The 144,179-nt window shown below is 38.0% G+C and overlaps 9 protein-coding genes and 5 long non-coding RNA genes across 16 annotated transcripts; 5 read left to right on the plus strand and 9 right to left on the minus strand.

The window, feature by feature from the left end:
- Positions 1-17,749: 17,749 nt before the first annotated feature.
- Positions 17,750-32,374, minus strand: lmo4a (LIM domain only 4a; the record flags this gene model as incomplete). Of its 2 annotated transcripts, XM_082170438.1 has the most annotated exons (5): positions 31,998-32,370; positions 26,212-26,457; positions 20,865-20,961; positions 18,770-18,928; positions 17,750-18,621 (listed from the first exon to the last, which is right to left on the minus strand). In XM_082170438.1, the coding sequence occupies exons 2-5, from the start codon at positions 26,448-26,450 to the stop codon at positions 18,613-18,615; spliced, it is 504 nt and encodes a 167-aa protein (XP_082026564.1). In that variant the 5' UTR covers positions 26,451-26,457; positions 31,998-32,370. The 2 variants fall into 2 exon arrangements, with proteins under 2 accessions (XP_082026564.1, XP_082026565.1); XM_082170439.1 differs by lacking the exon at positions 17,750-18,621 and having other exon boundaries at positions 18,764-18,928; positions 31,998-32,374.
- Positions 26,466-37,936, plus strand: LOC309499291. Its single transcript, XR_014206202.1, has 4 exons — positions 26,466-30,195; positions 36,844-37,027; positions 37,430-37,670; positions 37,803-37,936. It is a non-coding gene; the product is annotated as an uncharacterized lncRNA (long non-coding RNA).
- On the minus strand, positions 36,047-41,131 carry ccn1l1 (cellular communication network factor 1, like 1). The gene is made up of 6 exons (XM_082170437.1): positions 41,051-41,131; positions 39,641-39,748; positions 38,824-39,037; positions 37,794-38,144; positions 37,446-37,648; positions 36,047-37,122 (listed from the first exon to the last, which is right to left on the minus strand). Exons 2-6 carry the CDS (start codon positions 39,746-39,748, stop codon positions 36,811-36,813), a joined length of 1,188 nt encoding a protein of 395 aa, XP_082026563.1. The 5' UTR covers positions 41,051-41,131; the 3' UTR covers positions 36,047-36,810.
- An 11,577-nt stretch (positions 41,132-52,708) lies between these two features.
- pole3 (polymerase (DNA directed), epsilon 3 (p17 subunit)) lies at positions 52,709-54,231 on the plus strand. Its single transcript, XM_082170613.1, has 4 exons — positions 52,709-53,052; positions 53,185-53,270; positions 53,353-53,471; positions 53,580-54,231. The coding sequence occupies exons 1-4, from the start codon at positions 52,987-52,989 to the stop codon at positions 53,753-53,755; spliced, it is 447 nt and encodes a 148-aa protein (XP_082026739.1). The 5' UTR covers positions 52,709-52,986; the 3' UTR covers positions 53,756-54,231.
- A 590-nt stretch (positions 54,232-54,821) lies between these two features.
- rpl12 (ribosomal protein L12) lies at positions 54,822-58,687 on the minus strand. The gene is made up of 7 exons (XM_082170612.1): positions 58,527-58,687; positions 57,091-57,164; positions 56,729-56,827; positions 56,560-56,641; positions 55,317-55,403; positions 54,957-55,069; positions 54,822-54,867 (listed from the first exon to the last, which is right to left on the minus strand). Exons 1-7 carry the CDS (start codon positions 58,561-58,563, stop codon positions 54,862-54,864), a joined length of 498 nt encoding a protein of 165 aa, XP_082026738.1. The 5' UTR covers positions 58,564-58,687; the 3' UTR covers positions 54,822-54,861.
- A 102-nt stretch (positions 58,688-58,789) lies between these two features.
- Positions 58,790-73,931, plus strand: lrsam1 (leucine rich repeat and sterile alpha motif containing 1). The gene is made up of 25 exons (XM_082170592.1): positions 58,790-58,941; positions 59,171-59,315; positions 60,232-60,288; positions 60,444-60,488; positions 60,579-60,656; positions 60,739-60,807; positions 61,489-61,573; positions 61,762-61,883; positions 62,019-62,109; positions 62,279-62,388; positions 62,506-62,535; positions 62,620-62,742; positions 63,107-63,246; positions 63,379-63,423; positions 64,643-64,713; positions 64,951-65,050; positions 65,356-65,443; positions 65,625-65,699; positions 66,657-66,737; positions 67,020-67,115; positions 70,503-70,601; positions 70,689-70,820; positions 70,949-71,018; positions 71,143-71,312; positions 71,881-73,931. The coding sequence occupies exons 2-25, from the start codon at positions 59,244-59,246 to the stop codon at positions 72,001-72,003; spliced, it is 2,172 nt and encodes a 723-aa protein (XP_082026718.1). The 5' UTR covers positions 58,790-58,941; positions 59,171-59,243; the 3' UTR covers positions 72,004-73,931.
- A 355-nt stretch (positions 73,932-74,286) lies between these two features.
- LOC309499384 lies at positions 74,287-75,718 on the minus strand. Its single transcript, XR_014206228.1, has 2 exons — positions 74,626-75,718; positions 74,287-74,540 (listed from the first exon to the last, which is right to left on the minus strand). It is a non-coding gene; the product is annotated as an uncharacterized lncRNA (long non-coding RNA).
- A 744-nt stretch (positions 75,719-76,462) lies between these two features.
- Positions 76,463-77,167, minus strand: LOC309498189. Its single transcript, XR_014205875.1, has 3 exons — positions 77,130-77,167; positions 76,734-76,887; positions 76,463-76,665 (listed from the first exon to the last, which is right to left on the minus strand). It is a non-coding gene; the product is annotated as an uncharacterized lncRNA (long non-coding RNA).
- A 145-nt stretch (positions 77,168-77,312) lies between these two features.
- Positions 77,313-78,320, minus strand: LOC309498247. Its single transcript, XR_014205894.1, has 4 exons — positions 78,142-78,320; positions 77,720-77,771; positions 77,465-77,529; positions 77,313-77,372 (listed from the first exon to the last, which is right to left on the minus strand). It is a non-coding gene; the product is annotated as an uncharacterized lncRNA (long non-coding RNA).
- Positions 78,321-79,610: 1,290 nt separating this feature from the next.
- On the minus strand, positions 79,611-93,398 carry fkbp15a (FKBP prolyl isomerase family member 15a). The gene is made up of 25 exons (XM_082170588.1): positions 93,142-93,398; positions 92,700-92,881; positions 90,405-90,511; positions 90,236-90,311; positions 90,073-90,142; positions 89,856-89,930; positions 89,648-89,746; positions 89,327-89,476; positions 88,581-88,649; positions 87,717-87,854; positions 87,519-87,616; positions 86,933-86,981; positions 86,718-86,837; positions 86,530-86,620; positions 86,344-86,423; positions 85,714-85,798; positions 85,509-85,615; positions 85,323-85,421; positions 85,143-85,237; positions 84,986-85,040; positions 84,620-84,791; positions 83,830-83,966; positions 83,267-83,332; positions 83,091-83,198; positions 79,611-82,995 (listed from the first exon to the last, which is right to left on the minus strand). Exons 2-25 carry the CDS (start codon positions 92,777-92,779, stop codon positions 82,876-82,878), a joined length of 2,346 nt encoding a protein of 781 aa, XP_082026714.1. The 5' UTR covers positions 92,780-92,881; positions 93,142-93,398; the 3' UTR covers positions 79,611-82,875.
- A 142-nt stretch (positions 93,399-93,540) lies between these two features.
- Positions 93,541-101,020, minus strand: crata (carnitine O-acetyltransferase a). The gene is made up of 14 exons (XM_082170594.1): positions 100,862-101,020; positions 99,902-100,180; positions 99,666-99,784; positions 98,979-99,032; positions 98,695-98,860; positions 98,404-98,578; positions 97,857-98,035; positions 96,314-96,414; positions 96,107-96,226; positions 95,860-95,982; positions 95,597-95,732; positions 95,037-95,099; positions 94,800-94,937; positions 93,541-94,280 (listed from the first exon to the last, which is right to left on the minus strand). Exons 1-14 carry the CDS (start codon positions 100,886-100,888, stop codon positions 94,065-94,067), a joined length of 1,896 nt encoding a protein of 631 aa, XP_082026720.1. The 5' UTR covers positions 100,889-101,020; the 3' UTR covers positions 93,541-94,064.
- A 655-nt stretch (positions 101,021-101,675) lies between these two features.
- ptpa (protein phosphatase 2 phosphatase activator) lies at positions 101,676-111,870 on the plus strand. 2 transcript variants are annotated; one of them, XM_082170116.1, is made up of 10 exons: positions 101,676-101,765; positions 103,340-103,449; positions 103,898-103,984; positions 104,101-104,226; positions 104,485-104,602; positions 106,170-106,269; positions 106,482-106,606; positions 106,867-106,967; positions 108,330-108,437; positions 110,657-111,870. In XM_082170116.1, the coding sequence occupies exons 1-10, from the start codon at positions 101,741-101,743 to the stop codon at positions 110,729-110,731; spliced, it is 975 nt and encodes a 324-aa protein (XP_082026242.1). In that variant the 5' UTR covers positions 101,676-101,740; the 3' UTR covers positions 110,732-111,870. The 2 variants fall into 2 exon arrangements, with proteins under 2 accessions (XP_082026242.1, XP_082026243.1); XM_082170117.1 differs by lacking the exon at positions 101,676-101,765 and having other exon boundaries at positions 103,336-103,449; positions 103,895-103,984.
- Positions 111,871-114,800: 2,930 nt separating this feature from the next.
- ier5l (immediate early response 5-like) lies at positions 114,801-117,117 on the minus strand. The gene has a single exon (XM_082170118.1). The coding sequence runs from the start codon at positions 116,942-116,944 to the stop codon at positions 116,036-116,038; it is 909 nt and encodes a 302-aa protein (XP_082026244.1). The 5' UTR covers positions 116,945-117,117; the 3' UTR covers positions 114,801-116,035.
- Positions 117,118-120,177: 3,060 nt separating this feature from the next.
- Positions 120,178-143,462, plus strand: LOC309499509. The gene is made up of 2 exons (XR_014206276.1): positions 120,178-142,118; positions 142,772-143,462. It is a non-coding gene; the product is annotated as an uncharacterized lncRNA (long non-coding RNA).
- Positions 143,463-144,179: the final 717 nt, after the last annotated feature.

The following is a 144,179-nucleotide window of genomic DNA, read 5'->3' on the forward strand; positions in this document are numbered from 1 at the left end:
GGGCTCTGCCCACTTTTCCACCATTTTTCAAATATTGCCAGTGGGTGGAGTTAGGCTCTGACCAGGGGTTGAGTTACACTTATAAAGGAATAGTTCACTTAAAAATGAAAATAATTTCATCATTTACTCACCCTTAAGTTATTTCAAACCTGTATGAGTTTCTTTCTTCTGCTGAACCCAAAGGAAGATATTTTGAAGAATGTCGGTAACCAAACAGTTGATGGGCTCCATTGACTTCCATAGTACTTTTTTTTTACTATGGAAGTCAATGGGGTACTTTGTATTCAGCAGAAGAAGAAAAAAAGAAATTCATACAGGTTTGAAAAAACTTGAGGGTGAGTAACAGAATTTGGTGACAGAATTTTTATTTTTAAGTGAACTATTCTTTTAACACCGCAAAATAATATGATGTTTATGCAATCAAATTGCTTGAGTTAGCTTAGTCAATATAGAGGTGCAGGTATGACCTCAGAACCCGGAAAGTCTAATTCGCCGCTGGTTCCTTCGAACTTTGCCTATGTGGTTTTATAACCCTTAAATGCATGAATGTTTCGCCAATCATTATTACATATTTTGGTCTTTAGCAACCCGGCTCTATATCTATATCTATCTCCTGGTATTAGAGTAACATTTACAGAAGAATTAAATAAAGCATATTATGTTACCTTTTGGAGCTTGGAAGGGTTCAGTTTGAGCAGATGTTTTATACCTCTGTCACTGTCCTCTTCAGAGCTCATTTTCTCGTACATTCAGCATCTGGCTCATATTCACAATCTCAAACATATTCTCAAATCTATCATTTTCAGCATCTTCAAAATCAATATATTGATCGCTGATAGCTTCTTCACCATCCACCATCAAGTGACAGTGACACTAATATTTGATTACATTCAGTACTTGCTCTGCAGTAAATCGTTGAGCCATTTCAAGTTTTGCCTGTTCTTTTGTTTTCCGCCTGCAGTAACTATGAGTGAAACGTACTCGGTTACTAACGTAACCTCGGTTCTCTCTAGAAGAGGGAACGAGTACTGCGTAAGATATCTTACGCTAGGGGAAAATCCTTTTCCGCGAGATATTGAAGCCAAAAATTATCCTTAATTTTGTAATAATGCAAAACGCGTTGCAGCAGCAATGCAGACATAGGAGAGACAGCTCGCGCGCCTATTGGCTGCTCTGCGGCAACTGCAGCAGCCTATCGAGCGAGGCCTGGCGTGACGTCAGACCCAATCAGGGCACTTCGCGCCCGCTGCGTCACGTCCCGCCGAAATGGGCGTGGTCTAGGCCTATAAATATCGCTCGCAGGCAGCTATTATCTGGTTTTTCATCATCGAAGCAACCAGAGCGTGTGCATGCACGGCAAGATACGCAGTACTCGTTCCCTCTTCTAGAGAGAACCGAGGTTACGTTAGTAACCGAGTACGTTCTCTTACGAGAGGTCTCTCGTACTGCGTAAGATATCTTACGCTAGGGGACCCAGTGTAAAACGCCGTGCATGCTGAGATCTGACACCAAAGACCCAAGGGCGAAAGCCCGGGGTACATATAGTGCACAATCACTCAGTGAACTCACAGAGAGTCCGGGAAGAAGGAGGGGTGCAGCCTCACTTTTCCACATAAAGTAGCGTTGAAGGGACGCAAATTTCATCATACAGACAGGGCGGGGTACGGCCTGAACTGATGGGAAAAAATGTGGGTCTTACACAGTTTGCCCAGCTTTAAACTGTCGAAAATTGAGCTGTGCTCAGTAAACGCAGCATTCTGAGCTGAACGCATCAGGTCAGATAATACTGGTAGTTTAGACCGACAGCAGCCTGGCCTGCAGGGCGGGAACCTCTAGGTTACAAAACCTTATAAATGTAGACGGGGAGGCCCAGCCTGCCGCCATACAAATATCTTGCAAGGCAATCCCACTTGACCAAGCCCACGAAGAGGCCATGCCTCTTGTGGAATGCGCTCTGACACCCAAAGGGCACTGCATGCCCTTGGAGGCGTATGCCAGCGCTATAGCATCAACTATCCATCTGGATAGGCTCTGTTTCGACGCGGCTAGTCCCTTAGAACGTCCGCTAAACGAAACAAAGAGCTGTTCCGTCTGTCTGAAAACAGACGAGCGAGACACATAAGCTCGTAATGCCCTGACTGGGCAAAGGAGGCTCGCGTCTCTTTCCTCATCAGGGACCGGTAGGGCTGACAGAGAGATAATCTGCGCCCTAAACGGTGTGTTGAGGGATTTTGGAACATAACCGTGCTTAGGTTTGAGTATAACTTTTGAGTCATTGGGCCCAAACTCCATGCACGCCGCGCTCACAGAGAGCGCGTGCAGATCCCCTATGCGCTTCACCGAAGCGAGAGCCAGCAAAAACACCGTTTTGAAAGACAGGTGTTTCAAATCGATTGACTGTAAAGGCTCAAATGGCGCACCTTTCATGGCTTCCAGAACCGTAGAAAGGTCCCATACGGGGACTGAGGGAGGTCTGGGAGGATTCAGTCTCTTAGCTCCTTTAAGGAAGCGGATGACTAAATCGTTCCTTCCTATTGACTGACCAAGCGTTGTTTCTGAGAACGCTGCTATAGCCGCCACATAAACTTTGAGCGTGGAGGGGGCCCTGCCCCCATCCAACAGCTCTTGTAGGAAGGAAAGCACCTCCGTCACATCACAATTTGTGGGTGACACACCACGGGCTGTGCACCAGCCCGAAAACACTGACCATTTCGAAGAATAGAGTCGTCTTGTAGACGGAGCTCTAGCCTGCGTGATCGTGTTTAATACTCCTTTAGGGAGTCCAACATGTACCCGTTGATGGCCCAGACATGAAGGGACCATAGATCCGGGTGAGGATGCCAGATCGAGCCGCGGGCCTGTGAGAGGAGATCTCTCCTCACTGGTACTGGCCACGGGGCAGTACTTGCTAACTGCATCACGGCTGGGAACCAAGGTTGGTTTTTCCAGAACGGTGCTACCAGCAGTACTGAGCATCCTTCTTCCCTGATCCGTTCTATCACCTGAGGCAGGAGAGAGACGGGGGGAAAAGCATAGAGCGGGCGGCGGGGCCACACATGGGACAGCGCGCTCCTGCTCTTGGAGACAAATTCTTGACAGTGAGCGTTTTCTTGAGACGCAAACAGGTCCACTTCCGCTCTGCCGAATTTCTTCCACAGCAGTTGGACTGTCTGTGGGTGTAGGGACCATTCGCCTGCCGGAACATTGTTCCTGGACAGTCTGTCTGGTCCTATATTCATGATCCCTGGCACGTGCGCTGCTCTGAGCGAGCGCAGGTTGCACTGAGCCCATACCAGGAGGCGTTCTGCCAGCCTGTACAGTTTCTCGGATCTGATGCCGCCCTGGCGATTTATGTAGGATACCACAGACATGTTGTCCGAACGGACCAAGACGTGGTGACCTTTTATTTGGGGACAAAAACGCGTCAGCGCGTTGTCTACTGCCAGCATTTCGAGGCAGTTTATGTGCAGGAGCTTCTCCCGTTCTGACCACTGGCCGAAGAACGGTCTGCCCTCGAGCAGCGCTCCCCATCCCGAGGTGGACGCGTCCGTGGACACCACTTTCACCCTCGAGGAAGTCCCCAGGCTTACACCTGATTGGTACCAGTTGTTCGCTTTCCAGGGTTTCAGAGCTGTAACGCATTTCTGATTGACCCTGAGGCGAAGCAAACCGGGTGCCCACGCTTTGCGTGGGACTCGCGCTTTCAGTCAAAACTGCAGCGGGCGCATGCGGAGCAGACCCAGCTGGAGTACTGACGATGCTGAGGCCATGAGACCTAGCATCTTCTGAAATCTTTTGAGCGGGACAGACGCGCCGCAGCGAAAAAGAGTTCGCTGTGCGTCGAATGTCTACCGCGCGCTGTTGTGATAGTCGCGCTATCATGGATAGTGAGTCCAGTTCTGTGCCCAGGAAAGATATTTTCTGACTGGGTGACAGGGAGCTCTTCGCCCAATTGACACTCAGACCCAAATCCTCGAGGTGATCGAGTAAAATGGTCGTGTGTTCTATGAGCACTGCGCGAGATTGCGCTAGAATCAGCCAATCGTCCAAATAATTCAGCACTCGCATGCCTCTCATTCTGAGGGGTGCAAGCGCCGCGTCCATGCACTTCGTAAATGTACGGGGTGCTAGGGACAAACCGAACGGCAGGACTGTGTACTGATATGCCTGGCCCTCGAAGGCGAATCTCAAATATCGCCTGTGACGTGACGCTATCTGTATTTGAAAATACGCGTCTTTCAGATCTATTGACACAAACCAATCTCCTTGGCGAATCTGCACAAGGATTTGCCTGGTCGTGAGCATCCTGAACTGTCGCTTCACAAGCACTTTGTTCAGTTGCCTTAGATCTAGTATGGGTCTGAGACCCCCGTCTTTTTTCGGTACCAGGAAGTATCTGCTGTATAGCCCTCCCTCGCTCTGATCTTGAGAGAGAGGTTCTATGGCCCCTTTGCTCAATAGTTTCGTCACTTCGGCTCGAAGTAGATGTGCTACTTCTGTTTTTACCGTGGTCTCGACGCGCGCCACATAGCGGCGAGGGCGTCGGCGAAACTGCAGCGAATAGCCTCTTTCTATAATGTTCAGCACCCACTTCGAAACCCCGGGTAGCTTTGCCCATGCGTCTGCATGGATAGCTAGGGGTCGAATACGAAGCGCGCTCCGCTCGCTCAGCGATGGAGAAGCTTCGGTGTGCTGCAACACAAGCGTGTCGCTCGTGACATTTGAGGCATGGGGCGCGCTGATGACAGCGGGCAGATTGCCAGCGCTCGACTCCTCTGCGGTGGTTAACCGCGAGGGGGAGGGCTGGGCGGTTCCCGTGGGAACTGTCATGTCTATGTGTGGATGTGGGAGCGGGACAGCGGGCACATTTATCACACCGAAAGCATCGTTCGCTTGCGTGAAGCGAGTGCACGTTGGTTTCGTTTTTACAGAAACCGTAAGACATGCATAACGTGGTGTTAGTGGGCACTGGGTAGTGGGCACATTCACCATGTTTGAAGCGCAATCGGTCTGAGCCGATTCATGTGCGCGAGCCCTGTGTGACGGGCTGTGCTTGTGTGTAGAGATGGGCACTGGGCAGTGGGCATTCTTCTTACACATAAAGCACCATCGGCCGTGGCCGGGACACCAGAAAAATTCACACTTATGGGATTTATCTGGGTAGCCGTAAAAACGGCGTTTGTGTGCAGGCAAGCGGGTGACAGAACCGACTTGTTTACTGCAGGATACACTGGAACAGTCACATTTACTGGAACTGAACGAGCGAGAAGTTGCCATAGAAACAGAGAGCGTCAACATGCTGGCGTTTATTGCAGGCCTGCGTGCATTACAACAGGCTTGTTCACTGCAATATTGACATTTCCAGTCGCCTGAATTTCAGAGGGGAATGGGAAATGTATAGGAAAAAGGAGGTTGGTCCGTCCGCAGCGGGACCAGAAAAACTCCCTTTTTTCCTTACGCCAGTGACGCACGGAACACCATAGAAACGGTGTTTGGGTGCAGGCGAGCGGGTTGTACAACGCGCTCGTTGGCTGCAAAATACACATCTGCAGTCGCCTTTTCAGAGAACTGACAGAGCAAGCATTGACGGCATAAGAGAGCGTCAACGTGCTGGCGTTTGTTTGCAGGCATGCGTGTATTACACCAGGCTTGCTCACTGCAATACTGACATTTCCAGTCGCCCGAACTTCAGAGGGGAATGAGAAATGTACGAGAAAGAGGAAGTCGGTCCGTCCGCGGGGGGACCAGAAAACGCTCTTTTCTCCTTTCGCCAGTGACGCACGGAAACCATAGAAACGGTGTTTGGGTGCAGGCGAGCGGGTTGTGCAACGCGCTCGTTGGCTGCAAAATGCACGTCTGCAGTCGCTTTTCAGGGAACTGACAGAGCGAAGCATTGGCGGCATAATTTTAACTGCCGCTAGACCGGGATTCGAACTCCGGTCTCTCGTGAGAAAAACCAATGATTCCGCCACTGAGCCACAGGGGGGGAACGCAAAGGTTTTCGGATGCACGAGCATATAAGAGCGTCACATGCTTTCTTCGGCGTATGCTTGCAGGCGCGCTTGTATTAAAACAGGCTCGCCTGCTGCAATATTGATATTTCCAGTCGCATGATCAGGGAACTGGGAATATGTATGAGAAATTGAAGGTCAGTCCATCCTCGGAGGGACTAAAAACACACCTTTCTCCTTTCGCCGGTGAGTGACGCATGAATGGGGCGCAGAAGGCAGGGTAGCTTTCTTATAACGTAAAGAAAAACTAACCCCGACCGTCCGCTTCCAGCCTCCCTTGTTGAGCGGCGCAGTTTGCGCGGCTTGAACCAGAGCATATGAGCGGAGTGGAGCGGTGAGAATCTCCGCTCATCGCTCAAGGAACTGTTCACCCCTCCGCTCCCCCGCTCAAAGCTACATCAGGCCGCTCCGCTCATTTTCGCTCAGCGCTCAACGCAGTTTGCTTCGCGCTCCACTCAAATCGCCCCCCGCTCGCTCAAAAAAAGGAAAAAAATCTACATGTATATCACTTGTAGCGGTCCCCAACCTTTTTTGCGTCACGGACCGGTTTAATATCAGACAATATTTTCACGGACCGGCCAAGGTGTGGCGGATAAATAGGCTACAACAAAATAAAATGATACGAACGGCATAAAAAATGGGGTATTTTTTTTAAATAGCCTATAATAATAAACGTGAATCCAATATGTGTAGGCCATATACTAGCAACTTTATTAGCAGCGTCCTCTAACATCTCGCCTAAAGACAACTGAGAAAGTCTGAACACAAACAAAATGCCCTCAAAAGAAAAAAATCTCCATGTTTTCGGTGCTGATGCGTTCATGTAACATGTAGGCCTGGGTGGCACTGCCAATAACGCACCTAAAAGCTGTCACAACGAACCGGCAAAATGAATGATTATGTATATGTAAAATATAGCAGGAGACATTTTAATTGTTTACTAATAAACCATTTTTTTTATGTCTGTGTCGGCTGGAAAGATGACTCGCGATCTTCGCAGTATTGAACGCCCCAGAGAGAAATGCACATACGGATTACATAAGAGAGCAGTCTGTTTTCTTTCGTTTTGAATTGTTCTGTTTAAAAGTAGACATTTCAAGCTTTATATATAGCCTATGTCTCAGGTCTGTCAGGCAAGTAGGCTATAGGCCTACGCTGAGTTTCGGTTCATTTATGAGACAAACTCCAGGTTCACCCGCCGGCGCCTTCGTGTCGTGATTATCTATTTTCTAATATATTTACTTATTTATTAAATCCAGACAATAATGGTTGATGAAACACTGATCAAAATTAAGATACAATTAATACAAAACGAAATTAAATTTAAAGACAGGCTTTGTGCTTTCTGTTTGAGGTCTCAGTGAAAGTTTTAAAGCAGTCTTTTAGTGCCGCTGTCAGAGCGCTCACGTCCGTAACGGAGAACTGTCCCATCTGTAACATTTTTTTTTATTTTTTTTTTTTATAAATTTCTAAATATGCGACTTATAGTCCAGTGCGACTTAGGCTATGCCTATATATGTTTTGTATTCTTCATGGCGCATTTTTTGACTGATGCGTGGCGTGAGCGGAGCGGAATTGGAGCGGGAAATAGGGCGACGCTCCGTCCTTTTGAAATTGCCGCTCTGCGCTCTGTCCAAGATCCGCCCGCTCACGCTCCCCGCTCGCTCCCGCTCCACTCCGCTCACATGCTCTGGCTTGAACAGAGGGAGAGAGAAAGCTAGCCCCGTGACCGCCCGCTCCTGACATCCTCTGTGAGCGGCGCGGTGTGCGCGGCTCGAACAGAGGGAGAACAGGTATCGTCCCCCAAGCAGGCAAGGCAAGCGGGCGAACCGGCAAGCTTTGCGGGTTGGGGGGGGGGGGGGGGGGGGGAGCGGAGGAGCAGTCTCGGAGAAGGATGCCAGGTGAGTCCTCAGAGTCACCATAGGCAGTACCTAACTCGCAGTGAGGGCAGTCGCCGTCAGCGAGTGCGAGAGCTGCGTGATAGGAAAAGGGGCGTCTTGAAAAAGACGCCCAGCTCTTTTAGTGCAATGGGAGTGTGTGTCGCGGCGGCGAGCACACACACATACATAAACACAGTAGCAGAGAAAGGATATAATGCCGGAAAGCGCAGCAGGAAGGCAAGGAAGGCGGCGCGGCCAGCGACTTCAGTGACTCGTCCCGCTGAAGGTGCTCTCTTTCAGACGGCGCGGCTTCTTCTCCAGCTCCAGCGATGCGTGTGCTTCGCTTGAAGGATGAAAAATCAGATAATAGCTGCCTGCGAGCGATATTTATAGGCCTAGACCACGCCCATTTCGGCGGGACGTGACGCAGCGGGCGCGAAGTGCCCTGATTGGGTCTGACGTCACGCCAGGCCTCGCTCGATAGGCTGCTGCAGTTGCCGCAGAGCAGCCAATAGGCGCGCGAGCTGTCTCGCCTATGTCTGCATTGCTGCTGCAACGCGTTTTGCATTATTACAAAATTAAGGATAATTTTTGGCTTCAATATCTCGCGGAAAAGGATTTTCCCCTAGCGTAAGATATCTTACGCAGTACGAGAGACCTCTCGTAAGAGAACTTCACTTCATCATTGTGTATTAGACATTGTCATCCTTGTGGAATAAATGTGAATTGCACTTATTCAGTCATCAAAGATTAAATTATTGTTGTGAAAAAAAAAAAACTTACACTTACATACCTCGAGTCGTTAGTGACCCTATACAATTTTTACCAAAAAATGAATGGGAAAACAGGCATTTTTTATAAAAAAAATAAAATACAAAAATTCTTGTTATATTGTTTATAATGAATTGATTGAGGAATACTGAGAAGGTTGATGTCTAACTTTAAAAAATGAACGAGGAGGAGGGTAGTGAATGACGTCCCGGGTCACTAAAGACCCGAGGTATGTGCTTCAGGCGTAATGGGGTTTTTCAATTTATGAGTAACATAAAGCCTGTGGTAAACATAACTTGACGATACTTTGACATTTTGTTCTACAACATACGCTACACACACTTAAAAATAACTGCTTCAAAATTCACGTTATATGGGTTTGTGTCATTTACATTGTTGAACAAAACATCAAGTGTTGTCAAGGTATGTCTACCACAGGCTTTATTTTACACATAAATCAAAAAAACAATTAAAACTCCATAGGAAAATCTCGAAGGAAGCAGCTGCGAATTAGACTTCTGGTTTCTGACGTCATACCTGCACCACTCTATGCTTCAATTCAATTCAAACATCCTTATGTAGTACAAAATCTTGGGGTTTTGAATTTTGGATCAACAAGAAAAACTTTCCAATTTTTTCCTAATATTTTAATATATTCCTTACATTGTAATCATCACAAGCACAAGTTGAAATTGCTGCCTAACACATTTGTTGTGTTAGATTTACTGAATACATGACGTTAGCTAACAATGTATTATATTATAGCTGTATATAACTATGGACATGTAATATTTGATGTTGATCAACTGATTACCTTATTAGGGTTTAGAGTGAAGTGTACAAGAACAAAAATCAGGAAATGGTCTTGAAGGGGTCAGTACTCCCTGACTAGAAACACCATTTGACCAGAGAATGGAATGCAACTAATGTGTAAAGCTATTGGCGTGGTCCACTCACAGTCCGCAGTGAAGGTATTCAGCTCGCACAAAAGGAACAGCTTGTGCACCTCCCCTCCCAATTACTGACCCTGACAGGGGTAAACAGAACTCCCCTCCAATCTCTGCTACATCTCCTACCACCCGGGCCAAGCTGCGGCCCTTTGATCAGACTGGAGCTCATTAATGCTCTTATCTGCTTTAATTAGCTCCCAGGGTCACGGCGGCCCCTCTAAAGCCGACCCTAGACCAGCTGTTCAAGAACTCAGATCAGCACGCCACGGAGAGCAGATCTGGGTGGGTGTTCTGTCCAAAAACAGATACAGAATCAGTTTTTCTGGCCGCAAGTTCAATCGTGAAGCATTATGCGTGTGGAAGTGGAATGGGCCCTGGGTCAGTAGCTTTTGAGTTTTTCACTATTCACCTCTTTAGATATGACAGGGTCAAATGTAATTCCATATACCTTATTTAAGTTTTAATATGTTTCAAAATCCTCATTAAGGAGTTATTTGGAAGCTTAGGCCCAGATTAGGTCATGCCACCCAATGTTAGCCATCGGCCAAGAGCTGCATGCTATCAAGTTTCATGAGACATTTCGTAATGAGGTCCACTGGCTATAAAAGCTTACAAAGTTACTCAAGCGTTCAGCTGTGCTACTGGAACTGAGGACAAACATTTGTGTCATTTTAAACGTGTTGTGTTCATGCTTACGTGTATACAAGCAGGTGTCGGTCCATTGTTGTATAAAGTAGCACACAGCATCTCTCCACTGTACTCACAAGAGAGGGGAATAGTGCATCAAAACCAAAGCAATTAATCCACAGCATGCTCTCCTGCTGCTCTGTAGGACAAACCGCCTTTGAGGCAATTGAAGGTAACCCAGACAATTAACTAGTGGGATCAGGTCTGGACAGGGACCACAAATGCAGAAACACAGGGAGCTAATAAGACACTACGTGGAGTGTTCTAGACGTTTCTAAAATATTTAAATGGGTCATTCTTGTTATACAGTACATTTAGAGAAACATATAGGCCTATATATATAATTCTTTAAATAACATCCCCATGTTGTAGTTATATATACTACCATTCAAAATGTTTTCGAAAAGTCTCGGTCACACCAAGGCATTATTTGATCAAAAATGATAGAAAACACTGTTATATAATAAAATATTATTACCATTTACTGTAAAACAACTGTTTTCTATTTTAATATATTTTAATATGTAATGTATTCCTGTGATGGCTGAATTTTCAGCATCATTACTTCAGTCTTCATTGTCACATGATTTGCTGCTCAATAAACATTTCTTATTATTATCAATGTTGAGAACTTATTATACTGCTTAATATTTTTGTGGGAACCATGATAACTTTTTTTTAGGATTCTTTGATGAAAAGAAAGTACATGTGAAATACGCACATATTTTGTAACAATGTAAAAGTCTATTTTAATTTAATGCATCCTTGCTGAATATAGAAGACCTTTGAACGGTAGTGTGTATTTTTTAATTTTATTAATAGCAATAATTTCTATTAAAGACGATGGAATGTTTTTGGGTGCAAACTAATTGTAACCAAATCAACCACAGAATCCATTATATCCATTGTTAGAATTTATGTTTGTGTTGTTCTGTTACTGCCAGAAATGTCACTTCATGGAGGATGATGTCATGAAGGAAATGGCTTTTATTAGTTAAAAGCAATTTATTTTACAAAAGACTAAAAGGGTGAGGGCACAGGAGAGCCAATAAAATGACTACCAAAAAAAATAAAAATGCACATTTTGTTTCAAACATTTTGGTCACGCAAAGTGAACAAAGATTAAGACACAGAATATTAATTAATTGCCTTTTTTCATTTTAGAAGTGCAACACAGCAAAGACATACAGCAAAATATTTAAATCCTCTCTCTATATAAAATTCTAAAATGTTTACTTGAAAAAAAAGTTTAAAATTTTATCCAATATATTATGAGGTATATGATTGGGACATGAAAATATATACAAATGAGCACAAATTCCATTAAACTATGACTCTTGATCATGAATCTACACCATGAATCAGTCTGTTTAGTTGAGCCTGTTTATAATAATTTGCAGTTGTTTTTCAAAGCTCAGTTATACAGCAAAAATGTTCAAGGTGGTAGCATAGATTCTCTTTTTACCTCTACTGTAACGTAAAATGTATGTATACAGTATAAGAGCAAGAAAGAGTGAGCAGCAGCCACACAAGCGTACAAATATGCACACGCATGCATGCTACCGCTGAGGTGAGTCTACACATTGCTCGTGGTATATGCAAGCACCTGTAACTTTGTGACAGTGTATCAATAATGATTCATTTCATTAACAGTAGACGTGTCAGGTACTCGAATGTGTGCATGCAGCATGTGCACAAAGTTATTCGTAGAAGTGAAGGTGGGTTGTTAAAAAAAAATGAAGCGAAGACCCACGATGTTGCTAATTCATTTACAGATTTAATTAGATGGATGGAGCCCCTCGCAGTTATTAAAACAGAGGGGAGAAAATGTTGCCAGCACCACAGCACTTTTTAATTATGACTCCAGATCCCTGCTTGCTGACGTCTGGGGAACTGCTTAATTAAAATCCTCATTATTTTACTTTTAATTAGTTCCCCCCTCTTTTGTTTCCTCTCACCATATGGCCATGTTCCATGGTCAAATCAACTTAATTGAGCTAATTAAGCTGATCAGTTTAATTATTCAAAGTCTTCTGATTGGATGGAATTGCTGTCCAGCATCCCTGCACCCCCCTCCATCATCCCTCTAATAAAGCTTTTTTGTCATTCCTTTCTCCTCTCATACAGCTTCTTCTCGGTTATGCTCAGATCATGCTCATTTATTTATCAGTGACGTACACACTATGTCTAGTGACCTCTAGTCTCACGTAGGAAGACTTTTGCTTGACGATTTAGGGTCTAGGCTCTTTAGCCTCTGAAATTGGCCAATGACCGCCCACTTAGTCAGGAAGTGGCCATCAGACTGACATGCAGTGACTATTCAGTTTTGTTTTGTTCAATGTCATGTTTAGGGGCATGTAAATTATTCTACAATAACAAACCAGCGTGCAGTGTATCAGTACTGTCATGTTTACCTGCATATGGTATTCCCTTCTCAGTGAGGTACTTTGCCTGATCTTCCGATGTAGATGTAAGAGGACACACAACTAATAAAATGGAATCACCCAGGAATCTAAAAGCTCCCAGAACTTTTGCCTTCACAAAAATGTTTCCACTTTAGTGTGCCATATGCATCAGATGTTAATTGAACTGAGAAACTAACCCTACTTCCTATATAGTAAGCGAAAAAAGTATGTGAGCAGAGTTCCGAATTCATAGGATTCATAAAACATTAGGAGAAAAACACCCTGATAATACTATTTCTGGCAAGATTTTGAAGTGTGCAATCTGTGCATCCAATGGACACTTTACTATCCCATGAGGCCACAGGAGAGGATTTGTGAATGACAGTGAAGCATCGCAACTGACGCTGTAGGTCACATGACAAAGACAACATGGCGGATGTACTGTAGTATGTCTGAATTTCATTCATACTACACACATTCATACTACATAGAATACACTTTTTTAGTGGTCGAGAAGTACGTTTTAAACAAACTTAGTACATACATTATAAGATTTCGGATGCAGCTTAAGCAGTGCTCAATGTGGACTGGCACTTTTTCTTGCATACTGCCACTTCTCACATGTTGCTGGTACTTAGCCTCTCAGAGTCAAAGCGTCAGGTCTAGGTGATTAGTAAGGACTTCACACTACCCAGGAGCCATTACGTGAATTACTTTTATGATGCTAATTTGAATAACCTGCATGAATATCATGTAAAGGCTAGTTGTGCAAGGAATTCCATATTACTATCATTCAATTCTTTGATTATTCCTCCTCTGATAGATGAGGAGCACCATTGCAGGCCTGATGTCTGAGGACTTCCATTATCACGCACACACAATAGTATCAAATCAGTTGTTTGGCAAATGGTTCCTTTTGTAAATAAATTCATATTGTACCAGCAATATATCCAAGATTAATTGTTTTTTGCATTGTAGAAATTTCATATGTGATAATAATGATTTGCATATGCCAGCCAGTGCACAAGAGAGTACCGGCACTCCCCCCCACCCCACCACCCCCCACTTTAAGCACTGAGCTTAAAGGGTTAGTTCACCCAAAAATGAAAATTCTGTCAGTAATTACTCACCCTGATGTTGTTCCAACCCCGTAAGACTTTTGGTCATCTTCGTAACACAAATTAAGATATTTTTGATGAAATCTGAGAGCTGGCTCACTGCTTCATAGGCTGCTAGGTAATCGATATCTGCCAGCCCAGGAAAGTTAGTAAAGACATTGTTAAAATAGTCCAAGTGACTACAGTGGCTCAACCTTAAGTTTATCATGCAACGAGAATACTTTTTGAACGAAAGTCTTATGGGGTTGGAACAACATGGGTGAGTAATTACTGACAGAATTTTCATTTTTGGGGGACAACAGTGTCTACTGAGCCTATTCTTGTGTCCCTGAGGGGCGAGACCACCACATAAATGCCTTGGTACTAAGATGAGCTGACAACCAAAATTATATCCTCACAATATATATCTGCCAAATAAAAACAGACTGGCTGGCCAAAGTAAAGCAGTTATGGTCATTAGCAACAATAACTGCTCTGCTAAGTCTGCTAATGAGAGCCATTAATGAGGGCTGACCTGTCTTTCAATTTTGCCAGTAACACCTCAATCTTTACCCTTTTTTCTTTTTCCTGGTTAATTTATCTGTTTAAAGAAAGAAAGGGATAGCATTGTGTCTTAACCAGCCGCAACCACAATAAGCAATGAGTGACTGACCACATTTTATTGATCAGTTTGTATTTCCAATACTATATTCCTGCAATACCGGAGGCTGCAGTTTCAGGACTCGTTTTTTTTTTTTGTCACGGCGCCGCCTAGCCAGTTCTACTCCAACAGAGGAGACCTGAATGAAACCTAAAAGAAACAAACGCAAAGACTGATACAAATGCCACAGAAATGATAACATTTGTATTCTCTCTCCACTTTATTTTTAATGTAAGACAAGGCACGGCCATTTTAGATTTAAATGTGTAATGCTTTCGGTGTCAGGCATCTCCAGTTATTTTATTATAGGCAACACACAGTTACCCATTAAGCATTTTTCCATAGAAAATCATTATAAAGAAATTCTGTGTTTTGCATTCATATTCTGGGCTGATCTGCTTGAAATGGCTGCTCACTGCTCCGGATGTGTGTCCACAGTTTGTGTTCACTACTACTCACTACAGTGTGTAGTATGGGTTACCATACTTGGCCTTCAGGTCATGACACTTTAATAAAGTATACTCTGAATTTGATCTTTTATCTGTCATTACACAGTATATAGTTTCACCTTGAAGAAGACACACATTCAGGGAATCTAAACTGATTGTAAAGTTTCCTTACACGTCTCCAGCCTCTCTCCCCATTTCTTTCTGTCCAGAATGCGGTTTGGCACTCTTCTCCACTGCTTCTCTACCACCGAAGCCAAACAGCTGTGGAGTTTATGATGCTGGCAGCTTAAAAACAGATCAGAGACAAGTAAGGAGGCCTGGTCACAGCCATATATATCAGAGGCAGGCAACAGGATCTGACTCCATTGGTTGCTGAAACAAAAGATAGCGGTGCACAAGAGTTTCAGGTCACTGAAGTAGCACAAGCAGGGTATTAAACCAAAAGCCTTCTCCTATGACTTATTATATTAAATGACTGAGCATTGGATTAGATTTTCAGATTTGTGTGCCTTTGTGGGACATCTCTGTGTTATTAGAGTTAGTTACTGTGGCTGTGGTTAGCACACATTTAATTACACAGGGATATTATATTGGGCGTCTTACAATGTGTCATTGCTCTCATCCACTTGTGGGAGTTAATGAATTATTAAATGATGCACAAAGAACTATTTAAGCTGCTCCCACAACTTTAGAATTTTATATATTTATGCACTAGGCAGATGTATTCATTCAAAGCGACTTAAATTGCATTCAAGGTATTCATTTATATTAGTTAATTCAGTTTTGAGCTTTATTATTATTATTATTTGTATATTTTTATAGAATAAACTGCACAAGGAACGATACATGATCCATTGTTATAGTCTTTATGTTGTAGGTTATCACAATGTGGTCGACCCATTGACCTGTAGTAGCAGTACTAGCCTATTGGCGTGATTTGGTAGTTGTGTTGAGGAGTAATGTAGAAATCTACGGTCTGTGCATCCCTCACTGTCTGATAAAAAAATATCCCTTCTTCATCTGTTCTGCTTCTTCCCCATCTTCACACAACGTGAGGTGAGGAAACAATGTAATTACACCAATTTGCATGTGTTAATTGGATTAATTAGAGAATTGAAGAAAGAAGGGGGAAAACTGCGTGCATGTCCTCAGACAAGGGCTTCTTTAAATCAGTACACTTAAAAATAAAGTTTCTCCTTCCTTTACAAGTTGGCAAAACCTTGTGGTAGAGCTCTGATTTGAGAAACCGTTAATTGGCTTTTGAACATGTCAGACTAATTAGAAATGCACAGTTGAAGCATGATCGGTTTGAATGCAAAGAGCTACTCGAATGGCCATGGGAGTTCTTAGTGAATCTCAAAAAATAAAATAACCCCTCCTCTCGCTTAACAAGATTAGGAGATAATTGCAATTAGGATAATTTGCATAGGTTAATGAATTTTTTTCTAACTTTCCTTAACGATCTCAGGCCACAGAATATTTATGGATCACTGAATCTTAAGTACAGTATATGGACCCAATACTATAAGCTTACACCATAATGCATTTACCACAAAGCAGCTTTCATTTCAAGATGGTTTTTTTTCTGATTTATGTGATCAAAGTTTTTTTTTCTTTACTTTTTGATGCTACTGACCCCCAAATATGATCCTAATGCGAGGGACTTACATTAAAACATACAGCTGCATATATTTTATAATGTACAAAGGACCACTTATTCTGTAAAAAATAAATAAATAAATATATAAATATATATATATATATATATATATATATATATATATAAAAATATATATATAAAAAGATACAAATTTTACATATAATAAAGTTTATATTCAACATAAAAATAAAATAAAAAGGTTTTTTTTTTTCACAATGATTTTATTCTGTTGAAAAAAAATTATAAAAGTGTTTTGCACTGTGACGACATTAAAAAATAACATCTGGCTGTCCCCAATACATATCTATTTAAAAGTAATAAACATTTCATAATATAAAGGGAAATACACTGAACATTTTTCAGTATGATCTAACTGAATGCTTCAATGTGAAAAGTCACAGCTGGCTTTTACACCCCCTACCCAACACATACACACCCACCAACGGCCATAATGAGGTATGCTTGGCTTCTATTTTTCTTATAAGAAACACTAGGGAAAGGAATTTTTTTTTATTAATCGTAAAAGTAAATTGGAAAGGAACACCTTGTGAGTGCAGGCTGTAGTTGGTTGAAAAAAAGAGAGATGGGTTTAATTAGCTAATTAAATAAACAAGATATTGGGGAGTTTAATGCCAAAAAGCAATTACCAGAAATGTCATAATGAGAAAACTTCTCATACCTCTGCAAATCTGATCAGAAAAAGGCAGATTTAGAAGTAAATTAAATCTTGAGAGGACGGCCAGATGAAAGGGCGTAATGTTTATTTCTGTAGCGACGTTCACAAAGATGCACAAGACCTCCTTTTAGCAAGACCCACGGATTGAAATCACGGCAAGAGAAAGAGAAAGTGCCAACTCAAATGCCTTTCATTACTCTCTGTAATGATGCAGACGCAAGAGTTTGTGTTGAAATCTGGAGGGTAATGATCCATGTTTTTGGCCAGGGACAATTGGAGAGCCGTCTCGACATCTAGTGAGTGTCCAACACACCAAGCCAAAACCATCAAATGTTGATGTACACTGAGCAGAGATGTCAAGACAGCATTTTTGATGGTTATAGTTATTTAATTAAGTACTTTTTTTTTTCCTTTTACAGATATCTTATTTTTTAATGTTTCCTCTATTTAAACTGAGGACACAAGGAAACAGGTCAACCATTGAACACGATACAACAGCACATGAAATATACACAATTTTACTCTCAATCTCCCTCACTCTCACAACAAATGTCTTGGCAGACACTGAATAACAGTCTCTCTTAGAGAATATGCATACAGACATATAATTTATTCTACCAAACCATTGGGGGGGACATGCCGTTTCATCTGGAGACTACGACCCTTTCAAAAAGAGCGCTTTATAACGTCAAACTTGAGTAGACGTAACAATACATGTTCACGTATCTGTACTGTGCATGTGTATGATTACTTGCTAATAGGAAGTTAATGACAAAGGAGGGAAAACTGGACAAAAAAAAATGTTTTAGGCACCAAAGACGACAGAACATTTTCAAAAAAGAAAGATAAAACTTGGCTTGTAAACAAAAGACAACCACCACTGCAACAAAATGGTCATTTTTAACAGTCTTTTTATATATGGATGTCGTTTTATGGACAAGAAGTGATATCAATCATCATCCATAGAGCCCCACAGTCCAAAATGCCAGGTAACGTCCACAACATTCCTTGAGAAACTTCTCAAAGGGGAACAAAATCATGTTGAGCATCACCCCAGCATTATAGAGCTGCCCTTTTATGGAGTCTAAGGCTTTCAGGGTCAGGCTATCCCAGCCATAACCAGACAGACCACATATGAGTGCACATGATCATTTTTAGCTTCTGTGTCTTTCTTCGACTTGATTACGTTTCCCTCGATGGGGTGATTGTCTCGCAAGTGACTCACAGTACTTGCGTTGTTCTGAATCCTTCTAAGGTGGCTGAATGCACAAAAGTGGCGTGGACATTCACAATGATAGATTGGAGGGAAGAGGTGAGGAAAAATATGAAGAAAAGGCACACCGCAAATTATCCATCCATGTTTCCTCAGCAAACCTGTGTGTCAAAAGAACCAAGTAGCCAATCAGTTTGTTTTCCAACTAGGAAGAATAATGCAATCTAGTCATCTCTCTCATTTTTTAAACATGTTTTTCTATCTTCTGGTACCAGAAACGTACATTTACAAAATGTGTTTTCATCATACCTTTTGGTCGGGTAGGAGGGTGTTGCTCTGCAGGGGTGTCAGGTGACTACTGAGCAAAGCTCCACCTGGCCGGTCATGCTCACAAAAGATGGTGCCATTGACGTAGTGAAATCGGTCACCAGGCACCAAGCGATTTCGACATGTGGCACAAGTGAAACACTGTGGAAGAGAAAAAAACATGCAACATTTTTTTTTTTTTACTGGCACTCTGGCGTCTCTTAATAAAACAAGTCAATTTTACCACAAAAAAAAGTATTAAGTCGAGTGAAACGGAAGTTCCATAATGTGACATACATCTGAGTGAAATTATATATATATATAAAATATAAATGAAATTCCGACGGACTACATCCGCCATGTTGTCATTGTCATGTGACCTACAGCGTCAGTTGCGTCGCTTCACCTCCATTCACAAATCCTCTCCTGTGGCCTCATGGGATAGTAAAGTGTCTATCGAATGCTCGAATTCAAAATCTTGGTGGAAGTAGTAGGTCATCCGGGTACTTTTTGCCTACTTTTTATGAATACTATGAATTCGGACATACTACTCTGCTCATATACTGTTTTTCGTCTACTATATAGCATGGAAGTAGGCCTATTTTGACACAGCGACTGTGAATTTTCATTATCTCATTTTAAATAGACTGAAATTGAACCACCAATATGAGGGGGGAAAAGTCCTATAAATCAACAGTAGTTTTCCACTACTGATAGAAATAGGGAAATGAGCGAGACCAGAGTACCTACACATATGGTACATTTGCATTGTTTGAAAAAAATCTATTACACTCCAAGCTCACATTTCTTCAGACACTCACAAATTAGAAATTTTGTCAGGATGTAGTTACCCAATTTTGAAAACTTATGCAAACAAGGACCACTGGGAAACCAAACCGAACCACTCAGCTTAATCAGGGAATGGTTTCCTTTTCCAATCAAATATTATTAAGACAGGTTGACACCTACACCACTATAATTAAGGAGGAATGTGTGGCGCAGTTGGGAAAATGGTTAGTTGATGAGTTTCGGCAGGCGTCTCTTGAGACTATCCTGCTATCCGTGTTCAGTAAAAGCGAGACTTCAGCTGACAATTCAAAGAGAAACATATTTCCCCAAAAATAGACTACTTTAGGTCTTTACAGATGTTTCCATTCCAACCAAATAATGAAAAGCATAAACACATGTTAATTCAATAATGCCTCTAATTCTTACTCTAGAGATATGGATGTGTGGATCCAAGTCATTGTTTTGCAAGAATTATGCATTTCAGTCTTTCAACTTCCAGTCTTGAGGGAGTTGCAATACAATACTCGAAAAGAAATAACATTTCATAAATCTAACTATTAAACATTGTCTCAAGCTTATGTTGAGCAATTCCTGCTGGGAATTAGGTAATTGCAATGTACAAAACAAATTCCCTTATGTTTGGGACTGGTTCGGAAATTGTAACCATTCAAGTGTACAAGGATGTTGCATAAGTAATTCTGCAAACGTTGATTTTTTTTTCTTCCCCATACTGGAAGGTGTCTAGGCATCAGCTAGTCTGATAAAAAATTAGCAGGTTTAATCATATATTTAACAAGTCTGTAAAAAGAGTTAAGTCTGATGACTATTGTAAATAATTTAAATTAGAGTCTATGACAAATTACTACCCATCCGTACATTGGCGTGCATACAGATTGCCATCAGCCGATAATCACCACTAAACACTTGAAGCTCTGACTGCTCGCAGTAATTAATATATATATATATATATATACACACAATCAACGGAGTACCACTTCAGTGTATAATGAAATTTATTTGACCATTTTTATATTCTGATTTAGTAATTTTTTGTTCGTTTTTTTTTTGTTACAAACACGATTTTGCATACATTACTTAGAATTCAAACAAAGTTAAGAGAACTAAACTAACATTTTGTTCTTGGATATATTGAAAGTATGGTAAAGTTTGGCATGTCACCAGCAGATCAAGTTATATTTTGTTTAAAAATGAGGAGCTCATAATTTTTATTTTTTTATTTAAATAAATGAAACCTGCACAGATGAATCAGATAAAGATGAGCATTTGCTGACAACAGACTATGGCTCACCTTTAGATGGTAGACGTTACCCTGGGCCCTCATCACCATCTCGCTGGCAGGGATAGACTGTCCACATGCACTGCAGGCTCCACTGTGACCAAACAACCTGCACAGTGGGGGGAAAACAGCAATTAATACTAACAAGAATATTTTAAAAGAATGACAAGAGATCAGCTGAAACCAAGTCAACATTGATACATTTTAACATCCAAAATACATGTTTCTTTAATTGACATTCTCACTTGAGGGATAAAAACTGTTTACCATATTGCAAAATGACACAAACCACCCTGAAAATAAAACTTCTAGAAGTTCTTAATTCACTTCTTTTCATTCCACACATGGGGAAATTCACTTTCACGCCCATAGCTTGAAGTTTGAGTGCTTTGCAATGTGTGTGTTTGTGTGTGCGTGGCTTGGATGGCAGGGCACCAAAGCCCCTATAGTCCTTAGACTGCAGCCTATCAGCTAATCTGGAGAGGCAGTGTAATTGGTGGCAATGGGTGGGGGGTGGCTATAGGAGCCTCTGATCCACCCTTGGCTCCTAATTAGGGTGCACTTGATTACTCTGCTGCCTGTGCTTGAGGTTGTTATGGGCAATTTTAGGAGAACACTCAAATGAGTTCAAGTCGTGCTCTTGATGAGCTAAAAGAAAAAGAAAAAAAAAGGCATCCACACACACACACACACACACACACACACACACGGTCGTAGAGATAAAACCCAGATGCACACAAACAACACGCAACATACAAGCATTCCACTCGCACACATACAACTTGTTTTCATTCAGAACACCTGGAGCCACCATGTCACAGTCATGTTTCAGTAGGAAACATTTCTTCCGCTCCCTCTCAGGGGTCTTTATTGTGACGGTAACCAGACCAGTTTGGCAGCTAATTCTCACCACCTCACTTTCTCCTCTTCCCCCTACCCTCTCTCTCAACCCCTCCTCCGCTATCACTGTCCCAGCTCTGACTGCTCGCAGTAATGAATTTTTGATCTTAATCCAAACAGTAATTTAATAAGAGACAGCAGAAAGGAGCTCTGTTCTCCCTAATTAATGCACCCTACTTTTATCAGACCTCAGGCTCCATGCGGTGTCATTTGGTAATGAAGCTCTGCCCTTTTGATTAGCTGTATTATACATATTTAATACACTGCAGATTGAGTACACCTTACATTCACTATTAAAGGGAATATCCACAAGACCACTCTTGACACTTATAACATGCTTGCTGAATTATAGTGCTGTAAGAGATGTCCTTTGCAAGGGAAAAAAAAGTATTTTCTTTCTCACTTGAGTTGTTAACCCAAACTTGTCATGAAACAAGTACTGATAGGTTGTGAGTCATTGTGCAGTAACTCAATAAAGGAGACCTTAACTGGTGAAAAATTATATAAAATAGGCATAATATACACTATATTGAATTAATATAATCAATAATATAATAATATTTTTTTTATTATTATTATTATTATTATTCACCAGTTCAGTCAGTCCCACATCAAACTATTTTTCATATTATATAGCCTAGGTATAATAATAATAATAATATGAATATGAATACTACATCAACTAATAATAATAATAATAAATCTAAATGCACATCAAATTATTAATTAATAATATTAATAATAATAATAATAGATAGGAATCTAATCTACAATTATAATTAATTATATAAAATTAGATTTTATATTATTTTTAATCCGAGTCAGTCCCATGCACGTTCAAACCCATTTATATTATATAGGTATATTAATAAAGTAATGTGCATCAATAATAATATGAATACATTAATAAATCTGAATGAATAATTATCATTATTTCATATCAGTATAAAATACATATCAAATACATTAATATAAAATAATAGGTAATGTTAATCAATTACATTAATATACATAATACATTTAAAAATAGTAAATGTGGGAGCAATTCAAAATAATTTAAAAACAAAAAATACTGTTTGTCAATTGCTATAAGAATCAACTATGACAGATATTTTGCATTAGTGATATTGGTTTCAAATATGGCAGGACTGCACGGTTTCTTTTTGATTTTGGGGTCAGAGAGATTGTTTGACTTTTGAGCAGGCATCTCTGGCACTTCTACAGCAATCACGGGCAAAAAAAAAAAAAAAAAAAAAAAACACATCTGCATGGCAATGCCAAATAGTCAGGCATCCCTGGTTGAGGTCCAAACAAACCAGAGTGGGTCTAACAGGCAACAATGCCGTGCCGTCATGGGCCACTGCATCACTGCACACATCCAAACACACAGAGGTCAATTTCAAAGCCTCAGCGATTATAAACCAATCTAATCTCCTCACCTCTGGAGCCTTCAGCTCAAAATATACAAGGGAATAGAGGGCAAATTCAATCAAAGAGTTATGTAATCTAATCATCATATAGCACATATGCAATCATAGACCTCAGCTAAAACTGCCATAAAAATAAACGATCAATTGTTAGGGTTTGCAAATCAAGGTTACGGTTGTTTTGCAGACTAGTCCAAATTCATGAAAAAAATGACAATTCTGCGTAGAGTTCTAATTTGATCACTGACTGTGTGGTTAAACAATACAGCTTGAATCTAAAGCAGTGTACAGCACATGAAAAACATGTGGGGAGTCTTGGCTGCTCCAGATGCCATGTTACATGCACCCACACACTTCCTGTCATAATTGGGGATTTTTTTTTCTTGCCTGTTACAGTTCACGCAGTTGCCACAGAAAAGATGTCTAAAATAAGCATGACAGACGCTGCATTAAAAATCTGAAAATGATTTTCACAAATGGATGAATGAACATGTTTACTCATTTAAATGTGTGTTAAACTTTACATTTTGATCTTGGACAAAAGTATTAAACAATAAATAGAAAAACCTTGCACAGCCAAAAGTTGCACAAGATAACTAACATCATAAAAAGAAAAAAAATGGCTGTTTGATTATGCATGAAGTGGTAGCAAGATATGGTAGTGTGGAGGGTTTTATTGGTTTTCTTGTGTTTAAATATGAAGCACAAAGTCTGTGGAAGCCCTTCTAAATATCCTGAGCTTTCAGACCATTCACCTGAACTTAGTTTTCAACAGTTCAGACTGTCAGTCCAAATCCGATTTTTGTGTATATTCGATTGAAATCCGATCAGATTTAGCAAGTGTGAATGGCAAAAAAATCATGTGAAATGCGATTTTTACAAATCAGGTTTAAGCTACATTTATATGTGGTTTGAAATCCTATTCAGTCGGCGCCAATGGCCTCGTGGTCAGTGCGCCGACATGTAGCGCCTTTGCGCTTGGGCGGCCCGAGTTCGAGTCCCGGCTCGTGGACCTTTCCCGATCCCATCCCCTGTCTCTCTCCCACCTCGTTTCCTGTCATCTCTCTACTGTCCTGTCACAATAAAAGGAAAATCACCCCAAATAAAACAATATACAAAAAAAAAGAAAAAAAAGAAATCCTATTCAAATAGCATTTCTTGAAATCCGTTTCTGTCTGCTCTGATCGGATTTCGTGTGGTTTATGTGACTTTCTCACGCCACGTAAAACGTAAACGTCAGACGCTGTTATTGGAAACATTCTGAAAGTCGCTGCAGAAACAAGGTTGTGTTGTTTTAAAGTGCCGGACTTGCAGAAAATGGCAATATATCAGAGACAGGTTTTGAAACCGGCAGAGACGAAAGCACGGAATAAAGCCACTCATACTAGCCTCCTACGGTTCTGCCGCTGCCTCAGAAGACAGTAGTCCAGCGCGGCGGCCACACATTGTCATGTTGTAAAGAAAACAACATCTCTATTGCAAACCCCTTCATGTTACGGTTGTTGTTGTTTTTGGCGTATACCTACCAACGCAACTCCATTGCCATAGAAACCAGTGCAGATATTCCAGAAAACAAAAGAGTGGCATGGACATACAAATTGGATCTGAACTAGGGATGCACCGATCTACATTTTTTCACTTCCGATCCGATCCCGATACCTGAATTTGGATATCGGCCGATACCGATACTATTCCGATACCAGAGTTGTGTTTGCTTTAATATTATTATTATCATTTTTGTTTATTTTATTTGACGCTGAAATAAACTTCTCTCAACAGGCAAGTAAGTTATGATATGTAACGTTACGTATGTATGCATGTATGTCCCAAAAGGCAACTTGAGGTAAGTAACGTTATAAAGTCAGAAAACGAAGTCAGAAAAACAGGAAATCCTGTTAACAGTAAAACGAATCCCATTCTGAAAACAAATATGCAACTGTAAGGGTTTCAAATTGATTGTCATGTCAATATTTATTACATTCCCAAAATGTCAAATACTTGAGTCTTGAAATATAAGAAAAGTGCAAGTGTAAACATCTTACACACACACTATCTGAAGGGTGATCCTCGCTCCGATGCGGTAACTCTCTCGATGAATACTTGATCAACATCAGCATTTTGCAAACAGACTAGCGGATTTTGCCTCAGACGCGAGACAATTTCGCTTCAAACTTTTGCTTTTTACGCGCGTCAATTTTTCTCTGGACGCGCGAATGGATTCAAAATATTCAAGCGGCCAAATAGACGCGGTAGACGCGAATTTGACGCGCTATTCGCGTTTGGTGTGAACGCACAGTAACGTGGTGCTTTTTTAAATGTCTGATTGCGTTCGTTGTGTTGTACGACGCGAGGCGAGGGAGCTTCAAGGAGCTCTGAATTACGGCTTTGCAAACATTGCATTTCGCTGTCTTGCTCTGCGGTGTTTCCAGTTTTAAGTATTTGCACACAGCCGACGTTGTTGGCTAGCCGCAAACTGCGGAATGGATTTCCTGAGCGGGGGCGTGTCTCATAACTCTGTGTCTCATTGAGCCACGCCTCCGTTCAGTAAATCCATTCCGCAGGTTGCAGCCAGCTAGCAGACTGGCCCGCGGGAATCACGCACACATGACTCATGGATATCGGATATCTCCGCAGGTTGGATCGGGAAAAACCGATACGTGAATTACGCTGGTATCGGTCCCGATACTGGATCGGATCGGCCCCATCCCTAATCTGAACAGTTCCTTTTACACAATGTGGACAGTCAATTTTAGATCAGATTCCAATCGGATACACAACTAATCGGATTTGGACTGACAGTGTGAACGTAGCCTTGAAGCACTACTAAATCTGGAAAGGAGATATGGATATGTCAACTGATATAAAACAACGATCAAGTTCACAAATCAATGACATTTTGTTGATTTGTTTCCAGTCCTCCTCATCTAACACAATACGACTGATGCCGTGACCAGGAACATCATTTATTTGGTCTCATTCAACATTTCTATCTCAGTCCCACCAAATCCCTGACTGCCCATTTCATTTAGTACCTGATGTAATCGTTCCTGCAGAGGATCATTCCTCCTTTGCTGAAGCAGGTGCTGCCGATCTCTCCCAGTTGAGCCTGGCAGCAGGAACACTTAAGGCAGCGCGTGTGCCAGTACCGATCCATGGAGAAGAGCAGGAAGCGATCCGAGATCCGACCTCCGCATCCTGCACAGGAGCGCACTGCCCCACCACTACCTCCTGTTACCGCCACGGCGGTGGATTCCACACGGCTGTTCACCATCGCCTGCCTGCGGGACAAGCGGAGAAGCTCATAAATCAGCATATCTGGCCTGTGTTATCCAGACGCCAGAGAGTTCCACCAGTATCAGAAGATCAGCCATTAGATATGTTCCCACAAACCTCTTCAAACAAATCACCATAATACATTAATTCTTATGATCCTAAGAAAACATCATAGCAGAATAATGGGACAGATATATTTCTTGCCTTATTGCTGATTTAATTTTCAACATCCCCATCCCATAAAACTGACTGACCAATTGGGAGTATAATAAGGAAAAATTACAGTATTTTCCTACAATTTATTACAGAAAATAACAGCAAACCGGGCCAGGAAAATGACTGATGTAGCAGTACAGTATCCTCTGGAAGATTTACAGATTAAGTGTAATAGGATATGTTTACAGTACTCTGCTGGTGCTTAGGTTCCTAAAATGCACTGCAAGTTGAATACATAATGTGGTTGCATAATGTTTATTATTTCTATGTGTCTGTGCTCACCTTAAGGTTCTTGCTTTGTAAAGTTCAGGGTTTTATCACATCTAAAATTCTTTGTTGTTTATATCACCATTCTTTTGTATTCTGAGTGAGGAATATTCATACTCAAAATTATGCCTGAGTAGCAACCAGTCAGCTCACAACAACAGTATTGCAAGCCCTCAACAGCAGAGATCTTTTAAAGCATTGAGATATTATAAATGTTCCATTTTTTTTAAGTTACAATTACATACAGTATAAGGGCCAATTATGGTGTTTAGCATATTTTTGTAACATTTTTATACTGGCTAAGAGCAAATTAATTAAGTAAATAAGGTTTCTAGGAAACAATCATAACTGTGACTTCACTATTTACTATAAATTTATCCAACAATGCAGAGCAATTAGCCTAGAGAAAAAATGTGGTTGGCTATAGCAGAACTGTAAACGGTTAATGAAACAGAGAATGAAACTTTGCTCAATGTAGGCCAATATGTCTTGGCAGAGTTTCACCAATGAAGAGGTACACAAGTCTGTCTAGAAAACAACCTGCTCTTGCACGAGAACCAGGTGCTTCTAAAATGACTGCATAATGGACAGAGTCATATAGACACTGCTAAACAACCGAGCCCCATAATATTATAATGTGATGTGATATTTTATTAACAATAGTTAGTTAACATTATGAACAACACGTCATATCGGTTTTTATAATTAAATGCATTCAAAATGTGTTTGTACAAACATAATGATGTTAGTTGAAGTACCTCAAGAAAGTTAGTTTAAAAAAAAAAAGTGCACAAATTTATAGTGCAATGTTATTGCCACGGAACTAAAATAAATCTCATGCTGCAGGCAATTCTATGGAAATGATGTAGTCCACAGATTTTTATATCTGCCTTAACATTATCAGTTTACATCTACAGCTCATTTCCAGAACTTTCATTGCAAATATGAGTGGAGATCAAACCCAGCTGGAGGCAGTGCAGCTTTCAAATGGCAGTAACTGAAACCATAAGGACCATAAGTAAAGTCTGTTCCCTTTCAGAATACGTTATCTCAAGAGTGTGAATGCTGATCCGACAACAGGGGTCATATCAGTATGGCATCTCCAAATGAGAGCACTAATCTAGAAATCTAGCTATCCTTATCCGAGATATGAGACTTTACATTAACATCACCTTGATTTACCACAGTTCACGGTTCTCACAGTACCATGTAAACAAAAATAATTCAGAGGCGTAACTCCAACAACTTTTCCCAAGATTTTTAATATGTCCTAGTTTGCAGTTGGAATGCCTTGCGGTAAACAGCCTTCAACCGACACGAGAACTCAATCACAACACCAACCACTGTTAATGATGTTTTCCTAATGAAAGTGCAGCTGACTTGTCATTCCCTGTCTGATGATTTTAGTTTGAGTATGTTTTCACTTATGTCGAGTGTATTCCCTTGATGAGTTACTGTTCACCAGCCGTTTCCCTGCGAGCAAGCAAACTATTCCCTCTCTCAATAAACAGCCTTATGCAGTTCCAGAAGGATGAATTCAGTCTAACCACCAACCATCCTCACCACACACACACACACTAGTACAGTTTTAGTATGTCTAGCTACAGGCCAACATATTACCTTTTCTAACATTATATAAAATAAACACGAAGATTGTGGTTTGAGAAGGTCAGACCGTCCAACTAAGCAAGAGACATTCAGACTCGAGGCACCATACATATACTCAGCCTCAGACACATTAGGAAATGCTTGCACATTTTATTTTTAAAAATAACTTTGTATCTCTACATTGTTTTCTGAACAGACACAAAGCAAGCTTCTATGCTGCATTTGGAAAACCTCAGCAAAATCCTGTGAGGACCAGTCGGTGCAGTTTTCTCCTTTTGGAGAGGCTGCAGCAATGTGAGGAAGAGGCTTTGGACATCTGGCTGAGGCTATATCACTTGTTATTTCCTCCCTCTGTTGTTCTAAAGGAGAGGTCAGTCGGCAGCACACTGGAGACGGAGGCCAGGTTAGAGGTCACAACTGAGCCCTGTTGATTGGTAGGGTCGACCAAGGGTCAAAAGAGGAGAGGAAAGCAACAGGAAGGATCTTTGTGCTTTGCTCCAAAGGAGTGGGAATGCTTTCCTCAGGTCCTATCTGTCTTCCCAGCCTTGTGCCGGACATAAGATATCAACCGCCACGTGCTTTCCCACAAACAGGAGCCTGAACAGTGCCAAAGTGTACTATAGGCTCTCCTAAGGGGACAGTTCCCCCAAAAATGAAAATTCTGTCATCACTTACTCACCCTTGTGTCATCTGTGAGACACACAAAAATAGGGCATATTAGGAAAAAATTCATAGTGTTATTTTCTTCTGTCCATATTTTTAAAATAGCTTAATTTTTTTTTAATAATGTTACTGAAAGAGTAAGTCATAGCCTACAGGTTTGGAACGACATGAGGGTGAGTAAATTATGACAATTTTCATTTTGGGGGGGAACTATCCCATTAAACTTTGGATGACACAGGGAATGAAACATGTTTTTGGTAAAGCACCTTGCACAGTTTAGGCAGTAGTGGATCATGAAACAGATCTTTCAACATGAAAATGGAGAAATCCTAAAGCTAAGAATTAGCAATCTGCAGAAAAATAGTGGTTTACATTCCCTCACCTTACCTGATAAAAGTGGCCAAACAGGTCCAACATAACACTCAGAGAGATGTACAAGCATTTCCCCTACAAACAGAGTGACATCCCGAAACTGACATGAACATACATGCCTGAATTCTTATTGGAGAATTTGCCAGGCACCAGTTTAAACCAATTTCCGACACCCTTGGCTCTAATCTTTTCATTGTCATGTCAAAGTTGGCCATTTTGTAAGCCTTACACAAACTATGAGCCTGATATCTTATTAAATGCATTGGGACCAGCTGTACGAGATTATAAACCTGAACCAAAAGTAAATTTATTCAGCGCTTCTACACAAACAGATTTTGCCTCAGGACCTTTTCTCCATAACTGACACCAGTAACAAGCACCATACATTGTCTTTCCCGCACACCTGCAGAATTGCCGTTGCAAAGCAGGTTGCCAAATAACTTTGCAACAGTTAATTTCATGAAAATGCAAATCCCCCATTTTTTAATTATCCTTTTCCTGCAGACCTGAGAGCTAGAGAGACAATGCTGTTGAATGGGACCCTGGAGGAATATCACACGCTTTGAGGCTTGGCTGTTTCAATACTGAACAATTACATTATCCCTCTAATAACTTAGGTAAGTTAATCCTTCACTGGAAACGTTTGGCGACAACCTTTCTTAAGCTATGAGGCTTAATGTAGTTTCTTATCACAGGGTAGCAGGAGTCGTGACGCTATAGGCCGATATCTTTGGCAGTCTGCATTGTGACCAATTCCATAACTTACTTAGAAGGCTAGCAAAATATGGCATACATAGAGGAGTGGAAAGTTTGTTTAAAGGTCGCTGCTAATTTAAAACAGGCAAATCTGGGCATATAGGTGATTTGTAGATACTATAAACGTGCAGATTATGAGATAAACGAGTGGAGAATGTCTAAAAGCTCTACAGACCCACGTTAACTATATATATATTTTTTTTTTTCTTTTTTTAACTTATTAAAGAGGGTCGTCTTTGTAAAGTATATCTTAAACACGGTTAATGGAGCAACATTAGATTAATAAAACATACATACAAATAAAAAGCTTGTAGGCTACCTCAAGGTCTTCAAGTCGAGAATTCATCCTGTTTTCCCAAACGCATGAATAAACTGAACCTATTCAACCAAGTCACTGCTAGTTTGGAAGTGAGGAGCTAACGTTACTTTGGAAACAGACCAAACTCTTCTTTCTCTCTCGTTATTTAAACGCTGTCATCAGAAAGGTCAGCGAGGGGGAGGCTCGTTCAGTTCCACTCGACTAACGGGCTGATTGATGAAATAAGAGGCAAAAACAGAAGCTAATGAAGAGAAACACAATACCGTCGCTGTCCGAGCGCAGACTGATGGATTGGTGTCGGCTTGACGGAGCAAATGATGGGTCTACACTATTAGACAAATCACATCATCAATTACTAGCCTAATGGTGTAGAAGTCTTAAGAACACACTATTATGTTTATGGTTGTGCCACAACTTTTCCTTTAGTGGGGCTGAACGTCTGTTGAAAACTAACCGCACGGTCTCCATAGAAACTCACTAACGCGAGAACGCCCGTATCATTTCGCCTTTTGAATACAATTTCACTTGTAAATGTGAATTTTGTGTGTCAAAACACGTCGGTTAGGAGAACAAATAACTGCGCACAAACCCAGTGCGAGTCGGTGATAATTAAAATAAATGAGCGTAACACCATAAGATCTAAAAATAGTAGCGAGTCCAGTAAGCAAATGACCAAACCCTGGTTGGCACCACCGCAGATTAGCAGTATATCCTTCTCTTTTAATAATGCGCTCTGGGGCCATATAACTACACGCTTCGCCGTTTCATTAAAACGGGTCTCTTTTTAATTAACACTCCGCGCACAACTCCCCATTGTGCACAATTCTCCGCTCCAGTGACAGCGCACATAAAGCCTGCGTCTCAAAACCTAATGTGCTGCCTACCTAGACAGCATTTTACCTAGACACCAACTCAGCCCAGATGTCTAGGTTGGCAGCTCACTGTGATTTGTGATACAGCCATTGAGTGAGAGTTATTGCACGGGGAGGTAGCAGCCAAGACGCACCAATGTAAAGTTTATGCATAATTGAAATAATTTTTTTTTTTTAAATAACACATAATTATATAACTCTAAATTGATCTATAACTCAGCTGGTAAAGTATGACACTTGCAACGCTGTTGACATCAAAATGTAGAGTAAATTGCTTTGGTGTCTGCTAAATTACACAGAAACTAACTAAAGTTGTGATGAAATACAACAAAATGACATCTTATGATCAAAAGTTGTGATGTGCGTGATCAGAACGGACTGGAGACTGTTAAAACAGACTCTCTAACCCTACAAGTTCACAATCTGTTTAACTAACGTTAAGTGGTTAAATGTGTATTAGATTTTTGCTCACCGTAATTTGTACGTAGTCTGAAAAGAAGTCAAAGGTGGTGGAATATCTCTCAAAGTTATTGCGCGGTATTAAGCAGTGAGAGAGTGGCTGTCCTTGTGTTTTGCTTTCGTCCACCCAAAAATCGTTGAAGAAAATGCTCTTTTGATAATCCGAGCGTCGCGTGTTTCAACAAACTTCAGAATCGTCCCTGTGGTTAGAAGCGCTCCGCCACAACCGTCACATTCATGTTAATGCTGAGCTATCGCACATGATCCTGCACGTGGCGCTTTCTTAAAACTAGTATTTATAATAACTCGCTTTCTTAGTCCCTTAAACCTCCTATGAGATGCAAAGTCTTATTTCTGGCGCCAGTTTACGCTGAAAATACTAATGAACGAACAGGGAGAAATTTTTAAAGTCACTCCTCTGGTGACGTGCCATAGGTGCTACCCCCGCAGCCAATAAACGGCGAGGGGGCGTGGCATTTGACAGAATGATGGATGGCTGTTTGGGCAACTTCAGATTATTTGAAACTAATTTAAATTGCCTATAATCACCACGGCTGAGTTATGCTGAAAGGATTTAAAAGCCGTCTTTATCCACAACATTTAAACCTGCTGCAATTTACATTAGTTGTGCTCATTATTCACCTATGCGCTTACACAAATGGACAGTCTACACAGCATCAATCTATAAATAAACCGACAATAGATGCAAAAACACAGTCCAAATAACAGATGTGCTCACGCGAGAGGAAAGCAGGCATCTGTTAAATTGAACACTACCACGTGCTCTCACCTTATATTTGTTGCGTCTCTCGGCGCGATCGAAGCTGCGAACATCTGGCCAAGATGGAAAGCCAATTACCTCTGGCGCCGTAAATCTTTATTTAACCAATGCAATACTGTCCAATTTACCTTGATTTACCATTACAGGCTTAAATGAACTAGCCTTGGCCTCTCTCTTACAGGCAGTGCTAACACTAAGAAATGTTGTGGCTTATGATGTCAACTACTAAACACACCCGCGAGGCAGTACAAATCTCTAAACTGTTAATGGCAATGCATAATATGACAACTGTAGCCGAACACAGTCTTATAAATAACTTTGTTGTCTGTTCTCCAACTACTCTGTTAATTATTTAAGAGATGCACAGAGCTGCCCTTATACAATGAAGCAAGGATGCCCTGCTATAGGCCTATTGTATAAAATTGAGTGTTGCATTTTAAACCTGGCCTATATTATGCAGAACCATTAAATAATAATTGATGTAGTGTACCATTAAATGATCATTGTGAAAAAAAAAAAAAAAAAAGTTTCTTTTTCGTGTAGTAAGGACAATGAAACATTTAGCCAAATGTAACTTCTCCTGTGCTTTGGTTGAATTTAATGTTGTACTTTTTTGTTTTTACAAAAAATAATTTGAGATCAAACAATAATTGATTGACCGTCTGACATTAAAAGAAATCAAAATGAGAATTTAGGGTACGCTACATTTATTCAGACAGAAAATGTTAAATGTAAAAGGCCCTATGCAAAGTTCACAAACAACACATTATTTTTTCTCAAATCAGAGCCAAAATAACTTTTTAAGAAAATATTCACATAGGAGATGTACACATTCATTCTCATGTCATGCTTGCTAGTCAAAGCAGTGGGGCCAAGTATTTAAAGGGATAGTTCACCCAAAAAAATTGATTTTGTTATTATTTAGCCTACTCACCCTTATGTTGTTCCAAACCTGTATGAGTTTCTTTATTTTGTTGAACACAAAAGAAGATATTTTGAAGAATGTTGGTAACCAGACAGTCGACGGCACCCATAGTATTATTTTTTTCCTACTATGGAAGTCAATAGGTGCCGTCAACTGTCTGGTTACCAACATTCTTCAAAATATCTTCTTTTGTGTTCAGAAGAAGAAAGAAACTCATACAGGTTTGGAACAATTTGAGGGTGAGGAGTAAGTAATGACATTTATTTTTTTATTTTTGGGTGAACTATCCCTTTAATAGAAGAGTTAGCGATTCCTGCTCCGGAAATAAGGGTCTGGCGGCATCTAGTGGAGGATTGTATGAGCTATTTGGTTTGCATGTGAGGCTAGAACTAGAAGCAGCAGCAAAAATAAATGAACAGAAAACAACATTAGTAAGTTTGGACAATGATTATTTTCACACTGTAAAATTAGAATACACTAAATTAAGCTCTCTACTTTTGTATTTGCAATGTGAAACACTGATATAATTTATCCTGTTAGTATCATAAGATACAATTAATTAAATTTGAGGGGTCAAAGATGGGTCATAGAAGGATCTACCGGCTCTATTCTGATGTAAGGCAATGTCATTTGTTTAAAAAAGGAGCAGTAGTGTGATTCTATTCAAATCCAGGCTCTGCATACAAAGACTTTAAAGCAAGCAGCTCTTAGACACACACACTCTGCCTTGGGGATCACCTGAGCAGACTGGTCTTTGATGAGACACTGTGGAGTCCCTTGCAACTCTTACAAAGGTAAATGTATCCACCCCTCCTTCCCCCCAACCCCCTGGTACCAATCTCCCTGGTGTCCCCATTGTTTCATAGAAACTCAACACTTTGCATGAGATAGAGAAAGGAAATAGACCAACAGAAGCCCAAGAAAGATGAACAGAGCACAGCAGTGCGGGTGAGAAAATATCTAAGACAAGGAGGGAAAGAGATAAAGAGGATGACAGGACGAGAGAGAAAAAAGAATACAATTGGAAAATCAGAGGACACTGGGGCACCAGTTGTCATTGTGGAAATTCTTTTGATGCTCCTATGCTTAGAATATATTTGAATGGATATCTATAAAAAAAAAAGTAAGAAAGAAAACTAAATATACTCATATGCTGCAATAATTTTTTTTTTTAAAAAAGCCTTTTTTAGCTCCGAAGTGTTTTCAACAACAGGGATTTTGGCATCTTCTACAGTCTGTTGGCTATAAAATGGGTTAGATTATGAAATTAGACAAGAAGGTTAAATTATGTAATGGTCAGTATCTTGAATTGTTCTTATTTAATCAAAGAAATATGATGGAAATAATCTACATCTGTCATTGTTAGGGGAGGGGGGGAATTCCATATCATGCCCATTCATAAGTCAAACCAATCAGATACAAATATTCATGTTCCACTGGAATGGTGAAGAATAGTTTGTTATACACAACAGTATAATATTGTACCATTCGAACTCGATTCTAATCACACAATAAAATGGAGCTTTAGCCATGTTTTATACAATGCAAGGATATAGGAGTTTCCACTGTAATAAATATGTTTTTTTGTTTCTAATTCTGAGGGGTCATTGAACCAATAGAGGGCGCTAATGTGCACATTTAACCTGGAACTATTGAATATAGATACAGAATTATGAAACATCTGTATTTATCTATCTCCCCCGTTTTATTTATTTGCGTTATTTAAATAAAGAAATCACTTGCAGAAACTTTTTTAAATAGCACTTTTTTTGTTGAAAAAAAAGAGCACTTAAGTCTGGATTTAACTACACAAAGCATACCTTTGGAAGACTGTGCACTCAATCACATTTAATTGTTGTTGTTGTGTCACACAACACACGGACAAAACATGCTGACTAATCAAAGAGTGACAAATGTTTAGTGTGTGTGGCTCAAATGTTCTGTACTGTGAGATTGTTCAGTCATCGCATATTTCATCCTGCACATTCTCAACACATTAAGACATTTCTTGTTCACTCGTCATGGCGTGCTGAAAGTCTCAGCTGTCTGTGAGAGAGAGAGAGAGAGAGAGAGAGAGAGAGAGAGAGAGAGAGAGAGAGAGAGAGAGAGAGAGAGAGAGAGAGAGAGAGAGAGAGAGAGAGAGAGAGAGAGAGAGAGAAACTGAGGGAGAGTAATATAATAGTGGCAACCCAAAAGTCCTTTATAAATATTGATCTGGCCGGTGCTTTCCTATGATGATTAAATAACACCAAAACAGCATAATTATTATTGCATTATTATTATTGCCCTGTGTGTGCTCTAATCTATTCTATTCACTGTTATTTTTTCAGTGTTTGCCATACACAAAGCCAAAACATAAATTGTAATACATTTTATTTTACAAAATGAAACTACTAAAATATGCATAAAATGACTTTGCTCCATATTTGTTATTTGCCATTCACCTCAAAAAATTGAAGTTTGAATATGACACTTCAGAATTGAAGTCTGTTAAATATTATAAAACAAAAACAAACATTTTAGATATGTACAGTAGTACTGAAACATATTTACACTATATACAGTAAAAAAAGGGGCTATGAATATTAAATGATAGAGTAAAATGGTAAACATTTGAATGTGTGTGTGGGGATGGGGAATCCTGGTGAAGCCTACATTATGGGGACAAAATGTCCCCACAAAGATGGCAATATCTGAAATCTTTGTCCTTTTGTGGGGCCATTTTTTGGTCCCCATGAGAAAAACAGCTAAGAAATCATATTAAGTGATGTTTTTTTTAAATGTAAAAATGCAGATCGTTTCCTTTGATGGGTAGGTTTAGGATTAGTGTAAGGGGATCGAATATGCAGTTTGTATAGTATAAAATCATTACATATATGGAAAGTTCCCATGAAACATGGAGACGTGTGTGTGTGTAACAAGCTTTACAGTCATAATTTACCTCTTACTTACATATAATGACCATATATCCCCTGTATATAAACAGGGGATAACAAAACAGCAATCTTATTTATAAATTATATACATATTATTGATATATTGAGAATATTGTTGGATGCTGAGCTAAATGTTTCCATAGAAATGTGAGAAAATGCTTTTGAACTTGTTCTTGAGATAATGTCAGTGTGTGTATGTGTGAATGTCGTTTGGCAGATTGAGGAACTCTGCTTGTGATGACAGGCCTTCTCGGCCGTTTCTTTGACTGCAGCTGCAGCGCTGTATCCACATGACGTTACGGGTAAAGTCGTCTCGTTCTGGCTCAGGACAGTGAAAGTGCAGACGGACCGTACGCGTCACAGAGGGAACACAGAAGCGACCATCAGAGCAGGATCCACATGTACGTGGCCGGTAACGGCGAGCAGTGAAGCATCCAGCAAATTCGATCTGCAAGGGTTTCTGTGGTCGTGTGGTCCTCTGACACTTCTTTCCTTTCTGAGTAAAGGAAAAAAGAGGAAGAGAGAGAAGACATTTAGATATGGCTGTAATGTAAATCTAACATTACAAATTACAAATCTAGCAGAAATCAAAATATTAAAATTATTAGTAGTAGTAGTAAAATTAAAATTATATAAAATTATAAGAACATAAGCAGATGTATATATATATGAAATTTGTATTTTTTAAATAATTTTATATTGTAATATTATATTATATTGTTATATTACATATTATTTATTACTTAGTAGTTCCAGATCCTTTTTATACTTTTATATATTATATAATTTATGTCATTTTGCAGATCCGACTACACTTACCTTCTGTGATGGTGCAAGGTTGATGCCACACTCTCGTATCTGACAGAGCCTAGTTTCGCTGACGAGCCGACATTCAGGATTACTATTGGTTACACGGCTGGACACGCCTATCCCACAGGTGGTTGAGCACGGGGACCAATCAGTGACCTGCAGTAAGCAGGTGGATGGAAGGATGGCATGGGACTTAGAGGATGAAATCCACTCTAAAAAAAAAAGCAACAGAGGGTAAAATATAAATATGTTGATAACCATGAATAATAACCAGTGTTTATAACCATGAATCATTTTTTTCACCCCTGTTGTTTATGTAATTTGTTTTTTATCAGTTTATAACTGTTATTCATCTACCTTGATAAGGGGCTCCTGCACTACTGTCCCAAGAAGTAGATGGAGGTACTACAAGTAACTCATTGCCTGTGAGGTAAGTGTGCTTTTGTGGATGTGCATCAGGCAACGGATCCACTTCAGCAATGCGATTGTCATCATCACACACCCACTCCTGGCAGCAGCGGCCAGGCAGTTTGGTGAGGCGGCGGCGGGAACAGGGCCAGTCGGGTAGAGAAATGCGGTGTGGGCACAGTGGGATGCAGCCGACTACTCCATCAACACACGTGCACTGATGCTCGCAAGTTGGCTGAAAGTCCTCGCCGTGCTGATAGACCCGTCCATCCAGCTCACATGGGCGACCTTGAGCCTCAGCTACATGTCAGAAATAACAATAATATTGCTTGATTAACATGACAATGATGAGTGCCATATTCCTCTTTAATAAATGTTCCTGTTTATTTTTATACAATAATGGATTCATAAATCATCTAAAACCAGCCTAAAATGGTATGCTGTTTCTCCCAGCCTGGTCTGGTTTTAGGGGTTTATGGGTCATTTTCAGCTTGGCCAGGCTAGGGGACCAGTTTAAACCAGCTAAGACCAGTAAACCAGTTTAGGCTCTTTTAAGAATTTTTTTTTTTTTTCAGTACAATGTAAAAAAAATATATATATATAAAAAAAAATTTAAATTCAAAATCTAAATCTTAAATATTACTATACTGTAATATAAGATCCAAATATTAAGTCAGTGTTATTTTTGTATATTTACATACTATTATAGTATTTATTTATATTTTGAATTTGAATATTTTATAGTAATATTTTTATTAGCATTTATTTGTAATTTTTTTTAGCTTTCATTTATTTCATTATTATGTTTTTGTTTTAGTAATTTAAGTACATCAGCTTAAACATATTTAATTCTTTTTTTTTTTTTTTTTACCTGTACCTTTTTCATCTAACTTTTCATTTTTTTTAAGCTTTATTTCAAATAGTTAAAAAACATAGTTATCAATCACAATACTATCTAAGATTTCCTTGTTCCTCTTACCTCTACACAAGCCTTTGTCGGGGTCTCCTTGGGCCCCTAGGTGGCAGCGCAGTCCTTTGATGTGGTCGCAGGGCTCAGTAGGGCTGCAGTCTTGGTTAAACTGCCTGGCACAGACCCGACAGCACCCACATGGGTCAAGAACCGAACTGATACCAGCAGGACACGAGGGGGGCGATGAGGGACAAGAGCATTTCAGTGGACAGACACCCTGCACCTAAGAAAGCACAGAAGGAAACAAGAACAGATTTTAGAAAACACTAGCTTTTATGAGATGTTTTCCCCTCTTCCATTCCATAAATCAAGAGATAATAAGTTGCTTTCACTTAAGAATTTAAGGAAGAATGCTATAGTTATGCAATGAAGCAGATGGTTTATTGCAGTATCTTCTTTAACCACCACAAAGTCATTACAAATTCATGCTGCCTCTATATTAGATCACATACAAGAATAATACTCGCTCTGTGAGCAAAAACCTGATGCAAATCAGGCAAAAAAAAAAAAGTGACTTTTGGTGCCCTGTAACTCCCTATACTAAAATGCTTAAGAAACAGAATGCTTTTATCTGCAACCGAAAACTGACATTGTGATTAAAAAGTGCTAATTAATTCAGTTTTTTTTAATTAAGTATTTAAAAAATATATATATATATATATCTGATCTAAAATCAGTTTATGGAAAAGCAGTAACACTTATTTTTTAATGTACTCTTAAAGGTAAAGTCATAATTATATTATTAAAGGCAACCTGGATGTCAGATAGTGAGCATATAATGGTACACTCTCAGGTTCAAACCATCAAACAGAGCACAAAAACTCACCTCCACAGCGGCCCATGACAGCAGCACCAGTGTGAAAAAATGTCCTTGCCTTAGTATGCTCCTTAGAGGTGACATGGTTTTATCCAAAATGTTTGCGTTCCTCTGCATCTGTCAGTTCAAAAAGAATTTAGTTGGTTGGCAATCTACACTCACCCCTTAAAGTCTGTTTAAGAATGACTAAATATATAAAACTGTAAAGCTCTGCTCCACTCGATTCCCTTAGTGACTGCCACTTTTATAGACAGCTTGGCACAGCCCCCTCTGACATCACTCACACACACACACACACACACACACACACACACACACACACACACACACACACACACACACACACACACACACACACAGAAAGAGAGAGAGAGAGAGAGAGATCTGACAGGCCAATTTAGACATACACACAAAAAGATATACATCGGAAATGTTTTGGTGCATATTGCACCTTTATTAATGGTTAGAATGAAATCTTTAGGTGGTTCTATATCTTCTTTTAGCATTTCTATACTTTTGGCAAATAAAAACTGCACTCTTAGAAAAGTTTCTACATAGGACTTTTCCCATCATGGGATCATTTTATGAATGTAGTTTTAGTGAATTAATTTTGATTCAATTCATTTTAAATGTTATGAATGAAACAGTTTGTAAACATACTAGGGAAAAAATAAATAACCTTTTAAACATGAAAGTATCATTTAAAGGATTAGTTCACTTCGAAATGAAAATTCTGTCATCATTTCTTCACCCTCAAGTTGTTTCAAACCTGTATGAATTTCTTTTTTCTGCTGAAGACTGTCGGTAACCAAACAGTTGATGGGCCCCATTGACTTACATAGTATTTTTATTTGTCCTACTATGGAAGTCAATGGAGTACATCTACTGTCTGGTTACCGACAGTCTTCAAGATATCTTCCTTTGTGTTAAGCAGAAGAAAGACATTCATACAGGTTTGAAACAACTTGAGGGTGAGTAAATGATGACAGAATTTTCATTTTGAAGTGAACTATTCCTTTAAGACATATCTCCTTATATAGAACCTTTTAGGCATAAAGGTTTTGTTTTAATTGAGTCTAGGATTCTATATAGAACCCATTGAACTTTTTCTCTAAAAGTGTAGAGGAGGAGAAACTACAAAAAAATATTGAAAGGTGTTTGTGTCTGATTTCAGGAACTAATGGGCTGTTATGAAATACAGGAAAGGTAGTCTAGCACATTTTGGTAAGAGGCAGTAAGACACACACACACACACACACACACACACACACACACACACACACACACACACACACACACACACACACACACACACACACACACACACACACACACACACACACACACACACACACTGCAATCCCTCTCACCTCCCCTGCAAACAGCACAGACAGTATGTCAGACGGCACTTGCTCTCACCACAGTGGCGGCGAGACATCACACACACATGGCACATAGCTGCCGGCCCGCTCAGTGACGTACTGCATCCACTCACAAAATCTGAGTAAGAGAGGAAAATCATTTGAGTAGGCGTTGTGGAAATATCACTGTGTGGAGCTTTTCATTCATTTCTTTTGAGGAGAAGAGAGCAGCTGGAATGACATTCCCATGATGATGCACTGATGTGACATCTACTGGGTCAGAGGTGAAGTCTGATGGAGATTAGTCACTGCGTATGCAGCAAACGGATGTAATGACTGATAATAGAGCCATACCGCATGAATTTAAACAAGTGCAATGAGACACTGAACAGGTGAATCTTAGTTAGGACACATAATGTAAGGACATATTTGTGGCACCATGACGCAAATGCTTGAACTTTATACGCAATTAATTATGAGACCAACAAATGGTTAGAAAACCATTTAAGGAACTTTAAAATTAATATTGGTCACACCCAATCTTGAGGGCTTTTGAGATTTCCTATGCTAATAACATAATAGTTCTGTGGTAGATGGCATGTATACATTTAATAAATCCATGGCACGTGTTCTTCTCTTAAAGGGATAGTTCACTCAAAAATAATGTTTTGGACCCCATTTAGGCTACTTTTATTGTATTGACAGTTCAAACACTTCAAAATATCTTCTTTTGTGTTTCTTAGAGGAAAGAAAGTAAAATAAGTTTGGAATGATGTGAATGCGAGTCAATTATGATTTTCATTTTTAGGTGATCTATCCCTTCAGCTGTTCTTTGGTGGAAATGACATTTTAAATGATCCCTTTAATATTTTTAGATTTGTCTCATTCTCTGGTCCAATGCAAGTCAATGATAAAGTGCTTTACTCAAATTAACGTGAGAATAAGTAAGTTCACATACAGACATAAAAATATATTTACAAAGAGTGCAAATACACTCTTAACAATAAAACTTATTTACTAGCATGGTTCCATGGAGAACCTTTACATCAATGGAACCTTTCCATTGCACAAAAGGTTCTTTATGGAATAAGGTTCTAGATTATTAAAATGTTCTTCACACTTTATGCTACATTCACCACTGTACATTTTTGGGACTGACCACCGCATTACCTTAAAGGTGTGTGTGTGAGTATCGAAATGTCCCGTTCAGAAACTTACCGTAGCGTCTCGATGTCTGTACGAACCTATGGTACGAACGTACTGTAGATTCAAGCCTGTATTCTCTTACCAGAAGATGGCGACGTCCATGCAACTGAAAAGTCTTTTTGAGGACTTCTTGCGTCAAATCTTCATTAGGTCGACAGAAGCTTAAAGGGATCATATAATGGTACATGCACTTTTACAAGTTGATTGTACTGAAATGTGTGTTGGCAGTGCCTGTACACAACCATCATAAAATGATAAAAATCCATCCAGTGTTTTTTTTTTATCTTCTTATATGTTTTCCCCTCTCTCAAATCAAGCCGTTCGATTTTGTGACGTCACAAAATCGACGCCCCTCCCACGATTGTTGATTGACAGCAGCGTTTCAACACAGACCCGCCCTCGCTCGTGAGTCTGTCATCATACTCCGCGCGTCATTGTTGATACGCTGTAGCACTGTCTATGAGCAGAGTGGCGTCTAAGCGTTTGTGGTGTTCTGTTCTTGGGTGTAATAAGGAACACAGCAGTCATTTTGATGTTCCTAAATCGAACCGCTGAAGACGCAGTGGCTGAGTTTTGTTTTCGAAGGGAATATTCCCCACGATCAACAGCAATGCTTTCATGTTTGCACATTTCACCAGACTGCTTTATAAACGAGAACATTGAAAAAGGTATTAGCTCCTGTCTGAGTATGTGTTGTTTATGTGCCTAATGACTGTCATAGTCTCACAGACTGGTTATTTTTTAAACAGATCAGTAAAATTTTTGTGCTTCAGCCCTGACAGTTGTACCTAACAACACTGCATAGATAACGTTACGCATCACGGACAAGCCTACATTTACCGAAAAAAAGTTTTTCATGACCAGCATTAGCTGTAACATCAATCTGTCAATGAACTAATGTGTACATTACATCAGTAACCACACATAGCGTTCGTATCTCACTACTCTACCCTGCCAGTACACACAAACATAGATCAAAGTGACATTACGTTAACCAACCAATCAGAAACGTCCTGTTTTCCAACTCCAGTTCAAATTGATATGGTTGCACATTGTCCTCAGAGACTGCCGCTGCCATTCTTCAAAATATAACGTTACCCTCAACTGTTGTCAAGGCAACACTCCACGTGTGTTGTTGTGGCAAAACGCCCCACAGAACAGAGGGGCGGGGGCAGCAAAGCTCATTATCATTTAAAGACACATGCACTTAAACGGCGTGCTGAAAACAGAGCTGTTTTGGACCAGGTAAAATGAGTGTTTTCTTACAATACTAATGAGAATTTTTAATTAAAGTATATTACAAACTTTAAATTTAGACCCTAAAGAATCATATTAGCTTGTAAAAAAATGGCATTATATGACCCCTTTAATGTAAAATGTAAACACGCGCTAGCCGGACAAATAGTAGGCTAATTACTCTCGCGTCTCATCCTTTCAGCGCGCACGGCATTTGAGTCGCGCATACACAAAACTACGGGTGCCAATCCGGTGGAGAACAGTGACTGGATCTAGAATCTTGGTTCTTATGGTATCGGTGCAAAAAAAAAAAAAACTTTTTCTGCAATTAACTGGATTGTAAGCATACTTCAGACAAACAAATGAGACCTCAATTACACGATCACCCAACTGGGAACTAGTAATATAGCCAACACTTCAGAAATTGGGTTTCTGATAGGCTTACAATATCCCAGAATACCTTAATTCACCCTACACACAGATGGCCATCCTGAATAAAAGGAAATAAAGATGAAAACGTACATTTCTGTGTGTTGACCTTCTGCCAAGCAATGTCTGGAACATCTGTATTGCTTTGCCATGGAAGCAGTCAAGTAAGGGATCAGCAGCTCTGCACATTAGCAAGAGAAGCATGTCAAAACTGCTCAGTGGGAAATCAGTGTGTATTTATGTGTCTGTCTGCCTGGGGACAGAATTATAAAAGTCTTGCCTAAAAATAGAAGTAAAAAGCAATAGAGATTGAACTAACTAATAAACTAATACCATGGTAACACTTTGAGATGCCACACACTGCAAAACAATGGAAACTTCATCTGCTGAAACCAAAACAATCTCAAAACAGTAAATCACAAATCATTGGGGGGAAAATCCATCTAAAGACAAGCTTTTACACCCAAAACACTGACTGAACTAATCCCTTAAATGTTTTTTAATGTGGAAAAATAAGTGCGATCTCAAGAAATGTCCAGGTCACATTTCACCTAAAGCCAAAACATAAAGTACTGATATTTTGCATGAAGAAAACATAATCTTCTCTTAGGAAGCTTAGATAACTTTTTTTGCATTGTGGCATTGGCAAATTACATTTTACTCCCCATTTCTCATTACTATAATGCATTGTATTTCTCATTATTTTTGTTGATGATGCTTATCATACAGTCATAAGAATGACTGCAAAAATACTGTAAATAATTGTTTTAATGTTTTAAAAATTTTAATAAATTAATCAATTCAGTACAATAATTTTTTATATTACAGAAAGACCTATTGCCATTACACATGAGAATAGGAGTAAAATGAGCTGAGGTAAAATGATGATGTTAATGCAAACAATCTTAATAGTCCTAATAGTAGACTTTTTTTCTTTTAAATAAATATAAAATGTGACCTTGACACCTAGTGAGATTGTTAAATTGAACATGAAATTTCTATTTAGTAAGTGACTAAGAGTTGCAGCTGGTAAGTGTGTGAGAGAGAATCTGCTGAGAACCGGAGTGTATTCGTGCCCCTAATGCTGTTTAGCTTTGCTGTTTAATGCAGCATCGTCTTTAAAAGGAAATAAACGTCTCTACATTCTTGGAAATAATTCCCTATATGCATAAACCCGAAATGGAAAAAGCTAAACCACAAATGCCAATATTAACTCCCCAAATATGTATCTTTCTCCTCTATACATCCGTTTTTCAACACAAACTTGCCTTGTATCAATAACACCTCTTTTCTGATATTGTTCAGAGGGCAGCTGAAATATGCCACTTTCAGGCCAACATAATCAAACAGACGTTTCACCCCTTGATGAGTCAAAAAAACTGAAGAGGTTCCAAATACTGGCATGAAATACCAGGGATGGTGAGAAACACTGCTAGCAGATACCAAGGATACCTCAGGGTTATTCATGGGACGGTTTGCAGGATTTGACGATTCGCAAAGAATGCACAGCGCTCATAAATCACACGGGGGGAAATCGTAGACCGGTTGATATAAATAATTTTTGCAGTTGAGATTTTGCAAGGGTTACAGTAGCTATGTTAGGTCTAGAACGAGTAGACTCAACAGGAACTCAAACAACCCTTTGTGTTTGCGTACGTGTATGTGTTTGTGTGTGCACATTCTTGTCTGAATATTTGGAGATTCCTTCAATTTCCACTTGCAGCACTCAGAGTGTGAAGGTCAGTTTACCGAGTGTTTGTATGTCTGAGCATACAGTGTGTATGTGTGGTAACCTGCTTGTGATGGATAGAGAAGTTCAGGTTCCGTCTGACCCTACACTGGCTGGTCTGTATTCAGTGCCGGGCACTCTCTGACAGGCTAATGCATCATCACAGAGTTGCCTCTGTTTGTTTGCCTCTGATGAGCCCTGTGCCCAATGTGTACAGAGCATCCCCACTTTTTCCACTGCCAGTGCTGTGCAAAAAGACATCTCTCAAATGACGTCTGTTCAGAATGCTTCATTTCATTTCAAAACTGCCACATTGATCACAACATTTCTGAGCCAAGGTACATTTCTGGGGTCAAGCTGCCTTGAGTAGTCTATGAAAGCATAAAGGATTAGTTAAATAAGCACTGATGACTAAATAAGTTGGATAATATGCAGTTAGTTGTTCATTATCGCTAAATATATTACAGTAATATCACTATCAAAGTCCTCTGAGGTAATTTTCACTGAGACACTAGAGGGCAGAAGTTGCATTTGTATGAAATGAAAAAACGCAAGGTTGCGATGTGATAAAAGAGACTCCTTCGTCGCCGCTGGTCCCACCCAGCTCCAAGTCTCCTTTGTCACGCTGGTCTTGCCCAGCTCCCCCATCTCCACTTTGGGCCTCTGAGCCCTGTACTCTACCTCTGCCTTCCGACTCTTTGGCTCCCCCATGGCTCTACGCTCCCTCGGCTCCACCGTGGTCTGTCATGCCTCAGGCTTCACTGGGCTCCCACATCTCTGGGGCTACGCCTTGGTCAGGCGTCACCCTGATTGCACCACGGACTTCCGGCTACGCCTTGTCCCTCCACCCCTTTGGCCACAGCGGGCTCCTCCTCCCCACAGTTTTCCTCAGTCTCAGTCTGCCGAGCCCACGCCTCCACCTCGTCCTGCGAGCCTGCAGTTCCCCCTTGGCCCTCCAGTCCAGCAGTGTCACCTTGGGTGTTCATCTCCTCAGCTCTGCCTGGGTCTCCACCTCTCCTGGCTCCACCTCTGTTGGTCGGATTACTGGCTCCACCCTGGCTTCTCCCTCCATCGGTTGTGCTGTCTGCCTTCATCCTAATGATTTAGCTCAGGGTCACTCTCTGGTTCCTCCCTCTGTCATCTCCTCCATGGCTTTGTCCTCTCTGTGGTGTTTTCCTCTGTCAGGTCCCACACCTAAACCTCCTCCCTCCGTCCACTGTTGAACTCTCTGTTACAGTGTGAGGATGCGCCTTCCAGGAGGGGGGAGTTATGTACGAGTTATGTTCAGTTTAGTTGTCATTTTGTTCTTGTGTGTCTGTTTCTTGTATTCCCTTTCAGTTTAGTCCCTGTCCTGATTACTCCCTAGTTATTTGTATGGTTACTGATTAGTTTCACCTGTGTCTTGTCTAGTTTCCTTTGTTTGCCCTGCGTATAAAGCCCTGTGTTTCAGTTACTCCTTGTCAGTTATCGTTTGTTCATGTGTGGAATGTGATCTCCTAAGCTCCTGTTATTTACTCTCCAGCAATCTCCTGGATATTTTGTTTATTTAAATGAATACTGTTTTTGTTTTTCTACTCCTGAGCCTTCTTTGTGCACTTTGGTTATACCACACCGCCTTACAGCGCATTGTATGTTCGTCTTCTTGAAGAAGAAGAATTAAAAATCTTGCTGTATTTTTTGTAGTTAATAAATAGAAGGTACTACACTGTCATCTTGCTCTGAACAAAGTGACTAGAATCAAGGCTGCTTGAATGCAGCGATGCCATGGATAAAATCAGACTGCTAATTGGCGTGACTGACCAATCAGAATCAAGTATTCCACAAAGCTTTTTAATGCCAAGAAAAATAGTGCATATGTTTGAAAGCTTTCATGTGGAGAGATATTTGTTTCATAAGATGTCAGTGTTTCATAAGATGTCTGTTTGTCAGCTGGATTGAATATGTTTTAGCTTACAGCATGGAGCTTCTTGTCCCTTGCATTGCAGCATGTGGCCCCTTAACCTCCTAAATAGGTCAGAAGTTCAAACAGGTGAAGGTGGTGTTCTGCACAGGTGTGTTTCAATGAGGTTCATTCAGACATTCACTTCTCATCACTCACGTGAGTCTGTTATTCATTCAGTTTGAGTTCCTTCACTCTTTCAAAATCGAAGTGTTGACAGGCGTAGGGCGAGCAGAACCACCCTCCTCCACTCATACACTGCCCAAACCTTCAACAACACAACTGTCCTCTGTGAAAGACAAGATCTCCAGGTGTGCAGTAGATATGAGGTGTAACTGATGCATGGGTGAAGATGAGGTCTCTGCTTGAGGGAGGATTAGAGGCAAGGTTTAGGTAACTGTTGATGGCAACTCTCAGGCAATGTTTTGGTTCTGCTATTGGAAGCTAAAATATGTTGTTATGACAGCACAAAACTCAGACTGCAAAAAAAAAAAAAATCTGTGAAAAAAAAAAAAAGTAAGATTTTGCTTAAAGATTCCATTATATACTTGTGCTTTTAGCAGTCAGCCATGATTACTTTTTTTTATTAGGCCACTGATAAGTGCTGTTCATTTCTTTGTGTAAAACGTAAATGAGGAAAAATGACTGACTTAAGGAGTGTACCTTGCATAGCATACCCACAAAAAAATCAGAAAGCTATACAAATGGAGGTTATCACAGTTATGGATTACAACTTGTCTACAGACTTTCAAGCATGCAATTGTGTCTTTTATGCTTTTATAATTTTATGCTATTTACAGTTTGCAAGGTATGCAAAAAGTCCAATTGTAATCATGAAAAGATTGTTTCCACTCTTTCCAAGATTGTTGAAAACACTGGAAAAGTTTTCCCAAATGGAAAAGTTAGGGTGCATAAAAGAATGCAGATTTTTGTAATATAATAAAAACGCAAATGTTTATGATCTTTATAAGGGCACCAGTTTTCATGTATTTTCATTGATTACAGACTCAATGAAAGCAATTGTTTTGGTCAAGAGAAATGTTTTGTACTGTGTTCTTTGTCAAATAAAGACCAGATAAAACAAATTCGAAACAGCTGGCTGAGGGAAAAGCATAATAAATCACAGGTCAAAACAAAGAGTGAGTAAGACGAGTGAATTACACAAGCACAAAATGCACAAATAATTTTCAAAGGAGTTTACTTGTCCATCTAATCCCTCAAAGTATTTTGAAAGTAAACCGATTTGGCTACCTGCCTGTAATAGGGACATGCTTGTCATTTCACTTAATTAACTGGACTTGCATGCGTACAGGAAAGCCAATCAAAATGGTGCTATATTCAAGGTCAAATTCATTTAAGATGAAAGGATGAGGTTACATGCCATATATGTCAATCCTGTATGAAGATTCAATGCATTGATACTTGAAAGTAAATACTAAAAATGTGTTGAAACTTGAAAGACAAATTCAATGCAGACCATGAGCCTTTGGGTGACATTTTGAGAGATGTTTGTCCATCTTCAAGCAGAAACAGACAAATGTACAGACGGTGACGGCAGTATTTATGTGTTCTATTGGTTGAGGCCTTTCCTGAGAACATGTATTGGAATGGGATGGTGGATTGGACCTTCCTGTTTCTATTCAAAAAGTCTTGGTTGAACCTTGAGAGGAAACGAATGAGACTGGGCAACTCAGACCTCCTATCCTTCCTTAGGAACTGTTGAAGCATGTGACTAGGCGTTATTATCAAAATAAGTGATGGCCTTTGGACATAGTGGAAGGTCCTTTTTTTTTTTTTTTTTTTTTTTTTTAAAGGTGTTCGACACATGTTATATGGTAACACTTTTCAAGAAAACATTTGAGGATCTCAGTAGTTTTATGAATTTAAATTGATTGGACTACATATGTTTTAGTACTGCTCAACAATACTTGTCATCAACTTTTATTTTCTTGTTGGAAAATGTCCATTTTAATTAAAACCAGTTTGCGGTCTCAAATTCTGACTTATGTCTACATCTGACCAAGCTTCCCTATTTTTGTCACTGTAATATCACTGTGTAGTCATCTGAATTATAGGACAATGGGTTCCATTGCGGAATCCAGATTCTAAAATGGAAATATTATAATTTATATTTACCAATTTTATGAAACTCCTAAAGACCCTTAAATGAAGTCATGATCAACTTGTTAAAAGCAACGGCAACAGTTAGACATCACCCTTAAAAATCACTCCTTATAGTACATTCCTTCCACTACACAAACACTCTACATGAAGTTAGAAATTACAGTTGAATAGTTGAGAAATATCTTTTGCTTTTGAATGTTTATCAAGTCCCATGATTATACTGCTCTTAAAGCTCATATGGAAACAAAATGGATTCAACCCTGCATTGTTTCAAGCAGAAATTTGATAATCCTAGTCAAATGCTAATCATGAAAATAACAGGTAAAGAAGAACTAAAATAGAACTCTGCATCAATATTTATAAATCTATATATTAATTTATCTATATATTTAATAGAAATAAAACAGACATCTAAGTAGTCTCCATGTCACATAAAATAGTTCAGTTCATTAGAATTATTTTGTTGTAATTTGTGATGATGTTTTGTTTGCAAACTCGACATTGAAGGACTGTTGCTACAGAGGTCACACATTGACTTTGCTTTAAAAACACCAAGAAATAAAAATCGATATTTCTTATTTTTAATGAAACATTATTTTATGGAGTATTTTTTATAAATGATTTATCTATGAAAATGAATATTATTTAATTAATATGCCCTTGTAATCTTTAATCATAATAGCTTCCCCTCTTGCAACGATTTCTTTTCTCTGATGACGCGTTTACTGGCACGAGGACAGGAGAACCTGTCACTCACATGAGATACCAGCAATAGCAAACCACAATGATCCAACAATCCAATCAGTTCCTGATGGACAAAATTAAGTTTAATTACAACATTTTATTATTATTATTTTTTATACTTTTGACATGGATATTACAATAGGGAAGAAAAGACTATCGCAACTTCTGTTTCTTGCCAACTTTAATTATTGTGAAAAGAGAGCAAAAGTCATTTAACAACCAGCATTTTTCTGTTGAGTGCATAAGTCCTGCACTGAAGGCCTAAGCAAAATAAATAAATAAATAATATATAGCCTATCTATGTGTATATAAATATATATATATATATATATATATATATATATATATGACATAATTATATATTATATATATATACATATATATAATTTTAGCCTACTTATTAACAATTATTACTACAATGGATATGGTCTTAATTATAAGGGAGAGAGAGAGAGAGAGAGAGAGAGAGAGAGAGAGAGAGAGAGAGAGAGAGAGAGAGAGAGATGTAACACTGCTGCTATTAAAAACCTCCAAAAATTGTATCACTCCTAAAATAAATGCCTTTCAGGTGTATCACAGATATTTAGTTATGTTACGAAAAAGGGTCTATCTAATGATTTTCCATTGACAAGAGAGATGACCAAGAAAAAAAAAAAAAACAACTTCAGAGTCAACTTCCATAATGTGGCAAATTCAAATGTATGAGTTTTGTTATTTGAGTTATAAAAAAAAAAGACTTTTACCTCATTTGAGGTTGACTATAGCACTGTATCAAATAGCTTACGATTCCCTACATTAGATTGAATTGATTCAATCAAAACATGTTCTTAAGTTCACAGTGTGGCAAACTTAAGTCATATTCAGACCTAAAGATGTCATTAAAAACTTAAAGTGAGCATCTGAATGACATCATCTGAAAGAGGGTGAAGAAAAAGAATGAAACTTTACCAATCTCTATAAAAAGACAACATGGTGTTAAATGTTAATTGCTTTATGAGCTAATGTATGAAGCTAACCTCAAGACATTTGATGAGCATCAAAGAAAGAGGGGGGAAACGGTCATGGAAAGTCTTTGCCATTTACCACAATTGAGGTTGACAAAATTGTATGGCAAACAATAAAGCGTGATGAAGATGAAAAAAATAAAAAACCCACCCACCAGCAGTTCATTTTTATGGGTCTGTGTAGATTGAATTCGTTGTGGAAAAATCCACATGCAATTTGTTATAAATCCTAAACTACTATTTGGGGGGACCACACGTGGAGACGAGACATTTCTGCACTCATAATTTCATATTCCAATATAAAGCCTCACCATTAGGCCTAATAATGTGTAACAGTTTTCCACTTTTAAGATAATAAATATATAGATTAGCTTTGCTCAGTTTAGGTAAATCAAGAAAATTATGCTATGGATAGGGGGAAAAAATGTTTGAAGCAGTTGGCGAAAATTATTTGCTTCTGGTCCAGCAGGCAGTGAGTGCATACTGTTTCACATTCATTCTCACGCAAGCAACACTTTCAAACATCCGAAACATATGCTATAAATGGAGATGAATTTACACTGTTCCAAACGCGCTTGCACGACCATGAAATTACTACAATAGGCTATACATTCCGTGTATATTGAGCAGTTGCACTGTAGGCCTATTGCTATAGCCTGCCTACGTGACCACTGCACATGCTTCAGAAAGTCCCGCTAATATGAAAATAAACACATCATTCATGTAGACTTGTTTTACGATAAGAGCAAGAGGCAGAATTGAGGGGGGAAAACTTTTCTCGTTCAGTTTGTACAGAGGTCCAGTCGGACATAAAGTTTACTTTAGCCTACTTCACACGATATGAGATCATGATAAACATCTGTTTATTAAATTGCCATAAATAGTGCTGGAGAGTGGCTCAAAAACAACAGACGACAAGCCAAAATAAAATCAAACACTAAAACGGCACCATTTTTGGGGGGTTTTGTTTTTTATACTTTGATAAAAATCGGATGAAAACCCGGAAGACTCAAGAATTTATTTTTAAGAAAAGCCATTTGCTTTTTGTTTCAGAACGAATGTTGCTATAAAGACTACACCCTGACAGGACTACAACTACCAGGATGTGACATTAACAACTTATATTAAAAATAAATAAAAAAGCACCTTTGAAATTCACATTTAAGGTAACCTATCTAATTTACCTTTTAGAAGAAAAAAAAAACGTCAAAGCGTTGTCACCAGCACGTATAAATCTGGGGTTTATTTGGGGTTAGCCTACAAATTGACGTCATGACTGAGCGTCTGCATTGGTTGGCTGGGAAGAGCGGTGAGAGGTAAAAGGTTAGCGCATGGGTTTGGATGATCAAGCGGGCTGAAAAACAGTGAAGCACACTAGCTTTTGTCCAGATCCACCTGTTCCATAGATAATTGATTTGCAGATAAATAATCTAATTACACATCTAACGCATATGTACGGTAACGAAATTTGTTATTCAGCGCACGTAAATCGAGTGGATCTGGTGGCAGTTCACCCTCAGATAAGTTAGACGGCTAAGCTAACACAAAGTTTTACATTGTCGTGTTGCATCTCATTGAGTGTAATGGCCGAGAGACCAGAGGACCTCAATCTTCCCAATGCTGTCATCACGCGGATTATAAAGGAGGCAGTAAGTCATCTCTTTATATAGCCGAACAGCAGTTCAAGTGATAACCATAGTAAATCGTCTCTTTCCGCGCGAAACGTCACTGCAGTCAATTGTATGTTAGTATGGAGTCAACTTGTCTTTCGTGTTGTTTAGTTGCCAGACGGAGTAAACGTGTCCAAGGAGGCAAGAAGAGCGATTTCTCAAGCAGCTAGTGTTTTCGTTCTCTACGCAACATCTTGGTTAGTCTTAAGTTTTCTTTTGTTTGAGAAATTCCACTGACAACCTACTCGTATGTAATCTCCACTGCTTTGTTGACACCAGTGCAAACAATTTTGCTATGAAAGCAAAAAGGAAGACACTCAACGCTGGAGATGTGATGTCAGCTATGGAGGAGATGGAGTTTGAGCGTTTCTTGCAACCCTTGCGGGAAGCACTTGAAGGTAAATTCTCTATGGACCAGAAGGGTTCTATAGGGATGCATGACTTCATAAAAGCATCAGATCCATTCATGTACATAACCAGTTTTTGTGTTGATGTTTTTTTTACAGCATACAAGAAAGGTCAGAAAGGCAAGAAGGAGGCATCTGAGCAAAAACGAAAGGACAAGGAGAAGAAGAATGGCACCGATGAAAATGATAAGAGTAGAGATGAAGAGGAAGATGAGCACATGGATGATGAGCAGGAGGGAGAGAATGAAGGAGAGGAAGAGGATGTTGAGAACTGAAAAGCAGGATTGTTTTATTTGGTCAGTCCGTCCTGGTTTCTATCAACCATTGCAAATGATGGTAGTTTCCACTTTAGTTGTGGGACAGGTGATGAGGTCTGGACAAACCTATGGTACACTGAATATGCTTCTCTTTGTGATTTGAACTGGCAACATTCCTGCAGAGCTCCTATGAATCCAGCAAGGTATCTTTCAAGAGAAACGGCACATTATTTGAATTCAGTTTAGTTACAACACAGTAGTGTTCATAGTATTTTAAGCAAATAAACACTGTTACTGGAGTCAAGAAATGGAAAAATGTGTTGATGTTAATGATTTGGGTTTAGAAATAAAAAGGAGCAGCTGCAAGTACCCATGAAAAACCTGTTTTAGCGCAGCAACATGTAACCAAGCTTAGATACTTTTGTACTTTGTCTACAACTCTGGGATATTTGAAAACATGTAGCTATTTTTCCAAATAAATTGTGGTTTTAATAGCTTATTTTTCCCCCTCAATGTATGTGCCTGTCATCCTGCCAAATATTCATATCTAACATGCAGTTTTAGGTTTATGAACTTGGTCTGCAACTTTAAAATAGGTCAGTGACTATTCTATACCAACAAATGATGAATTTGAACTAGTTTCATAACTAAGACAGTTCAAAAGAAATTACACTGGGGAAAGAATTCAGATGTTGATGTAGAACTCAATTCTACAAATAATTTATCCTTTTCACACTTCCAGGTTTCTCAGAAGCATAAATCATAGTTGGGTAAACTTCAACAGTAGTGAACGGGATAAATTACACATGTTTTTCCCATTTGCTCAAATAGCAAAAGAACTTCAATATTGTTTTCACAACTTTAAGAAAAAAAGGGAAGATTGATAATGGCAGTCAGAAAGAGAAAGATGTGAGCTTTTCAATCACTCCCACTGCATTAGAAACACCCTTGCATCAGCGTTAAATGTCATTTGATGCAAAGGTAATGTAATAGTGTAGTTTTAAGTGTACTTTTTTAAAATGTTAAAATGCATACAATTTGTGAAAGGGGTTCATCAAATGCCAGAGATGACAAATCACAACACTTGGACTTTTATCAAACAGTTTTATTTGTCTTTTATCTTTTTACTCCTGCAAGAAAAAGAAAAGAAATCCAGTTAAAACAAGTAAAAGGCAAATCATTTAAATGCTTAAAGCATAAAATGGCATTCAATACTTACAGTTGGGCACTCAACTTTGCCACTGTTGATGTCATCAATGACATCATGGGGAGGGCGACCATCAATGGTGCAGCCCACAGACTGAGCAGTGCCAAGAATCTCCTTGATGGTACCTGAGAAGCATAGGAAAAGATCACTTTGTGCCATCGTTTAAAACAACTCATTCATGCCTAGTTATAACATGTTCCAGGCCATTTGGCACAGGGTTAGCCAGAGTTGAGCAGCCCTGCTTCCTAGAGCTGGGTCACTATGAGCCTCCACTGGACAGTACACAGTCACTTTTACAGACTTGCACAGTGGCGGGAGGCTAATCAATCAATATTGCTTAAGCATTAGGTTACAATTTGGAGAAATACAAACCAGAAAGTTCCCTGGCAATAGATCGTGGCCTCATGACACGGGCAACGCTGACGATCTCATCGAAAGTGACGCTTCCAGAGTGCTTAACTAAAAGAGGAAATATGCAAACATCAGGAGATATAGAATATGCTAGTCACAAACTAATACCAATCTACACTAACAATCTCCACAAAAAAAGCCACTGACATTAAGATATTCCAGTGTAAGTTGCTTTCAGTTAAAGGTGCAGTGTAAATTAGTGGCATCTAGTGGTGAGGTTGCGAATTGCAGCCGACAGGAAAAGATGGAGACAGCTGAGAGTAGTCAGTTAAGCAATGAGGTTTCTTTACACAGATCAATTAAGTTATGTTAACTTAATTATTCAGTAAAAATTTTATTACGAATATTGTTACTTGTTCATCGTGTCCGTTTTATTCACTGACTTTAGCTAGTTTCTTTGCATGAAGAACAAGTGACAAAACACGCTCTGTAGTAGTTCGTCCATTTAGGGCTACTGTAGCAACATGTCAGCGCAAAATGACTGCCTATTTCAACGCAAGGGGACCCACGGTGTACGTACATAAAAACAGCTCATTCTAAGGTAATAAAAACATAACGGTTCATTATGCAAGAGTTTATAAACCACTGAAAATGGTTATGTATATGATTTTGTATTTCAGTCAACAGAATCTCCTAAATATTACACAATGCACCTTTAAAACATTTCAAACATGCATTTTAGTCTGGGACTAGACTTCTGCCTTGTCTGTTAAACCAGGGGTTAATGTTTAATGCCCAAGTCTCATGCTTACAAATGCATTTGATCAAAAACACAGTAAAATTTACTGTCTAATTTTAATTTACTTTAAAATGTAACTTAATTGTTATTAATGGCAAAGCTGAATTTTCAGTATAATTTCTCCAGACTTAAAATAGTTGTGCTGCATAACTTTTTATTTTTAGGATAATTAGTTCATAAGTGCAGTTCTTTTTGGAAATGCAAAACTAACAAACATTTTTACTGTGACTTTTGATCAAGAAATGCAACAAAACTTGTTCCAGGCCTTTCGGCACAGAGTTACCCATTGAGTTGAGCAGCCCTGCTTCCTAGAGCTGGGTTCACTATGAGCCTCCACTGGACAGTACACAGTCACTTTTACAGACTTGCACAGTGGCGGGAGGCTCGCAATAACCACGAAAGGTCAGAACACACAAAGACACTATTCCTACAACAGTGTATAGAGGTGGTGTAAAAGCTACTCACTGTTCTTGACCTTCTTCCTGTCACGGGGAGGTTCCTTCAGGGCCTTGATGATGAGGGCAGAGGCTGATGGCACCACCTCAATCTGGATCAACAACAAAACGTTTAAGTGTCTAAAGGCTAGGTGACCTCAAGAGCCAGAATACAGGCTGAAAGACTTCCAAGGGCTTACCGCTGCTTGCCTGTTCTGGATGGTCAGCTTCACAGTGATTCGCAGGCCCTTCCAGTCGCCGGTGGCCTTTGCAATGTCATCACCCACCTTTTTAGGGGACTGAGGAAAAGCAAGAATGAAAGATGAGCATACAGCATGGATCAGAGTCAATGTTCTGTGACACGAGCAGTTTGTTCCAGGCCTTTCGGCACAGAGTTGCCCATTAGATTGGGGCCACCCTGTTTCCTAGAGCTGGGTCACTATGAGCCTCCACTGGATTGTACAAAGACACTTTAACAGACTAGCACAGTGGCGGGAGGCTGCTTTATGATATAAAGAGCAGAACAATAAACACTACAGACCAAACTTGTGGCAATACTTACAAGACCCAAAGGTCCGATTTTGGGGGCCAGCGAGGAAGTGGCACCAACCTCTCCACCTGTGCATCTCATGTACACTGGAGGGGGGGAAAAAAAAGACCTTAGTGTGCTTTTATTAAATGCATAATACAGACTGACAATTGGAATTAATACACTTTGCCCACAAAACATTTACGACATTCAGCAATTCTCAGAAAACAGTGTGCCCTGCATTTACATAAGCTGTAAAAAAGTAACTTAAATGAAACACCCTTTTAGAATTGTGCATCATTGTGGCAGTGTATTTTTTTTTTAACTATGACAGCTTCTAGAAGAGAACTACATTTCTCTCTTTACATGCAATAAAACTACATTTAGGTTAACTAGGCTAAAAATATCTTCAAACGGATTATTGGAATAAGAGGTTTCTCATGAGGTTAAACCCAACACAATCTAATAAAACATGCTTCAGAGATAAATGACTAACAAAAATAACAAGTTTCATCATGGCTGATATTAACACCAGTGTATGCTGACATAGACAAGACGCCTGTTAGTTCCATCAGACATCACAGAGATGACAAAAGGTCAAGACTTCAGCCTAACCCTGAGGTATGCACTGTCATTCTGCTTTACCAGAACCATAAGTTATATAGTTGTAAACTTTCAAATGTTTCATCCTTCCCTTATTAGTGTAAATATCTACATAATCTTGATGGGTAAAAATACATTGCAAAGGCTACAATTTTACCTCACTTAGCTAGTAAAATTTTAGCACACACTATATATATTATATTATATAATATATATATATAATATATATATATATATATATATATATATATATATAATTTATTTTTTTCTAGCAGTTTGTTCCAGGTCTTTCGGCACAGAGTTGCCCATTAGATTGGGGCCACCCTGTTTCCTAGAGCTGGGTCCCTATGAGCCTCCACTGGATTGTACAAAGACACTTCAACAGACTAGCACAGTGGCGGGAGGCTGCTTTATGATATAAAGAGCAGGACAATAAACACTACAGACAGAATAATGATTATTAAAAAAAAAAGCCAGTCTCAGTCCAATATTAAACAAACAGGGTATGCCCGGAGAAGAATGTTACAGCTTCGTGATGTTCAGCAGCACGTGAACACTTACCCGTGAATTTTAATATGCCGAGAGCTGTCAAACCACAGCACGCAAATGTTTTCCACAAATCGTGAATCGTTCAAAAAAGGTAGTTACAGCGAGAATTCCTAAAGACGCTACATATTTAAAATTAACACCTCGCATTGAGTTACATGTTGTACATCCAAATATTTATTTTAAATGCTTCAATTGAACTATATGGATAGGAAGAATCTAATGTATTAGCACCAGCACGCGAGAGGCCTACACGCAGGCATGGCCGCTCACACACACAATCAGAAAGCTGTCAAAGGGTTACCGTAATCCAGACATACCGACTTTAATCTCGGTGGGGTCGAATTTAGGAGGCATTGTGTATCAGATGAAGTTGAGCTCAGTTCAATTTGAATTTGGTGAGGGTGTCGGATGAACCCGAATTCGGGACGACCGAAAATTGTTGCACCTTCACCACCAAAGTGAAAAAGGAAAAGGCCGTTGGACTGTTGCGCCACGAATATAAAGGCCACGAAGTATCGCGAGAGCTGAGCAACCTTTCACACTGCGGCGACGCATTACGTCATTCACAACATCCGAGAAGTTGTTCCTGGTGTGTACTGCCAGAGAGGGAGTATACAAGGTAACACGGGACAATAAATCGATATTGAAACATTTGAAGGAGCCCATGTTTTGACAAAATAATATAGCTGTCGCACTGACGGTTATTCGCATATATTCTTCGTTTCGCGTAAGGTATGTCCTTTTATTTATATCGTTCATTTCTATTTGGTTTCAGAACCTGGTTTCAATATCCATGATCCATCAATTTATAATGAAAACGAAGTATTATGGTTTTATTAATCTCGCGTGATTATAATTTGTAATTTCACATTTTTATTTCTGCGTTCTTGTCCTAACTTAACGTTACTTGAATTTGTTTATGCTGTCCCAATCTGTTTCTTTGGGATTGTCAACACCACAGTCAGTCACGCTAGCATCATCAAGTGGATGTTGTGCGGTTTTAATTAGACAAACAAAATCTCACTGGCCTCAGGATGTTTCTGTTCTCCAAAAAGAAGAAACCCAGTGTGGATTCCAAGAAACGCCTTGAGAACCAGCTTTGCTTGGTGAGTTTCTAGTTGTATTTACATTGCAACGACCCCACATTTGCTTATGTTAGAGATTAACGTTACATGTATTAGCAGTGCCTATTTATTTTGAGCAACATCCTACTGTTATAGTGCACTGTTTCAGACCCTAACACGCTGAGATGGGCATAAATACATGGAAATGTATTTAAAAAATAAAATTACAAAATACTGTGTGGAAAAATGTATTTAAATACAAATACAGTATTTTACACATAATACATGTGAAATTGGCCATCCAGTGCAGGTATAGGTCACAGTGAATGAAGAAATGAAGAAACTACATAGGCCTACTGACTTTTCATTCCTAACCCCATCTCTTTCTTTCTTTCTTGCTGGCAATTACAAACAAACTTATGCAAAATAGCAGCCATTTATTATTTCTGACCTGGTCACAATGTAGTCTATTACTTGTGGTGAACACTATAAAAAAAAAAAATCATACTGTATGTAAAACTGTGGGAACCTTTTCTGCTATCTAGCAAAGAATATGGATGGGCGATATGACCAAAATTGTAATTTTACTTCACAGTAACAATATATATCATGGTTTCACAATTCTCAATAGCCTATCAGTTTTGATACCACAGCAAAAACTGAATTTCAAACTCTTTTGAGGCTTTTTTTTTTTAAGGTAGTCCAATGGTTTTTAAGTATAGTCATTTTTATATTTATTTTATGTAAAGTTTGAACTAGTTGATGCACGAAATCAGTACCCTGATAAAGAGCTTGACTGGCAAACAGTATTTTATGTATTTAAATACAAATGACATTAGATTTTTTCCAAAGGCTTTAAAATACAAAATAGTATTTTGTATTTCAAATACGTATTTTAAATACATGTATCTGAAATACTGCCCATCCCCGCTAACACGCATGCCTATGTTTTGTGCAGGCCAAAGAAGCAGGTGCTGATGATATTCTGGACATTTCTGCCTGTGAACTTACAGAGGTGAATTACACAAACCCTAATGAATGACATTCATTATTCACATTTTGGAAACATTTTAATCTAAAAAACAGAAAGAGGAGGGATTATTGCAAGATACCTGATTGCTTCCATCCGTGTCACAACAGTTTTTACTTATTTTAAATGCATGTCTGCAGGTTCCCTCCAGTGTCTTCTCAATGTGTAAAGTGCTCCAGAAGAAAGTGAGTCAGTTTACTGCAGGGTTGTTTTCTCTGAACTGTTGTTGGTCAGAGCGAACAGACTTTTGACAGCAGTTTCCACTTTCATTGCAGGTGTTAATTCTTCATGGAAATGACCTGAGGTCACTTGTTCCTAAAGGTTGCTGCACTGGTGCCTTAGCAACCTTAAAGGTGAGAGACATTGATTGAGCAGATAACCGTCTTGCACTTCTCTCCAGTGCCATGTTAACATCTCTGTGTGTCCATTCTTAAGGTGCTGGATCTGCATGAAAATAAGCTCACATCACTTCCTGATGACATCGGGCAGCTTTTGTCCTTGCAGGTACAGTATATATTTATTGTATATGAACAAAGCTGATGATGTTAATTGTTTCTTATATGACACTTGAAAACCAAATACTGTTCTGGATGCTGATTGGTCAATACACATATAAAATACATTATATAATGACAGATATATATATTGCTGTCGTCGACTACACTCATTTTCAAAAGATTGGGGTTACTGCATTTTTTTTCTTCTTCAAATAAATTTTTTTTTTCAGCAAGGACACAAATCCTTTCAGTAAAAGACAGTAAAGCTTTGTGGGGGTTGGGGGGATGTATCACGGTTTCTACAAAAAGCAGCACAACTGTTCTCAACATTGATAATAATCATAAACGTTTCTTGAGCGGCATATTAGATTAATTTCTGAAGGATCATGTGACACTGAAGACGGGAGTAATAGCTGTTGAAAATTCAGCTTTGCCATCACAGGGCTGAATCTTAAAACGTGTTAAAATAGAAAACAGTCATTTTAAATTGTAATTGTAATAATAATATTTCACAATATTACTGTTTTTACTGTATTTTTGAACAATTAAATCCAGCCTTGGTGAGCATAAGAGACTTCTTTAATAAACATTAAAACAATTGTACCAACCCCAAACTTTTGAACGGTAGTGTATATCTTCTAGTGCTTAATTGATCATTAGTGTCCTTTATATTTATTGCTTCTCTAAGGTTCTGAATGTAGAGAAGAACCACATAAAACAGCTGCCCGACTCTGTAGGGGATCTAAAACATCTACAGACACTTAATGTGAAAGGTTTGTTTAGTGCTTTTTTTTGTTGTTGTTGTTTTTCAGTTGTTAACCTGTTTCAAAAAGCTAGTAAGAATTTGACAGTCATTTGTGGTTTCTGTGTAGTTTGGGCTTTTTAGGCACATTTTAATTAATAATAAATGGTAATAAAAGCCTAAACCACTTAAATGAACAAAATGTTTCGATGCTGACAGGGAACTGCCTTACTGTGATCCCTGTGTCTGTGGGTCGCATGAGCAGCCTGCGAACACTGGACATAAGTGAGAACAGCATCAGAGAATTACCCAAAGAGCTGGCCAGTGTTCGGACTCTGGAAGTAAGTATCTTAAATGGCTAGCCCACTTAAGATAAAGATTTTGGAGCATATTTGTGTAGTATCATATCAAGCTTATAGGCAATGTGACCATTGCAAATACATACTTATGTCTGTATGTTTATATGTGGTGTGCAGAGCTTGATCTTGGACGCACAGGTTATGAGCTATCCACCTGCATCAGTGTGCACGGGTGGCACAGAGGAAGTGCAGCGCTACCTCTGCTCAGGTACAGATCTTTTATTATAGCCTGGTTAGATGCAGACCAATAAATACAGATTGTATACAGTACAGATTATGCACAAGATCTAATTGAATATTAACTTGCAGTCCTTTGTGACAGAACAAGGTCTTTCTGTGCATCTGGTTGGTTCATAATTCATTTTGATGTGGTTTAGAGATGGGTCTGGATTATTGCCCTCCATCCCAGTATCTTCTGCCTGTGCTGGAGCATGATGATGGGAAGCAGGAGGTGGATTGTGTTGACGGTGAGGAGATAGCCTGGCAGGTCAGTCTTCACTATTTATGCTCATTTCATACAGTGCCTAAAAAATGTTGGTGTGGCATTTTTTCTGTTAATGTAATAATGACTTGCTGTTCTCTTACATTCACTCTGACACTGCAGAGCAAATTCATGGACTATGAGAAAAGAAAGGTATGTTTGATTTCTTTTTGTTATTGTTGGATTGTCCAGTGAAGTAGTAGCCTATTTACATCTCACTTTTTGTTTCTCCACTAGGAGCAGAAACAGCTGGAAAAGTTGACCTTTGAGAAAGATCTTGAAGAGAAACAGAGAGAACACACTCAGCTCCTCCTCCTCAACAACTCCCGTAAAGAGGACGTCCTGCTGTCTGTCAAATTGGTAACCATTTTGATTTTAGAGTCAAAACTATCTGGTTTATAAATGTAACACATTTGAGTGAGCTACACTTCCGTACTCACCAAGGCTGCATTTATTGGATTAAAAATCAATAAAACACTAATATTGTAAAATATTATTTCAATTTAAAAGAACTATTTTCTATTCTCATTGAAAGTCTTCAGAGTCACATAATCCTTCAGAAATCATTCTAATATGCCGATTTTGTGCTCAAGTAGCATTTCTTATTATTATCAATGTTGAAAACCGTTGTACTGCTTACATTTTTTTGGGAAATCATAAGGATTCTTTGAATAAGCTATCTAGCTAACAAAAATCCACCTCTTTGTGCTTTTCTGTCTCTCAGGAGCAGGAACGGTTAGAATTAGGTGTGTCTCAGCAGCAGAAAGCCCAGGAAGCAGTTAGGCTGAAAATGCTGGATAAAGTACGTCAGGCAGAGAGCGTTATCATGGGCCGCGTCTCTGACCTCCTGTTTGATAACAAACGGTGAGGGCACAATGTGAACCATTTTTGAATTGTCCTGCTTTTCTGTTAGCTATTGCTGTCAGTTTAAGTCCATGAGTATTGTGTAGTTTAAGGGTGGTTATTTATTGTGTGTTTGTGCTCATTTGATTACAGACAGGCAAAGAGTGCTGAATTTCTGCAAGCTCTTGAGATGGACCGGTGAGTAGATATTACACATGGGTCGAACTCTCTAATGGAGTGTGGGCTCCTGCCATCAATGCAGCTCTTGCTAAGTGAATTTCCATCTATCTAATGGCACCACTTTAGATATCCAGAGTCCAGAGTTACTGCAAGTACTGAGTTGTTTGAGCAATGCCACTGCTGTGGTGCCGTTACAGCACACAGAACGCTTTTGACCAAACCCATATTAGTTCAGCGTTTACGGGAACATTCAAGTATTTTTGGAGATCAGAGGTGCGTTTCCTGAAAACATTGTTGCAAGTTCCGTTGTTATCAGCCATAGTTAACCATAGTTCTAACGAACATTCGCAAACAGCATGGCAAAGTTGTGTGGTTGGAATGACAGCTCTTGACCTGTGGTTAGAAGCAGAGTTTCTTATTTGTATGACATGTGATCTTAATAAATCTCTATCTTGAGCAAAATAAGCAATCTGACATTCAGTACATTCTATATCTTTTTTATTTAAGAGATTTAAATATTTATTTGCATGTGTGTACGTGCGCTAGTGCGCAATAACGAGCCTATGATTGAATATGGAAATAAAACAAAATAACTGAGAAAAATGAATTAGTCCTCAGATGGCATGTCTGTAATTTATAGCAAAAATTTGGCATGTAGTCGATATCAAACGGATTAGTTAAAATACTTTTTTATTCCACCACCTGCGTGACATCATAACCAACGTGATTGAACGTCAAATTTGTGAAAGTACGGTTTCGGGAAACAGTTGTGACTAGCTACTTGATTTCTTCAATGATTCATCGTACAAAAGACTTTATATCTTTAAGGGACTTTGGTCATACTATGGTAGTTAAGCAGTGAGTAACGTCATTGTACAGGAAATGCACCACGGGTCAGAAAGACCTGGCATTACTTTAATCGTTACTTTAAGTCGGTATCACAAACTGCAGGCGTTAAAACAAAGTAGAGATAAAGTTCAGAAGAACAGCGTTTATTTTAAATAGATTTTTTGGGGGGATAACGTGATAAATGTCTTTGCTGTCATTTTTAATCTATGTAATGCATTCTTTCCTGAATACGAGTAATAATTTCTATAAAAAGAATCTTACTGATCCCAAACTTTTGAAACTTATAGAAGTTACACACACAGCAAATGGTGATATCTTAAACTTACCCTGATGTTGTTTTTATTTTAATAGAGATACAGTTACAATATTTTGTTGTTGTTGTTGTTAGCGTTCGAATGGAACACCTTGCTGCCATCACACAGGAAGAAGCCAACTCTCTTAGGAAGAAGGAAGTGGCAGGTGAGTTTTTGAAAATTAATTTATCTTTAAAATTACCATATTGTTCCATAATTAAATATTTAGTTTGCAAGTCATTATAAATCTTTGTTATTACTCAGAGCTGTGACATGCTTCAGATATGTTTAGTACTTGTAGTTTGAATCATACCTGCATCATCTCCCAGTCCCTCTCTCTTTCCCCCAGTATTTTTTTAAACTCCTCTACTGTCTATGTAAGTCTATATATACATGTTCACAGGTGCCATGCAGAGGATGCTGTCAGAGAGCTTGTCTTTAAGGTTACTGCAGGAGGCCAGGGAAGCCAAGACGCAGATTCTGGTGTCTGAGACCTGCAGGAGGTGATTCACTTCCTACCAATACATATGGTTTTGAACTCTGTCCAGACCCTTTTGACCCTGTTTACACCTGGTTTCAACATTCGTCTTGTTGATCTGATCACACGTGGTCAGGCAAGATGGTTTACCCTCTGTATTAACATTAATCTCAAAAGTATCGCTTGTGACCACATGTGAACAGATTTCAAAGACATTCTCTGATTTTGAGATTACATCCTTCACTTACTATGTCAATGTTCTGCTTGTTCATAAAGAAAATTAAACTGCAATGCTTGATTGTCCTTCTGTCTCTCTTTTTCCTCGTTTAGTTTGGACAGTTTGGATAAGAAGTTTGACCAAGTGTTGTCCCTGCAGCAGCTAGACAAAAGTAAAGCCATTAGTCAGATCCTTCAAGAGGTAACTATTCAATTTACTAACTTACAATGTACATGATCTGTATTCTGTATTAAAAAGTAGTCTGCACTCCATCCACCCATTCACTCCACTGGCAAAATACATGAATGAACTACTATAAATATTACAGCTGGTGCATTGCTCTAAAATGATGAACTAACCCTTATTGGCTCTTTGTCTGCAGGAGGAAATGCAGAAGGCCGCCTTTGAAGCCCTCCAGCTTCAGAAGGACAGTGTGCATGCTTATATTCGTAATCAGGTATGATGATTGAGGTTTCCCTTAACATCCAAGAGCCAATAAGACCCTTACAGATTATGGGATTTAATGTATTTTAAAGAAGTCTCTTATCCTCACCAAGGTTGCAGTTAGTTCATCAAAACTACGATAAGAACAGTACTATTGTAAAATATTACTACAATTTAAAATAACTGTTTTCTAATACAGTATATTTGAAAATATCAAACAGTCCAAAGGAAAAGATGTGTGACACAGATTGATGAATAATAATACACATAAACTTTAATAAACACTCTGGGAAATAAGACTACGACCGTAACGTTTTACTTTAACGTAAGACCTAGAACTGAGGAAACTGAGGGCTTAAATACACATGGGGAGATCATTAACGAAACAGGAAACAGGTGGGAACTCATCAGAAACCATGACAACTAAAAATGATAACTAGAACACAGGCAAGACAGTGACAAGGAAAACCAAGACTACAAATTAAACTGAAGCCAAAAAAAACTAAACATGACAAGACTGTGACCAATGTCATTTATCATTATTTATTACTCCAGTCTTCAATGTCATATGTTTCTTCAGTTTCTTATTGTAGAGTTGATGAAAGTTATCATGAGCATTGTTGTTTGAAACGGATGTCATAACAAATGCAGCCAGCAGACCAGGAAGGTTTTTAAACAAGCGGTTTATCAGTAAGATCTTACCTTCATGCTGTGAAAATACAAACCGGAAGACAGAACAGAACACAATGAGCGCAGTGCTGAAAAGGGGCGGGGTTACATAAGGTCTATAAAGTAATAATGTGTAAGATGGTCTTGTGTTAGTCATTCTAGCCATTAAAAGCTTTTTTGGTTTCAGTCAGCCCATGCTTCTCACATCCCACCTCTCATTGGATGCAGAACCCAAAAGATGGCTGTTTTATCATGTCTCCATGGGGCCATTCACACCCCCACTGTATGCTTGTATCCATAGATTAAACTCATAGAGGCAGAGTTATTGCAGTTGACAAAGCTGGAGGTTAAGAGGAGGAATTTGGACACTGAGAACCTGCAGGTACGTAGCAGCAGTAGATGATGTGGTGCTTTCCTTCCAGTGCTTCATCATGCTGTGGAGTGTAGAGAGGAGAAACCATCACTCTGTTTGTTGCTGCACGTCACTTTTCTTGTTTGTTTTTGCGTCTCTCTTTCTCTCTCTGATTACCTAGCCATTTCATCCCATTCCTGTTTAAGTATCATGCTCACAATACCTTTATGAGTTATCACAGCATTCTGGGAGTATGATTCTTTTGTATTGTTTGAGTGTGTGTATTTACGGTATTCACTGTGTGTGTGGAAGGAGGTGCTGGCTGACCAGAGGGCCGCTTTGAGTGACCTACTGCAACAGTTACTCAAACAGAAGGACCAGAGGGAGGAGGAGCTCAAACTGGTCTTGGTGAGTGATTCTGGTCCATCTATCTATCTATCTATCTATCTATTTATTAGAGGTGGGCATAGATTAATTTTTTAAATCTAGATTAATCTAGATTAATTTTGAAATTAATCTAGATTAATCTAGATTAAAATGGCTCATTTGAATTCTGCCGAAGGCATTCAGAATATGTGTGCTACCCAAATAATGACTATAAAAGTAAGTCTTTGAGAACGGGTTTCTCAAGCCAGGTGGCGCATTAGACCAGGGGCTCATCTCCTGTTTCCAAAATGCATCACAAACTGCTTGAGAAACTACTATAGGCTATCAATTAGGGATGGGCGATATGGCCTAAAATCTATATTGTGATATACATTGCAGCCTCTTGCGATAATGATATACAGTATATTATAATAAAACCATTTCAGAACAGATTACACAGACCCATGCTAAACAACTGCTAAATGTTTTTTTTTTTAAAGGGTGTATGTAGTTTTGAGAACATATATTGTGCAAAACTGTAAGTATACAACATAATTTTGCAGATAAATAACATTTAAGTACACTAGCTGCAGAGACTTAAGTAGGTCTAATGTTTATTATGGCTTGGAGCTTATGAAACCCCAAATTTAAAATTAGAATATTGTCTGATGTCTTTTCAGTTAAAAAGAAACACAACAACGATTCTTAAAATCGAGATTATGTGCTACACCAGTGGTTTTCAAACTGGGGGCCGCCAGGGGGGCCGCAGCAAGTTGGGGAAAAAAAAGCGGAAAAAAAGAGTTAAAAAAAAGTTTTAAAAAATGTGTTAATATGAGTATTGTTATGAAATAACATTATAATAATTTGTTGCAAAGCCTATCTGAACATTATACTTTTAATGCTAATCTTTTAGAGATGAACTGATTGATCGGCTGGTGACCAGAATTGGCCGATTTTTCACGTGATTTTCAGTCTGACATATGCCGATTCAAATGCACTCGGGCGCCGCATGATTAACATCGCGCAACATCAGCATCACACGTGCACACACATGTAGGAAACCTTGTGAATTACGGCCGTTTCAGACCGCGAGCGGCGCGTGAGCAGCGCGAATTTTTTGTTCATTGAGTGCGTTCACACCGCGAGCAGGAGCAGCGCGTGAGCGTCAAGCAGGAGCGTCGCGTGCCGTGAGCAGTAGTGAAGTGGAGGGTTTCGGCGCCGAGTCTATTTTTGCTGCGCTGCTCACGCTCAATTAAAGTGAAAGCACACTTTTGATGGACAAAATAAATATGATTTCACACAAAAAGTACCAAAAATGTAACGTTACATCATTTGCATGTATAATGTGTTTACAATGTATCAGAAAAGAAAATGAAGACTCAAAAATATTTATAGAAAATGTACCCATTTAAACTTGTTTTTATTAATCAGTTTGGATAAAAGTGGTGTTTTATAAAAAAAAATATATATATATATAGAAAATAAATATTTGTGTGTGCTGTAAAGTGGTTAGAAAAAATGAAATCAGAATCAGCTAAAATCTGTATCGGCAGGTCGAACTCAATGACAAATCGGAATTGGCCTTGAAAATTGTAATCGGTTCATCTCTATAATCTTTCTGATTGGCTGGTATAAAACACCATCACATAATCTGATGTTCACCTAGATGTTTTATTTATTTATTTCTACATTTGCCATAGTATTGTCGATGATTTCAATAACACATCCTGCAAAAGGGGGGCCTTGGCCAGAACCTAGTGGTATTTGGGGGGCCTTGTCATGGAAAAGTTTGGGAACCCCTGTGCTACACCACTAAGATATATTGGAATGGGAATAATACGCGCGCGCTGGTATTCAGTGATATCATGTTTCGTTTTGAATTTGAGGTGGTCGAACGGATTAGTCGTGTGTTAACTTACCGAACTGTTACCCCACACACTCTGTATTTAGTTTGCTGCTGCTCGTCTGACGGCTTAAACCCGAACCAAGTCCAAATAATGGATGTTGCACCGATCTTTTTCACCAGCTTTCACTTTCAGCCGTGTTTACTTAAGATGACGACGAATATGCGTTGCAGCCGGGTTTACCTCGCGGCCGCGGGTAGATTGCGTCATCATAGCTTGTGTAGTATAGAGCCATCTCCCAACCCAACTTGGAGAATAGATTAACGGCGATATTTTTTTTATCGTGCGATAAGAGTCTCGCGTTAACTCAGCACGTTAACGCCGATAACGGCCCACCACTACTATTTATCTATTTATCTATTTATTAGTGCTGGGTAAAAAATATTGATTTCTCGATTTTAATCGATTCTCATTTTTACGAACCGATATCGATTCTTAAATCCCAAGAATCGAACTGATTAGGCTATAGTCATCTTGTTTTCAGTTGATGAATGAATGGAACATTGTAGCGTGCATCCCATCCAATAAACCGCAATAATCTTTGTGCTTTGTTACTACTGATATGAAACAAAGTCGTTCAAATTGTGGCCATTTTCTTACGAAATTCAAAAACATAAATACTGTTTTGGTGCTGTGGCGTGAGATCGCTCTGGCGCAGCTCAGCTCAAGAGAATCAGCACATGATCTTTTCTTCCGCCTTAATAATACCAGTTACAGCGCAAAATAAACATGAATGAGCATCTGAAAGTGTTAAAAGAGAGTTCAACTTCTCGAAATCCGTATCATGTCACATGGAGTCGCTCAATCAGTGTTTCAACCATGGAAAGACGCCAGTAAATCAGCTTGTAAACAATGTCATGTAACGTCACATTTACCTCAGAAAAACCATATCCAGTGACCATAAACTCGTTAGTCAGATAGAAAAATTTACTCTAGAGAGGAGCATTTTGCTAAATATATGCACCATATTACATATTCATTATAATTTTTAATATTCTTCAATATTTAATGCATGTTTGAATAAATCTGGCAAGTTTTTATGACAGCCACCATTTAAATGTTTATATTTCATATAACTTTATTATTATAAAAATAAATAAAAGTGTAATTTAAGTGTTTGTATACAAATCAGTTCATTTTTACCTTCAGTATTATAGTAGGCTACAACTGACTCCCATAGTTTACAGGATTAGTTAAGAGATTTGTTTTCCTTGAGAAAATGTGCCATGTATTGTACCTGATTTCCAAAATAATCAATATTGAATCGAATCGAATCTGTCTATCATCTCTCTATCTATCATTTGTTGGAGCTTTGTTAATTTGTTAATGTTTCTGTTGTCTGCATATTTGTTATTCTGTGTGTATATTTGTTATTCTGTGTAAGAAAAAAATACAGAATTTGAAAACCCCATGGAAAAATGTATTTATAATAATGGCATGATAATTCATAGTGTTTATATTTGCTTAGGACTTTTACTAAATATATCAGAAATGACACTAAGGGTGTTTTTTCTTTGCTCTTTAGATGGAGCTGGAGCAGAAGAGCGAATCCAATCAGCAGAACTACTGGATGATTCAATATCAGAGGCTCCTGGATGCTAAACCGCTGTCTTTGCGTATGCAGGTCAGAGCAGCTCTTCTACAGGCCTTGAGATCCTGTGTTCAAATCACAAAATCGCTGACACTTTGCTGTCCTTTCCTTTCTCCTCAGGAAGCCGCTGTGGATAGGGATCTGGGGAATATTCTGTGTAAACTCTCTGCTCAACACTATCTGCCAATCATAGCTCACCACCGAATCACCGCTGAGGCCTTGCGACACATGACCACAAAGGACCTTAGAAAGGTCTGCTATCTTTCCCTTTGTGTTTCAACACATTTTTGAAAGTGTGTGTGTCTAGGAATTTGTCATCAGAGATTTATGTCCATTAAAATGTTCTTTCATCAACTTCTTTTTCGTTTTTTTTTTTACAGTTGGGGATCAGTGAGGTTGGCGTGCAGAAAGCTCTTCTCCACTGGGCCAGAGAACGCACTCTGTCTGACCGTAAGAGCAAACATATTCCCTTGAGGACATACAGTACTATTTTTAATTTAGTGAAATTTGTGAATTTTGCTCAGTGTTTTTGTTTTTCCGTGATTGCAGTATCATAACATTTTTGTCCCTTCAGCATTGCCTAAAACAGCGAAAGAGATACAGGAAGCTGGTGCATCCACTCCAAGTGCCCCACCTCAACAGCAGCTCACTCCTCCACTGACCCCCAACACCCCCCTCACCCCCACTGCCCCAGGTCCTGATAGATTCAGCAGTTCCGAGTGTGTGGTGTGCATGGAACATGAGGTAAAGCCTTCCCTTCATTTTAAAGCTTAATTATTAATGCAAATAGTAACAATTTGAATTAAAACAGTGGCTAAAGTATTCAAATAAATATTTAGAAGTGAAAACATTAAATAATTAATTTGTACTATTTTTGTTTGTTTTTGCAAGAAATCTCATAATCACAAAGTCTGTATTTTATAAAAATACAGTAAAAACAGTAATATTATGAAATATTATAACTATTTAAAATACTGCTTTCGATTTTAATATATTAATTTATATATACATTTGTATTAATAGAAAGTATTTATTTAAAATGGATTTTTTTTTGTAACAATGTAGTCTTTATTGTTTATTTATTGTCTAATAAACTATTAATTTATTTAAAAATAATTACTGACCGAAACGATTGAAAGGTAGTGTAAATATTTTTATAAAATAAAACATTAACCTACTAATTAACTATTAGTTTATTATAAGAAATATTAACTTATTAGTATGGTTTGTAATGAATACAGCTGTTACAGTTTAGCTTTTCAGCAGCTAAAAAAAAATAACTCAATTTCCTCTCTTGTTCTGCTCTGTGTAGTCACATGTGATCTTCCTGCCGTGTGGACACGTATGCTGTTGCCAGACCTGCAGCGATGCCCTGCTGTCCTGCCCTCTGTGCCGTGCTTCTATATCTCAGCGTGTCCGCCTTTACCATGGCTGAAGCCGACGAACGTCCACCGAGTCTTTCCATGGTCAGGATCATACCTCACGTGTCGTATTGGTCCTTCCTCCCATTGGCTGCATGAAATCGTAGTCTGTGAACCTTCAAGCACTTTATAACTTTCCACTACTGCTACAACTAGCTATTCAAAGAGGAACATATACAGCAAGACATTTGTCCATTTGTTCATCATAAACTGGTCACATTCCAATAAATTAACAGCAAGAAAGAATTTGGTAATGGTTCATCTAACTAAAAATAGATAGATAGAATAGATATACTATAATATATTGACTTGAGTCTTAGTATTGCCCTTGATGTACCTGCTCTAAGCACTTGTGCCTTTTCTGTATTTAATGTCAACTCTTTCCCCCTCCCACAAATTTTTTTATATCCGCATGTTCTCCATAGTAAAGCTAAATCTTCATCCACACGCCACAGTCCCCCCATGCCCATAATGTTCTAGTGTCATCGTCGACCTAATTGCATCACCATTAAGGGCTGTTCACACCAAATACAATAAGTATAAAGTTTGAATCATTCTATTTCTATGAGAATAGGAAAGTCCACACCACAGCTGTAACTATAACGACAGAGTAATGATATCACTGGAATCACTTTCAGTAAATTTTTTTTTTCAGCTGATGAAGGATAAAAAACATTGACAGCCAATCAGAATCCACCCCAAATTAAAGAGCTCAAACCTTTAATGTGGCAGTTGACATAACTGCAGTGTGTGCCGTGCTTATAATAAACAGAACACTGTCGTTAGTTGGTGTGGATTTTAAGTTATGGTTATAGTTATCTTTATACATCTCATTTTTGGTATGAACAGACCTTTACTCTGCAGTGCCACCAGAGAGAACCAATCCAGGGTGTTAAAGTCATTTTTAAGATTGACATTTTTAGTATAAATTTGAATCTAAATTGTTTTTTGTTTTGTTTTTTTTATTTACAGAATTGAGCCGTCTACATTTAAATTGTTTAAACTGACTTGGTAACACAGCAGAATAGGAAATAATAGGTTGAAGGTGAAATCTTTCTAAAGGCACTGTACTTGTTATATAACAACCAAAACATACAACCTCACAAAAGCTCTGCCAGTCACTGTCAACTAACCATTTTCAGCGACTTCAAGTATTGCACGCACGCAATAGTGTTTCCTAAATTACTTCTGTGTATGTCTGTCTTCATCCAAGTGCTCTTATATGCAAGTTGGCTTCTCTCGTCAAATGTGCAGAATGGAAAAAAAATGTATATGCCTGTAGGAGAAACAATGTTCATTTTTATTTTGTATTCATTTATATTTCAAGAAATGATCTTGAAGTGTTTATCAGCATGATAATTCACATCAGAAACTTTTAATCTGTGTGCTTTGTGTGCTTCAGTTATGCTGTATGGACTGGACTGGACAAATATGTCTTTTATTAGCTGTGCAGCTCAAATTGCATCTGTCATTAAAGAAAAAATATGATGAAAGCTTTAGAATTTTTAGCAGAATGTGCAATCAGTTCATGACAATGTACCAAGAACAACTCTTCTAGACCTTAGTAATAGTAGGAGTTACTGTATAAATTACCCTCTGATGGCAGGTTATTATTAACCAATGTACGCACTCTAGTCGTCCTGCGTTTATTTTATTTGATAAGATCTGATACATTTTATGGTCATTTCTACTATACAAATGCCACCTTACCTGTGATGACCAAGGGAGATAAAATGTTACATCCATTTACCACATACATGCTGCCATTACATGTTTTCCTTTTTTTGCTACATATTCATAATATAATGTATTATTATATGTATTTTTAGCTTTTATAATTGTACCCAACCAATCACATCCATTGAAATAGTGCCAGTTCATTTTTAAGAGAGTGAGTTATCACGCCTGTCACACATCTGCAAAATAAACCTGCTAGACAGTGTGTTCTAGTGTCCTTTGATAATTACTAGGTCATTTTTGCATACTGCATATTACTTTTATAATGCATATACATACACACACACACACACACACATATATATATATATATATATATATATATGCACGCACACACACACACACACACACACACACACATTACGGTTGAGATTCCCCTTTCCATGTAAAGAGCTTTGAGTACTCAGAAAAGCGCTACATAAATGTAACAAATTATTATTATTATTATTATTATTACATATACAGTATATGCACACACTTATATTTATACTACACACAGCAGTCAGTTTCTTGTTGCAAGACCAGGTCAGTAACAATGATCAAAAAAGAACAATGCAAAGTTTCAAGAGATATCAATGTTTTAATAAAAAACAAAAGAAGTACATACAGGTCAATACAAACATTCAGACATTGATTATTTGGAGGAGTTATGATAATATCGATAACTTGTGAGATTAAACAATGTGACAGCAACGATGATGAGGATAATAATAGCAGAGGCACAAATAATGATGGCAGCAACATTTAGGCGTCGAGCTCTCCTGCCATAAGACCGTGCCGATGCGTAGTCTCCAAGCAATCTGCTGTCCCTGGCCTGACACACATAACACGTATATTACCTTAAGGTATTTGTAAAGCAGCAGGACACTTTTATCATTAAACATATTACAATTTCTTACCTTCACGGAGTTGTAAAAGGCCACAAACCCAAGGCAGCATGGGTTACAGAAGTGAAGATTGAATGTGGAAAAAACTATATCATCATTGAGTTTTTGCTCAGGCATGGACAGTATCACTGGCTGAGCAGTGCAGACTCTATTGTCCTGCATCGGGATCCCGCCAGCTGCTGGGTAGTTCTGCATCGTCATGTCAATTCAACAAGTTGCTCACAGTGATGTCTGCAAGTGTTCAGCTTTCTTTTATAAAGAGCTCCAAATGGTATATGTGAGTGAGTGAGTGAGAGAGAGAGAAAGAAAGTAGAAACCTGCTTTCAGTTCTAAATTATGAGGAAAAATAATCTGTGTGCCTGCTGCTTATCTAAGTCTGGAGAAATCCTTGCCTGGTACTATTTATGTTGGAGACATCACTGCCTAGTCCCGCTTGAACCTTTCCTTGAACATTCTTTACATCTTAGCTCATGACTTATCTATGACAGTTGAAGGATCTAAGGATTCTCAATGGAAACCAGAGTGACTTTGGAAGAGCAACCATACATCCGTGTTGTTTTCTTTTCTGTTTTTTTCATTTAGTTGTCATTTGATTTATCATTTATTCATAATTTTATTATTATTCATGTCACTGATATTTTATAGCACTTATTTTTTTTCTATTGTTGTTTAATGCTGATTGTGTGGTTTCAAGGGATCTTTTCTTTACGAGTTAGAGAGTCTCCATTTCAAGGTTTTTAGCATCACAGGACAGTGTTGTGAACTTGTGAAGCAGGAATTTCCCATTGTTTTGCTGGGGTATAATAACACGTGTTGGATTTGTACTTGTCAGATTAAGTCTGAGCACTGAGACATTCAGAGAGTTGAAACTAATATTATTCTGTAAACTCAGCTTTTTTTTATTATCATCACTTTGTCTCCTGCTTCTGCTCTTCCCTGGCTTTCTTAGTCAAACTCTAAGGCTGATAGAAAACTGATATCTTCTGGTAGGGATTCGGCATCCAGGGTCGGATCTAATATATCTGATATTTTCTGATGTGGAAATCCATCCAATCTAACATTTGGGCATAGTTGGCAGGATGGAATAACAGAGAAACTGTTATCCCCATCAAACAGTCAGAGTCGGGATTGTTTCTCGCACAGTCACACTGTTAGACTTTTCAAGGGTTTTTTACAGTAACTTACTGGCAACACTGTTGCCAGTAAGTTACTGTAATTAAGAGTTACAGTACCAAACCGTATTTCAGTTTTGTGTAATACAGTGCATTACTGTAAAAACGAAGCCAATCAGTACAGTGCATTACTGTAAAAACTAAGCTAATCAGTACACTACTGTAATTATTTTTATTTGTACTAAATATAAATTAGATTTGATAATTTTGATATATGATTAATTTTATTTTTATCCTACATAAGTACTACTTTCATACAAACCAATTAGACAAAGTTATCACAAAATACCATTTTTTTATTTAAAACATTTCATATATATCACAAAATAAACATGCCAATGCTGGAAATGATGTGTGAAATTTTTACACATTAATGGGTAAGTTTAGAGACAACATTTTTTGTGTTAATTTTAACTCATTCATTGTGTTAATGATTTTAACAAAGTAAATATGTCAGAGAGGTTAGCACAAAGATGTGTAAACGTGTTAAATTAACACATTATGTGCTGTCCTTCACTGCAAACATTTTTGAAAACATACATAAAATCATAAACAAAACATTAGCATTTGAATGTAGAGTCATTGGTTGTTTAGCTTATACAAGTATTATAATGAAATATCAACCATTACATTCATAAAACTGCAGAATATAAATACATTTTTAAGCATTCAAAAAGGAAATGTCCAAAACAGGACAAAACACAGTTCTTTTCACAATACATGACACATAACCCCACCTTAAAAATAATTTCACTTATTTCCAAAAATGTGTTGGATTCATGTACACTGGTGGCCAAAAGAAGTATTTAAGTGGCGTAATGTTTTTGAAAGAAGTCTCTTTGATGCTCAAGAAACATTTATTATTATTATCAATGTCTGACTGTCTACTCCATCTTTTCTACAGCATAGGAGTAAAAGTCATCAAAATAATCTTAAAAAAGCCAACACAATGTTTTTGTCCACCTTTGTGAATAAATGAACTTCTCCAAAGATTGGTTCCTGTTCAGAACTTGATTGACAACATCAGAGTGTTCCCTGGTCTGCATGCGTGCCCACAAACACAAATGTACTCAGTCCTTCAGAGGAGATCCCGGTTCCAAAACTATATGTGAGAGAGAGAGAGAGAGAGAGAGAGAGAGAGAGAGAGAGAGAGAGAGAGAGAGAGAGAGAGAGAGAGAGAGAGAGAGAATATTAGTGTCACATTATTTTTAACCTCCTTTTTTGTTAATTTTTATTATTATTTTCACAAAAACTTAAGAATATATATTTGTAAACAGCTTTTGTCAATAAATAGCATACAAAAGAACTAAATTAAATTATGCCAGATTAAATTTTAATACTTACAAATCCTAAATTCTGTCCAAAAATGCTGAGATGCATAGACTGTTGAACGACTGAAATAGATGATTTTAGCCCATTTCTACTTGTCTGCAGTGAAGGAGTACCTGTTTGAGACAAATACACAGTAAGATACATGCAAGAAATCACTGTGTGATGATCGTTCTCCTTCCTACAGTAGTTAACCCACCTGTGCGCTGATATTAGGACCTTCCTAGTCAGGTGGAACTGCAATGGTAGAGTCGCTGGCTAATAAAATATAAAAATAATGCAAAAATATAAACTTAAGTTGTTTAGAATGCTAGATTTGGTCTTAGTGAGAGTTTTACTGCAGTGCTTACCTGGATACATTTAATCTGGTGAGACTGAACAAAGACAATGGTCCATCTTCTGATTGGTTCATTTGCTGTGTAATAAAGTTAGACATAATGCAAAGGTCACTTATTTGATATAAAGTTAGCCAATTTTATAGAGATTTTATAAGATATTGTTAGCTACCTAGTCTGCACTAGTGGCTCAAAAGCAATTTTCACATAGTGTACGCTAATCATTTCAGCAAACTTATCTCAAAATATATCACAAATGGGCTGGCCTACCTCTGGAATCTTGCTAAGTCACTGGCGCGAATTGGCGCTTTGTTGCAGTTGCCTTTAAACACAAAAATGGAAGTAAATATTAAATTCCATAAAAAAAAAAAAACTATAATATGGTATAGTTTGCAAACTAATGCTAAAACTATAAAGGTTCTCATCAGTAGGCCAACATTAAGATATAAACAGAATTTCACATTAGTTTATTCACATTTATTGTTAATGTAAACGCGTTGCTCGTTGGCATATTTTAACTCGACAATTCAATAATCTAACAAAGTGTGTAAAATGAAACGTTAGCTCAGTTTACCATGGTAAAGTTCGTTACCGCCATGTTGACGACGAGTAACGTTAGGCTAACGTTAACGTTATAACATACGTTAAACTGGGCACAATCCTGTCAACATACACAGAATGTTTTTTTTTACCTTGCTTGCTGATCTCTCTCTCGGTGAAGTGAATTCCGTCTCTTCCCCGGGCCAGACACGAACGTCGCGATCCAACAAAAGACAGACCCCATTACCTACACTGGATGTCTGTCTGACGCGACACGACAAATCCCAGACAGTGTAGTGATGCGCCGCGGCCGTTATATTTCAGACGTAGTCCGATACGAGTCCAAGCGCTCGCACTAGTTCTTACAAGGGATAAACAGGTTTGCATTTAAAGGTCCGGTCGCTTCAATGTGTCCAATATAGACAGCCTCTGGCTATTATAGCGTTGTAGACACGTGGTGTAAGGCAAAAAATTAGGAAATAAAAAGCACGGTGGAATGGTGCCAGCCAGAGAGGCAGTTACATCAAATACAGTAGTATACAGCAAATTTAAAAAATACAGTAAGTCTCTGTATGTGGTGTTAGACGTCACAGAAAATTCCCATGATGCAATTGGAATCACAGTTATTTACTGTAAAGAGAAATAGCAGTATAATACTGGGGGATTTAAAGTAAATAACTGTAGAAATTACAGAAAAGTCTAACAGTGCAGGAGGGTGGAATGACATGAGGATGAAGTTGAAAACCCTCCCTCCAGGTGTCTTCCCCTTGCTGGACTATAAACAAAGCAGTGTGAGTGTGATACAGTATGTTTGTACACCGTGAGTAGCATGGCAACTGGGTCAGATGATATTCTTCTACAGTTATGAAGCAGTCAGAGGTTAAGCTAAATGACAAAATTGAGAACTTGACAACTAAAAGAATGTTTTAAGATCAAGTAAGTAGAAGCAGTAATACTTGATTAGTTGCTAAATATGTTCACAGTGCAGAAAGCTATTCTCAGGTAATCTAGTGACATCAGAAAAGCTGAAGGTGTTTAAAAAGGTGTCTGATTAAACTAAAGGCTCAAGTTGGTGTTTTGAAAGTAAAGGGAATGTTGGCAAAGAAAGGCAAAGTTTATTGGTTAAAGGATTGAAGCTGGGACGTTAAATGTTTGATTTATGATGGTCAAAGCAAATAGAGGATGATGATTGGATGTTCTGAAAGAATGTTTCTCTTTATGGGAAACAGTTTGAACATATTTTGTGTGATAACTATAATGAGTGTTTTAATGACACAATTTTAACAGGGTTTAGATGCTATACAGACACTATGTCACTGATGAGTTACAATGATAAATGCAAAAGATGTAGCATGAGCAGAGAGTTCTAGCCTCAAAGTTAGTGTAACATTACTTGCATTGAGTCAAATATTAAACTCTAAAAAGTTGTTTAGACTCAACAGAAAATTAATGAAACCATTTGCATAAATCTTTTTGAGTTATGACAACTTCAAATTTCAACATGGAATCAGTCTTATCTGAGTTAAAACTAACAGCTAGCATAGCACATGGAACATGTACCTTTTTAACATGCATATTTAATGAACAAGTAAGATATTACTTGTCACTGGCATTAGGACAGTCGTAAAGCAACATACAACCCCTAAACCTAATCATTACAGAAAAGTTTCAGCATTTTTATATTTTTAATAAAACATTGTTTTTAAGCAGTTTTAATTACAAGGATTCAGGAAATGTGTTCATAAACCATGTTTATGTTGTAATACCCATGTCATTATACTACACATTTTTATCCTAATAAATCAAATAAACAAGCACGCACACGCACGCGCACACGCACGCACACACACACGTTATCAGCTGAGATCAATTATAATGTAAAAAGTATTCATTATCCATATTGGAAACTGCAAACAATTCTATAGAATCTATATCTATAGAAATCTATAGATGAAGAATAAAGTTCCAATAAAAAGTTTAATAACAGTACAAATAATACTCAGACAGGCAGGGCAACTCACACTAAATGTAACATAGACCGAACACCGAAGGACTGTGAGGGAAGAAGAACTTAAGAAGTGACTCAAACAGAAACAAAGGATTGGCAGGAAAATTAAACAAAGGAACACATGATGTGAATGAAAACATTCCGTGACAGTTGGGTTATTTTTAACCCAATATTATTAAGTGAGTATTAAAAGTTAAATATTATGGCTTTCAATTATACTTTGTTGAATGGCTAAAATTAAGAAACAATTCCATTCAATAGAGTCATCATGTAGCAGTATTGGTAATGCTGGCCTTCATTCATTGTACTTTGTAAAAAGATTCTAAAATATAAAAAATATTTGAAATATTATGTTGAAATTAGTACAATTTAAAATTATTGAAAGTTTTAATGTTAGGTGCAATTAATCATTATTAATTACAGATGTTAGTTTTTTGACAGCTCTATTATAAATACAACCCAAATACTAAATTAGAGGATGTTCTTTTAAGAAAATTGTTCCAAAATGCACAAGTAAATATTACACTTGTGTGCATTTAGTTAACTTTTACAACCAGAGCCTAAAAATAACACTCACCAAGTGCCAAATTCAAGTGAAAATAGGCATCTGTGAGTATATAAAACAGTGTCAATCACCAGTTGGCCGATCAGTTTTTTATGAATTCTAACAAAGCAGTGTTGTGAGAATATGATTATGAACGTGAACAACGTTTGGGACAGTTGACGGGCAAGTACTGCTATGGCTTAAGTGAACATAAACAGTAGAGAAAGACAATGAATGAGTATGTGCATCAGTCTTACAGTGACAGAAGCCAAATATTTCTGCTGCTGTCTGTGTTTTTAATGTTTATCAAACAACAAAAGATAAAGAGAAGAAAAGTACTCACTGCTCTTAAATGTCTGAATAACTTTTGTAACTTTAATAAGGATTAATCTAGTTTAATTTATACAGTAAAGACTATCCAGTGTTATTTTATATTTGATTACTTAAAGATGCAGTGTGTGATTTTTAGTGATTTTGTGATCTAGTGGTGAGGTTGCGAATAGCAACCAACAGAAGTTACGGTGGCCGATAGGAAAAGATATTGTCATCTGAGACAGCAGAGAGCAGACAGTTAAGCAATGAGGTTTCTTTACAAAGATAAAGTAAGAAATTATGTTTACTTAAAGGGATGGTTCGGAGTAAAATCAACCTAGAGTCGTTTGCACCATGACCTTGAGCCAAACACCCCACCAGAATACTTTTTTCCCTTGGTCAAACATTATTAAAGTTACAGCTTATTTAGAGATATCAGCCATTGGGCTTAGTGCAGGCGCTAATGGATCCTAGGCTATATCTCGTAGATTACCTGACTAATAATGCCCAGAATGGTACCAAACTTCTACAGTAGTACAAATAGGTTCTGTAATCATTGGAAAGTTTGTAAGTACATCAGAAGTTTATTTAAATAACACTTGCCTGATGGCTAATGCTACCGCTAACCCGTACGTCGAGGTCACTTCAGTGATTAGGGAAAAGCACGTAAAAGTCCTGGCAGAAAGCCAGTATATCCAACATTTTTTATTTATTTTTTTCCGAAGTGTTGAAAATAGTGTTAACTAATAATTGTTGCAAACTGGTACTACCAACAAAATATTAGTGCATTCCTGGAAATGGGCGTCGTTACACTACATCCTTATGCATCGCTGTCTGCCAGGACTTTTACGGGCCTTTCCCTAGTCACTGAAGTGACCTCGACGTGCGGGTTAGTGGTAGCATTAGCCATCAGGCAAGTGTCATTTAAATAAACTCCTGATGTACTTACACACTTTCCAATGCCTCGTTTTAGGAGTACAGAACCTATTTGTACTACTGTAGAAGTTTGGTACCATTCCGGGCATTATTAGTGGAGTAATTTACGAGATACAGCCAGGGATCCATTAGCGCCTGCACTAAGCCATACGGTTGATATCTCTAAATAAGCTCTAACTTTAATAATGTTCGACCAAGGGAAAAAAGGCTTCTGGGGGGGTGTTTGGCTCGAGGTCATGGTGCAAAGGACCCTAGGTTGATTTTACCCCAAACAATCCCTTTAATTATTCAGTAAAACAAAATGTTATTGCGAATATTATTGTTACTTGTTCATCATTGAGTCAGTGTTTTATTCGCTGACTTTAGCTAGTTTCTTCGCACGTAGAACAACATAGTGACGAAACGCGTTTGTCCGTTTAGGGCTATTGTAGAAACATGACGTCGCAAAATGGCGACTTAACATGTAGGGGGACCCGCGGTGTACGTAGATAGAGACGGCTAATTCCAAGGTAATAAAAACATAACGGTTCATTATGTAATGTCTTTATACACCACTGAAAACATAGTTATGTATATGATATTGCATATCTGTCAACATATCCTCCTAAATATTACACAGTGCATCTTTAATTCAATGTCTCTACCTGAAAACTACTGTTATTTGTCTTTAATAATGTTTTAAATGTATATTAGTTAGGCAAGTAGCTTTAGCTGTGGTATCGAATATTGGAATATAGAACTGTGAATTTTCACTAGTATCTACAATTTTGGTGTCATTGGCCGGTGTGGCAAAAAGTTACTTTTAGGCCCATGCTTATAACCTTATCAATCATATCACTGTTGTGCTGTTGACAGACACTGTTGCTATGGACCAGAACTAATTAGGATTCTTCCAGTTTAATGTCTGAAGAATCATTTATTGGACATTATTTAGCCTCTTAAACTGTGATTGGTCAGTATAAATTCTCCTTTCAGGGTCAGCAATGCTTGTGGTTCAACGGTGCTTTATCCACATGTACAGTATCTGCAGGTTTCCTGATCTACAAAAGTACCATCCTTTTTAATGTTGGCCTTTTTTCCTTCATTTCATGGTTTTCCTTCTGAATGTTTTCTATCTGAAAACATTTCTTCAGTAGATCTTAGTAGATACTCTTCTTTCACTTTATCTACGCCTGATTCAATCTCCCAACGTTTCATGGTGATACTCTGCAAAGGAAAAATAGATGTCAACAAGATGGAAACCATTATTCTATTGGTGTCTTTTGTAGTCCATAGGCTTCTCCTAATAGGTTGGACAGTACCTTGATAGTGTTTTGGAGAATCTCGCACACTGTGTGTCCACTGTAAGACTCTTGCAGATCAAACTCTGTCCTGAGGGACTGAAACACTCCATTCATCACTCGCTTCACCTGCACATGATACACCAGCTCAGTTTTAGGTTTAGACTATAGCAAAACAACAGCTCTTTACCCCTCACCTGAACCATCAACTGGGTCTCAAACTGCTTTTTCTTATTTTGTGATGTCTTCTTTAAATCCACACACTAAAATATATAAAATGAAGGTAAATGAGAGATTAAAGGGATGCTTTACCCCAAAATAAAACATTCGCTAATTATTTACTCGTCTTCATGTTGTCCCAGATGCATTTGACTCTTTCTTTAGATGAACACAAAGATTTTTAGTCCATATAATGCAAGTGTACAGGAAGTCATATACATCTGGGATGGTGAGATAATGGTGAGTAAGATTAAGAAAATGTTCAAGTTTGGAAGGAGTATCCCTTTAAGAACTAAACATATGTTTGGCAAACTATTCCTTTAGGAAAAGTTATTCAATACACCATATTATTTGATACATTTTTATGCCCTGTCTTTTCAGCGTGGACATTTGGTCATCTTTGCTCATCAGTGTGACGTTTTTACACAAGCCTGTTCTTGCAGTACAGTAAATGTTCCTTCCAGCATCATCTTCTGCCCTGTCAGTGCAGCAACACGCATCGTTTTCCAGCTAAGCTCAAACTACTACAAACTATACACACCTGATGCAGATTCTCCTTTTCAGCCCTCAGATCTTGCATCTCCTCATCCATGTTTTGTATAATTGTTTCCATCTCTTTGCACTTCTGCTTCTCTGCTCTCCACCGCTGCTCAGACAGTTCTTCTTGCTTCACAAGCTCTAAAAGCACACATTATCTAGACACTCCTACAAACTGCACCAAACACTTCAGATCAGATCAGTGCTCCTCAACCAGGGAACTGTTAGGGGCTTCAATATGACTCAAATTATTTAAAATAAGACAAAACACGCATTAAAATAAATTAAATGTATTTATTTATTTATTTATTTTAATTCACTCCCACCAAAAACCTTTTTTGTTTTGTTTTGAAGAATCAGTGTCTTGAAAAACCTGGACAAATGAGGTTGCCTAATTTTAAAATGTGTGATTTCTATGTCTGGATAAGTGATGTAAATGAATAAAATCTTAGAACTAAAGCATTTTTATAATGAATATACATTTTTCTGTTTTATCAGGTAGAAATTGTGAGTAAAAAATTTTTTTTTTAAATCCTTATCTGTATTCCTTATCCAGTAAATTTCAAAGAACTGGAAAAGTCATGGGGCCTTTGAATATTGTTGCAGACAACAGAGGGCCTTGGAGTCAAAAAAAGGTTAAGAACCACAGAGGAGAAAACTCCTCTATGTAGAAAATGTGTGCTAGTTTACAAGTTTTGTCCTACAATACAACTTTTTTTTTTTTACCAGTTTTATGGTTAAAAGTACCCCAAATTTGAATCCGAGGAAAAACTTGAATGAAACTTCGGGATCACCTTTCACTTGTTCCTCCAGAAGGCTGATCTGAGCACAGTGCTTGTGCTTGTCCTCCAGGGCTGCACTGAGATCAGCCTGGATTTCTGTCACCCTCTGCTGGAGATTCACCATCTCCTGCTGCAGCTGATATGCTTGTGTGGTGGAGGAACTCAATCCCCAAAATAAATGAACCTGAAGAGAAAGAAAAGAAACAATTCAAGGCCTTTGCCTCACAACAAAAGTTCACCAGCACACACCTGCAAGAAGACCAAAATGAAACACATCAACCAATTAAACATAAATCAAATAAGTTTTAACATAAATCACATTATAATATAGTGAGCCAATAAACTAACATAGCATAATTTAGCAAATCTGCGCTGCACCTTTTCCTGTTCAGCCTGAAGGCAGCAAGTCTGAGTGTGTTGCTGCTCCATAGACCTGCACACACAGAGAAAACCAGTTGTGTGTCAATGGGGGGATTTTTGCCTTTATTCTGTTTGGAAAGCAGGAAATTGGAGTGTGAAGAGAGGGGTGGGACACCTCTTATTCTGTCCACTCAGCTCCCCAATTTTGGGGTTCTGTTCCTCCACCTGAGAACTCTTCTCCAGAACCTCATTCTTCAGACACATGCTCTCCTTACACAATGAAACACAGATGTCATTTAAATCTATTTACATCTAAAAACAATTAAAATGATGGAAAGTATCCTTCAATCCAAACCTGAAAGATTCTCTGAATGTTGTGTAGGATCATGTTTGTTTCTAAGGAGACAGAGGAGAGTCCGAAAGAGAAGTGATCATCTTTTTGCAACTCGTCCACCTAAAAAACAATTAAACAATTTTTGTTTGTGACTTTAATAACCATAAGGATCAATACCAAAAAATTATCTGTTTTGCACAAAAATACCTTGCAAGTGAGTTGGTCCATCCTGTGCGCCACCTTTTCTATAGCCAGCAGGATTTCTGTGTTGTGCTGACGAGCCTCAGACATCAAGAATGATGTAATATCAGGAGCTATTGTTTAATACAAAACTCTTGCATTTAGTGAAAAACAGGTCATTTTCTTTATGGAAGTACTGTATGAGAGAGAGCGTTCATGGCTCAGGTCTTACTTTTGTATGGAATGTGGGATGGGTAGATTGTGGGAAATGAATTTAGCTGTGATGGAACATATGGATTTTGTCCAAAGGAATATGGCTGTTGATCCCAAAAACGTAATAAATAAATTCTTACAAACATGTACACTAAATTTCTAAATTTGGGGTCAGTAGATTTTTTGAAAGTAGTCTCTTACGCTCACCAAGGCTGCATTTATTTGATCAAACAGAATATGATAAAAACAGTAATATTGTAAAATATGATTACAATTTAAAATAAAGGCTGTTTTCCATTGTAATATATTTTAAAATCTAATTTATTCCTGAGATGGCAAAGCTGAATTTTCTGCATCATTACTCCATTCTTTAGTGTCACGATTCTTCATCTGGTGCTTAAGAAACATATTTATTATCAGTGTTTACAGAATAAAAGTATTAATTTCTTTAAAAAAACAAAAAAACATCTTACTGACCCCAAACTTCTGAACGGTGGTATATAACATAACATCTGTTTTTGAAAGAAGTCTCTAATGCTCATCAAGCCTGCATTTATTCAATTAAAAACAAAACAAAAAAAACTGTCCTAATATATATATATACACACACACACACTCTTTTTCTTTTCTTTTTTACATGGGATCTCACCTGAAAGCCTTGAGTAGTGTTCAAGTCTGCGTGAGGTGGCACTGCGTCCTGTTTCTGAACATCATCAGGCTGACACAACACTAAAACAAAGATCAGTCATGACAGTAAAGAACCAGTCAGCTCTAATATAAGGAAGAGTAAACTGATACTGATTAGGTGATTATTTGTGATTGTTTTCACACATACAAGATGGAGGACTGCAGGGCATTTGTGCAGGTTTTGGGGAGGGTGTATGTGAAGGAGAGAGATCACAGATACGTCCAGACTCACTGGCATCCTGCACAAAATCATATCTGCGAGTTATAGTTCTACTTCATAATACATTCAGGAAACAAAAAAATGTAAATAAAAAATAAATCTCCAATTCTCCTGACCTCGGTTTCTGAGTCACTGGGGTCAGGCTGAGATGGAATGGCTCCAGTGAGAAATGGAAGCATGGGTTGACCCATCTTGGCTATACGTGAGATCAGCTTGGCCTTAGATGCACCTGATGCCTACAAGAAAGAAAAATAAATTTAAAAAAGCTTCAGCATTTTGGCCACTTTAGGCTTATGGCATCTGTCTAGTTGCTAAAGGAAAAACTACTCACTGTCAGGTATTCAACAACAGATTCCACCTTCCCCTTAGGAGCTTGTTCTCTAAAAACAAATGATCAATAAATTGTATAAATTCATAGGAATCAGCTCATGGATGTGTGTCCAGAGACACTTAATTAAAACACCCTTATCACATTATCTTCATCCTTGCTTTGACCTCTCATTATGTACAAAAAAAAAGTATTAATGAGTATTTTGCCTTTTTTTTTTTATGATCCAAAATATCTAAACATCCTAAAAACAAGATAAATGAACTTTAAACTAAAAAACTGCAAAAGATTAAGAATTTGTTTAAGTTGAATCTTCTTTACTTTTTTTCTTCTCAGTATAAACCTAAGGAAAAAATACCTGAGAAAATAAACACAATTCAAGATATTCTATAAAGAAAATGTCAATTTTCCTCTTAAGCCAATTTATCATGTTTACTAACGCTTCATTTTTTAAAACAATTACATAATTGAGAATTATTTTACATTTTATTTTTCACAAATGGGATTCACTTAAAATATCAACAATTAGTGCATAGTTTCTGCTGTCTGTACACACTTTGACTCCTCTGTATCGGTTGTGACCATTTGCCTGGTGTTTTCTTCACTCAGACTGTCTGGACAGGATCCTGAAGATATACTGAAGGTGTCAACTGAACCCCCACTGTGTCGCACTTTGGAGATTTTAACCTACATGCAGATAAATAGACAGATTTTAAAAAAGTATTGAGAGAGACTAGAGAAGTTTGCTCTAGCATCTTAAATTACATTCACACCATCAGTGCCTTACTCTATGAATCTCTACATCATAGACCAGAGTGCTGTTTTCTGGCACATGGTTAGGGACACCCTTTGAAACCATACAAGGAGGGGCGATAAGGAGCCGTCGACCTCCTTTCTGCATACCAACCATCCCATCCTCCCATCCCTGAGAGAAAAGGCAAGGTAAGAGCTCTATGGCACAACAGCAGACAGAACCACCAGTTTGCGTCTATTATACATTATACATACAGATAATGACATATTTAAACGTTGTAACTCTACACCCTTGCTTCATTTAGTATACGTGAAAACATGAATATAGCCCCGCCTCCACTCAATCACGGTTAACTGAAGTAAATGCTACACGATGACAAGTGGAAATGTTGTTATTCAGCCATATATGTTTGAACCAGAAACTGATTCAAAAGAAGAAGTGGAAGAGTGAACTATACAGGGTCGTCTACAAGCTGACGTATCAATGGTAGCCTAATGCATTTTATGTATTGCTCTCTACAACGTCGGACACATAACATTAAATGATATGATTAGCCTTTATCTTGACTACGTTATCAAATAGGAAATGTGTTTCTAATGGTACACAAACCATGTTTAGACCGCTTCCTTCTAAAAATCAGCATCCTTAGAAACGCTTTGAACATCATAGAAAGATAGTGGAGAAATGCCCTGCCCAACACGTTGATGGGATTGGATACATGTTTGTGACGGTAGGAAACGGGTGGTTTCAAACCTTGTTTTTCAGACTGTCTTTGGTACAAAGCAGTTTTAAGGAGAAAATACTCAGCATTGGTGTTGACTGGTTTGCACATGGTTTGTCTTAAAGCATATTAAAAACACGACACAGTCACAGCATTAAAAACGTCACCCTTCTCACCCTCAGAGCTTTGCCTGCTCCAAGCTTTACTCGCTGCAGCTTTTCTTTTCCCAGATTAGAATCAAATATCTGGGGGGAAAAAGACAGACAGAGACACTGAACTTTCACATGTATAGATCTCCAGCTGCACAGCAAACATGCCATTTAAATTACCAGTGAGTTGATTAGTTCAATGGGGGCATGACTTTTATTGAGCCGTGACTAATCAACAAGAATGTGCACAGTGAGCTGCTCTGTGCTAAATGTGCTCAACTATGAGTAAAGAATTTCAGCTACAAATTCAAGACCATATGTGCAAATTAAGGAAAAGCAGTGATTCCACTTAATTTATTAAGAAATTAAATTCTCAAAATTATGAAAAACTATGGCCCGGTTTCACAGACAGGGCTTAGATTAAGCCAGGATTAGACCTTAGTTCAATTAGGACATTTAATTAGCTTTTATAAACGTGCCTTAGAAAAGTACATTACTGGTGTGCATCTTGAGACAAAACAATGACACTGACGTATTTTAAGATATGTCAGTGCAAGTTGCTTTCAGTTAAAACAGCTCAAACATGCATTCTAATCTGGGACTAGCTTTAGCCTTGTCTGTGAAACCGGGGGTATAAATAAATATGTATTTAATCTTTATAATTTTGAAACACTGACATTAGGATCACAACAGACGTTTGTCTGTACAAAATACCATAAAGCATGTAAAGTGTGATTTGAATATGACAATTAAAAGGTTGCAAATGGTTTCACCTGTCCTAGGGAATGGTTCTGTAAAAGCCATCCAGAATAGGCCACCTCAACTGTGTCCCCAACATCAACAGCTTGACCTTCACCTTGGACAAGGTCCTGACTGACCAGAGAGTCTGATGAAGCCTCACTGTTCCACCTGGCCACACACACCTGAGAGAAACAGGCTCACGCGTCATTTAATTAAATAATGTTGTCCATCTGTAAATTTAAAAAATGGTTAAAAAAAATGGATTTTAACAATTTGCAGAATGCTGGGGCTTTAAATTTTCTTCGAATGCATCAATCTTAAATGTTCAGCGAATAATTCAGTTCAAGCATTACCTCTTTACAGAACTCAGGCCTGGACTTTTCTGAGTCAAACATTAAAGACCAGCTCTGTTGTTGGTCATCATAGAAAGTGACATAGTTACAGGGCTGAACCTGTGGACAGGTATATGTAGCATAGACCTGATGAATGCAGCATATAAAAGAACAAAACACAAGACAACACAATAGAACAGAATTCAGAATAAAAACAATAAACACTTACTGTGAGGACAAATCCACGATAGATTCTAGCCGTAGTGATCTGTTTTTGCTTACTGCCGTACAACAGAATCTTGTACTATAATTGCAGATAGAAAAAAAAAAACCAAATGAAACACACACACACGCTTATCTTACCTCTTTGGTGACATGGTTCCCTAAAACAGCAGCTCCTATCTTCCCTTGCCACACACACACACACACACACACACACATCTTACCTCTTTGGTGACATGGTTCCCTAAAACAGCAGCTCCTATCTTCCCTTGCTTCACATACTGTCCATTCACACTGGTGGAAAATTAAAGCTCATTTAAGCAATGTGTGAACTTACGCTAATTCAAAGTCTCGTAAGCATCCTTTAATTGCCATACTTATACTAACAAGCAGAATGCGTGAACAGCTGTAGCAAACAGCACAGCTGGAGCACATGGAGGATGAGCGGGCTTCTGAGAAGGACCTTAAATTACATGACAAATTAAGGTTCAAAATAATCAAGGAACACATGGAATTGTGCCAAAAAGGCTACATGACTCTCTGCTGTTCCACATACCTAATATGGCGCAGGTCTTTTTTGGCTGTTTAGGGGCAGTGAATTGAAAGGACTCATTTCCCTGACTTTCTGCTCGGTCCAGACCAAAGAGAGAGGCCAGCTTTGCCCTAGAGGAATGGTAACAAGCATTATATCTTCACTTATAGATATAGCACTAAATCAACATGGAAATTACTTTCAATTTAAAGGGTTAGTTCACCCAAAAATGAAAATTCTATCAGTAATTACTCACCCTCATGTTGTTCCAACCCCCAAAGACTTTCGTTCATCTTCGGAACACAAATTAAGATATTTTTGATGAAATCAGAGAGCTGTCTCAGTCCTTCATAGGCTGCTAGGTAATTTCATCTTCTCAGTTCTTGCGCATGCGTCGTGGCGCTCTCACGTCAGAGGCCCACACAGAAGAAAATGAATAGTTGAATAAAGTCGTTATTTTAGTTTTTTTTGCGGACAAAAAGTATTCTCGTCGCTTGATAAACTTAAGGTTGAGCCACTGTAGTCACTTGGACTATTTTATTGATGTCTTTACTAACTTTTCTGGGCTGGCAGATATCAATTACCTATAGCAGCCTATGAAGGAGTGAGCCAGCTCTCAGATTTCATCAAAAATATCTTAATTTGTGTTCCGAAGATGAACGACAGTCTTACGGGGTTGGAATAACATGAGGGTAAGTAATTACTGACAGAATTAAAATTTTTGGGTGAACTAACCCTTTAATGCATACAGATTTATTCTCATACTATTTGGTATGTATAGATGCTTGTTTTCATCTTAGAGTAAAAAGAAAAGTAATTGTGATTTTATGCCAACAAATGTGAATTTATATCTCACGTTACTTTATTTCTTTATTTTAAGTTTTCACAAATTAAGGTGTAATTTATTTATTTTTTTACTTTAATGCAGAATCAGATTTTCATATCCGATAGGTAGCCATTTTACATCCAGATTTGTATGTTCTTGTTAAGTAGAATGTTTAAAATGTATCAACACAATCTGAGTTCACTATCCTGTTGAAAACAATCTATGCAGACATTCAATCAACAATAACAGCAGAATAATTATTCATGTCGTGTGGAAATTACATAACTCAGGCTTTGACAGAACATTGGATCCACAGATGCCATTGCTGGAAAATGCTGTTAATGTTGCGAGTGAGAAATTCACTGCATGGTAAGATTTTAAAATGCTGTTTCTCTCATTGAAAGAATTGTCAACAAGCTGCTACATTAATGACATGCACACAAGAAATACTGGACCAGCACTGATCAGACACCTTTAGACTTTTCAAACCAGAACTAGTTACAGTACAGCAAGGTCCAGTCTAGCATCTATAATTAAATCCATATGAAAGAAGACGACCTGTTTGCACTGACCCTTGGACCTCCCTCCACAGATAGTCAGTGTCCCATACAGCTGACATGGCCGCCAGCTTTCTATCACAGAGGAACAGGCTAAGAAGCCTCAAAAAAGATATATTAAAAAATCTTCCACCCGTTCCTCTTTTTTCTTCTTCCTATCTTGCCGTTTAAGCTACAGTGGGTCACCAGTCCAGATTTTGAGCAGTCCAAACTAAAATGCACTGTAATCACTAACATGTGAATTAAATTACTGAAGGAGGAGTCTCACCTCATCAACACTGCAAATGCCTTAAAAAGTGGTTTCAACAAGCAGAAAATGAAAAGGGCAAAATATTATATGTTAAATGAAATCAGAACATTTAACATGACTAATCCAACTACCATAAACTGGTTAACATAAATGTAACTTTTTCTCATTTTAAAATGTCTACCTCATTTCTTTTCTCAATTCCCTTTTATGTAAATAAAATAATAATTGACACAAAGTCAAGTTTACCCAAAATGTAAGGTTAAAAAAATGTATGCACTTTTTTTTATATATATAGGACCTCATCCTTACATAATGTCTGAAGTGAGGAGTCTTATTTAATTGCATTACCTTTGCGTTTATCATAAACATTTGACAAGATTGAAAATGTCATCTTTAAAAAACTTTCAAGGACACAGCATTCATCACTAATTTGCCAATTAATTAAACACTAGACGGTATAGCCTACCCAAGCCACAACTGGAGATCAATGAGACCAAGAAAATCAAAGTAAGTAAAAAATGTACTAAATAAATAAATACCACAAGACATAAACTCCATAACTCGTTGCAAATGTATTATTTAAGAAAAAAATGACAATTTAGGCTATTTAACACGTCTTGTCCCAAAGATTAGGCTAACCTACAATGAGTGGGACAAAAACATTCATGTTCTGTCATAACACTTACCCTCCTTTAGGGCACAAAAATTCCCCATCGTGATAATCAGGAATAATATCTTTAATTTTTTCCATACTCAAATTTCTCATGATCGCACAGCGCTGGAGCCTGAAAGTAGGATGAAACGCACGAATATATTGCACTTCTGAGTGACGTGGTGAGCACAGGTAAGAGCAAAACACATCAGCTCACTGAACACACACACACACACACACACACACACACACACACACACACACACACACACACACACACACACACACACACACACACACACACACACACACACACACACACACACACACACACACACACACACACACACACACACACACACACACACACACACACACACACACACACACACACACACACACACACACACACACACACACACACACACACACACACACACACACACACACACACACACACACACACACACACACACACACACACACACACACACACACACACACACACACACACACACACACGTGATGTGACGAGAAGAGATCACCGGGGATCAATCGAGGACCCCTATGAGTCAATGATGGAACTGCAGCTTTGACAGATTGTTACAAAAAATATAAAAATTTAAACTATTATTTATGTTATTCTCTATGCATATAACAATATGACAAGCTGTGAAATTTATGTTTCTCCAATAAGCGTTCCTCTTCTGTGTGCATGTGAGAAAACCATTACATATATATTTTAAAGATGTCCAGCATTACATTAGATAGGCCCAAAGAATAAATCAGGAAATGAACAAACATTTTCATACACAAGATTAAATTTTGATAAAAAAAAAAATCACCTCAGCCAATTCTAAAAAGGATAAATCATGTTATTAAAGACATATTATTTATTAAAAACATGTTAATGCAATTGTGCAAATTTACAACGTTGTACAAAGAACTAAGAGACCAATGCTCTGTAAATGTCACTATTCACATCATAGCATTTAATCTTTTTTTTTTTCCATATTTGATTACATTTAATATATAATTTACAATTTAAAAATCACAAGAACAGTTTTAACCACAGGTTTACTATAATGCACATATCGGGTACATTTTCTGTACTGAGAAAACTCAATACAAAGAAAACACAAATCAGCAAAACTTGATTGAAAACCCTTATTGATTTTTTTGTCTGTTTAAACAAACAGAAGCACATAAACATAAAAAAATAAGGATTATTAATTAGTGTCAAGGCGTGTCAAAACCCAATGGAGTCCAGGCAACTCTGTCTGAACTGGTCAAATATAAAATAAAAATTCTCTTAAAATTCCTGTCCTCGAGTACTGTGGTAAACTCAAATGTCTTGGCCGAACTGGTCAAAGATCAAGTCTAATTGACATCATCGCCCTTAAAGCTTGGCTTTGGGCGTCTGCTCCAGGAGGGTCTTCATGTCTACCAGAGCGTCCTCCAGACCTTGGGCCAGACGTGCTGCGTTAGTGTCCTGGCAGCTGTTGAAAGCAGAGACTGAGAAGTTAATGTGAGTATCCATGGGGTTGTAGCACACGCCATAACCGTCAGGTACCACTGGACCGAAGCACATCACACAGTTTGTTTTAGCTGGCACCTGGGAGAGTAGAGTGGAAAAATAAAAAGTACAATTTAATCTTATGAAAGATTATCCCCCAGTTTCACAGATTAGGTTTAAGCCAAGTCCCAGACTAAAATGCATGTTTTAACTGAAAGCAACTTGCACTGGCGTATCTTAAAATATGTCAAGGCCATTGTTTTGTCTCAAGATGCACAACAGTAATGTTTTTCTAAGGCACATTTAAAAAAAAGCTACTTAAATGTCCTAATTGAAGGAATGCCTAATCCTGGTTTAATCTAAGCCCTGTTTAAAACCAGGGGTATGAGTTTTAGATGATCTGATGATTTTAGTTTCACAACAATATAATTTTAGCAGATTTAAAGAGCTATCTATTTCAGTGATCAGTTGATCATCACCAAAAATGTGTACAGTTAATAATGTGGTACTGCTGATCTGCACAGCATGCTGAACACAATGCAAAGAGTTTGTTTTGCAAATAAGCATTTATTTACATGCACTTCAGTTTCATTTGTTACCTGCTCTGTTTGGCATTACCTGGCTGGTGGAGAGGTTGAAGTGCAGTGCCACAGCATATGAGGTATCCATGAATATCTCTGGCAGGGCAGCCAGGTCCTCAATAGCCTGCAATTTCAGTCCGAGCAAATGTCTGTCGATGGCTTGACCTCGGATGGCCTGCAAATCCACGCACAGGATGAAGAATGTGGAATATATTTAGTGCAGATCAATAATGATTGAAACATATATTTACATCCCCAGCATGTGTTTACTCACCATGTCTGTGTAAGCTCTGTGAGCTTTAATAGCTTTGTCTAGCAGAGCCACTTTCTCTGTGTTCTGTCCATCAAAATGAGATTGTTACATTTTATTTCATGCCAGATCAAATTTACAAATGCACTTAAAAAAAAAATATATATATATTTTTTTTATATTGATCATAAAACAGACAAACTAAATACATAGCAAAATATTTTATATAATATTTACACTGATATAAATTACTGTTCAAAAGTTTGGGGTCGGTAAGATTTTTTTAACGCTTTTAAATGTCTCATCACGGCTGCATTTATTTGATCTAAAATAATTTGATAAAAAATAATACACTAAAACAGTAATACTTTGAAATGTTATTACAATTTAAAATAATTATTTTTTATTTTAATATTGTTTAAATGAAATGAAATATAATCCTGTGATGAATACATTTTTAGCAGAATTATTCATAAAAAAAAAAAATAATAATAATAAAAAAAACTTACTGACCCACAAATTCTTTTAATGCTAGTGTATGAGAATGTGGATTCAACTCAAATGTGTACTAGAGGTGACCGCACATTTTTGGCCGGGTCATCCATGGCCTTGACGAATCTGGCGGAGTCAACTGAGGTTGAGCGTATAGTGTCGGTTCGGCCCAGTCTGAACATGCGGAGAGAAGCGCTCTCATAGGTGGGACAACAGCGCTTGTAAATCCTGAAACAGTGAGTCCGCGAATCAAGCAAATAAACTAAACTGATCATTAATTTCATAATAGTAATAATGTAGCAGTTAAGATATAAATATGGGAAATAATATTAATGGCAGTGCTGGTGAGGCTTACCTGTAGTAAGCCAACTGGAGAGCCATCTGAATAAAGGCATCAGGGCTCATCTTCTGCGTCTTTGGGAAATCTTTGCCAAAATGGGAGAACACGTTGATTTTCATGTCCAAGTCATGAACCATGCTGTAGAGGAGGAGAAGAGAAACTTTTAAGCGTTCAATATTTAGCATACTACTATGTTGTTTGTTAAAAAAACAAACTAAATGTTGGTGATGCAAAGAGTGAGTGTAATATCTCAGCTTCTCACATGTTCATGTTTTGTTTGGCCTCCTCAATGTCTTTTTTGATCTCTGTTGTGATGTTGAAACGAAGCTTCTGAGGCATACGCAGAGGGACCATTGGGGTACGGACCATCTCCGACTTCTTCCTGTACAAATATAACAAAAAAGTGGTAAATATTAGTTGTGTTAGCCATGGTTACAGTTTTTCCACATTTAACCACTGTTAGTCTTACGTATATTCCACCACATGGTCGATCAGTGACACGATAGGAGGACCCTCAGCGGGGGCATGTTCATAGATCAGTCCACATGTCCCATCCTCTCCAATGATAAACTAGAAACACAACAACAGTATTCAGTATCTGGATCTTGTACTTGATACATTTCTAACATTTGATTTGCCAAAATTACATGCTCATTTAGAGATTTATAATTTTGTCTAGGTGATCTACAAGAATAGGTTTACATGATTTAATGTTCAACTAATTCATTATTTTTCTTATAATTTACACTGGTGCAGCACCTCTGTCTAAACGCTCTGTTTTAGTTTCGGCTTTGAAAAGCCCAATCTGCTCTGATTGGTCAGTCAGCTTCAGTCTGTTGTGACTGGCTCACAGCTTTGAGCGTGTCTGAAAAACATTGCCTTTATGACTACCTTTGTTTGAGAACAAGCCAGAGTAGGCAGTAGGCGGGCATTATGCAGATGTGTAACATGGTGACGTAGCTATGTCACAGGCATAATGGCGGGACTATAAAAGAGGCGTTTCAGACATGAGTTTCTGTTGGAGTGATTAACTCCCTTTGGCGTGGACTTTGTGTCTTGTAACTTTGCAGATTGTTTAAAATTAAAATTCTGTCAGTAATTACTCACCCTCAAGTTGTTCCAACCCCGTAAGACTTTCGTTCATCTTCGGAACACAAATTAAGATATTTTTGATGAAATCTGAGAGCTGGCTCACTCCTCCATAGGCTGCTAGGTAATCGATATCTGCCAGCCCAGAAAAGTTAGTAAAGACAACGTTAAAATTGTCCAAGTGACTACAGTGGCTCAACCTTAAGTTTATCAAGCGACGAGAATACTTTTTGTGCGCAAAACCCCCCAAAAATAACAACTTTATTCAACTAATCATTTTCTTCTGTGTGGGCCTCTGACGTGAGTTCATGAGAGCGCCACGACGCATGCGCGAGAACTAAGAAGATGAAGTAAATGGGTCTCGATGTAGTGTTTAAAATGGTTCTAAAAGTGCATTTCCTGGATGTCCGAATCGTGAGAAACCAACGAGAAAACGTAAAAGTGCCTTACCAATGCCGCAAAACGAATGGCTTACCTTTCACACTTTCCCATCAAATGATCGTGAGCGTCATCTTCTCAGTTCTCGTGCATGTGTCGTGGCGCTCTCATAAACTCACTCAGAGGCCCACACAGAAGAAAATTAATAGTTGAATAAAGTCGTTTTTTTTGCAGACAAAAAGTATTCTCATTGCTTGATAAACTTAAGGTTGAGCCACTGTAGTCACTTGGACTATTTTAACGATGTCTTTACTAACTTTTCTGGGCTGGCAGATATCGATTACCTAGCAGCCTATGAAGGAGTGAGCCAGCTCTCAGATTTCATCAAAAATATCTTAATTTGTGTTCCGAAGATGAACGAAAGTCTTACAGGGTTGGAACAACATGAGGGTGAGTAATTACTGACAGAATTTTCATTTTTTGGGTGAGCTAACCTCTAACCTAAGTTCTCAGTTAGGGCCCACACACTTCCTCATGGGTCTAACCTGCAATGTTTTGTCGAACCAGCGATTTCCACTGTTCCACCTGCTGCCCCCTCCGTGCAGCATCTGAACTCCAGCTCGGGTGCGGTACATGTCATCAGACGCTCGCGGCAGGGCAGCATCCAGACAGACTGTGAAGATACTCTTCTGAATGGCTCTCACTGACTCTTTATTAGTTTTATCTGAAAGTGACATTAACAAATTAAGGATCAGCATGGAAAAAATATGAAAAAACAGCTCTATAGAGTAAAGTTATACTCTTTAATAAACTCCTTTTTAAGCTAGTTAACTCCTTTTAATAAACTGAAGGTCCGAGGAATTGCATTTATTTGAAAGAAATTTGAAATCTTCTATTACATTATAAATATCTTTACTATAATTTTTATGTATCAATTTAATGCATCCTTGCTGAATAAAAGTATTAATTAAAATCATAATGATCCCGAAATTTTAAATTGTAGTGTACAGTATTTTAAATAGTTGATCAAAGTTTTATTTACCAGCACACTAATATGCCCAACTAAAACTAAAACGTGTTAGCAGTGCCCACCCTTAATGAGGTTGTTGTAGGCTTTGCCCCAGCTGTTGCGGTGGTTGGAGGTGAGGATGCCAATAGGCTCTTTGTTGGACTGTAAGGAGGAGTTCCAGATCTTCTCCAGCTGAATGTAGATCTGGTCTATGGTCAGTGGTGTGCCGTCACTGTTGTATACATCCAGCACAAAGAACTACGAGTTTAAAGAATAGCCAGTAAGAAATCGTTATAGGCTGTAAATTATGTTAATTCACCTACTACTGGAAGTTACATTTGGACCCTGCCTGGAAGTTTGTAACAGGGACTGACCTGAAAGTTGTGCACTACAGTGATATGTGTGGGGGGTCTCTTGTCCAAGGTGTAGTTGACCACGTTGTCCCTCTTTGTTCCAGGGATCCGGCAGGACGAGAGCACCTGATAGTACTGGTTCATACAGAGTGGCTTTCCACCCAGATACTCCACTGGCAATGTTTCACTAATCAAAGAGCAAAGACATGATGTCTGACTCTGAACTTTATAAACTCATGAATTTAATCAATAGTAATAGTCATGGTTATCTAAAGCATATACAGGGGAAGGAGTGTATGACTTACTTGTCAATCATGCTCTTGAAATCTAAAACCCCAGCGATCAATTTAGCAGCATATCTGTGAAGAACAAAAAATACTTTTTTAAAAGTCATTTTAAACAAGTTTTACATCAACATACTGCCAATCAATTATTCTACTACTAATACTGTAGCATATGCTGTGCCATGTGCCTTTGAATTATATGACTTTTGATATGAACAGAACACACTTTGCTGCTGATCTGTGACCAGTTTTAGCTGTCATATGTGAAAGCTTTTATTATAGTTGATGTGAGGAGACTGGCTTCAGGCCAGCACTTTACTGAGAGCAACAGTTCTGAATTTGCAAAGCTCAGCTTGGCAAGAGAGAGTCAGTCTGTACAAAGGTCACCACAGAGGTAACTGGAAACAACTGCCTCTTTTTGTCAGAGTATAACTTTAATCAGTTTCAGAAATATCTATAGTATAAATATATATTTAAATGTTAAAATATAAAAGTGTTTTATACTTTATACTGTTTTATAAGTAAAATATATTAATAAATAAAATCACTGTATGACATTAATCTTTATTATTATTATTTAAAAAAAAATATGTGTAGGCAGATAGCAGCACACATTTAGTTTTAAAGGACAAAGTTTTGAACAACTAAAGGTCACGTGTTAAAATTAGCCGACACTTCCTATGATATCTGAATCCACACTGGTCTGACCTCATTTGGCCTTGACGGTCACTGAATACCATACGGGGAAGGACGACCCCAGGACTCGAATGGACAACAACAGGCATCCGATAGTCTAGATAGGCTGTTTGTAACCACCAGTCAGAGAGCTAGAAGTGGAAATGATAGAGAGACAATAAGAGATAATAAGAAGGAAGCCCTTGAAAAGAGCAAGCCTGCCCCATCACACAGGGCTCCTGAAAAAGCATCACCTAACAAGTTTTTACCCAGTTATCCATCTTCTTTGCTCGTTGTTCCAGGCCTTTCTGAAGTCTCTCTCCTACACTGCCCGGCTTCTGGAACTCCTCCAGAAGCTGCCGGGTGTGATTCAGCTCCTCCGGGTCCACGATGGGATCCAGGGCAGCCAGATAGCGATCGCATGTTTGTTTCAGGGGTGGCACTGGAAGCTTAGGCAGACCCTCCTGATGGGCCAAGTAGCGACCGGTGATCCGTGTCACTGACACTGGTTTTACCAGGCCGCAGGGTTTCACCATGCCGGCCTTGACCTAAAAATATTCCAGATGATACAACAGCGACTGCATTATATCATACAACATAAGGATACATAGAAAATGCAGATCTTTTTAGTTCTTGATGACTGACATGTTTATAGCTAAATACATTTTTTTTATCTATTTCGCCTTATGATTATATATAATATATTATAATTATATGATACTTTGGCATTAGTCTCAGCCAATATTTTTTTAAAGATATTATCATAATAGTACCTAAAATTGTCCTATTAAATAACACAAATGCACATTAACAAGCTAATCTAGTCCTACATTTATAAATAACTGGTTTACTGTAATAATCAAATATACACATGAGTCAACATTGCACATGACTGCCAGCAATGTAACATGCAATAAGACTGTTGCGCATGTCTTTCACAAACTAAATAGCTTTATTAGAGACCATGTACACATTCACACGATGTGTTAGGTACCTGCATTAGCCTAAGTATTAAAGAATCTGTCAGTGAACATTGTTTTCTTATCACTGCCATGAACGATGATGTACTTCCTACTGCCTTAGCACTGCCGCTATCTAACCATAAACAACCTGCATGTCAGTAAAACACTCCTCATTACACGCCGCTCAGACTGTCAGCTACACTTGTTTATGTCACATAAAAGAGCAGACTATGTTTAAAAACGGGGACATATTAATTGCTTACTCACCATCGTTCTGGCAAGAATGCCTAACATAACTGAAGTTCACTAAAACGCCCCCAAATCAAGGCCTGATAGGAGGGACAGAAGCGGTCAGAGTCCACTGAACGAGAGCGCAGTCAGAAAACCCCTGAGCGCCATCATCACTGCTGCGCTGTTCCACTCCACCGCTAGACGGCGCGCGAGGGACGAAAACACACTGCCAGCCCAGCCCCGCTGCGTCATCATCTTTCTACTTTTCATTGATAATCCGATAAATTTTTTTTGGTTTAACTTTTAAATTGGTCGCTGTTTATGTATGTCTTTTATGTCTGTTTTTCTGCTTTACTCGTTGTACCCCCCCTGACTGTAATTGTAATTCTTAAAATCAATAAAAAAAATTTTTTTTTAAGTCTTTAATTATTTTAAAGTCTTTAATTTATTGTTAAAATCTTTTAGAACTAAGTTTCACATTCATAAGCCAAATTTGCACACTCCAAAGTCCACTTCTTTTTAAAAAAAATTCCTAACAGTATTTTTTTTTAACTAGCCTACATAATGTTTTAAGGTACAATTCTACTGAAAATGTATGCGACAATGCAACATTCAATTATTTTGTACTGGTGCTATGTTTATTGTATATTTTATTATAATGTACTTATATTGAATTGTACTTATATGTAAATAATAAACAATCATACATCCCAAATAACAAACAATATAAATACGTAAGTTGATTCCAACATTTTGAATCGTAAATTTACATATTATGCATGTTACAAAAATACATTAGTTGCAGTAATAATCTTTCTCACAACAATTTACATTCGCTGATTAAGTTTAAAAAATTTTTTACGCGAAACTGCGGGTGAGAGTTGAAGGGTCGTGTTTTCATGTTCAACAGTAAACATGGCGGAGACTGAGCAGTCGTCAGGTAATTCACATCAATCAAATATTCATTTAATCACGGATAATTCAGAAGCGAAGATACCAATAATATCAATACTATTGTATATGTTGTTGTTCAGTGCCTGAAGTGGTGAAAGGGACGTGCGCGTGTGCAGAAAAACGCTTAGTTGTGTCTCGCCGCGCCTCATGTTATGAATCCATGAGAGTCTGACAGATCTGCGACGTGCACGTATATATGTTATTACGCATTATATGCGATCATATGACCCGAGGTTATTATTTATATGCAATATTAATTTACTTAGAATGCTGTTTGATATATATTTAGCGAAAATAATGGGCCTAGATGTTGAACACATTTAGTTTCAAAGTTGGCTAACGTTAACCCATCTGTAAAAAATAAAGAGAAGCATCAGCATTAGTAGGTTTTAAAAAAAAAGTGCAGCATGTTGTTGTTTTTAGATATGTTTGTGTATAATGTGATGGGGAAAAAATCTAGTAGTTTATCTCTGACAGTATATTCTGGGAAATTGAGGGAATACATTTATATTTAAAGGGGATTTATTATATCTGGTTAAAGAATTATGGACAGTGGTTCCTCTTTAGGACAGTGATATAGACTCATGTTTCCTGAGCAGAATCGGCTGAGGTCTTTCGAATTTAGGTACACACATAGACTACATTGTATACTATCCTTTAGGGTAAAAAAAGCAACAACAACTAAGTTTCAAGTTGTGTAAGTGAATTAGGCTATGGCAGGTTTGTTGTAAGTGGCTGCTGTTCCCTTATTCTTCCCACTATAAGTATTTGCAGTTAAGCAGAAATGTATGGAAATTGACAGTAAATGAAATACTTGGAAATTAAAATGAAATAAGTCAGTATGCCAAAAAGGGTCAAGCCACAAAACCTTGTGTTTGTTTAGACATTGTTATTACACTTTTATTTCGATATCTTTAGTTTATTTTTACCCCAGCATTTACACACTTTGAAGTGTGCTGTTCATTGGCACACAAAGTCATGAAGTGCACTTATCAACCCACAAGAAGAACACATTTTCAACTGCCAGTGTGTAATTAACGGTTACAGTCAATGCATTACATTAGAGGCTCTCATCCAGAGTGACTTTAGCTGTATGTGTGAGCCTACCATTAACATTGATGCAGAGGGGGCTCTAGTCTAGACGACAAAAACACAATCAAAACATGGGTCAGAAGAACCTGTGGAATGAGTAAATGTTTAGCAGCAATGCATGTGTGATTTTGTCAATCTTAGCTATCAAGGAAAGCTTTAATAATGTTTATTTATTTATTATCCATACAAATACAGGGATTATAACCTTATGGTTTGATAATGATGGTTACTTCATATATTGAAAAATATAATAATTAAATAAATATATGTATTTCAGATATAATATATATTTTAAATATAAGAAATATATTATAGAAATATAGAATATAGAAATATTGCAGAAATCAAATGTAACTAAGTTATTATCAGATGTTTTAGTATTTATTAGTTTTATTAGTTGTATCAATAATATAGTATACTTTGACTCAAATATTGTGTTCTTCATCATATTTGTTGTCGCTTGCACAGGCTCCTCCCACGAGGATGACAAGCCTCCCAGTCCTGTCAGTTTCAACTTCATAGTGCCAAAGAAGGAGATCAGCATGGTGCCTGATATGGGGAAATGGAAAAGATCACAGGTATGTTGTACAACCCACTATGAGACATTGCTACATTGAGAGATGGAAATATAGCTCACTTTCAGTCTCTTTCCCTCGTATCCCTAGAGTTTAAAGATAATAATAGGAAGCTCTATTGTTGACACACTTTTTCTTGTGCAGCATTACGTTTTAGTTCTAAACATAATAATCATGAGAACCTCTGCATACACTACTCCCATTAAAAGTATGTTTCAAAATACAGAAATGAAAAACACTGGCCTAGAAAGAGCGCTTTTATTCTAAAGTCAGTAGGTCATTGACTCATAGTGGCAGTCTTGTTGAAATCACACAACCAAATGAATGATTTCAAGTTACTAACCTTTGATTATATAGTGTGTTTAATACTCATGGTGCTTTTCAAAAAATGAAAGCACATCTAAACAAATATTTACATTTATTTGAGCAAGTTTCTGTTTTGTGTAAGTAGGCGTACGCAGACTACATGGGATTCATTCTGACCTTGAATGAGGCTGTGAAGGGAAAGAAATTTACATGTGAATACCAAGTGTCTGAGGTGGGTCACTATCCTGCTCCTCTCAATCCTGCTGTGTGTGTATCTGTGTGTAACAGATGAAGTAGCTGATATATATGCTCATAGAAATGTGCTTGCATACTCTCCTTTGATATTAGACAGTGGAGAAGTTGCTTGCGGTGTTGGGAACATTAGATCGCTGGATTGATGAGACGCCACCTGTAGACCAGCCTTCTCGCTTCGGCAATAAAGCTTACCGCTCATGGTATGCCAAACTGGAGCAGGTGAGCACTCGTATGAAATCAGAAATGTTGACCTTCAGACTGTTTTAACTTAATCACAGTACCTTCAGAAAGTATTAATGCCCATTTGATTATTTCTTGTTCTCTTGTGTTTCTGTAAATTCATATCGCACTTTTCAGGGCAGTATTTGAATTGGTCAAGGGAAATGCTTTTTCATGGCATTGTATAATTTGTTCTGTTTTGTATTTCAGGGCAGTTGTCTTGAGGTTAAATGATGTAAAAGTGTTTTGTGTGTGCAGGACGCAGAGACACTGGTCATGTCCATTCTGCCGTCAGACCGTCATGATGCTGCTCCAGAGATAGCCGTGTACCTAAAGGAGTCTGTAGGCAACTCCACCAGGATTGACTATGGCACAGGTCTGTGTTTATTGTTACTGTGTTTCTTATATGTTTGTGTATGTTTCTCCATAGTTGTCTTTGAAGAGAAATTATGTCTGAGCTTTTCGCACTTTAATGTATTACTCCTTAGTAAATTCATCTGTCACAGAGAGAATAACAAAGACCAAAGCGTGAACTATACTTACTTATTTTTTACCTGGGAAATGTCTCCTGTTAAATGGATATTTTCACAGACTGTTTTGACGTGTTTTCACAGTTATTAACATCGTGAATATAGGGTGCTTATTATTTTATAATTACCAATTCAACTTTATATTAACTGGCTTTCTATTAATACAATACAGTGATTGACAACCGTCTGTGGTCTCCCAGTGGTTTGCATTGTTGTTAGTTTAGTGTTAAGTGATTAATTTACACCAAAACAAAAGATAACTTGTATGCCTTCATCACCGAAAACAATATTTGTCTTAAATTTCATATTGAACTCAGACAGGCTCATTTCTGTCAGTTCTTTTTCTTGAATTGGAATGTGTGCAAAGGATTGTGGGTGATTGAAGGACACAAAGAAAACACTTGATGCATCCTTCAAAATGAGCTGGCCTTCATCGGCGCTTGATGACGCGGCAGCCGAGAAATGTAGCCTTCCGTTTGAAAAGCACCCGTGTATACGTTTTCTATTTTCATTTAAAAAAAATGTATGTACATTTATAACACTATTGCCTGGTTTTACAGACAAGGCTTAAGCCATTCCCAGACTAGAATGCATGTTTGAGCTTGTTTAACTGAAAGCAACTTGCACTGGCATATCTTAAAATATGTTAGTGCCATTGTTTTGTCTCAAGATGCACACCAGTAATGTTCTTTTCTAAGGCACCTTTATAAAAGCTAATTAAATGTCCTAATTGAACTAAGGCCTAATCTTGGCTTAATCTAAGCCATGTCTGTGAAACCAGGCCTATGCTTAGTTAACCTAAACTAGTTAATGGTACTGTGTGAGTGTTTCTAATACAATTGTTGATGAAGTGATGAAATTTGACATCTTTCTCTCTCATATTTATCTCATCATCTCAATATATTTTTCCTCTTTTTTTTTTTTTTTTTAGAGTTGAAACTCTATGGGTTTTGCTATTGGAGCAAATGGGAATGCAAATAATTATATTTGTAATAGTTACCTCAGAAATGTAAAAAGCGTCCATTATGTATTCATGAAAGTGTCCAAGTATTGATTTAATGTAGTTTTTCCCAATCCCCGCTAGAGGGCGCTGTTGAAACACTGTTGATAGCTTAACATGATTCAGATACTGATTTAAATGATTACAAACCTTAAATACACAGAACAGTTCTTGTTTCATTGAAAGTCTGGCATGATTCACTTTTGTGAGTTTGTGAATCTTTTTGTGAATCTTTTTGTGAGAATAATTAAAAGATCCGGCTCATAAGAGTCATTCATTTGTTAATTTAAGTGTAGCCGGCAATAGAAATAGAATTGTCTTGCCATTGTCTTTTGCTTTGGTGCTGTAAAATGAGCAGCTGGAAATTCTGATTGCATTATTTATCATAAGTCCTAACATGTTTCTGTGTGCAGGTCATGAGGCTGCATTTGCTGCGTTCCTCTGCTGTCTTTGCAAGGTGGGAGCTCTGCGCATGGAGGACCAGCTGGCCATCGTATTTAAAGTTTTTGACAAGTTAGTGGTTCTTCTTATTGCTTCACTTCTGATTTTGAATATAACCTTTCATTGTTCTCAGGTTAGATCTGCAACTTCACTAAACAAGTTTGCACTTTACTGCGCACTAAATGTCAACAAAAAAATTGTGGCAGTGTATTTTAAAGTTGTGTTTTGTGGTTGATGGTGTGAAGAATTCATTTGCATCAAGCATTTTGATCTTATCGGTGTAGGTATCTGCTAGTGATGCGCAAACTGCAGAAGACGTATAGGATGGAGCCGGCTGGGAGTCAGGGTGTGTGGGGCCTTGACGACTTTCAGTTTCTCCCCTTCATATGGGGGAGCGCACAGCTCATAGGTAACGGCTCCGTCTTCGTTGCCAGGTTTGGCTCTTATTCTGTAATGTTTAGCATGAATTGTTTCCTGGCGGGAGATGCTGCCTTGTTTAGTCTTTAACAAGACCAAGCTCAGCTATTTGTTAGACCTATACAGTTATATTTTGCTTATTTTTTAATTGGTTAAATCCTAAATAATTGTTGCATGCAATGACAACCATGGAGACACCTAGTGGTCACACTAAGTTACTGTCCGGTGTGTCTGTTCTTCTATTGTGTGCAGACCACCCAACCCTGGAGCCCCGACACTTTTTGGAGGAGAAGCCCGTAAACGAGTACCACCAAGACTACATGTTTCTGGAGTGCATTAAATTCATCAATGAGGTGTGTGTCATCTAGCATCTGGTCGTGTTTTGAGCGTGAGATGGCCATTTTTCATTTCATTTTCATTTTGTTGGGAGGATGAAATTTTGTTCACACACAAACAGTAACTCATACATTCCATTCATGTAAATACTTACAATATATAGTTTAAAACTCTCTCTCTCTCTCTCTCTCTCTCTCTCTCAGGGAGGTTGTATTTGGACTCCACTCACATGAGTCATTTCCTTCCTTCCCTGCACGTTGTTGTGAATCACTCCTAAGGCCCCTAGGGCCCACCCCCTCCTTTCTCTTTCTTTTCCTCTCTCTCTCTCTCTCTCTCTCTCTCTCTCTCTCTCCTTCCTTCTCTCTATTCCTCTGTTAGGGGCTAGTAGGTCTCTGGAAAGTCCGGCTTGACGAGAGCAGTCTGTGTGTGGAGTAAAGCCACACAGCACTGCCATTCATAAAGTGCTCTTTCCCAAGGGCAGCCCACCAGCCCCTCTCTCTCATAAACTCTCATGAATAGGCCTCATAGTACAGTGACTTGATGACGATAGGTTAATTACCACCAGTACAGAAGACTTCATAATCTTTTGATAATCTTAATTATATTATAATTTTGCTTAATTTACACACATAAACTACTGTTCAAAAGTTTGGGGTCAGTACGATTTTTCTTCATAAATAAATACTTTTATTTGGCAAGGATGCATTCAATTGATCAAAAGTGATAGTAAAGACTGTTATAATGTTACAAAAGATTTCAAATAAATGCTGTTCTATTGAACTTTCTATTCACCAGAAGGATCATGTGACAACTAATCACGTGACCAACTTTGCAATCACAGAAATAAATAACATTTGAATTGAAGTAGAAAACAGTTATTTACAAGTGTAATAATATTTCACAATGTAACTGTTTTACTGTAACCATTTTATTACATTTTATTAAATGCAGCCTTGGTGAGCATAAAATACTTCTTTCCAAAACATTTAAAAAAATCTTGCTGACTCCAAACGTTTGAACAGTAATGCATGCTTTTTTCCCCCTTTTTTTTTTTAACATTGATATATGTTTCAAACTTTTCAGTGTTAATTTTTGTTTGTTTGGTGTTTTGCTAATATTACTATCTTTGCCCCTTTTTTGTCCGGTCTGTGATCAACAGACACTAGTACTTCCACAGTTAAAAGTGAAATTCAAGTATCTTATTCTAAGCAGTCTTGTCAGGTTTCCATACACCTTAAATGAATCACATTTAAACATCTCTGAGATGTTTGTGCATTTCAAAATGCTCCATTAAATCGTGCTTTAATGTTGCTGATTGTACATTATATCGTAAGTTTACCATCATCTCCTTAATCACTATGAATATTGTCTGCCTTTAGATGAAAACAGGCCCTTTTGCAGAGCACTCAAATCAGCTTTGGAACATCAGCGCTGTTCCTTCTTGGTCCAAAGTCAATCAAGGTCTCATACGAATGTACAAAGCAGAAGTAAGTATCATGCTATTGTAAACACTAATACATGTCAGGAGTTTTTGATGTTGTAATATATTTAACTTGGTGTGATACTGATTCCTTATCTAGAGTATGTAAATGGTACATTTGGTAGTTAGTGAACTAAATCCTTTTTTTAAATCATAACAGAAAAAATATGAAAAAACATTATACAGTCTTCATGGGACATTTATAAATGAGTCATTATAAATCCAAGCCATAGATTCTCGGTTGTTCTGTGAAGTTTTAAGACCGGAGCTGAAAGAGTTAATAGGGCAAGCATTTGTGTTCGAGGGGAAGAACCGCGTGCCCCACCCCCTCCTCCAAAGCCCACATCCTGTGTTGTTCAGAAGACGCTGGTGCTCCCTCCTCCTCCTCTCCTCTCAGCACAGAGCGAAGCTGAGGGGCCAGTCTGTCTGCAAATTCCCCTCCTCCTTCTCTCTCTCTCTCTCTCTCTCTCTGTCTTCCCCACCCCCGTATATATCACACTCTCGTTCTCTCTTTGACTCCGTCAGCCTGGGACTCATGACTGTTACTGATGTCTTTCAAGTTAAATGCTAAGAGAGTATGAAAGCTATTCATATGGAAGTTTTATATATGAAAGGTTTTAATTCTGTTTCTGAGCGACATTTCAATGTGCTTTTGTCTCAATTTCACTTTTTTCTACATTAAAATACATGAGAGGCTTTTCCTTCTCGTCTCCTTTGGCCTTGCGTGTAGTTTGAAGATCCTATACACTTCATAGTCAATCCTAGACTTTTATTCAGCAAGCGCGCATTAAACTGATCAAAAGTGACAGTAAAGACTTGTAGGGCTACCTCCAACTAAAGATTTTCCTAGCTGACTGTTAGTCGTTCATTTAAGCCATCAGTCGATTAATCGGGGTAAACCATAATGAGTATTTAAAATATTAATTAAGTGCTCATGTGTGCGCATAAACATTGCCACAGTGACAAAAATCACATTAACTTTTCTGAGATCAGAACGCAAACAAAATAAATACACTATAATATAAATAACAGCCTTATCTTTAAAAAAAGAAGAAATTTAACAAAAATTTAGGATATAAATTATTACCAAGCAAATAAATATACAACAAACTGAAACACTTAATAGAGAAATATCAGTGCGAACATAATCAGAATAATCATAATCGAATGAAAACTCAGTTTTTCAGAGGTCAGAACACACACACAAAAAAAAAACATTAAGCCTATATAAAAACAAATAAATAAATAGCAGCAACAATATATGGACAATTAGGCTATATCTGACTCACCGTTACTCCAATCTCAGTCTTCTCATATTATGAGAAAGGGACACAAGTTTGTCCACGTCTTAACACCGGCTTTTGAGAAGATGCGCTCCGATGGCATGTTCAGTTAAACATGTCGTGCATTAAGCAACATTTAGGCTCCACACTCCACATGAACACTTGGACATGCGCCTATTAGCGCACATTTGTCTAGGTTAACTTTAACGATAGAGTGAGCGGCCATGTGAAGTGCTATAGGCTATGCATGTTTTATATGATAAGTCATGTTTGGGGTCGCACGTCCTCTTTTTTTTGGGTCATTCTTTACCCTCTCGAAACGTTCCCACAGTACTTTGGATTTTCTACCTGAAATATTACCTCATGGACCAGCCGTGTTAACACTCTGTCACTGCGTGACTTTGCCACTTCCTGTGGAGATTTTTTTCTACGACTAACCGACTGATTAAAATTTAGACGACCAAGCCTCTTCTTGTCAACTAACCTTTAGTCGACTATTAAAGCCCTAAAGACTTGTAATGTTAAAAAAGATTTCTATCAAAATCAGCATATTAGAGTGATTTCTGACGGATCATGTGATAGAAGATACAAAACAGTTCTTTTAAATTGTAATAATTTTTTACAGTATTACTGTTAATTCCGTATTTTTTATTAAATAAATGCAGCCTTGGTGAGCATAAAGGACTTCTTTCAAAAACATGAAAAAAATCTTACTGACCCCACACTTTTGAACAGTAGTGTGTGTGTGTGTGTGTGTGTGTGTGTGTGTGTGTGTGTGTGTGTGTGTGTGTGTGTTTGTGTGTGGAAATATACCTTTATATATTTATAGTTTTATTCTGTTCGGACGCCTTGGCATTAGACATTTTGAAAGCTAGTAAATCTGTTATCTTGCTTGTATAGTTGATTGATACTAGTTAACTCTTTCTCTGTCGCCCTCTCACAGTGTCTAGAAAAATTCCCTGTCATCCAGCATTTCAAGTTTGGCAGCCTGCTCTCCATCCAGCCAGTTAAACCATGAGAGACAACAGAAAGAATTCGCACCTTGTCAGAGAGTACAACCAAAACTCTGTCTATGGACGAAAGCGCTTCAGTTCCATGTTAACAGACCTTAGTATGCATTCTCTTCAGCAGAGGTGCTTGGTCTTAATCCTGCAGATCTACTTTTCCTAGAGAGTTCAGTCCAAAAGTTGCTCTAATACTTCCTATCCTCAAATTTGTATGTGAACATTAAGACCTAGATCATCTGGTTTAGGAGTAGATGAGTTGATTTGAACTAAACTCTGCAGGACAGTAGATCTGAACAGCCCTGCTCTTCACAATCTACTAGTTGTGCATATGAAATCCCACTTCTGATATTCCTCCTAGTGATGCAATTTGTCTTTATGGTTTTATTTATCTATTCCCTGCAAGCAGGAAGTTGAACTACTACTAAGACAGCTGCAGTTATGCACATATACATTTTCATCTGGATTGGCATTTATATTTATTTTTGTGTATATAAAGAACAGAGCTTGTCACAATGAACGGTTGAAGGCTTGATTTTGGTTTAATGGATTCCATTTCCTGTGTGCAAAGATTTGAAGAACAATGTGTGTTTGTGTGTGTGCGGGTGTTTGTGAGTTTGTGGAGCATCAGTGTCTCAAAAGGCGCTTTTTGAGTCACTTGCTGTTCAGTTATCAAAGATCACTGAGGTATGTGTTTGCTGTGAATGGTTTTGGCAAGTGTCGTTTTTACATATGTGAGACATTTATAAGTTGTCAACCACTTTAGTTTTACATTTTTGCATTTTTGGCTGTGCTTATTTCTTTCTTTTTCATTTAACTGAAAATAGGACAAGTAATTGGTGTGTAAAATGTCAGAAAGACTTAACCCGTATAGTTTGTAAACAGCCACATGTAGCTAATACCATAGTCTTCCGTTTGCTAAAGTAAAGCAATGAATGTGGCTCCACCAGTTTGGCATTATGCTAAATCAGTGAAGCTTTTTTGATTTCTAAACTTTATTCTGTGTAAATAAATGGTTTCCGTTTGCTCCATAACCAACAAAGAGAGGGAGTATCATTTATTGAACAGGGTACAGTCTGCAAGTTAAAATTACTGAAATAGTGCAAAGCTTTTGTTACTCAAATGAAATAAATGTTTATGCTGTTAGAACGAGGCGAAACATCTATGGACACTTTTTTACATGGGCACAAATATAATTTATCCTTCACAGAGTAAGTATTCGTTGTTCTGCACATAAGCACACTTTAGATTGATTAACTGAAATTCATCTGGATTGAGAATGTAATCATTTTGAAATGAGAGGCACGTTAAAACAGAGTATTTAGTCCTGGGCTACTTTTCTGTTTTAAACCAACCAGCTTTTTTGTTTATCATGGGTTAATATGGAACTAACAGACCTGGACTTCCTTTCCTAAAAGCTTTGTAGGCCTAAGTAGATCATGCAAACCAATGGTCTCAAGATCTACTTAGGATTACGATGCTTCTAGGAAATACAGCCCTAACTGTTATGTTACAAAATCATCCCTTTAGCTTGGATGCCAGCAGCTGGTTGCAACAAACCCTTTAAATTAAGAAACTTTGTGACAATTCATTTATAATAATAACTAAGGGTCTGCTTAGTTTAAGGGGTTTGTTGCAATCGGTATCAAATTTGTCAAAATCTTTAAGTGTCATCAAATTGGCTTTTTGAGTTACTAGATTTAATAAAGAAATGTCTAATAATGTTTAAGATGCAATGGAACTACTGGGTTAATAATGGGACATAACACTCAATGTTTATCTGCTTCCTAACCACCACAATTAAGTTGCAAGTGAATTACTAACATTGTGACTTCTAATAGTAGAGGGTTAAAAATGTGTGAATTAGGTTTATTTTCCTCGTTAAAATATACAGTTGACTGAACTTCAAAGTAGTTTCAGCAGTGTCCTGTTATGTGAAATGCTACAATTCATTTAAAACTGATATATAATTCAAATAAAAGGTTTCATTGCCTCATGTATAAAGAAAAAGATACCGGTATGCAGAGTTTATGATTTTGGGGTAAATGGTTATTATATAGATATACATGTGTATTTTAACATGAATCTTGATGTTGAATTAAAAAAAACAAAAAAACATGGACATGGTTTTATTTCAACACTGGTGTATTTAGGTAATTTTGTTATATAAAATAAGGTGTTTTCTGAATGATTCTTTGGGTGGGTGTATCTACAAAGTGCTCTACAAGACCTACACGCAGGACAGGCCGATTCACATTCTGTATTTTTTAGTTGAGTCATTTTCAGTGGTTGGCAAATTCGGCATCTGCCCAGTCACTATAGTCCAGTCGCCCCATTGTGACAGTTATTGACATGAACTCATGTCGAATTTACCCAACATCCATCCGCATCCCCCGTTTCTATTCAGTTGAATTCACGCAGGCTCCACTGCTGAGTTCAACAGGCGCAGTTGAGATAAGATAAGATTAAAGTAGTGCCTTTTGTCTTCAATAACATTTGATGTTACCACTGAGCCCGTTTCACAAGGAGAGTGTAAACAGAGGCGCATTTAGTATATATATCACGTCTACCGGCTAATGAAACACGTGCTATCTATGTGGAAGATTCTGTGTGCGTGTATAATTGACAGCGCATGGATCCTTCCATCACGTAAAATGAGAAAATCTGCATTCGTTTCGTGCGCGCGCTCTCCATGGCAGCGTTTCCCGCGTCTGCCACGCGGAGGAGCTCGCCACACACCACAGACTATGTAGTAGCTTACATCGGCTGTCAAAAATTAAACGAATATACAAACGGTCTTTTTTTTTTTTTTATAAAAATAGATTTGGTAACGTTAGCACTGACACATTTCCCCTAATATGAGCGTATTCAGAACAAAACAAACAAACGGGTTCAAATATAACTTACACACTCATTAAGCCGACATCTAATTAACCTTGTTGAATCATTCAGTTATTTCTAAGACGTGTCCGTCGCCTTACAAACCAAGCTACAACGTATTTGAACGGTTTTAAACGCCTCGTCGTAATGTAGTACAAACAGGCTACCGCGCGACCGAATTACCTGCGTTTTAGCGACATTTAAGCATGCGCGAAACAGCTATATTCGTCGAAAACAGCTTAGACAACGACCTGACAATAGCCTATGCATGTTGGACGTTGATGTGTCGGGTGTACTGCGGTGGGGTATCTCAGATTGAGAGGAGTCGAGAGGTTTCGGCTAGAGATGAGAGAGGGAGAGAGAGAGAGACCGGGGAGCGGACAGGGAGGGGAGGGGTGGAGGGGGTTGCAGGGAGCAGCGGATTCGAGGTCAGCCCAAAGTGCCGCTACATAGGCGCTCTAATACCTTCATTCATTGATTTTGAAGAACACCACCATGTGGCATACAGCAGAGATAACACAGTCTGCAAGTTTAGCGAGAGTTTCTGGCTAAAAAGTGCGCGCGCCTTGAACACAGTGCCCGCCAATAAGACGTGACGCGTTTGTCAGGAAAAAGTTTGCTTTTATGGGTAATGGTCTTCGCATGCGAAACCCTCGTTTTAAATGTAGGCTTTACTATATTGTGTGCTTTGTTTTATTCTATCTATGGTGCGTAGGCTATACCTATAATTTCCCTTCTCATTAGTTGTTTTATTCTTGGCCTACAGGTGACAGTTCAATATCCCACAGGTAGCCTAATGGCAAATACAAATAGGCTTGTCTATCTAAAATTAAATTTCAGCTGATATAAAACTGGTGGTAACCAATGCTGAGAACATTTATTTAGTATCTAAAATCGTATGCACAGTTGTTGCCAGTTTGGAGAGCCATTGAATAAAAGAATATTTGTTGTGAGTGAAATATAAATTGAGTTTGGCCTTGATTCGAAATCTAACTAACATTAGTGAAGTAGCTTATGGAAAATTGGCAAATGTATAGGCTAATGTTTTGCTGTGGATATGGTAGATGAGATTTATTATATATCGAGATTTATATAAGATTTCTGTATTGCTTTGAGTCAAGCTCACTATCACCAGATGAGGCCTAAATGTTAGCTTTAATTGACACTCTTGGTTTATCAAAAGATACACAAAAAGAGGCAATGCAAAGTAAGTTTCATTTTTTATTAAGGTTATAAATTTTAAACAAATACTTTCTAAAACAGTTTTACCCGGTGATATACAATTTAATATGCACAAAAATACAAGAATACCAACAAAATATGGAGAATACGTCTGAAAACGTCTTTAATTCAGTACACATAGTGCTTATATAATGTGAGGACGTATGGCTAATTTATGAGATTGCCTTTTTAGAACAAAAGGTCTAAGTTTGTAGAAAATAAAATCAAACCCACAAAACCAAGCAAATGCTGGCATTATGAATTACTGTGAAGGCTTTAACTTTTTCTGAGAGTAAGGGGGCAGGAAATGGCTAATGCTGGAGACTTGGTTAGTCAACAAAAATACCTGGCTGGCAGATTAAATCACGGCGTGCATTATGGGAGTTGTAGTGTTAATTAATGGCCCCAACTTTCAGTGTTGATGAGGTGACTGGCATAGGCGAACTACAAACACACTCAGAGGAACTGGAGCTGTAGGTCAGTCAGTGCAGTCAACAAAACGCACCAGTCCTCGCCACTTTCAACAGAACAATTCATAATACAGAAAACAACAAACTCAGACAGGGAGGGGGTTCATATATTGCACCTTCATTAGCCTACTTGATTGCCCTGTATGATATTACAGAATGTAGTCTGTTGAAGCCAGTCCTCTTCCTGTAGCTCTACGTTAACAACAACACGAGCTCAGATATATAGTCTTGTAGTAGTAGCCTGTTCTACTGGTAAACTGGTAGTCGTTAAAATGTTAGAAAATATGACACGACTGCTTAAAGTGTTTTGTGTGAGAAATAAGCGTGCAGTGGGTAGGCTTCTCCGTTTGCAGCCTGTTATTCCCAACATTACATGACTAGTAATGTTATTTTACAATACATCTTTGTGAAAGTTCCTGGGAAGGGGAGAGAAAAGAGAAACAATCCACGAGCGACACATTCAGAGACTTTTCCATGTTTGTGGCCATAGCTAGCAGTCTGCGTTGGGTTTAAGGCAACGAAATTCAACTTCGTATTAAAACGTTTGCTGTAATATCGACATTTGTTTTAAAGGACAGGACATCACAAGTGGTAGGCTACAACCACTGTCCGCCACCCTCACTGAAACGAAACTAAAAACAAACCAAATAAAAAACGCTTAAATAACTTTGCTGCAAAAATAAAAGTCAATTTGTCTTAGACTCTGTACAATTTCATAAAGTATCTGTATTCGCATTAACCACAGAGTCAAAAGGCTACAATAGCTCTCGTCCAAGCCCCTAAACTCGCCAGGGCTTGTTTGCTACAGAACTGTCCGTTTAAGGCTTGCTCCAAGTCCGCTTGTCTGCTCACCAGTCCCGTAAACCCCGAGCCGAAGATCGAGATGAGGTTGGAAATGTTCGACGTGTCCAAATGCTCCGTGCACACGTATGAAGAGTCCTCGAATTTCGCTCTTTTGCACGGCGTAAAATCCGGCACCTCCTCGATCTCGGACACGTAGTAACCAAAGTCAAGCTTGCGTTTCTTGGCTGGGCTCTGTGCGCCCTGGCAGCATTGTTGGAGCGAAGCGCAGCAGTCCTGATGCAAATACCCGTTCTCTACTGTGGTAACGACATGCGTGTCCAAATCGAGCACTGTAGTTTTGTTGCAGTGCATGTTGTTTACCGGCGAAAAGTCACAGTTGGAAACGGGGTAGGCTTCCGCGCAGCAGCTGCGGTAGAACGAGGGATCCGGAGCTTTGCAGACCTCTTCGTTTTGGAGAGCCATGGGCACCGAGCAGGCGCTGCTGGGCTGGATGTGCTGCACCGGAGGAGCCTGGTGACTGACTGGCAAGAGCGCGCCGCAGAGGCTCGCTGACTCGCTCGCGCTGCCGCAGCAGTCCCCCGTCTGCTCCTCGCAGTCCTCCATCAAATCGAGCGGGTTCAGCTCCTGGATCTCGTTGCAGACGGTCATCACCTCCTCGTACTGCTGCATCCTGTAGATCTCGGCGTACTTCTCGTTCATGTAGACTTGCCTGGCGTTCCTCAGTACATAGGAAACCAGCAGGTTTTTGTGCAGCTTGATTCCTCCTCTCTGCGTACGGGAGTTGTGGATTTTTCGTAATGATATCGAAATTAGACTTTGTGCATCCACTGCACACTCCATGGTGTTGATCATGGTCGGGGTCGTGATGTTTTCCCACCGCTCTGACGAAAGTAACTAACTTTCTTTTAGTCAGAATCACGATATTTCGTTCGGGGACGAAGGCTTAAGTCAGCTCTGTGGAGAAACATTGAACGTGGTCGTTTCTGCCTCAACGTGTGAGCGAAGGCAATCATTAGCCTGCGCTTGCTGCCATAGTATATATATGGCGAAGAACTTTACGCCCCCTTTACCTTCGGCCAATCAGGGGCTGAGAATATCGTTGAGTGACAAGTAAATTCCACCCAGAGGTTTTGATCTCGTCCAATCATAGAGAGGCGGTTCTTCTGTGCTATTCAAATTCCAAACTGACTTTACCAAACTGGAATGTTCTCATGAGGCGCATTGTACTTCGGAGTGCGTGCTCTTGTCATGTGTGCTGGAGAGACTACTTGAAGGATATGACATAAATTTACTAAAATATATATATTTCTAAATAGGATAAGCTAACAAGTACTAAGCATTGTAAATTTGACACAACTGAAAAACACTCTGGATTAACAGTCATTAAAATTCTTTTTACTTAATTTTTGGCAATCGATATTTTAAGAACATTATTATTACCCATTTGCAACTTACATGTAACCCATATAGCATATGAAACGTTAAACCATTGATCATAAATATCATAATAAATATAAATAGGCTAAATATATCTATATATTACAGCCTGTTTTTATTTCTTATGGATTTAGTAAATGGGAAAACATTATGTAATGGAGGATTCAGACTCAAAACTTAGCAAATGTAATGAACATACTATGTAATATAAACTGTATAGCCTTATTCTTACATTGTAGGCTATATGTTTCTCAAATATACATTAGGCTACCTAAAATATACAAGACGATGCAATTATCTAAAATGTCAAGATGTGGAATATCAATAATCTCAAATAATCCAGATAAGGATATTAGTAAGTAATAAAAACATCTAAGACTACAGATATTTAGTTAGAATTGAATATTATTTTTAGAAAGTCAAAACAGATGATGAATAAAGTATGCTCTGGAGTATTCATTTCAGCACAGATATTCATAAATATATTGACAGATATTAATTTACCCTTTGGTCTGATAGATGTTAATTTATCCCATATCAACAGATGACATGTATATTGTTAAACTACTGGGGTTCAGGACAGAAAGTACAAACTTCCACAAAGGTCTGTAAAATATTTCCCCATCTTTCAACTCAAACTTTTCATCTTTGACTCAATAAAATTCAGAAAATCTGAATGGCCCCTGTCTAGTAATTCAGTCTGCACCTGCACAATGTGAAAAAACAAGAAAGAAAAAAAGAAAAAGAACAGACCGTTACATTTTCTAAAAATCAGATTTGGTTCTGCGCGAGTCAGAAAATATCTCTCTCTCTCTCTCTCTCTCTCTCTCTCTCTCTCTCTCTCTCTCTCTCTCTCTCTCTCTCTCTCTCTCTCTCTCTCTCTCTCTCTCTCTCTCTCTCTCTCTCTCTCTCTCTCTCTCTCTCTCACTCTCTCACTCACTCACTCTCACACACTCACTCACTCTCACTCACTCACTCACTCACTCACTCACTCTCTCTCTCACTCTCTCTCTCTCTCTCTCACACACACACACACACACACACACACACACACACACACACACACACACACACACACACACACACACACACACACACACACACACACACACACACACACACACACACACACACACAAACTCAGATTTTACAGCTCTGCATCTTAACATTGCCCAAAACACCCAACTCTTTACACAAACAAGTAACCAACACACAAATTATACATAAATGATTATAACAGTATTATAGTCATGTGTTAAAGACATAATGGAATGTGAAACTAAACAGTATGTAAATACACTGACAATTAAGTCGTTTACAGTTTAAGGTTGAGCTTATGACTTGCAATCTTATAATAAGAGAAAGAAAAAAATATCATATCTGTGTTGTATCTGAAGGAATCTTTATAATGTTAAGAAGTGATATTGATATAAATCTCCATGTTTAGAGCATAGTTTAGTTGGGTTTGGCAGTGGGTTTTGTAAAGCACAGAAAAGCTGGTACAGTAATGGTATGTAATAATTTACAGAAGAGATTTAGAAAATGATCTCTAACTAGTTTAATATATAAACTGCTGTAATGCAGCCCTAAAGGATACTATAGATCTTGTACTAAAGAAATACATGCAGATAAGTTGACATATTCAGATGTTCAATTTTTTGTAGTAAAACTTATACTAATAAATCTGCCGCGTCAATTTGGTCCTTTCATGCAACACATTTATGCAGCAATGCATCCATCCACTCCATATTACTATTTGGACACTTAAGACACATTTAAAATGTGTGAATGTCATTGCATTAGAAAACAAAATATCAAACCAAGTGGCATCTGCAAAGAAATGATGTAAACTAACGTTTCATTTTTGTAATTACTTTTAATCATCTAATCTCAGGGATTTCTGGTGGATATATGAAGCCAGTTCTCCTAAGTTTCATAGGTGTCCAAGCAGAGTTCATCACATTAACCCAATGTGATTTGAATGATTTGCAAATAAGTAGACTTTCTATCTTTGAAAGAACAGCATTATATCCTGTTGCTTTCCAATTAAGCCAAGGGATGTTTAAGACATCAAAATTCTACCCAGATATTTACTGTGTGCAGACTATTAGTCCTAATGCAGGCTAATTTTGTCTAATGGGCCTCTAAACATAGAGCTGGATTAAGATGCTTCACCTCTCTTTTAGTGTCATACCATTCTTTTATATATTCCCTATTATCATAACTGTATCTTCAGAAGTGACATGTCTAAGCAAACGTTTACAACCTTGTGTGTGCCATTCTTCATCCATCCATCCATCCATCCATCCATCCATCCATCCATCCATCCATCCATCCATCCATCCATCCATCCATCCATCCATCCATGCTTTGATCTGAAAACCCCAAACAATCAAAGGCATATAGTTTTAAAGTTTCTAGGCATTCTCCCATTTTGTTTTAGGCGGGTGGGGTAAGGGTGTCACATTCAGTGATTGTGGTGTGAATGGCCCTATAAAACTTTTGTTGGATAATGAATGGATGTTTAAAGATCAATCAATTTAGGTTTCATTATAATTTAAAATTAAAATGTATTTAAATATTTTTTTTATTATATATATATATGTAAAAAAAACACAAAAAAACTATGTTTGTGCATAGATGTCGAATGTAAGTTAAACAAAAGTTGGACATGTGAAATAATTCTTTTTTTTTCTCCAATACAAAGTTGCTCTATTCCTGCTTGAATGGAATAAATTCACAATCTTATAATGAAATAGCCATCACAAGAACTAACGATTCTGATGTATTCACATATCATTAACTTGAAATTTTATTTAATATATTTAGCTTTTATATTTCATAACTAGTAATGAGCTAAAAAGAACATTATTAATAATTTAATATAACTGGGCAAACCAAGAGAGAGATAAAATACATATTACAAATATATGAAAGGGTATGAGAAGGAGTATGTGTATATTTGTATAAAAATGCTTAAAATTCTTAAAAATGATGAAAGCTAAACAACATTTGGAAGCACCTTTTAATTTCTCACCTGAATCTAATTTAACTACTGTTTGTTCATCTTGGCCGTACATAAACATTTGCTTGAAAGGGAAGATTTCAGATCAAGATTTACATTCTTGCATCTTAACACCAGAAATTATAGGTGAATTTGAGAAGAATATAGAACTGAAGAGCTCTGCTGTACGAGTCGTGTAACTGTCTTTTACAGTGACATAAAAACATTTATTTACAACACATAATCTGTTATGTCCTATAGTCTCATATGGAGTATCATACTCCAGCGATCGTGAATCATCAGTCAATGCTTTCTCTCCAGTTGTGATAGAGGTCACCGTCAGTGGCTATAAACTTCCAACATCAGAAAGAAAATTAATTGTCTTTTAAATGCTTCATAGAAAATGTAGGATTTACTATTTTCTTGTTAGTTGAGGTGAGCACCTCTTTCTGATTGTCTACTATAGGAGATGATTGCTCTTTGCCTCAATAAAATCCTTCAGTCAGGTAAAAAAAAAAAAGATTACAAAAACACGCTCATGCAACAACAATGTAGGCTATTTGAAAATAATACTTACTGATTTTTAATAACTTAGGCTACTAGAATGCCATGCATGGATAATAGCTTCAATTTGAATACTAGCCTATCACAAATCCCATAATGTTTTACCTTGAAGGTTTGCGTTTGTATGACATATTTGTGTGTTTAAAAAAAGGTTTAGCTATTTAAAATGCCTATAACTTTATGAGAATTTGTATGTGGACGGACTGCGGAAAGATGCTTTAATAGGCTATTGACATAAGCACTTTCATTCTTCACTGTACATGCTCACTTTTGTTGTTGTTCTTTTCTGCTTACTCAAATCAGAAAAACTTAGACATAAACAGAATTTTTTAATATAAATTTTAATGAACGTCATTCTAAATTAAAGTGAGAAAAACTACATTCCCCGGTCTTGAGGCGTCACTGAAGTCCTTTTATCACAGGAGGAGCATTGTGGGATTTGAAGTGTGATTGCGTTGCTCAGGACACTCGCGGGCATTCTGGTGGCAGGAGGACCAGTGGGTGAAATATCAGGGCGGAGCTTTCCCCGCTTGGCAGATGGATGCCTTGTGAACTTAAAGGCAAAGTAATCAACTTAACATAAATCGCAAGATGCTATTTCCCAGGGTCGGACGCCACCATACGTTCTAGATTGTAGTAGACATATTTTTGACATTAGTAGGCTAACTGACAAAGCTGATGAGGTAAAAGTAGGCTATATTCTTACATATCTCAAAAGGCATAAATGAATAACCCACGAGGCAAGTGCATTGATCTGTAACATATTTTTCTTAATCGATGTCTGGTAGATTTAGATAGCCTACCGGTAGCGCGATGTTGCTTTGTACGGTAAGATGTTTCTGTTTGTGGATAGCCTATTTTTTTTTTTTTTGTCAAACGAAAATGAGTTAAATGTCTTTGTTACATTTGGCCACGTTTTCAAGTCCGCTTTTAAGAGAATAGTGACGGTTCACGTCCTTGACGAATAAATAAAACGTTAATCTATAGGCTAGGCTATCTCGTTTTGCAAGTTGGATTATTAGCTTACTGGTCTTTGTTTTTAATAAGAAAGTAGGCTACCCTGTACATTCTTGTGGGAGAGAGTTTTTAAGACCAACATTTAGTCTTTTTTTTTAGTTTTTATCAGCCTGCTACTAAACACAAGCTGTCCCTTCTGCGTTTGGCTGTTGCGCAATTCACTTTCCTTTTTTTTTTTTTTTTTTTTGTTATCTAGAGCAGGAGCAACAGTCAGTGACAACTTACCAAATAAGACTGCATATTCCATATAATCATGTAACGTTTTTTGACTGATTCTTTGCTGAAGTATTTTTAGCCCGGGTTCACAAATTGCATTTTATTTCCCCTTTAAGAGCACGAACTGTGTTGGGAGGGAGGTGTCAAGCCCAGAGGCTGAATTTCGGCCAATTAAAGTCGCCGACCCCCTTTGCAACACGTCAGCCCGCTAAGGGAGGGCTCTGAGCGTGAGCAATGTGTGCGGTTTCCAAGGCAACCACTTGTCCTGACCTCCCCATCCCCATCCTCCTCAGGCAAGATTGGTTTCCATGGTAATGATTGTATCTCCCCGCATGTTTCTATTCCCGTAAAGCAGGCTGAGTTAACGGTCGGAAAGTAGCCTGCTTTCCTCCAAAGTCTATCGGACAATTTCCATTTGCATTAGTTCTGCAAGAAAATTTGATAATATGAACATACGTGATATATAAGGCAGGGTGAACCCATATGTGATTATTTTCACTAACCTAGATAAAGTAATGTAATTTATATAGACTATACATAGCCTAAATTCAGAGTTTAAAGCATGAAATACGCTGGGTTGAAATGGTCAGGCTCATTTCAGGCTGGCTAATAGGCTACTATTCTCATATGTATGGCAATAAATACACAGAACACATTTAATGATCTAATTAATTAAAAATAAAGAGCCCTGCTTGCAATGCTCAAGGTAGCAGGTAGGTTGTTGTTGTTGTTTTTTTGTAGAATCAACGACTTTCTTAAGAAATGTTTGAGAGTTGATGTAATTTGTGACAAATGAACTCCCTGAGCAGCCTCTCCTGTCTGAGCCTTTCTAGCTCTTCTGGAATTTCAGCTTCCTGTAACCTGTTGAGACTCATCTGCATGCCACGGACCGAGGGTGTGTTCACTCTTCACCAAAGGGATGGGGGTGAGGGGAGGGGAACTGGAGAGATACAGAGAATGAAAGAAAGAGGGAGCTGTATCTCTCCCTCACACAGGTACACACACACACACACACACACACACACACACACACACACACACACACACACACACACACACACACACACACACACACACACACACACACACACACACACACACACACACTCACACAAACTCTTTTTTTCTTGCTCTTTTTATCTCCAACACAGCACAAACACACACACATAGTATTTAGGTATTTGGTCTTATTTTTTTGTAAAGAACGCACAACATTATTGCTGTCCTGCTATTTTTGATTTAATTATATTTTATTTAATATTAAGTCAAATGAGTTTAGAAGTATTTTACCAGTCCTATTAAATGTTGAGTGGTTTTTAATTTTATTGGTAACACTTTACAATAAGATTTCATTTGTTAGCATTAGTTAATGTGTTAACTAACATGAACTAGCAGTGAGCAATACATTTGTTACTGTATTTGTTAATCTTTTGTTAAAGTTAGTTAATAAAAAATACAGCTGTTCATTGTTCATGTTAGTTCACAGTGCAATAACTAATGTTTACAAATACAACTTTTGATTTTAATAATGTATTAGTAAATGCTGAAATTAACATTAATAAAGATTAATAAATGCTAGAAGTGAAGTTCATTATAGTTCATGTTAACTAATGATAAATAATGAAACCTTATTGTAAAGCGTTACCGTTTTATCTTTGAAGTTACTCTTTATATTTTTGTTGCTACGGAATTTTTCAGATTATATGCATCAAAACATCTCTCAATCACATACCAAATGAATCAAATTTAATTGAATAAAATAGAAAAATGAGCAGAAATCATCAATACGATTTTTTTCAGAGCTGTCAATATGTTCCAGAGAGCAGGAATTTCTACAAAATGTATAATTTATATTTTCCAAAGTTTATGTGCGTATATCTCATTAAGTCCAAGATCTGTATCCTTTATTTCAGAATTTAGTAACTCAGAAGACTATATGTGCACCGTGGAAAAACAACAACCATCTTAAAGGCTAGAAATAGGGTTTTTCTTTGGCTCTGTCCTTGATCTGGTAATCAATTTCATTGATTTTAAAATGAATGACAGACTTGGTTCAGACCAAAGTGCACATAAGGACCCTGAGGATTTTAAAAATGCACAGACTTTGTAGTATTTTTTTTTTACTTTAGGTAGAATATCATCTGGTTTCATTTAAAATGAGACTTAAACACGGCTGTAGTTTTTCGTCTCACAGTGCCAGAAATTATTCTCCTCACTACCCTCTTCAGTCGAAGGGGGGTGCATTTTTGATGGCTTCTAGGTGGATATGGACATTGAGGTGCGCGCGCACGGACGCATTCACGCACCATAGGTAAACCTTTGCGCTCTCACGTGGAATTGAACCAAAACAATTTAGTATAACATAAGCAAGTAAACAAAACAAAAGCATAGCCTATGTAATTTAAGTAGGCTATTTAAAATGTTTCATATAAAAGTTAAATGTTTACATGTAGGCTAACAGTTACCGGGCTATTGTAGGTGAAGGACGCAAATGTTTATTTTTTAAAAACGAACGACGAGCAAGCATATCGTAGAATTGGGTCTTAAAATATTTTATGAAATATATTATTCTAAATAAATTACGTTCTATAGTCCGGTAGCAACATAAGTTAAATGTTCCACATGTCAGGATGCATGTTCGACTTGCGTGCCTACTCCTCCCTCCAGCTCAACAGAGCTTGCGCGGGCTCGCCCACGTGTGCGCGCTGCAGGGTAACAGCGGAAGACAGAGAGGTTGTGCTGCAGCGCGCACTACTTTAGAAGCATAGGAATGAGCGAATTCGCAGCAAATGTTTTTCTTTCTCCATACTGAAATTCGCATCAGTCCGTTTCCACAGAAAAGTGAGCGCCCGTGGAAGTGTCAGGTACATAGGCATTCTCAAGAGTGTAGCTTGTGCCCTATTTTTATCCTTCAGCTTGTGTGCGTCATGAATCCAATGGCTGGTGCCGTGGTGACACTTTGCGTTGATTTCGAGGTTCGCCTACTAATGCTCTCCTGCAGAGGGCCCATTTCTCCTTGAAGTGCTTAGACCGCTGTGTGTGTGTGTGTGTGTGTGTGTGTGTGTGTGTGTGTGTGTGTGAGAGAGAGTGAAATATTAGAACTAACAATTTCCCCCTGAAAATGCGAGCATCGAATCAGCTCTGCCAATAATGACATGCTCAAACGGCCAGCAGAAAAAAAGGACATAGAAGAGATATAAACAGAATATTTCTTTTTCTTTTATAGCAGTAAATGTATCCACATGTCAGCCGGTTCTTTATTAAAAATAAAAAGTGTTTTAAAATCTATTATATAGAATAAATGGTTATTTAATTTAAATAATCCTACACAAGGTAATGTGAATTAGAAATTGCATCTTGCAATTTATGCCAGCTTTTTTATATATATATTTTTTTATTTGTATCATATGTTTATGAGAATACATAATTTCACAGTCTGAAAACGTTATGAACAATATTCATCTTACATGAGAATTTAGATTTTCAGTCTAAACAGACTGCATGTGTTTTCTATATTAGTAAACATTTTCCTTTGTTTCTCATATGTTCTTTGTGTCTTCTTATACATATAGGCTACGCACACAAGCTCAGATGTACAGCAGTATGATTGGAACGCAAAGCAAAAGTGGCCTGCTCTCCTTCAGAAACTTGCAGTGTTGGTTGCTGCTGGATGCATTATGAGCCACTGTAGGGAGTGTCTCTGTACTGAGGAAACTCTTCTCAGGAAGTGGCGTATATGGGTTAGTTACATGTGCAGTCCACTCTTCATACACTCCCTCTACTGGTGTCCACTCTGTCACTCTCCTGGTCAGTATTATATGGCTGTTACCTTACAGAAGGCGAGGGAGGGGGGATTTGAGAGAGTGTTTGTATAGGCAACAATTGGTTGAATGTGAAATGATCTAATTTTAGACACATTGACCTGTTTATTTGACTTTCCTTATGTTGAAATAATTTTTTTAAGTTAAACTTTGACTGTTTCTTAATCATTTTTTAAAGTAATTATTTTTAAAAAAAGATATGACTCCAATTATTGTCCCTCATCAGTTTCAGGCCAATATTTGAGAGAGGACTGAAATCTTAATGACATGCTTAAAGGGGTCATGAACTGCATTAAAAAAAAAAAAACCATTTTATAATGTTTTCTGAAGTTCACTTAAAATGTTTGTATGATTTTTACATAAAAAATTGCCATAATTTAGAAATAAAAGGCCATTTCTACCCTGATTTTAGCTTTTAGATGCGTGTCTGCTGTGAGACTTCAATGTAAACGCCCATTGGCTAACTTCTTTGATTAAGAACTAAGTATTACATTTGGAACTCTCTCGAAAACATTTACTACGTTTTTACTATTATAGCAGTCGAGATTGAAGTCCCCATGAAATCAAAATTGAAGTTTTTTGGCATTTAGTACGAATATGTTAGCCTTATTTATAAGCGTGCCGTTGGCATTATCTATAAGCTAGTGTGCTACAAAACAATGACAAAATTCATATTTAGAAGATATAAGCATTCAAAATGTACAGTCTCTCACTTCCGCCAATATGGATCAATGATTTTGATGACATTATTCTGCACTTCAGCTTCTCATCAGATTTTCTGTCCAATCAAATGCTTTCTAGATTCTACAGAGTCCCGCCCACTAGATTATAAATAGACACTGAAGCTGTGGCTAAAATTGGTCACTTGTTCACACATTTACTATTTTCTACATGGTGAATGGCACATAGTGCACTTTATAGGGGATAAGGAACAATTCAGACAGTGTAAATATGCTTTCCATTGGGGTGAATGAAGTCTGGATTCACGATAGTGTCAAGTGAACCGCCGCAGCCGTACACAGTCTGCTCTGGTCCAGAGACACGATAGCACAGAGCCGATCATATGTGAGTCGGCGCAGACCAGTAAACGTATTGGACCCATTTGAATTCTGCACAGAATGCTATATTTTAAAGCGATATGGAGCTTTTTTAAGATAATTTTTTACAACTTTTACATCAACGGCTCTGGCCAAGCTGTGATATAAACTAAACGCTACTGGCAATTTAAAAAAAGGGGATATGTACGATATGTCCCACTTTGTCTGCCTGTTTAGTGGAAATTACATCAACACATTGAATAATGCTGCACGTTTCAAGGCACTTCAGTGGGCCTTTAACTAATCGTGAAAAATGTTGATTATAGCATTATATTTAGATCTACTCGGTTGCATGAAAGGTGAGACAGGGATAGCTTTATGTCGGGGTAATGGGCGTGCCGAAAGGTGAATTTCTATAACAGAAACTAATCCCTAACCCTACCCCACACCCTGACAGACATTTTTTGGACCAATGATAAATACCTTTCTCCACGCCCCTACCTTTCATCACACCCATTACTCCAACCTGCAAATACCCACACTTGGGAAAGTTTTAAGCATTATAGCTGATGATAGACATGTCTGTTGAGCACATGAATGAAGTGATCTCGTCATTGCAATTCGATTTCTGCATCATAACTAACAGTGCAAACACGATGTAAACAAGAGATTCATTGTGCAGTGTAGACCGTCATTTATTATATAGGGAATTTTGAAGAGAGTCCAGAACTTAGTCACTAAGACAGTTACACTAATGTATGCACTAATGTATAGTACTTGTGTGTGTCATATTAACACAAATAAACTTGCACTGTTTGATTGACAGCTCCAGCGATTATAAAGGGAGCGTTCTTTGATCACTTTCTATATATAATTAAATCACAGTTTAAATAACAGATTATTTAGAGAAACTAAGAGAAACAATGTGAAGTTGACCGTGTAGTCACTGGCTTGATTTAATGACGCATAAACAGCAATAAATGATTTTGAGACAAAGAACGTCTGACTGTACATGAATCATTACATATGTGACCCTGGACCACAAAACCAGTCACATGGGTCAATTTTTTGAAATTGAGATTTATACGTCATCTGAAAGCTGAACAAATAAGCTTTCCATTGATGTATGGTTTGTTATGATAGAACAATATTTGTCCGAGATACAACTATTGGAAAATCTGGAATCTGAGGGTGCAAAAAAAATCTAAACATTGAGAAAATCTCCTTTAAAGTTCTCCATTTATGTTGGCGTTCACTCACAAAAATAAATGTTTTATATATTTACGGAAGGAAATTGACAAAATATCTTCATGGAACATGATCTTTACTTAATATCCTAATGATTTTTGCCATAAAAGAAAAATTGATAATTTTGACCCATATAATGTATTGTTGGCTATTGCCACAAATATACCCGTGCGACATGTGACTGGTTTTGTGGTCCAGGGTCACATATCAGAAATCACTGATCACAGATTAGGCAGTAAAAGTAACAAGGTTTCTTGCATGTTGTTGCATTACTGTCGGGTCCATATCTTACAGTAAAGTAAGATAGTCTGTAGCAAAGCCTGCGCTGAAATTGCGACTGATTTACCAAAGAATCCACAGTGAAATGTACTGAACAAACAAATAATGCTCTAATGAGAATAAATAATCACTTTCCTAGCATTGGGATCCTTTGGAAAGTAATGTTATCTTTAGTCCAGGGATCCTGTATGGCTCCTCTCTCCTCGTCATCTCACTAATGTAGAAGTAGGTCATTGATCTGATTCTGCAGATGCGGTCTTTCATTGCACTATTACGTCATAATGTGCCAAAATCCAAAATTAGTCGTTTTCAGAGCTTGGTTTTATTAAAAGCTGTTTTTGGACTAACAAGGAAGTTTTAAGTTCTGAAACTTAAAGGGTGTTTTCATAGCACAATGACCTCTTACATAGCCAAAAGATCAAGGACATTTTGAAATTCTCAATTCATGACCCCTTAAAATGGCAAGCAGAAAAAAGGACATCTAAGGGATATAAACAGCCTTTTGCCATTTTTCTTTTAGTTTTATAGCTGTAACTTTATCCATATGTCAGCAGGTTCTTTTGTAAACATAAAGAGTGGTTTAAAATTGATTATATGAGAATAAATGAATGGTTTTAGGCCTATATTTGAGAGAGGACCAAAATGTTAAAATCCGGCGATGTGTTCAGTGCAAAAGAAGCATTTCCTGTTCATAGTTATGAAAGCCAAGAGGATTAACGAGACATGTTTGTCTGCTGAGAGAAGTAGAGAGAGGAAGACGGAAAGAAAGAGAGGGGAGGGGGGTCAAAAGCAGACATCATAGTTGTGTTTCAGACTTTTTTTCACCCTGAAAATAGTTTTGTAAATTTGGGTCTTTCCCTTTGTTAGCAGAAATGCTAAATGTTATATATTTGTGTATATTTTATATATTTGTGTATATTTATATAAATGTGTGATCTTTAAACTGAGAAAAACGTGAGACGTGGTCTTGGAGTTTGGTGGAATCAGGTCAAAGAATTCCTGAACCATGTTCGGGAAATATGGAACACCCGGAATTCTAGGGGTGGGGCCATAGCGAGAGAGAGAGAGAGAGCACTCCATAAACAAATACTCCGGCAAATGTTAATCGAACACACATGCTCTCTCTCACGAATAAGAGGGGGAGAAAAGGGAGGGAGCGGGTACTTTCCAAGTCTCCTAGAGAAAATCTCCCCGAGTTTGCAAAGTTCTTGTTAATCATGTGCGTCTCGTTCTGTTCTGCGAAGAGTGCAAAACTATGCGATACTTGAAACATTTAATTTATGCTTTTTATACTTTGTAAGAACTACTACCCCTTTAGGCCTTCTGACTGATCCACATCTAAATAAAGCTTAATTTGAGATAATAAAAAAAATGCTGTTGTAAACATATTCGACAAACTGTGAACTGACGACCCCAGACCTCATCGGAAATAGACAGACAGAGTTGCGTGCATCGATATACAGTCACTAATGCTCAAGGTGAAGCACTGTTTTTATCCTAAATGACTGCCGAAATTAAATGTCATTCACCTTTTTCTACAGTGTCAATATCTAAAGCAATTTGCTCAGAGCTTGCGACTGTATATAGAGCTCTAGAGTGGGTTGCCTGAATCTAGGGCAGAGAGTAAGTACTCCACTGAAGTCAGCACTTAATGTAGCACTAGTAAGCGCTCTTATTCTCATATGAGGGCCGACAATCAAAATTGTGCCATATTAGAGCTGCTGTCTATCTTTTTTTTATTTTTTATAAAAGCCTGTAAAGTCTATTTGAATATTTCAAGCATGAAATGTTTCACTTCAAATAATATACTGTTATTTGTTTAAAATAAAATGTTAAGAATATTTTTATTGTTAAATAAACGTATTCTTAAAAGCATAGTTCACCCCCAAAAAATTATTCTGTCATCATTTACTCATCCTAATCACTTTTGTTCTTCCATGCATTGAAAGCCTATAGGGGGTCCAGGTACTTATTTATTTTTTAGACAAAAACAGTTGAAACATTGTTCAAAACATCTTGTGTTTTTCAGAAGAAAGAAAGTCTTCAGGATGAGTAAACAAAATGTTTAAAAACTATTCCTTTAATTAACAGCCTTCCGCTAGATTAGAAGATAGTCTGTGACATAACGTTGCTATGCAACAAAAATAATGACACACACGCATATATAAACAGGAGTTATCAGAATAGACTTGTCATGTTTGTTGTGTGTATGAATGTTTGTTTGCCTTGGTTATTTCGTATTAGTCACATGTAAATAGTGTCACGTTCCTTGTTTGTAAAATAATAATAATAAAATAATGATACACTATGAGTGCTGCATAGTGATATAGCAAACAGTTTTTTTCCACGCCATAACTGTTACTATACAGTATAGTTGATCTTAGCATGACTGAAATCTTGGATTGATCAATCAGAAGCCAGGACCAGAACTATTTGTTTTATATTGTTTCCGTATTTTACATGACATCACGGTTTTCTCCAGAGCGGCTATATATATATATATAAATATAATATATATAAATAAACTTTTTTTACAACAAAAATGAAACGTCACTGAGCTTAAGCTGGACTGTGACGCTGTTCTTCTGGAAACAAACTTTGTTGCATTATTTTCCTGTTATCTCTGTAAAGCTGCATTGAAACAATCTGTATTGTAAAAAGCGTTATATAAATAAAGGTGACTTGACTCGACTACTACCATTTTCCACAAATCGCGGAAATCATGTTTCCACAAAAATAAGCAGCAAATCAGCATATTAGAAGAATTTCTGAAGGATCATGTGACACTAAAGACTGGAGTAATGAATTCAGCGTTGGCTTGCAGGAATAAATGACTTTTTAAAATATATTAAAATAGAAAGCAGGTTATTTGAAACTACAGTAGTCTATCCGAAAGTTAGGTCGAACAGCAGAGTCTGTCTTGGATATGGGGAAGAATGAAAATTACTACCATGAAGTTTTCCATAGCAATTTCAGGAGAAAGTTTTGAAAGACTGCATTCATAAATGTCTCTGAACATTATTATGAAGCTCTGTGCAAGTTTGCGCATGTAAGTTTGTGTGTTTGTGCCTTTTGTGTGCATGTATCTGCTAGTGTCTGTCTCTGTGCTGTGTGCAGCTCCTCCAGTCCTCGGCTCACAGGGTGTGGGTGAGCTGTTTGAACTCGGTGGTTAAGCTGGGAGACTGAAATGAATGCAAGAGGAGCTCAGTCTCCTCTTTGAAGTCTGACATGGGGGGGTTACCCCTCCCACCAGGAGGGGCTTCGGTGGAGACAGAGAGAGAGAATGAGAAAAACTTTATTCTTGTTTTTTGTGAGAAACACTAGAGGTCCAGCTTGACTCTCAAATTGTCAGAAGGCTTCTGCTTGTTTTAATTACTTTCTCAGAGAATAGCTATGCTACTAAGCTACGCTTTCTCTTAGTATCTCAGTATTAGAAAACCTTTCAAAGCCAACAGCTCAGTTTTTAATATTGTATTACAAACTTTTAAAGTCTGTGTTTTAAAGTCATTGTAATTTCTGGCTTTACATGGTACTTTATGTCTATTAATGAGACACTTGATTAATGTGGGAAAGTGGGAATGTCCCTTTTAAAGAAATTAGCACATTATTACTTAAAGACCTCCCACTCTCTCTAACACACACACACACAAATAAGCATGCTGTGTCGTGTCTAGGAGACAACTAAAAGGGAGGCCCGGCCAGGTGTGCAGCAGGGACTGAAGATGATACAGGTATGAGCAAGCCCTTGACGGATCCAGCAACAGACTCAAGGACTCTGCTCTGGCTTGTTCTCCTTCATCTGTTTCTCCTTCTTCTCTTCGGTGCTTTTCATTTTCAAAATATCTCTAAAAGTACAATATAGTTCCACACAAGAGAAATTATTTGACAAATAATTAGCAGAATTTGAAATCGTTCATATTTTTTCCACTACATCATTCATAGATATATTTTTGTAGTCTCTGTCGTCATGTTTTTCAGACAACAGGACATATATCAAGCCAGATTCAAATTTGTGTCACCCATATGACCACACCAGCTCAATGTGTAAAAGCATTTACAACTAGGCCACGGGAATAATGAAATATTTTATAAATAAAAGCTGTAGATATTGGAGTTCTAGTATTTCATGAAAACGTCAATTTATATACTACCTTTCAAAACTTTGGGGTTGGTAAGATTTATATCAGTGTTTTGTAAAGATGATCTTCTGCTCATAAGGCTGCATTTATTTGATAAAAAATACAGTAAAAACAGTTCTATTGTAAAATATTATTACAATTTAAAATAACTGTTTTAAGATTTAGTCCTGTAAAGTTTAGCAAAGCTGAGTTTTCAGCTGTCTTAAGTGCCACATGATCTTTTAGAAATCATTCTTGCTGCACAAGACACATTATTATCAATGTTGAAAACTGTTTTAACTGTGACTTTTGATTATTGTGTCATTACTGAATAAAAGTATTAATTTCTTTAAAAAAAAAACAAAAAAACTCTTACCGACCACATACTTTTAAACGGTACTGTAAATAAATACATTTTAAAGCAAATATATCCTTCAGCTCCTCTGGAAGAACTTGTTGGTAATAGTGCTGAAGTCATGGGATAGATTCAATTGAACTCAGTTGCTTTGGATAAAAACATTCACATTAGCACATTTGACTTTTACTCAGAAAGATCCAGTGTTTTGTTTTTGGTTGCAGTACCTGACCAACAACTACCAGCATTGTTTCCCGACCTCTGCCACACCCTCGCGTTGCCCGGGGCCCTATGGGTCACTCTATCCTACTGTCCTCATACAACACAAAGACTTCCCCAGGATACCTCATTGTATGACACATGGTATAGGTCTCAGTTTACTTGTTAGATTCAGGAGGTGTGGCCTTAGAGGATGTTTTTGCCAACTGACAGCATCAGGGCATCTAAAAACAATAGCAGACTGCCATTGTATTTGTGTGTTTGAATGTCTGTGTTTGAACTATTCAGAGATGCCTTTAAATACACTTACCGGCCCACTTTATTAGATACACCCGTTCAACCGCTCGTTAACGCAAATATCAGCCAATTTGATGGCAGCAACTCAGTGCATCCATGTACATGATCAAGAAGATCTGCTGAAGTTCAAACTGAGCATCAGAATGGGGAAGAAAGGTGATTTAAGTGACTTTAAACGTGGCATGGTTGTTGCTGCCAGACGGGCTGGTCTGAGGACTTCAGAAGCTGCTGGTCTACTGGGATTTTCACACACAGCCATCTCTAGGGTTTATAAAGAATGGTCCAAAAACGAGAAAATATCCGTTTGCCACCACCATACCCTATAATAAAGTGGCCAGTGAGTGTATCCACTGACTGAGAGATTCCTTTCTGATATTCATGACTGTCTAAAGCCAAGACAGTAAAACAAGACATTTGCAAACATCTATTTGTGTTCAAAATGGACCTTGGTAAATGAAGTAAATCAATCAGCTCTCCATGTTCTTTTTCATGTTGACATACTCTACTGCTTTTTTGTTATTCTGAGTAAATTCATCTGTGTTGATGTGCATATAAATAGTTTGCTGTTTTCCCATTACAGTCGTCTATATATATATATGTTTCTGTGTGTTCAAGGACGTGTCAGGTGTTTACACACACTGTAGATGCAGTGACTTTGGTGCCTCCAGTGGCAGATTGATGATGGTGTCTTTTAAACAGTGATTGCACACGCAAACGCTTTGAAGGAGGTTAGATTAGTTTTTACCTACAGCTGTAAAAATGACATTTAAACAATCTTGAAATTTTCTTCTAAAGTGAGCAAATAGCAAAAAAACATAATCTTTTTCCCCCTTTTTCCTTTTTTTATAAATTTTTTTACATTCATTCATTCATTCATAGTTTTTTTTAACACTCCGGCAGCCAAATATGTTGAAATGCATCTTATTTGATTGAATGCAGTGCAGGCACAGAATGTAGAATGATTGGGCTTCTGCTCCTTTATGATATGACTGACATTATCACTGTGCGAGTACAGAAGAGCAACACACAGGAGTCTCTGTGTTACTTTCTGAGAATTCAACCATAAAGTGAAAAATGATAGTTAAAATATCTGGATTTTATACTTTCGTATTTCACGATTTTGTGTACAAATATTTGTTTATGTTAGGTGTAAGATGTACTGTATGAGAAATAGCTTTCAGACCACATCTATAGTTATTAAGTGGGAAAATATTACTTTAAAAAAAAGCAAGTCAAATTCAAGTAAATATTAATAATTTCAAGAATTAGCCATTTTAGTTATATTATAAGGTTAGAGAAAATTATCACACTATAATTATAATCTTCAATATACAAAATATATATTATAAAACACATAGTTCCTGTCCTGGCTTCTGACTGTGTCAGTGTTCCAGCCATATAATATTTCACGTCCATCCATCCATCCGTAGTATTTTTATTATTTGTGCAATATAAATCGTTTTTTTTTAACTATCTTAGCAGCTTGAGTTACATGAACTACAAAATATTGTCCTCATTTGAATTTTAGTACAGAGGAGATATTTTGTATTGCACAGTGTTGTGTTGAGGTTACTTGGATGGATGGAGGTACCATTTGTTACATTTAGCAAAGCTTTAGAAGAGTGTACATTTGCATAATTCTTAACCATGATCTTAACGTTTACCTGTTTACAGTAATTGTGATTTCACCAAGTACATCTTTGTTGATCCTGAAACAACATTCCAATCAACTAATCAGATTTGAAGGACAAGTTTACAGTTTATGTCAAGTTTAGGCTTACAAGGGTTAGGTGCTTCTATCAGTGTTATTCACCTATAATTTCCCTCTGATTTTAGGGAAAAGTAAAGGGTTGGTTTAGGGGTAGGGATAAGTTTCGAACAGGAATGTTGTTTCAGGATCAACAAAATATGTTGAACCAAGAACATGTTTTACTTGGCAAAATCACGGTGTCCACCTGCTAACCACAATTGACAAAGCCAGAAGCAATTGTAATATTATGATTTACTGAGAGGTACAATTTACATAGGAAATGTTTTGTCTGTTTCACACAAGGTACATGTGAGCGTGTGTGTGGCACTCATAAGAAGGGGCAGGTCTCATTAATCCATTTTACAAGCCAGCGATGAGGAGCGATATAGCACAGATCCTGATTTACAGCCTGTGAGCTTCAGTGAGTGATAAAATATGTTTACTATCCTCCTACATGTAAACCCCAGCTCCCCACCCCTCCAACTGTGCCCAGACAAAACACCAGTTACACTGACAAATGCTGGCATATAATGAAAGACTCGTTCTCAAATCATCTAAATTAATCTAAATCTGAATATAAATGTCCAAAATCCAAATTAATAAAATTTCATCTGACCCTTAACCCTAGTGTACTAGCCTTCTACTCTAATTTCCATTTAATTCATTCGGTCCACGCTCGTTCTCTGTCTTTAATCTCTGGCCTAATCACCATTCGTTGGAGAACACCAATCTGTAGTATAATTTCCACTAAGAAACATCCATCCTGACCTGGACTACCTTTTTCTCATTTTGAATGGATAATTATAAGAGAAATTGAAAAGTCATGCAGCAGAACCTGTTGAGAACTAAGACTTCAGGTGATTGTCTTGATTAAAAACTTCTTAGTAGCTTGTGATATGAGGTATGGATGTGCTTCTGATCTAAATTTCTGTTAATTCTCCTGTTATCTAGTATAGGATTTCGTAGATTAGACCGGTACCAGACAAGCCCATGGGCACTGTTCATTTTTACAGTTTTTGTCTTTTGATGAAAATATATACATTTAGTCAATATTTGCACTACTTCTCAAAAGTTTGGGGTCAGTAAGATTGTTGAATGTTTTAGAAGATGTTTGTTATGGTCTGCATTTATTCGTTTTCTATTTTAGTATATTTTAAAATGTATTTATTCCTGTAAGGGCAAAGCTGAATTCAGCATCATTACTCCAGTCTTCAGTGTCACATGATCCTTCAGAAATCATTCTGATATAATGATTTGGTACTCAAGTAACATTTCTTTCAATATTTTGGTGGAAAGCGTGATGCACTATTTCAAGATATATATATATAGCCTATATATAATTTTTTTTGTGATAAATAGAAAGTGAAAAACAAAACAACATTTATTTAAAATAGAAATCTTTTGTAACAATGTAAAAGTCTTTACTGACACTTTTGACGAATTTAATGCATCCTTGCTGAATAAAAATAATTGCTTAATAAAAAGTTACTGACCCCAAATTTCTAACGTGAGAACTTGTGAAAAATCTGAATTTTGAAATACCATCATGAGTACACCATGTTGTGAATTCTTGAGGCTTTAGTTTTTCATTGTCCAACAATATTTTTTCTCGATTTTTCTTCTTCGAAAACATTACATTATGAATATCTTGTGGTACTATTTATTTTTTTCCGTCATATTTTCATCATCAATATCAATTTAAATCTATTCATTATCATCATGATGCACATTTTTGTCCCCTTTATCATTGTGAAAAAACAAACAAAAAAACAAGATTAACTATGTGCTAATGTTACATAGACTTAAAACATATCTTGTTTACTAGTTCTGCCATATAATGATTTCTCTCTCTTATTTGCTCTTTTCCTCTGCCTTTGGCTGAAAGGACAGCTCGTCCAGCTGGGCACGAATCACCCGTGAATCTCCAGCGGTAGCGAGGGAGCAGGAAATAGAACGGGAGGCGTTAACCTGATAAGACTGCTGTTGCAGAGCGGGGACACTCTGTGTCTCTCTCCCTCCCTCCCTCCCTCGTTCTCTCTCTGTCACCCTCTATTTCTCCATTCTTCTCCCTCCTTACAGTTGCTACAGGCTCTTACATAAGCCAGTTGGATATTTTCAGCCTCTCAGCACGGATGCAGTCAAGTTGAAGAGAACACATTAAATATTTAATTTTGCCTCCTCCCAGACCTGTCTAGTTGGGATGAATCAACATTATAATACTATGTTGTTTTTATCTGCGAATCAGTGTCTTGAATGGCATGGAAAATGGCAATCAATCTGTTGCTTTTTCCATTAAAATGTGGGCCAGTTTATGCAGAAAAAAGAAGATGAACAGCGAATGGGCAGCAATCGGTGGGAAACACCCTTAGAGATTTTCTCTACCTTTAGTACACTGACTTACATTTGAATATCAAAAAGCCACTTTAAATGTTGTGTGTAAAGCTTAACTTCTCAGGGATCTAATGAGGACTAGCAAGGTGATCTCTGTATATAAGGACTGAAGATTGGCTGGGTCAAGAGGAACATGTCATACATTACTGTAGCCATACTAAACTGCTTCCATTGGGAATTCAATAGTGGGTGAATATAACTTGCTGTGTGTGTATAGTGCTGAAAGTCACAGATGGCACATAGAGTTACGCAATGCAAGAAGAGGCCTTTTTTTTTGGCAGAATGGGTGAGATCTAGAGGTGAGGATGAGGAAAATATATGTGTCTCAAAAGTGTTTTGAGGATGTTTTCTAAATTCCTTCATCTTACCTCTGTACCTCATAATATGCAAATATACCTCATTGCTGGACCAGCATGCATCATGGCATGACTAAATCATGCAAATCACAACTATTTTGACAGTTTGCAGTGTTGTCATTGTTCCCTTTCTGTTATGTGTCGTGGTGATAATGTTTTCTTTTAATAATGTGATTTTTAGTTTCACCTTCATTGTATGAGGAATGCTAAGGATGATGTATGCCAGGTTGAACATCTTGATTCATAATTGTTTTAAGTTATAATTGTAAAAAAAAAAAAAAATTAGGGCATGGTGACATCTTTTATACAAAGTTTAAATGATTTTTCCCTGGTTTAACAGTCTTGAGATAGTCCCAGACTAAAATGCATGTTTGAGCTGTTTTAACTGAAAGCAACTTGCACTGACAAATCTTAAAATATGTCAGTGCCATTGTTTTGTCTCAAGATGCACACCAGTAATGTTTTTGTTCGGCACGTTTATAAAAGCTACTTAAATGCCCTAACTGAACCAAGGCCTAATCCTGGCTTAATCTAAGCCCTGTCTGTGAAACCGGTCCTTTTTGTTTTAATTTCTTGACTATGATGAAGGATTGTAGTGGGTAATTTGAATCTAAAATACACTTGATACATTTTTTAAAAGAAATTATTACTTCTATTAAGCAAGGATTAATTTGATCAAAAGTGACAGTATTTATAATGTTATGAAAGATTTTTCAAATAAATGCTGTTCTTTTGTACATCTCTTCATCAACAAATCTGAAAAAAAGTATTATTTTCACAAAAATATGAATCAGCATTAAGTTTTTAACATTTGATAATAATTAAATATTTTCACCACTTTGCCATCACAAATTACATTTTAAAATATGTTAAAATAGAAAATATAATTATATTTAAAATCGGAACATAAGAGGCTTCTTTCAAAAACATACCTATACTTAGACTTTAGATCGGTAGTGTATATGCAATATTATCATCTCTTTCCATAATTATGTGGACCCCTTAAATCCAATGTACTTTTCCTTTCTGTGCTGCTTTATTTTCCTTATGTGGATTTGTCAATTTTGCATTCAGTTTGAATCCTGATTCCCCAACAAACAGCAAAAGACAAAACATGTTTCTAATGACTCATTCTCATTCTGAGAGGACGTGATGGCTTGGACTAAATCCACATCCCTTACTCAAAGGTGTAGCTAATTAGTTTTATGAATCATTGGAAAGTGATAATTAACATTTACATGTTGTGGGGAATTTGCTGCTAATTAGGTCAAAAAGGCAGAAAAACAGATAGATGAGATGAATTTCTAATAAATACATTTTGTTATTTTTTCTTCCACGTTCTCTCACCTCAAATTCTCTATTCTTGCCTGCTTTAGAAAATCTGTCTAAATAATGTATCAAAGCGTGCATGTACTTTATGGGCTTGTATCTTAAGAAAGCATTTCTGTAGAGATCCTGGAAGATATTGTCTACATATTTGGTCCGGTGGAGGCAATATCACAGCATTTGATCATACACAGTCATTGAAAAGACCTCCATCAGACCACCAAGGATTATTTGTTTGAGAACAGCTGAATGGGTGCATGATTTTATAATCTGTACTATCAGTAATCAGCACTCACAAATTCAATCTAATAATATTTCAGTAGTAATATGTCAAATAAGATATAAATCTTATATTTATAATTAAATTGATTATACAGTTGTGGGCACAGATTCTCAGATCTCAAAACAATGACAACTGCTTGGTGACCTGAGGGGAGCTGTGTAGTACGACAATCACATGAATCACTGTTCATTTTCAAACCTCTCATCCAAACAAAACATGAATTTTGACAAGGGTACATTTGATCTGTCTATGCAACAAAGTGGTAATTTCTTCAAAAGAAGAACACAAAACAATATAGAGCATTTACATCAGAGTTATCCAGACTTTTCAAGATTTTAGGAGACAGCTATACCTTTTGAATGAAACATCATTGGAACAACCGAGTATTTTTTCTCTGGTGTACTTGTGCGAAACGTAGATGTGAATGTGTGATAAGGATTTCAAAAGCAAGGCACACTCAATCTGCTTTCCTCTTCTGCTGTGTGTTTCGCACATCTCGGCCGGTCTGGCTTTCCTTGTCTCTTTGCAATTTTCATATTCTTCAAAGGGAGATGGTTCACACTGTGGGCAATTGTAATTAGGTCATCTTCTTCTCTCCCCCGTTCTCTTTCGGCCTCACTCTCTATCTTTTCACTCTCTTTTTTATACCATCTATCGCTCTTATTTCTCTCATCCTTGCACCTTGCACCTTCCACCCTCTCCCTTCATATTTTCTTGGATCGGTTTACAATGCAAGCGAGTGGTGAAGAAGAAAGCAGATTAGATGCCCCCTTTGCAAGACAGCTGAGGGGGAGGATTCGCGTTAGAGCTGGGGAGCTGGAAATAGGCGGCTATATTTGGTGTAGCAGAATGTGTTAGGCAGGAGATGGAAAGAAATTGCAATTCTGTTTACAAGGCATGAAGGCTGGGTACCAATGTGGGGTCTAAGGAGCTTTAGGTCCTGGAGAACCCTCTGGCAGTCTCTCTCTCTGGCTGCTATAGGCCTATGGCTACTTGCAACACTGCCTTCAACAATGGAAACAGAACCGGAAAGCGCTGGGTAACCTGTGTTTAATTGACAAGCATTTTCAGATTTAGATGCTGTTTATCTATCGGAATTACTGTACAATATGGTCGCACCCTTGCTTGAGGGACAATGGTGATGGAGCAGGATTATGGCCACAGTAATGCAGCCATTGGGATTGAACCCACAACCTTTGTAAAAGTAACAGCCTGGCACAATAGCCTGAAAAATCATGAGAATCTTATTTAACATTTTAATGTTGATCTGTGATTAAGATGGTGCTTTTGAGATTAGTAGAATCATTCTGCTGGTTGCTTACACAATCTAATGTTTTCACAGAGGAGATAATTCTCCACAAAGTGTTTTGTTACATTAATGTTGTTATGTAGCTGTGGAAACCTGAGGAGTGGACACCTGCATTGTGTTATTTCAATATTTCAATATTAATAATGTTATTTCAGACTGACTGGATGGACCGTTTATGAAGACTAACACATGTTAGTTCTAAATAAGCATTATAAGCTTTTTTTTCAGGAATGTTTCTGCTGTAAAAACTGTCATAATATATTTATGTTCTGCAGATGCTGACTTAAAAAACCCACATAAAAATACAAGCAGAAGAAGATAATATATTTTTTCTGTGTTCACCTTGTTTCATTTCTTAAATTCAACCAAAGATAAATAAAAAAAATGTTATTTAGATTTTTTCTCCCCAAGAAATTGATACTTTTATTTATCAAGAATGCATTAAATTGATCAAGACTTCAATTTCAAATAAATGCCTTTCTTTAAACTTTCTATTCATTAAAGAATTCATTCTGAAGGAAACACAAGTTTAAGACCTGTAAACTTTTTGAACAGCGATGATGTGTAATTTTTTTTATTTTGTTTAAAGATAAAGATTAAAGATTGATTTTTTTCCATTTAGTCCTGCATTGAATAATTAGGCCTACATGTTTTCCAGAAGACAAAATAAGTACAATTTACCCCGATTATCTCATTCAAAAATTTGAAACCCCCTGGCTCACATCTTGTTTCCTTCTTGAGAATTAGTGATTTTTTTCACCTTTTGCAACAGTTGCGTACAAGTCCTCAGTGTGAAATGATGGATCTCAAAATCATAGTCACTGTTGGAAAGGGTTCAAATATGCAGAGGATATGTGCAGGACCTGGAGGATTTTTCTGAAGAACAGTGGGCAGTCTAACTGCTCAGGACAAACAAGGGACTCGTAAACAACTATCACAAAAAAATAAACAAAAATGTTGTGGATAATCCAGGTAACGACACAGTATAAAGATTCAAGGGTATTTAAACTTTCATCCATCCATCCATCCATCTTCTTCCGCTTATCCGGGGCCGGGTCGCGGGGGCAGCAGTCTAAGCAGGGATGCCCAGACTTCCCTCTCCCTAGACACTTCCTCCAGCTCTTCCGGGGGGACACCGAGGCGTTCCCAGGCCAGCCGGGAGACATAGTCCCTCCAGCGTGTCCTAGGTCTTCCCCGGGGTCTCCTCCCGGTGGGACATGCCCGGAACACCTTCCTGGGAAGGCGTCCAGGAGGCATCCGGAAAAGATGCCCGAGCCACCTCAGCTGGCCCCTCTCGATGTGGAGGAGCAGCGGCTCTACTCTGAGCTCCTCCCGAGTGGCTGAGCTTCTCACCCTATCTCTAAGGGATCGCCCAGCCACCCTGCGGAGAAAGCTCATTTCGGCCGCCTGTATCCGGGATCTTGTCCTTTCGGTCATAACCCACAGCTCATGACCATAGGTGAGAGTAGGAACGTAGATTGACCGGTAAATCGAGAGCTTCGCCTTACGGCTCAGCTCCTTCTTCACCACGACAGACCGGTACAGCGACCGCATTACTGCAGAAGCTGCACCGATCCGTCTGTCAATCTCCCGTTCCATCCTTCCCTCACTCGTGAACAAGACCCCAAGATACTTGAACTCCTCCACTTGAGGCATATTTAAACTTTTGAACGGGATAATTTTTTATAAATTCAGTTATTTTGTCTTGTGGACTATATGTTAAAGGAGCCGTATGTAAGATTGTGGCCAAAACTGGTACTGCAATCACTTTCAAATTACTGTAGAGCGGTGTATCCCCTCCCCCTCCCCCTGACTCGAGGTTGCCAGATAGGCTGCAGGATCCAGCAGGAACGTAGGCTGCTACAAGGAGCTTTCAACTAGAGCAGAGCTGGCAACCCGGATGCCGAAACACTACTGACTTCGTCATTGGTAGATAGGTGAAGGGTGGAGCTTCAGGCCAAAACACAAGATGACAACATCAACATCAGTTGAGGGCTGCAACTTCACTTTTTAAATGACAATATCCTGGCCGGACTACTGTTGTCAGTGATATAAGTATTTGAAATGAACATGATTTCTGAATGTCTAGTGATATATCAGGGCCATTTTATGATTAATTGAAATACATTTCTTACATACAGCTCCTTTAACATATATTATGTGAAATAGCTAATTCAGGACAGTACTAAATAAAAAAATAACTTGCCATTTTTATGATCCCTGTTATTTTGTTAAAATTAGTAACATTTTGCATATTCTGAAAGGGTTATGTACACTTATGAGCAGAACTGTATAACAATACTGTACTGTATACAAATATATAAATAAAATGTGTGTTTCCTTCCCAGGTTTCCTGAGCACTGCCATTGGTTGGACAAACAGATAGCCCAGTCCTCAAACTAACATATTTGAGGAAACAACCAACAAAAGGCTAACTTATAGTTGTATATACATATTAAGTTGGGATAAGAAATATTATTTTGAAAGATATTACACACTTCACCTACGACCACCTGTTCATACTAGAAGCCTTGACGCATGCTAAACCAATATGGTTACTGCAGAATGTAGTCTGGTGAGAGAAAGAAATAGTTCTAGATATTACAGAGGCTGCAAGAAGTGCCCTAGCCTTCACCACATGTGCAACAACTAGAGTGCAACTTCCAAGAACTGAACTGTCATTATAAAAATAAATAAAAATAAAAATAAAAAAGGTTTTCCAAGTTAGAAAATACTACCAAATTCAAGGTACGTTTTTAATGTTCATTTAATGTCAGTCTAAATCTTAACGAGTCTCTGGGCCAGAGGAGGATTAGAAAAATATTAGTGTCACAGTGTTTTTGTGAATGTGTCTGTGAATGAGACAGAAAGGGTGAGAACAGTGACATGGTTGATATGTTCTGTATGCATGTAAATATCTACCTCACTCATTTGAATCATGCCGCCTGTGTGTGTATTTGTGGCTGTGTGTCTAAAAAGAAAGGTGGAAGGAGGGCTCAGAGCCATTCCCGCCCTCCATGCATTTCTGAGGCTCTGGATTGGGTAGCATTTCCATCCATG

Source organism: Leuciscus leuciscus (assembly GCF_965113295.1).
Source record: "Leuciscus leuciscus genome assembly, chromosome: 5".
Taxonomy (NCBI): domain Eukaryota; kingdom Metazoa; phylum Chordata; class Actinopteri; order Cypriniformes; family Leuciscidae; genus Leuciscus; species Leuciscus leuciscus.

Excerpts from the sequence above, each read along its gene's own strand:
- crata (XM_082170594.1), bottom strand. The coding sequence starts at position 100,888 with ATGTTAGGCATTCTTGCCAGAACGATG. Across the intron at positions 98,036-98,403 it reads CTACAACAACCTCATTAAGG|ATAAAACTAATAAAGAGTCA; the intron begins GTGGGCACTGCT and ends TGTCACTTTCAG. Across the intron at positions 95,100-95,596 it reads TGGATGACCCGGCCAAAAAT|AACACAGAGAAAGTGGCTCT; the intron begins GTGCGGTCACCT and ends TTTGATGGACAG.
- ptpa (XM_082170116.1), top strand. The coding sequence starts at position 101,741 with ATGGCGGAGACTGAGCAGTCGTCAG. Across the intron at positions 103,450-103,897 it reads GGAAATGGAAAAGATCACAG|GCGTACGCAGACTACATGGG; the intron begins GTATGTTGTACA and ends TTGTGTAAGTAG. Across the intron at positions 106,270-106,481 it reads GTATTTAAAGTTTTTGACAA|GTATCTGCTAGTGATGCGCA; the intron begins GTTAGTGGTTCT and ends TTATCGGTGTAG.
- fkbp15a (XM_082170588.1), bottom strand. The coding sequence starts at position 92,779 with ATGAGAAATTTGAGTATGGAAAAAATTAAAGATATTATTCCTGATTAT. Across the intron at positions 90,143-90,235 it reads GCTGTTCACGCATTCTGCTT|TGTGAATGGACAGTATGTGA; the intron begins GTTAGTATAAGT and ends ATTTTCCACCAG. Across the intron at positions 86,982-87,518 it reads CTGAGTGAAGAAAACACCAG|AGAACAAGCTCCTAAGGGGA; the intron begins GCAAATGGTCAC and ends ATTTGTTTTTAG.
- rpl12 (XM_082170612.1), bottom strand. The coding sequence starts at position 58,563 with ATGCCTCCTAAATTCGACCCCACCGAGATTAAAGTCG. Across the intron at positions 56,642-56,728 it reads TCCAGAACAGGCAAGCAGCG|ATTGAGGTGGTGCCATCAGC; the intron begins GTAAGCCCTTGG and ends TTGTTGATCCAG. Across the intron at positions 55,070-55,316 it reads TATTGCCAGGGAACTTTCTG|GTACCATCAAGGAGATTCTT; the intron begins GTTTGTATTTCT and ends TATGCTTCTCAG.
- ier5l (XM_082170118.1), bottom strand. The coding sequence starts at position 116,944 with ATGATCAACACCATGGAGTGTGCAGTGGATGCACAAAGTCTAATTTCG.
- ccn1l1 (XM_082170437.1), bottom strand. The coding sequence starts at position 39,748 with ATGCAGAGGAACGCAAACATTTTGGATAAAACCATGTCACCTCTAAGG. Across the intron at positions 37,649-37,793 it reads TGCAGGAGCCCCTTATCAAG|AGTGGATTTCATCCTCTAAG; the intron begins GTAGATGAATAA and ends TTTTTTTTTTAG. Across the intron at positions 37,123-37,445 it reads ACCTTGCACCATCACAGAAG|AAAGGAAAGAAGTGTCAGAG; the intron begins GTAAGTGTAGTC and ends TCCTTTACTCAG.
- pole3 (XM_082170613.1), top strand. The coding sequence starts at position 52,987 with ATGGCCGAGAGACCAGAGGACCTCAATCTTCCCAATGCTGTCATCACG. Across the intron at positions 53,053-53,184 it reads CGCGGATTATAAAGGAGGCA|TTGCCAGACGGAGTAAACGT; the intron begins GTAAGTCATCTC and ends CGTGTTGTTTAG. Across the intron at positions 53,472-53,579 it reads CTTGCGGGAAGCACTTGAAG|CATACAAGAAAGGTCAGAAA; the intron begins GTAAATTCTCTA and ends TTTTTTTTACAG.
- lrsam1 (XM_082170592.1), top strand. The coding sequence starts at position 59,244 with ATGTTTCTGTTCTCCAAAAAGAAGAAACCCAGTGTGGATTCCAAGAAA. Across the intron at positions 59,316-60,231 it reads TTGAGAACCAGCTTTGCTTG|GCCAAAGAAGCAGGTGCTGA; the intron begins GTGAGTTTCTAG and ends TGTTTTGTGCAG. Across the intron at positions 64,714-64,950 it reads TAGGAAGAAGGAAGTGGCAG|GTGCCATGCAGAGGATGCTG; the intron begins GTGAGTTTTTGA and ends ACATGTTCACAG.